The 118,142-nt window shown below is 42.1% G+C and overlaps 4 protein-coding genes across 4 annotated transcripts; 3 read left to right on the forward strand and 1 right to left on the reverse strand.

The window, feature by feature from the left end:
• Nucleotides 1-8,532: 8,532 nt before the first annotated feature.
• Nucleotides 8,533-16,247, reverse strand: LOC139465554 (putative malate dehydrogenase 1B). Its single transcript, XM_071247271.1, has 6 exons — nt 16,217-16,247; nt 15,349-15,461; nt 12,681-13,776; nt 11,677-11,807; nt 10,345-10,546; nt 8,533-8,573 (listed from the first exon to the last, which is right to left on the reverse strand). Exons 1-6 carry the CDS (start codon nt 16,236-16,238, stop codon nt 8,533-8,535), a joined length of 1,605 nt encoding a protein of 534 aa, XP_071103372.1. The 5' UTR covers nt 16,239-16,247.
• A 299-nt stretch (nt 16,248-16,546) lies between these two features.
• Nucleotides 16,547-22,934, forward strand: LOC139465416 (MKI67 FHA domain-interacting nucleolar phosphoprotein-like). Its single transcript, XM_071247126.1, has 5 exons — nt 16,547-16,693; nt 18,947-19,081; nt 19,968-20,076; nt 21,568-21,791; nt 22,377-22,934. Exons 1-5 carry the CDS (start codon nt 16,583-16,585, stop codon nt 22,722-22,724), a joined length of 927 nt encoding a protein of 308 aa, XP_071103227.1. The 5' UTR covers nt 16,547-16,582; the 3' UTR covers nt 22,725-22,934.
• A 2,602-nt stretch (nt 22,935-25,536) lies between these two features.
• LOC139465555 (DNA-directed RNA polymerase II subunit RPB1-like) lies at nt 25,537-34,552 on the forward strand. Its single transcript, XM_071247273.1, has 3 exons — nt 25,537-25,683; nt 29,258-30,643; nt 34,346-34,552. Exons 1-3 carry the CDS (start codon nt 25,537-25,539, stop codon nt 34,550-34,552), a joined length of 1,740 nt encoding a protein of 579 aa, XP_071103374.1.
• A 9,674-nt stretch (nt 34,553-44,226) lies between these two features.
• Nucleotides 44,227-109,596, forward strand: LOC139465417 (uncharacterized). The gene is made up of 31 exons (XM_071247127.1): nt 44,227-44,296; nt 71,689-71,889; nt 74,793-74,990; nt 75,925-76,197; nt 77,792-78,052; nt 79,414-79,524; nt 79,700-79,870; nt 80,540-80,779; nt 81,273-81,551; nt 82,261-82,365; nt 82,575-82,964; nt 84,952-85,206; nt 87,778-87,885; nt 88,364-88,552; nt 89,278-89,502; nt 91,312-91,578; nt 92,405-92,527; nt 93,389-93,784; nt 93,862-94,122; nt 95,230-95,352; nt 95,744-95,831; nt 96,376-96,485; nt 97,402-97,496; nt 100,415-100,565; nt 101,343-101,465; nt 103,870-104,028; nt 105,021-105,224; nt 106,169-106,351; nt 106,966-107,154; nt 107,795-107,974; nt 109,277-109,596. Exons 1-31 carry the CDS (start codon nt 44,227-44,229, stop codon nt 109,534-109,536), a joined length of 5,988 nt encoding a protein of 1,995 aa, XP_071103228.1. The 3' UTR covers nt 109,537-109,596.
• The last annotated feature ends 8,546 nt before the right edge of the window (nt 109,597-118,142 follow it).

The raw sequence follows: 118,142 nt of genomic DNA on the forward strand, positions 1-118,142 counted from the left end.
CCAGTGTATCTTGTAGCAGGTGTCTCTCTCCCAGCATTACATCGACAGGCATAGGTGGCCTGTTGGACATTCATGTGCCAAGTTTTGTCTTGTTTTAGTTAACCCTTTTTTGTTTGCTATTTGCAGTGTAATCCAACATGTATGCAGATGATAGTCCCTAATAAGCCAAAGATTAAGTTGGTTGTTCTGTTTGTATATATATATATTGTTTGTGTATGGGCTGGTGCACTCCGTGAAGCCTTGTCTTAGTTGAAGGAAGCACACAGACAACACTAAGTGACAAGTAGTAGCAACAAGTAGTGGTTGACTATTGCACAACTGGCAGCATCTTCCCAAGGCAAGGGAGTTAACTGACCATAAAAGTCCAGTTTCCACCCTTGCTGAACCAGGCTGGGATTTCTGGGTTTGATCATAGCGCCACCAGTGGCAATTACGAGTTATGTCCCTTTGATGTCCCTCCTAATGACCAATCAGACTCCACCTCTCATATCACTTGCATTTGCTTCAAACAAAATGACGGTGCCAAGTGAAGGTGATCTGATAATTAAAATCTATATTGTGATAATGGGTCTTACTTTGCGAAGTGCATCAAATCACATGAGCACCTTTATTAAAAGTATGAATTGATTTGGAAAATATCTGTTTAAGCTGCATTGGTGGTTCACATGCTTTGCAAATCCTGCATTCGACCGAAATCTGCACAGCCGTTAATGAACTGGATGTCAACTTCATTACACGATTTTGATTGGACTAAGTATTGACTTGTAAGTTCCGCCAAAATAAAAGTCTGGCAAGCGTGGAAACGGGACTTTTATAGTAAGATAACTCCCTTGCCTCGGGAACATGAACTGGCAGTGCCACACTAAACATGATCATGGTGATACTGTGATAAGCTGAATATATTTTTGATGTCAAAGTAATTGTATATTTATGATTTTATGACGGCTGTTATTTGAATATTTACAGTGGGCATTCATAATTGATTCCTCACATTCTAAGAGCCAACATGAATGCAGTGCTTTCAATAACAAAGACAATGTGTATTTTGAGTTTCATAACAAGAGTGAAAAGGTCAGTAAAATGATGTAAGACTATTTCTTATGGCACAATTTCTACTTCTTCCTGATTGAATCCTAATCTAACCGAACTTATTTGATTGATCCTTGTTTCACTGATAAATTATGCTTCTGGGGCCCGTTCCACAAAGTGATCTTAATGTTATGATTGTCGAAAACCTATGTTAAAGTATGGGAGTTACGATCATCTTAGTTATAAAATCATTTGTGGAACTGGACCCATCAATATCATGTATTCTTTTATATAATTGAATAATCAAATCTCATTATGGTATATCTAAAAACATTAAATTGAATAAATTACCTTCTGAGAATTTTCAGTAAATTTTAAGAAATAACTTTGCCATTGCACAAGTCTGAATCATGAATGTACGTGGGAGTTGTTTCCTCCGGAGTGTGCTGTGAAAGTATTGGTAAAGCTAGTCCACAATGGGGCTCCTCTGTATTGTCTTGGAGGGGGAAAGTATTGGGTAAAGCTACTCCACAATGGGACTCCTCTGTGTTGTCTCGGAGGGGGAAGCAAGGAAATGTTTCTAGTCGTAACCCTGAGTCAAATCAAATCAGCATTGGTATAGCATGAATGGCATTTTTCTTGAAACACAATGAGGAAGAGGATAGAAAATCTGGTAGGAAATGAGAGACAGTTGGCCCCAAGTTTATTTTGCAGGTCTACAGTTTCTGTCAGCAAATTGCTTCATGTAAATCAGTTAGTGATGACTTCATCAGAGTTTTTCCTTGCAATTTAGTTAACGTTAACATATATTTGAGCAAATTGGAGAGATTCATCGTAAAGCATCAAACATATCTTGTGTCTGGTGAACAAATGTTTATTACTTCGGACATTCATTGTTAAAGAACATTTTGTTATGGTTATCTTTGATATATTTATTATTAAAATTGCTCAAGTTTTGATTTAGTAAAAATATTTCTAAGTTCTTTGCTGTATGTAAACGTTGTTCGGATTGGTTTGTACTCAAGATATGTTCTACTGGTTTACATATATTTAGATTCAGATCGTGCTATATTTCATAAGTTCCGTTTTTGTTGCATATGCTTTTCATGTTCAGAGATGATGATGATGATGGTGATGATGGTGATCCAGTAATGGTTTATTATTCAGTGCTTGATGTCCATGTTGTTTTAATCAACAGTCATTGTATACCTTATGTGTGTTTGTATAATCATATATATTCTTGATCAAATATTTTCCTTTTGATTTTTTTAATGTTTATCTTAATTTGCTGACCTGTCATTTATACAGTCACATATGGTGTTATGTGAAACAGACCTCTCCCAGCTGATGTGTTACAGATATCTCCGTTTGAGTGGGTCCCAGCATCATCTGTCCAGGCAACAGGGTTGTCCTCCAATGTGCTGGACCATGCTTGTCCTCTTATGTCACACAGAAAGTTGCAAGTCCATCATGGACATATCTTATGATCGTTTTGATATGTATGTACAAATCCATCAGCATGATGGGGCGGTCGGGTAGCCTAGTGGTTAAAGTGTTCGCTTGTCACGCCGAAGACCCAGGCTCGATTCCAGACATGTGTACAATGTGTGAAGCCCATTTCTGGTGTCCCCTGCCGTGATATTGCTGGGATATTACTAAAAGCGGTATAAAGCCATAGTCACTCACTCACCCATCAGCATGATTTCCCAGCAAGATAATTTGAACAGTGCCATAGTAACCGCTAAGGGTGTGCTGTATTTCCGGCATATCGGTACATTGAGGTTCTTTCTTTCCACGATACATATCACAATATAAAATCATACAATATACCGTGATATGTATTGCAGTACAGCCTTGTGCATCATCAAATGTTGTGATACACTTTAAATCTCCAATACCCATACCATGAGGTAGTATCTCCATACAGTCTCATGCCTTGGTGAGAAACCTGCAACTATGCTCACCACCGAAAGAAACGCAAACCACAGAAACATACAGAGAAGCATGGGCGGATACAGCTTTTTTGAAAAGGTGGGGTGCACAATTAAGATCTTTTTATTGTCTTTGGTGGTAATTTATACAGAAATAAAGATTTTTTTCGAAATAAAAAGGGGGTGGGGGGGTGCGCTTTTCCCCCCCCCCCCTCTGTATCTGCCCATGAGAAGTATGTATGTTAAGTAGAGATCAGTCAAGTGTTACCACAGTTTCTTATTACTTATCACGATATGCTGCATGTGATTTCCTTTACTTTACATGCTAATCCTGCGCGAGACAAATGGTGTTTTTACGAGTCATGGGTCTATGACGTCACATGTGGTGCGTTCATAAACGTTGGTTCCCACAACAAACCAGTATATTCGTTTTTGTGTCTAACCTATCTCATATATCTTGAATATGAGTAATTCTTCATATATGAACATACATGTATGGTATTCGCGTTTCTTTTGATTGTGAGAATATATTTCCCTAGAGAGGCACAAACTGTGAGTCTAAGTGTGTGAACATATTCTTGGTTGATACCCAACAGTACCTCTAAACAGTTTGACCCTGAATGCACGGATGTCTGGCCTGATTGCCCCTCACTGGTCCATGTATCAGCATGTGTGCTGCTGGCCAATGCTGTGTGGCCACTGCGTAGTGCTACCACTGTCGTATGTCTAAGTGAAAGTAAGGGAGTTATGATTGTCTTAGCGTGAAATTGTCTTGGGGACTGTTTGGCCCACCTTCACACATCAATGACATTTCTGCTGGAGAGTCGACGGGTTTCACGTATTTACATATGCAATAATCTAATCATTTTGTTATATTATAATTGTTTGTTTCTATAGCATTTACACAGGTTTGCATTATCTATCCCAAGAAATCAAATATAACAGTTTTACCATAGCATATTGAAATAGTCTAGTACAATTAATGAATACTTTGATGACTTATTAATTTCACAGAGCTCCTTCTGTATTAATTGGAATGTTGGTGGCTAGATGATATTTCTAAAGTTATGAATGATGCATTTTGCCAAAATAGTGAACATAATCTGATCTGTTGATGGAACTGACATGTTACATTTATAACAATATGTTTAACATTATTTTGGTTCTAGGTTCACCGCTGCTCTGATAATGTGAAATTGATGTTGATGTATTTATTTCTGTGTGTGAATTATCATGATGAAGGTTTTGTCGAGATGGTCCAGGATGTCTGCTGAGTTGTGTTCTACCGTGATGCAAACCATATGAGGTGTCCATGTATAAATATTAACAACAATGTTAACAATATATGATCTAAAATCGTGAGGGACCGTTCTATGGACTAAATAGATATTGACTACTCTTAATAGATACTGACAAACCAGCAGATTCCCTTAAATATGTTGACATACTGAAAAACCTTTTATATTATTTTAGCCATTATTAAAAAAAACAAAATGAAGGCAAGTCATGTTTTCATGTTTAGATATCAGTGATTGCCACAAGAGGTATGTGAGATTTTCAGAAAACCAGCTGTCAAATTGCAGTTTGTTTTTGAAGTCAAGTGTGTCTTCCATTTCTAAGAAAGAACAGGGATAGTACAGTGAACATCTTCAGTCGGGAGTTTTTCAATCCATTACTGTCCCCAAATCAGTGAAACTTCAGAAGTTGTGCAAGTGTTCAAGCTATGTTGATTTGCTATGAGCTTCTCACTAATCTGACTATGAAACAGCTTGTAACAGAAGACTGACACAGGCTGTTTGGTGACTTTTGTTATTTGAAAACGGCCATTCCCACATTCCATTACTACTAAAAATGGTGCTGTGATTGGAGAGTTCACCGTCCAATATGGGAATGTTGATACAGCACTGAATGCTCAGTTGGGTTGTTTGGAACTTTTACAATAATCATTTGTATTGATGCATGTTTCTACTTCTGGACATCAAGAAAGATATAAAGTCATCTTTGATAAATATTCAGACGTGTTACTTCAGTTGTGGGTTTTCAAAAATGAACTGACATTTCAGAAGAGAATCGGAGGACATGAAGACTATCAGCTCCTGTGTAAGATGTCATTTCAATCCTATGGTGGTGTCTCTGGTCAATGCATGCATACTGCTCATGAAATGTTGACATCACTGTGGCGAACTTGTACTGGTACAAGCCTAGGTCACGATATTGACGCAGATGTACTCTCTGACTTGACCCACTGCTATTGCTTCTTTCCTCTGCTACTGTATAATCCTACAACTGATGTCCTACGGGTCACATGAAATAATTTCTGTTTGTCTTTTTATAAAACAAGTGCCTGAATAAATTTTTACTGGCATGTATGGTGTTTGTTGTTAATCCACAGATTAGGATGTGTGGTATTATTGATACAAGGTGTGAAATGTTCCATATTTGCCATTGATTAAGATGGCAGTCTGTAAAGAACCAAGACTGGACCAGACAATCCAGTGATTGACATAATGAACATCAATCTATGTAAATGGGAAGTGCAATCAACCAAGTCACACGATCCGATCCATTTAGTTACCTCTTACAAGCACACGTTGCTGGGAGCTATATTTTTCCTGGAATCCCCAGTCAACTTCAGTGTATGTATGATCTGATTGTTTGATACATGTATCTAAAAAGTTTTTGCCAGGGCTAGGGTAAAACAATTTCCAATCGGACATTTTGTTCCCAACTCTTGAGACCTACAGTGGGTACCCGGGTAGGGTCGGGTACCTGGGTAGTACATTTGGACTCATCTCAGCTGGGGACAAGTCATCAACTGCCTAATGGATACGTTTTTGTGGCATACTTACTTTGTGTCTGTCGAATATGTTCTCTATTGCCTGAAGTTAACGGAGAGTATTCCTTTTGAAAAGTTCATGGGAGCCAAAGTTGGCTGCAAAGTCATCTTCTCTCAAATAGGGAGGCTGTTTCATTGAAGTTTTTGGATGCGTCTTATAATTTACAAGTTGATAGGAACATGTTCACTTCACATACTTCCTATGTAACGAGTACTTCAGGAAATTATTCTGTTACTGGCCTACAATGGTGTCACAACTTCTTGACCACTTGATGACAGACTATTCACCTATGTCTCATGCATGATGTCAGGGTGGGTGTCAAATTGTTAATCAAAGGTCAAGGCCATCAGAGGCATGACTGTTCCTGCCGTTCTGAATGTAATGATTCTGTACATTACATGTTTTGAATAACAACATTATGTATTAAGCAACTTGTCTGTTGTAACTTTTGAGACAAAAAGGAAAGCTTAGTATATCCTTGGAACTTCAATTTTAAATTATTATAGAGACACCTTCTAAAAGGCGTGCCTCTGCACCACTTGTACTGTATTATCTTGTAGACAGCTAGTGTGCAGAAAGCAACACTCACCACACAACCTCGGACAACTATCCAGTTCTTTTACCACAGCGGGCAACTGGATTTGTTGATTAGTATTTGTTTTCACAACCAAGTGTTTCTGAAAATCACTTGCAAATGTCTTTACCTAGTCAAGAAGACATGTTTACATTGCTTTTTATGGTGTGAATCTGCATTAATTATGAACGGACATTTGTCAGACTAAGACTGGAATAAAACTCATTGTAACAGTAGAAACTGACACAAAAAATACTGGGACATTTCTGATTTCATAGTTGAACATTATTTCAATAATGGGGAAATATTTGTTACTAGAACTTGCAGTCAATTTTCTTTTGAACTTAATAATAGTTGTAATTTAAACAAGTATCAAAAGACAAATATCCAAAGACAGAAAATCATTAATATTCATTGTCCTGAAAGAGATAATGTATCAATAAAAAGAACACCATCTATGTATTAAAAGGTATATGTATTCAAAGTCTGACATTATTTATTGTCATCTAGTGGGATGTAGTTCAACATTTCCTGCACCCTTCCATACAAGATCTATATTTTCGGTGTTAATATGTCTGAAATAAAACCTGGGAATTGTGTCAGCCTATCTAGTGGACACTCTCTGTCTGTATTAATGTCTGCTGAACTATTCAGAGTACAGTATTTAACCTTTTAAAAGATGGATATTTCTAAAATCTTGGGGATTAAATGTAAGTTTCACTTTAAAAACAGAAGGGTATAAGTGTGCATCATGTTGCGTTACAAGTACTGATGAACAACTGCACCAAATTCACACATAACAATATAGGAAAATAACACATTGTGTTAGCAGTTGTGCATAAAAGTAAGATTAATAGGATATAACTTAAAATATTTTATCCATATAAGGAGTATATGCATATCTATAAGAAACAATAACACAATGCTAAATACTGAGGAAATGGATTAAATCATTCCCACAATATCAAACATGAAGTCACATTCCACTGATGACATCATGTAGTGAAATGATGTCATGAAACTAGGTTATAATGCAGTGACATCACAGCTTCAAGAATGCTGCAGCACAACCCTCACTCTTGCAGTAAGCTACCTGTCATAGTGAGAATTTATTTACTTTGAAGTTTAACACCCTTTAGTTTATCTTAGGCTATTTGACTTTTACCTTATAATTCAATGCATTATCACTTCATTTTTGCGATAGGTGCAGTGAGGTGAAATGGGGTTTAACGTCGTGTCCAAGATTAATGCACTTATATAGCGACGTGCATGCGTTTTTGTGTGTGTGTGTGTGTGTGTGTGTGTGTGTGGCTGCTTGTACTAGTCTGGACTGATGCCGATTTATAGTGCTAGCTCAATGAGATACCATGCCGCAGTTCAACATGAATACCCCACTCAGACACAGTATACTGACACCGAGCCGACCAGTCCTTGTTTTAGACCCTTAATGCCGATCGCCAGACAGGGTAACAACAAGTACCATCATTTGGTATGACGTGGTCGGGGATCGAACCCCGGACCTTCCGCTCTCTGGGCGGACACTCTACCACTAGACCACGGAGGCGGTCTCATTTTGGCGATAGGACTCCTGATCCCAACAGTCTGAGCTCTGCAGTGAACACAAAATCTTACCAGCAGTCAATTTTACTCTGAAGTCCAAGCAACTCCAGTCTGGCAAGGTAAAATAATAGGCACTCTGATGGGCTGAATTTCACATACTTAAAGCTTTGACTGCCATTTGCAGATTGAACAGAATCATAACAATAAACATAATTATGAGACTTTAATACTTTATACATAGAATCCTTGTGTTAACTGTACATACAGAAAGTGATGCTGAAACTTCAAGTGTACTGTACAACAAGGGTACTTCACTGGTTCAAATCTTAGGAAACACTGAAACATACATATAATTCACAAACAAATGAAATATTTTCCCAGGAGTAGATTAATGTATATTTATCTCGAAACAAATGGAGTTCCTTCACTGTGATGCAAGGACACTCACAAGATAAGTATCACAGTTCTTGAAAGACAACATGAAACTGTAACAGTCAACAATATGTGCAACATAATACAACTGAGAATCATCACAGATCTTATGGAAATATAATGTAATTTAGTCTTCATGGCTATTTTCTTGAGGATGGCTGGCTGTTCCTTAGGATGTTGCCTCCCCCTCTGTTGGCTTCTCCGCTCCACCTACAACAGAAAGGAGCACTTCACGAAATAACAAACACAGTGATGTTCAATTTAAAACGAGGGATCCCAAAAACATTTGCTTTAATTCAATTGATGTAAACTGAATTATGATTGAGACAACCTGTCACAAACAGTCAAAGATTATGCAGTTTTTAAGATACTTCTCTGATCCCAACTGATTTGAAATCATCCCTGCAGGTTTGGGATGATGTGTAAGATTAACATTTGATCTCTGGGATAAAATATTTGAACATTTGTTTTGGGTAATTTTTCTTTTAATGTATAATAGAAAAGAGCCAAGAGAAAAACTGTTCATTTCTAAAACTGAACATGCTGAAGACTTGCCAAAGTTTTGTAGACTTGATAGGGTGTTCAGATATTTTTGTGTCAGGATTTGTATGAGAGACAAATGATGGGCTCAAAGTTAGTCATGGAGTTGTCAGGTGCAACTGGAGGCTGGCAACGTCACAATAGTCTGTGATGTAATGAAGCCTCAAGTGAGGCTGGTCCAGAGCGTAAGCAAAGATGATAGCTGTCTGGGTTCTGATTACACACAAGCGCCAGTTGACACAGTTGGTTGTTCCAGGGGCTCATCCATCCAAATACTTAGCAACCTGTGAATAGTACCACTCCCCATCTGTGTGTTGAGGACCTATTGTGTGAGTTGAGGACCTAATCCATGTGCTCCTCACTTATTCTGTGTGTTGAGGACCTTGTCTGTGTGTTGAGGACCTAGTCTGTGTGTTGAGGACCTATTCCGTGTGTTCAGCACTTATTCTGTGTGTTGAGGATCTTGTCTCTGTGTTGAGGACCTAGTCTGTGTGTTGAGGACCTATACTGTGTGTTGAGAACCTAGTCTGTGTGTTGAGGACCTTGTCCGTGTGTTGAGGACCTAGTCTGTGTGTTCAGGACCTATTCGGTGTTGAGGACCTATTCTGTGTGTTGAGGACCTACTCTGCGTGTTGAGGACATAGTCTGAGTGTTGAGGACCTATTCTGTGTGTTGAGGACCTATTCCGTGAGTTGAGGACCTATTCTGTGTGTTGAGGACCTATTCTGTGCGTTGAGGACCTATTCCGTGTGTTCAGCACTTATTCTGTGTGTTGAGGACCTAGTCTGTATGTTGAGGACCTAGTCTGTGTGTTGAGGACCTTGTCCGTGTGTTGAGGACCTAGTCTGTGTGTTGAGGAACTATTCCGTGTGTTCAGCACTTATTCTGTGTGTTGAGGACCTAGTCCGTGTTTTGAGGACCTTGTCTGTGTGTTGAGGACCTAGTCCGTGTGTTGAGGACCTAGTCTGTGTGTTGAGGACCTTGTCTGTGTGTTGAGGACCTAGTCTGTGTGTTGAGGACCTAGTCTGTGTGTTGAGGACTTATTCTGTGTGGTCAGGACCTAGTCTGTGTGGTCAGGACCTAGTCTGTGTGGTCAGGACCTATTCTGTGTGGTCAGGACCTATTCTGTGTGATCAGGACCTATTCTGCCTTGGACATTCCAATGGCAGTATGTGCATGTTGTCTTAAGGTATCAGTCTGTAACATTACAGCTATTGTCTCATGGCCTGTAAACAATCCATTCTCTGCCAGACAAATTCAGCAGGTCAAGAAATCAGTCCACGCAGTCTGGGCACCATGACACACAATCACCCAGGTCTCACATCGCGACCATACAATCCTCTTTTCAGTCTCCACATACAATGGGTACTGGGGAGCCTACAAGAGAAGATTACTCCAAAGCCAGACTGATGTTGCAGGGTATTGACCTGTAATCCCTTACCTTCCACAGTCTCCTCCTGAACAGGATCTTCCGTCTTCTCCTCTGTCTGCCCATCCTGCTTAGAGTCATCTTCCCCCTCCGGCTTGACCTGTCCAGGGTCCTCGGGCTTGACCTGTCCAGGGTCCTCTGTCTGCCCAGCTTCCTCAACTGGGGGTGTTGGACAGGGGGGTGGGAACATCACCTCCAACTCCTGTGTCAGCTCCTGTGCAAAACAAAACCATCATCACTTAATCACCAAAACTAAAAAAATTATCAAAAAGATCTGACCATTATGATTGTCAAAAGAGAGACTGTAAAAAGAATATTTACTGATACTTGTGCAACGTTTTACACATAGCATCCTCAAACTGTGATCAGGAGACTGAAAAGTGGGTGAATATTTGGAGTTATCCCCATTGCTCAACCACAATACCCAGTGTTCTAATTTGAATTAAAAATACCATTTTCATAGTATTACCCTCTGCATGACATCAATGCCAATTCTTAGATTCAAAACGTTTCCTGGAAGTATTTTAAAGGAATTTAACTCTGATTATCATGAATAGAGTTTGAATATTATCTGAACAGAAGTTGTACATGTATTAGATGTATTATTATTTAGTAATAGTATTAATAATTTAAATAAATTCCAAGTTGATAGACAACAGCTGCTCAATTGATTTAAAGTTGGGTATCAAGTTCTGTCTCAAAAATGCACGTGCAGGCTGTAGTGCTTGTGGCGGGGTATAAGAGATTTATCCCACTGCTGAAAAATTTATTACCCTCCAAAGTGGGTTACACAGTATTGTATCAAGATCACGTGGACCAATCAGATCTCGTCATTCTCATTTCTGACATGGAGGTATGATAAATGTCCTGAGTGCAAGTATCCTCTATCTCCAGGGCTCGCATTTTGGTAAACCTGGACCCACTTCCATGGTTCTTGCGATTGCAAATTACCCGCCCCTGATGTTTATTAACATTTTACCAACCAATCAAGCGTCAAGATTAGAAAATGGGAAATGGGTAAGGGAGGTAACCCAACATTGAGGCTGAATGTATCTCACACTCTGATTAGTACGAAAGACTAAGTAGCGTGGCAAATCAAATTTGCTTATGTAAATCAAGGGGGGTAATTTGAGATCCCGAGATCCACGGAATAGATCCAGGGGTAAGTGAAGGTTTACTGAAATGCGAGGCCTGGAGATATAGAGGTATATAGAGGTATATACATTAACAAGCAGCAGCACCGATGGTCACCTGATACATACTTTCATGAATAATTGAATACTTAGTTGCTAACCTATCGTGGAAGTAGCGTGTGGACGGAGATAGAGGTGATGGAAACACTACCTGCACAACATCTTCAAGCTTGTTCTTGGAGTCCTCAGACAGGTCAATGTCCTGTACAACAGTGAAGTAGCCTTTAGGCTGCATCGTCACTGGGTAGGAGAACACCAGACCTTCTGGGACACCGTACCAACCTGGGAGGCAACAGACAGTGTCATGATGACAATTATATATACAACAGCATATCCTTCGGCATCTATAGATCTTCCTAGCACTGAAGTGTTCTCCAGTGGATATGTAAATGTGATCTTAACATATACACACCATTTAACAAAAATAAATGTCACCCAAAACACAAATACTTACTGTAACATGTTAAATCCTTACAATTCCATTAAAAAGAAGCGAAGGTGAGTGAGTGTTTGGCCTAACACTGCTTTAAACAGTATTGCAGTTGTATAATGGCGAGTCATGTGGGAGGAAAGACCCAGGTGATGCAGGTATCAGATGTTTACCACTTTGGTGAAACCCATGAGCATGGGTATGGAGCTGAGAGATCAGGAACATAACCCAGGTGAACCAGGATTCGAACCTACGATCATAGGTTTCTGGAATGCCAAAGGGATGCAAATTTGCACAGCAAATTTCAGCAGCCTGGTTGACTGGGCCACCTGTGTCTCCCATGATACTAGAGAGTGAGTGAGTGAGTTGGGTTTTACGCCGCTTTTAACATTATTCCAGTTATATCACGGCGTATCAGCTTAATGTGGGAGGAAAGCCCGAAGTGATGCAGGTTTCAGACGTATACCACTTCGGTGAAACCCACGAGCATGGGTATGGTGCTAACAAACCTAGAAACATAATCAGGGCGAACCGGGATTCGAACCCACAATCATAGGTTTCTGGCGTGCCCAAGGGACGCAACTCTGCACAGCAAATCGCGGCGCCTTAGACGACTAGATACTAGAGAAGTGGTAAATAAGTTGCATATAGTCATCTTAGATGATCAACAAAGACAAACACAAATCTTATGGTTTGAAAATCCTATTAATGGAAACAAATGTTACCTTCTGAACAGACACCAAGGGAGAACATCTGCCCACTGGGTGTGCCATTTGTCCAGTGTTTGAGTGTGGTGGCCACTGCGCTGGCGTGTGCCATGGAGGCGGGGTGACCTAGAGCTTCCTCCACCGTACTTCTGCGTGTTTCCACCAGCTCCACGTACTCCTTCTCTAACCACTTGTCATTGTGGATCATCTCCTGTGCAGACACGGAGTAGGATGGCGGCCCCCATATTGCCCCGTCGTAACCATGTACACGGGCCTTGGTCACATCAATGTAGTGTTTACTGTTGATGTTTCCCCACACGATCAAGTCTACCACCCCCGACGGGTTCACACTCAACCGATCTCCCACAACAGACTTGGCATAGTTTTCTATCAAACGTGAATGAGCAACGATGTTCTGACGAGGAATGTTTGGTGCATTTTTCAACATCATACAAGCATTGAAATTAAGTGGTCCATTCCCAGCCAGTAACACTTTGGCATTTTTAGCTGCAACCTCATTTATTACAGAAGCATAGTTAGTAAAGTAATCAGCATTTCGTTTCAGCCATTCCTCTCTAGTCTCTTCCTCCTGCATCTCCAGTTCATCCAACAGCAGGATGATACTGCTGTCTGTGAAAGCTTCACGCACATCACACACGATTTTCACATCTCGCAGGAGACCATGTGCCAGATCATAGGCCTCCATTTGAACCCCTGATAAATATTCTCTCTTCTCTTCAGAATCACAGAGTCTGATAGCAAGCTCTGTTGACTCTCCAAAAACCTCGCCACTGGCGATCAGGTTGATGAGGTTGTAGCAGACTGGACTACTGGCGTTGGTGATGCACACAGCAAGGGGCTGACTCAGAGCAAGGTGGGTTTCTATCTCTTCATCAACTTCTGTCTTTGTCACCTTGTTCTCTTCTGCAACTTTGGTCATGTCATCGCTTGTCATTGCAGACTGGACACCGTAGTAGCCCGTCACATACTCCTGGAACTCATTGGCTCCACCAATAAGGACCCCTTTCCCACCCCTGTCGATCAACTCACGCCAGATGAGTGGCGACTTCCTGTGACTCCAGCCTCGTACATTGCAAGTCTCATCAAGCCATTTCTGTAATATAACATCAATATATAAACAAAACAACATATGTGCTGTTACAGTTTGTGATGACATTAGAGTTAAACTTAAATTGGGAAAAATATATTAGACTTTTGTAAACTTCAAGAATGAAATCCTACACCACAGGAATTTGCACCAAAAGTTAGATGCAAAGATAAATTAGTCTTAGAATATCAGTGCAGTCCCTGTTTCAAAAATAAATCTAAAACATAATGTAAAATATCCAAGACATATTTTCTCCTTACCACTGGTATGATCCAAATGCATTAAATCCTCTTGATACATTTTATAAACCTTTTTGAAAAAACATTTCAAAATGCCTTTGTTACATTTTTTTGTTAAGATTTTTTAGGTTAGGTTGTAAATTGCACTTTATCATTATGTATACGGTAATACCAGGGTCCACTTGCAGAAAGCGATCATAGCGCTACGACTATTGTAAGTCTATTTTAAAGTATGGGAGTTAGTATCGTCGGGGCTCTTATTAGAATATAATTTTGGTGAGATTATAAACGAGGTTGAAAGACTGTAAATTTTGTGGTTTATGCTGACAGCATAGATATGTTTTAGAGAATTTAATTGCCCATAATTAAGGGCGCACATAACAAACGAGTGTGTATTATACACGAATAAATAAATCTTGTGTAAATTGAACAATCTGAAAGGGTGCTAATTGGGATTGTTCACTAGCCAATATATTAGCAAATATCGCTGTGGGCGCTTATTACGTCGAATACAGTACATATATTGGTGACAACTGCCATGAAACTAGGTCTGGTAGAGCAAGTGTAAGACAGGAGTATCCTTCCTGTTTGTATATCAATAAACATGATACAGTTACAGGTGATAAAATCTTCACTCACCAACGAGTACCATTCTTTGACTCATCTAGTTATATGGGAGAAGTTAAATAAGAACTTCTTGGTATACCCGGTATTAGAAAGTTTTACAATTGAAAATTATATACTGCCATTCTCAAATGTTTTGTTTCACACTACATTGCAAAGATAGTGAAAATGGTGAATGTGATAACTATTTACTCATTGACCTAGGGCTGGAATGGGTAATTTGGTTCAGGTGGGTACTGAGTAGGACCTGGGTACCAACAGGACTACCTGTGTTTAGTCATGCGATGTATTTTTTAATGGACAAAAATTCACAATTACTCCATGGTGCTACTGCAATTCACTAATGTTCACATTTCTTTCAGACTATGCATTCCTTCTGTTTGAATAAATATAAAGCTTCATTCAACATGACCATGTCCAGATTGTTCTATGTGTGTATCTAAAATACTTTTTGCCAGGGCTCCTGAAAAACAATTCCCAATCTGACATTTTGTACCAAACTCTTAAGACCTACAGTGGTTACCAGGGCAGGGTCAGGTAGTATCGGGTCATGTTCCTGGGCACTCATCCCAGACCTACATTGAGCCACATACTATCACATACATAATATCAAAATGAAGGAACATAACTTACAGAGAAATGGCAGACATTACAACTCTGTATCAGAACAAAAACATATTATTTATTAGAAACAAAAGAAGCATTATTATCTCACCTCCCACTCATCATCAGTTTTTATTATCTTGTGCAGCTTGAAATCTGGTAGATTTTTGGACAACCTGTCGCCAATGAGCTCCACTCGTGCAAAGTAGGGGCAGTCAGCCCTTCCTTGAAAAAATATACGTCAGCATTTTCAACTAGAGTATGTGATGCACCTCAAGTTTAATTTGTATCATTTTCTTTCGTGAATAAAATGCTTCTACCAATCATATTTTTCTGACATGTTCTTTTGACAGCATAACAGTTTGCATCTTCAATCCCTGATTTATCTGGTACGCTAAATTCAGTGTTGCTGAACCATTTAGACACCTATAAATGTATCACAAGGCCTGTGGAGAGTAGACTAGGTAACAGGATCAGGTGGTCAGACTCGCTGACTTAGTTGATGCATGTCATCATTTCACAATTGTGTGGATCGATGCTCATAATGTCAGTCACTGAACTGTCTGGTCAAGACTTGATTATTTACTGACTGCCGTCACATAGGCCTAGCTGGAATGTTCCTGAGTGCGGTGATAAACAACAAACAACATTTATCACAAGGCAATTGATTAAATATTTGCATAACATTATATGATTAACAACAATACATATATTAATGATCTGGATGAACTGGCAAAGTATTTTCTACTCGATTTATTCAACAACTACAAAAATAACTTCAGCCACTTTGAAAGTTTATCCTCTACACATCAAAACATTCGGTCATTGAATACATGTTTTTACCCTGATGTCAAGGGTATTTCTGCATACCACATGCAGAAGATTGCGAAAACGCACACGATACGTTCATAAAAAAATCCATTTGCTTTAAAATTTGGTTTCACATCATAAAATTCACCATCATGTAGACAAACACCCACCTGCTATCACAACTTTCGCCATTTTGTTATCTGGTTGCCTGGTAATGTAGTTATAAAAGTAGGATCGAGATGAAAGAATTTATTCTCGCACCTTTTTCAATATATCACTACATTAATATTTATGTTTGGATATCAAATCTCCCATATAACATCACGTTCATTTTTTTTCTATTTGAAAATGCAAGAAATATGGCATATATATGAAAAGTAATGATTATAGATAGTCCGCATTTTGTAAGAACCCCTTTTCACCAATCGGAATGTTTCTTAAGTCCTTATGGCACTCGGTAGTGAAGCAAAGACGTATCTGATATTGCCGGAATATGTCGATGTTCTCTGAATGGTTAACCACGTGACATATCCAACATGGCGAGCCCCAGAAAGAAGCGTGGTTCTGTGAAACTCCCTAATAATGTGGCCCTGGAACCAGAACAGCAGGAGGAATTCGAAAAGACTGTATTGGAAATCAAAAACAGGGTAAAAATAAACTATTGTGTTGTGGTTATTAAGGTGTACAAGTTTGTCATGACGCAATATACACATATTCAATGTGTGGCGATTTTCATTTAATTCTTTGAATATTGTTGAACTTAAAACAAGCATAAGACTATTAGTTCTTTCTTTACGAAAGTTTGAAGTCGTTCTGTTAATTCCAGAAACCATGTTAATCAACCTTTAGTGGCCAAGCGTTGCTCCACACGCCGTGTCAGCAAGCCGTCACCTTTTGTTGCTGAGTGTCAACACGACGCTTCCAGCACAATACCCAAGACATTTTCTGAAACCTACAATCTGCATGTCATCACTGTCGGAAAGACTTCCGCCTGTATCATGTGTATCCCCCTTCCAAAAGTTATATATATATGTATGTATTGCCGTTCAATCCTTTTAATTATGTATTTTTTTAGGAGGGATACGGGCGTAAGTCTTACCTCTGACGGCTCTCTTTAAGAAGAAACTTTCTGAATTTGTATTTCCTCATCATTGACTATAATGCTTCTATTTCCTTCCTGTGTTGTATGGTCTGTAGGTGATACTAAGTTACTAATGCACATGGGTGCAGGCTAAAATAGCAGAAAGACTTCCCCCACATATTCCCCGCCCCTAAAACTATATATGTATGCAATGCCGCTCAATCCATTTACTTATATATATTTTTGAGGGGTAATACTGGTTACCAAAATGGCACTTCTGCTAAACTTCACCAATTTCCTCTGGCGAAAAAGGTAACTCAAAAGGGCTACTAATTGTCAAGTGAATATGGCACCTCATATTTTTAACAACATTAATAAAGATTTATGTAGTAGACACAGAAGATCATTAAAAACATGCATATAATAGGAGTTTATACATAAAAATGGAAATATAGCTAATATAAAGTTATGAGGGACTATACAACATGATACAAACCAAGATAATATATACAGAGAGTAGCTGAAGGGGTTGTTATTCAGCATAGGTACTACAGATATGTACCCCAGATATGTTTCTGTATACAGACTACGCTTGATCAATATGTTGACACAGTTCACAATTAAAATTTTGAAAACTGAACAACCTAACATTCCGGAATGTCTTATATATTTTTTGACTGTATGGCAATGATTCCCACGTACTGTGCAACGCCTCCTCCACTCAAATGTTTATCCCAGAGAAGCAAGAGATACAATAATTTCGGTGAAATCGTATGCGAAGTGATCGGTAGATCGCACAACACATTGTTATTAACAGCAACCACGGTCAGATTACCGCTGTTTACACCTTGAAACAAACTTTAGTTGCAAGAGAATGGATACACATATCATAAGTGCCGTACCATGACTCACTAAAAGTTACATTTGAGGCAGTTTGACTATCAAATGTCAACTTAACGTTTTCGCAATCGAAATACATGTAGCGCTGGAAGTCCCTACGGTGACTGGTCAAAATCGTTCCATACGTCAAAAGATATCCTGCATACAATTTGTACTAAAGTGCTATGCTTATGGTTCTTATAATTTTAAGTATATAAGGTGGAAGCTGCAACTAAAATAACACGATTTTGGAATACATTATTCCTGTTAAAATATTAATTTCAGATACAATTTCTTCCGAATATTGCATCAAATTTCTTTAAAGTGGTATCACTGGGTACGTTTTAACTGCATCACCGGTTGATTGGGAGGAAACGTGTGCACAGCTGATTGCTAATTTCAGGCTTAGTTTACGAGAAAATACACACGGTAATCTTAATCTCTGCAATTAAAACAATGCCTATGAGAGCAGGAAATACATTTTAAATGGTAAATCATCATGTTTAGTGATGTTTTATATCAAAATTTCATATTTTTGTTGACCAACTTTGTTATACCTGTTTATTCATCTGAAGGGATACAATGTTTGTTTTTTTGAAAGCGCATATTTATACTCGATCATTTTTTTTTTACACTATGAATCATAATGAAACTTCTATTCTAATCTTTTTTGAAACTCTGAAACGTGCAACGTAGAAAAGAAAATATGGTTAATTAACAAGGTGTGAAACTTTGACTAGCCATGCTGGCCATCTACTCTACGTTTCAGGAAGCCCTTGGTAAATTTAACTGTCCACAGGCTGATGGGCAAGTAATGAAAATAACAGGTATCTAACTACAGTGGCACTACATCAGATGTCAAAAGACAGTAACTTTGTCTGCTTATTGACTGACGTGTATCAGCTGATTTGTTCTAACCTAGTTTCTAATGTGTGTTCAGGGAACAGGGGATGTCAGCCAGCCTGGAGTTGTCTACATCGGACATATTCCACGTGGATTCTTCGAGCCACAGATGGAGTCCTTCTTTTCACAGTTTGGGAAGGTGACACGGCTCCGTATGGCTAGGAGTAAAAGGGTAAGTCCTAAATCAAACACTTGAATTTTCTTTCTGGTAACCAAGTATTACTCTTAAAGGGGCATTTGTGGTAGGAACTACTGCACTGAGTAGCCTGAGATCATACGAGTGATCTGACAGGTCAATATGACGTCATAACACACAAATTTCATTGGTTAATGCATAAATGGGTGAAAACACCCACCCACGTGTGCCGTTTGGCAACAAGATGTTTTAATGGTAATAAACTATCCTTCAAACGATTCCAAGACTTTTCAACAAATGCGTAGGTCTTTGGTTTCAAAACCTACCTGCAATGTTGTCTTCACATCTTCACAAAATGAAGCTGTGGAATGTTCACGATTTGTGTTTTTATTCTAGTCTAACACAAAAATTAGTTCTGCGCTTTTCTCTGGACGAGAACGAAACACGTTTGTCGTGATGAATAAGAGCAGTGTTTATGAACAAAACACCATGATGTGTATCAAGCCACCAATCATAATCCTGCAGTTTACGGTATGTCTGCAGTTTATGAATAGCATTTCTCACGATATGTACGTCAAACAGTGATTTCAACAGTGTTTTATTTACAGAGATGAAAGTATTTTTTTTTGTCGATTCCATCAATGTTTTTATTGCCCAGTAGCAATGTGTTTTGGCAAAGTCACACTTGTCTGAAATATAATGTTATTTAAAAAAAAATGCCTTTGAATAATTGTGTAAGTTATTTTATGACATTTTAAAATAAGTTCTATTAATTTGTTACTAGAATATAGTCTATAGATTATTATTATGATATAGATTGAGTCGCTTTGCTTCGGAAATGAATTTTTAACGCAACAGTCAGTGATATTGTAATATTATTGCTAAAATGGTGTAAAACATGACTCATTCACTTATGTTTCAGACTGGTAACTCAAGGGGTTATGCCTTTGTAGAGTTTGCTTCTGAAGAGGTGGCCAAGATTGTCGCTGACACAATGAACAACTACCTCATGTTTGAGAAGCTTCTGAAATGTACGTATCCCATGATATCCCATGTTTACCATGTTTCACATATGTTGGCTATGTCAGCATCAGAGGACAGCACAGTTGCCATGTATTGGGATCCCAGGTGAGAATGAGTTCCCGCCATCACATACTAGTCATTAGATTAGGGCAGACTTGTTGTGATTCGATAGGTGTGGTTTGACAGATTGTGTGTCGTCGTGCCCTGGCTAGGGTCTGTGCTCATGCTGTAGACCACCTGGTTGCGTGCTCATGCTGTAGACCACCTGGTTGTGTGTTCATGCTGTAGACCACCTGGTTGCGTGCTCATGCTGTAGACCACCTGGTTGTGTGCTGATGCTGTAGACCACCTGGTTGTGTGCTGATGCTGTAGACCACCTGGTTGTGTGCTGATGCTGTAGACCACCTGGTTGTGTGCTGATGCTGTAGACCACCTGGTTGTGTGCTCATGCTGTAGACCACCTGGTTGTGTGCTCATGCTGTAGACCACCTGGTTGTGTGCTCATGCTGTAGACCACCTGGTTGTGTGCTCATGCTGTAGACCACCTGGTTGTGTGCTCATGCTGTAGACCACCTGGTTGTGAGCTCACAGCATTCACCCACCTGCTCGCCCAATGTCTTAAAGGCAGTTACATGTGGGACAACTCATGTGTAACTAGCTCTCTTGCATATAAGGACCCATGAAGATCAGGATTAGAATAGGTTTTCAGCAACCTATGCTTGGTGTAAGTGGCAACTGAGGGGATTGGCTGGTTGGGCTAGGTGACTTGGTTGATGTATGTCATTGTATCCCATTTGCAAGGGACCGCCTCCGTGGTCTAGTGACAGTGCATCTGCCCGGAGAGTGGAAGGCCCGGGGTTCGATCCCTGGCCGAGTCGCTCCAAAAGACATTAAAGGATGGTACTTGTTGTTAACCTGCCTTGGCCCGGCATTAGGGGGCTAGAACAAGGACTGATCAGCTTGGAGTCAGTATACTGTGTCTGAGAGGGGTATTCATGTTAAACTGCGGCATGGTACATCAGTGGGCTAGCACTGTAAAATCGGTATTTGTCTGGACTTGTACAAGCAGCCACACACACACACACACACACACACACACACACACACACATACACTCATGCATGCACATTGTTTTTTAAGTGCAATAATCTTTGATGCGACATTAAACCCCATTTGATCTCACCTCATTCGCATGGATAGATGCTCATGATACCAATCACTGTATTTTCTGGTCCCGACTCAATTATTTACAGGCTGCTATCATATACAAAGTAGACACAATTTATGGATAACAACTTCTTTAATTTCTGTAAAGGTGACATTTTAGAATAGATCCTTATACTGTTGTCATGGTTGTCAAGCAAGCAACTTGTGTGTACTTTGTCATCTGTCAACCTTTAAGTAATGCCTATCAAACAATTCGCTATGATGTAGCTAGAATATTGCTGAGTGTGTTGTTAGACAATCAAACAAACCAACTGTTTTTCTTGTCGTACCAGGTGCATTCTTGCCAAAGGAGAAGGTACATGAGGCACTCTTCAAGGGATGTAATCGGAAGTTCAAGCGCCCCAAGAGTCACGTGAATGCTATACAGCGCCACAACGCTGTCAAATCCAAGGCCAAACAGTTGACTCTCGCAAGAAAGACACTCAGCAAACAGAAGAAATGTTTCTCCAAGTTAGCAGAACTGGGTATCGACTTCACGTCTGACGACATCACGACGGTCAGTGCTATGCAGGGAACGCCACTCCACTTCCTAGAATAGTTCAATCTGGTTTGTTACATGGTCCTCTTTAGATATGGGGGCACAGGTGGCCCAGTCATCTAAGGCGCGTAATTCGCTGTGCATAGTTGTGTGCACGCCAGAAACCCTATGATTGTGGGTTCGAATCCCGGTTCACCCCAATGATGTTTGTCAGCACCATACCCGTGCTTGTGGGTTTCACCGAAGTGGTAAACGTCTGAGACCTGCATCACTTCGGGCTTTCCTCCCACATTAAGCTGACACGCCATGATATAACTGGAATACTGTTAAAAGCGGCATTAACCCCAACTCACTCACTAGATATGCTACAGCAGTCAATTTCCAAAATAGTTTTAAGAAATCATAAGTAAAAGTACGAGATGTATTATTGTGCTTGTCACAGGTGTTTTTTTAAACATGGTATTTTGGAAACAATGTTTTAAATTACTATTTCACATTTTGTTTGGTTCATTGTCTAAATACATTTTGTGATAACATTGTGTCTGTTCCAAGGTAATCCCTTGCATGATTAACCCTTCTCAGTAAAGGCACTTTACCTTCCAGAACCTATCTGTAAAGAGGAACGTAAAGTCTCCTGTACCCAACACTGTGAAGGGTAAAGATGGCAGCAACAAGGCCATATTGTGGGAGGACAGCACAGAGGAGGAAATATCCTTCAAGACGCCTCCAAATGTTATCAAGTCATCCAAACTGACGAGGACCACAAGTGGTTCGTTGAAGATTAATATGGATGATTCAGGGACGATAGAACTGGAACTGAAAAAGGGGAAGGCAAAGAAAGTTGTCAAAAAAGACAGCAAGAAAAATGAGGGAAAAGTCCCCGTGATTCCTAAAGTAGGGGAGAAGGGCAAGTTGAAGAGTACAAGGATGAAGAGGAAAGTCGTCAAGTGAACAGTTGGATCAGTTGGTCATGATTGGGAGGGTGGTCGATGATGTGACAGGGAGAGGGTGGTCGATGATGTGACCGGGAGAGGGTGGTCGATGATGTGACCGGGAGAGGGTGGTCGATGATGTGACCGGGAGAGGGTGGTCGATGATGTGACCGGGAGAGGGTGGTCGATGATGTGACCGGGAGAGGGTGGTCGATGATGTGACCGGGGAGAGGGTTTGTGAATGATGTGAAGGGGACAGGGCTTGGGAGGACTCTATGCCAGTGTATAGCTTCAGGATTGTATGCTATATATATATCACCATTAAAGTTGTGATCATGTCACATGAGATTTTCCTGACTCAAAGGCCTCACTCCATGTATCCCTAGCAACCTAAAGTGTGGGGATAATGTTGTGTTTGAGTGCAGTATGATTTGACAAACTTGATCCTTTCATACTGATTATTTCTTGGTAAGTAAGGTGTTGGAGGTCAAGCAAACATGCTAGGTTTCACTTGTATTTCATGTATATCTGTTTATACTGTGCTGACAAGTCTTATGTGAGACGTGGATATCGGGATTATGAGATTGTGTTCTGGGTGGGAGGATGTGAGAATGGCATCCTCTGTTGGGATGGTGTGAATCGTGTGTTAATGGTTGGATAATGTAAACATGTCTTGTAAACAACTTCCTTGTTTCCCCTGTATGATGACAGTGCTATGTAAAGATGATGTACATACCATGATTCCTATCTGCTCGTGATGGCAATAAAACCATGATTGTCCATGTGTGTTGTTGGTGATGTTCAGTAGTTGTGGCGAAGCAGTGCTGTCATTGAATGTGATCATCAGCCAGGGCTGTATTGAGGCACATAGTTGCCACACTGAATGGGAAGAAGTTAACCCAGTGTTGCATGCCATCCTCCCGTGGCAAGTGAGTTAACTGACTATAAAAGTCCAGTTTCCACCCTTGCCATACTAGGCTCGAATTGCGGAGTTTTATGTTGGCTGGACTAACGAGTCTGTGCATGGTCCAATCAAAAATCGTGCAATGAACTGGACATCTGGTTTGTAGACATCGATTTCAATGTGCAGATTTTGGTTGACTGCAGGATCATTTTCCAAGCACGTGTACCGCCATCTGGGAGTCGACAGATATTTTGCAAATCATTTCATGTTTTTAATCAGGTCCTCAAGTGGCCTGATGCACTTTGTGAGGTAAGGCCCGTCATATTACAATAAAGATCTTGATTATCGATCAGATGGTTTTGACTAGGGGCTGTCATTTTCTCCAAATACAACAAGATGAGTCCTAAGTTCACTTAACTGCAGGCGTTGGAACAATGCTACTCATACCCTGATAGGGATTATTTACTGCGCTAGTTGCATAGGGAGACGGACATTGAAGAACCGCGGTAGGATAGGTCTTCAGCAACTTACCGTAAAAGGCGTCTATGCTTGTCGTAAGTGGCAACTAAAATTATCAGGTAGTCAGGTTTGCTGACTTGGTTGATGCATATCATCATATCCCAATTGCGTGGATCATGTTAATCCCTGGATTGTCTGGTCTAGACTTGATTATTTACCGACTGCCTCCATATAGCTGGAATATTGCTGAGTGCCGCGTTAAACGGCAAACAAACAAATCCATAGGGAGATGGCAACATATTTTAGTGTTTACTTTGTTTATTATTACTGAAGCTTCATGCCCAAATCATCGTATTTATACATCTCCAAACATCCAAACCCGTGAAGATTCCCGGGTAGAATAGGTCTTCAGCAACCCATGCTTAACGTAAAGGGTCACGATGTTTGTCGTAAAGGCGACCAACGCCATCGGGTGGTCAGGCTCGCTGACTTAGTTGATGCATGTCATCGATCCCAATTGCGTGGATCGATGCTCATGATGTCAATCACTGGATTGTCTGGTCCAGGCTCGATTATATACAGACTGCCGTCATATAGCTGGAATATTGCTGAGTGTGGAGTTAAACAACAAACCAACCAACAACCAACCAAACATCAAGTCAGATTTATCCCCAAGCTGTTCACTTAGAACATCCCTATCAAAGGTTGAGTTTAATATACATGTCTGTAAGACATTAATTCTGTGACTGACCGCCTCCATGGTCTGGATGGAGCATCGTGGGTTCGACTTCTGGCCGAGTCACATCAAAAGACGTTAATAGATGGTACTTGTTGTTACCCTGTCTGGTGCTCGGCATTGGGCTAAAACAAGGACTGGTTGGTTTGAAGTCAGTATACCTTGTCTGAGTGGGGTATTCATTTTATGCTGTGGCATAGTATCTCAGTGGCTATGAAATCGGCATTAGTCCTGACTTGTGCAGCAGCAGGCGTTGCTATATACAAGTGTTATAATCTTGGACGCCACATTAAACCCTATTTCACCTTGCCTCACTATTCTGTGATTATTACAAGGTTTTGAAAGCTGTACACGACACCAACTGCCCATGGAACCGAGAATCCTGCTGATGACGCCCTGTGGAATGGCAGCCCATTCTTCTTGCAGAACTTGGCAATATTGCTGGAGATTCTGTAGCCCTGGATGAAGTTGACCTAATTGTCTGAGATCATTCCACAGATACTCAACATTTGGATGAAATATGGTCAACTTAACTAAGTTTTATGCTTTGAGCTCCTCCCAGAAAACCAGCTCAGATGAGTGCTGTGTATGGATGAGCATTGTCATGGCGCCAAGTGCTTGCCGAGGCAGGACAAGAGAGGGTAAGTCAGATCACAAAGACTGGATCCTGTGGAGTTGCCCTGGATATATACAAAATCTGTTCTTCGGCCGTAAGAGATTGTTCCCCACATTATGACTTCCTCCACCGAATCTGTCGACTTCTTGTGCACTGGGCCACGCCACGCCACGCCACGCCACGCCACGCAACCACATGGCAAGCCACGCCACGCCAACACTTGGGAAACCACTGATGACGTATTCGACACCACTGCTGCAGAGGTAAAGCAATGCCAACGTAGGACTTAAGCTGGGATTCTGGCACCCCATAAACAGTTACAGACTTACAGCAGGGATCCTGTTGCTATGTGCGTTGCAGAGATTGTCCCGCTTCGAAGGGGAAGGACCCGGATACTGGGCTGCTGTGACGATGCTGTGTCTCCCTCATCCTCGATGATCTCTAGTGGTATCATGTTGCCGATGGGCTTTGCAACTGACGCTGGTGATTCACTAGCTTCAAGTCGATGAACATCATTATTTGTCGCATTAATACTGATTCTCTGCATGGCAGTTTTCAAGATCCACTTCGGTAACTGAATGTTTTGTGAAAACGACCCGTCATTAATATGACCAAGAGCCAGTGGCATTCTATTTCAGCTGAGTTCAAAGCCACAATCATGCATTGGCAACCACAGACTTTAGTGAATTTTCCATGACGTTTAACTTGGTATTCTCATGCAGAATATCATAATCCTGGCTATTAAAGGTATTGTCTTTCGGAAACAGTCAACCAGTTGGATTCCTTTGAAACCAAGAAAACCGAAGCCATCACTTTGCCAGCTAGACAGACCAAATCAGTTTGGTCTTCTTTAAAACTATGTTCATTCTCTCGAGAGAACCTGGACCGTTTCTGATCAGGAGTCCGAAGCCTTGGAACCCAGCTTTCCGAAACATTAGTCGGGACTCATTTTTCAGAATGTTCGTAACTCTCTTAAGAGAGATATCTACTGTATTGGCTCTGTGACGTGTGTTGAGTCATCGACCATAGTGTCATGTATTTTATCAACCCTTTCCTTAGTTGGAGCAGTTGAAGGTTTCCTCATCTTGGATCATCTTAGAGCTCTCTTCTCTTGAACTCCGCTGCATACCTCTCGACAGTAACGAAGGAACAAGCACCATCCCCTACAGTTGACACTCACCGCATGGATGACTTTTCATCGTTTCAGTCGATGGCAGCGCGGCAGCCAATTTTGTTCAACAGAGAAAACCTTGTCACTTTGATGCCGGCAGGAATATTGTACCTGGTTGTGTATTTAGTTTATATGCAGCCTACCACTTGATCTACTGGGGATTTCATTGGAAGAAATGAATTGTCCCTGCATTTTTTTTGACAAAAATGATTATATTTCAGTCCTTTGAAAAATAAGAAATTGCCAGCCACTAAAATTACATTGTTGCAGGTTTTTTTTGTTAAAAATAGGCTCATAGTTTTATTTAAAGGACAATCTGGTTTTGCAGCTGGAGCTATTTTTTTTATCTCATACAAAATCCTAGGCCCCATGCCCAGAATATCAAATGGTCGATCCCTAACAATGGAAAGTATTGTTCTTAATAACAGCAAACTGTTAAGGGTGTACTATACTTCTTTCGCAGTTAGGATCGTAAACTTTCTGCCACCCCTCGTGTCTGGACTGGAGTGAGTGAGTGAGTTTGGTTTAAGCAATATTCCAGCAATATCACGGCTGGGGACACCAGAAATGGGCTTCACACATTGTACCCAAGTCGGGATTTGAACCCGGGTCTTCGACGTGACGAGCGAACGCTTTAACCACTAGGCTACCCGACCGCCCCTGGCTGGACTGGAACATTAGACTGCAACATGGAAGTGGAACATTCACACCATCACTCACACTGACTCGGAGTAGCAACAGTAAGTGAGTGACTATGGGCTTGCAATATTCAACCAATATCACGGAGGGCGAATCCAGAAATGGGCTTCACACAATGTGGGAATCGAAACCGGGTCTTTGGCATGACGAGCGAACCTTAACCATTAGGCTACCCGACCGCCCAGAGCAGCAAGTGAAATCATTTATAAGCTCCATCATTAGAAGCATGGCAAGGAAATTAACTTTCACCCTCAGTTCTACATACTGACAAAGAAGATGACAATTCGTTCTAATTGAAATCAAATCTTTAACTCCGGTTTAATACCTCTTTCTCCGTCAGAAATGTCATATGCAGATAGTTAAATGGCATCTTTGGGCTGAACTTAGTATGCTCTTCGCTGTGCAGAGTTGCTGTAACACTGTTAAAAGCGGCGTTAAACCCAACTCACTCACTCAGTCATCGGTCTGAGCCCTTCCATGTTTGTTCCTGCTTTGTTTTCGGACCCGCGGACCTTTAAAATCGGGGAAAATTAATAACACCTGAATTGCAAAGTTTATGCTCCGCTGAAAGTAAATATCGTATTGATAATTAACAATCTAAACAAATTGGCATCGACTCAAATATGGAATGAAACCCTATCGTGAGTGCATTTGCCAATAATTGAATACAATCAATACGGAAATGAACAGCTCCATTTCAAGTTATCCCGCATTCTTTAGAGAACCAGAACCAGTGAGACCAGCTACCGACAAATCCAATAAAGTCCCGTTGAAAGCAGTTGTATTTTCCTTTCGGCCTACCTGCGATCTTTTTCAGTATTTGGATTCGTAAACCAAAAATAGAAAAAAAGTCTAATTATTCAACCATACTTGTCTCAGAACCCACCAGCCGGGTTCATTTTGTCACACCACGAACAACCTGTAGATTGCCTGTACATCGAGTTGTGTGTGGATGTGAACACTAGTTTACTGGTTTGTACAATCCACTCGGGACAGTAACCACATTGACGTTTTCCATTTAACATGATAAAGTATCGCCACTGACAGCAGTTGAAGCGGACATAGAATACACTAGTGAACGGTTAATACAATACTCTGTATTTTGATTTACACTATTTAGGGAAAATGATGTCATTCACACGTTAGCATTGAACTTCCTCATATGTGCTGAACATGTCATTATATTTCGATCACATACGTGTCTACATATTGTTTTTAAATGTTTGTAGGATGTTCATTAGATCCTTCTTCATTATGTAGTATTGTTCTTATTTTGAATTCAATAAAGAAACTGCCCTGGCATCTGTCAGAACTGGGGTGCCTGGAATAATTATTATATGTTCACTGTACGTATCGGCTCACGACCCGATACTTGCCACCTGGAGTCGCCTAACTAGGAATACGCGACCTCCTTGACGAGGTCTCTGGCCTCCTGGATGAGGTCGCTAGTTGAACAGGCTTCGTTGAGGTCACCAGAACAGGTAATCAATCCTCATAAATACGGTTTACAAAATGTGAAAACTTAACTATGTGGACATAATGGAAGCTTTCATATTAAGAAAACTTTCTGATGATTTTCAATGATCGATGGCTGCAGTAGCAAACATGACTGCTTAAAAGATCCTCTATATCGTTCGTCAATGCGCTGGGAACAGTTTGCTTTATGCGAATATTTCATATATCTGATGCCATAAAATCAATAAGTTTGAACCCATGGCCAAGGGATAAATCACTAAATTCTTATATACAGGAGTGGCAGATGTGTACTACCCCCTCGAAGATCTGCTTTAGAATTGGTCTTCAGTTGATGCATATCATTGTACTCCAATTGCGCAGATCGATGCTCATGGTGTCAATGACAGGATTGTCTGGTGCAGACTCAGTTATTAACAGACCGCCGTCATACTGCAGGAATACTGCTGCGTGCAGGGTTAAACTACATCCACCCACATACAACCCCCTTGCAGCATCACATCCTCCCCACAACCCCCTTGCAGCATCACATCCTCCCCCACAACCCCTTGCAGCATCACATCCTCCCTTCAACCCCCTTGCAGCATCACATCCTCCCTTCAACCCCTTGCAGCATCACATCCTCCCCCACAACCCCTTGCAGCATCACATTCTTCCCCACAACCCCTTGCAGCATCACATCCTCCCCCACAACCCCTTGCAGCAGCACATCCTCCCTCACAACCCCTTGCAGCATCACATTCTTCCCCACAACCCCTTGCTTCATCACATTCTTCCCCATAACCCCTTGCAGCATCACATCCTCCCCCACAACCCCTTGCAGCAGCACATCCTCCCCCACAACCCCTTGCAGCATCACATTCTTCCCCACAACCCCTTGCTTCATCACATTCTTCCCCATAACCCCTTGCAGCATCACATCCTCCCCCACAACCCCTTGCAGCATCACATCCTCCCCCACAATCCCTTGCTACATCACATTCTTCCCCATAACCCCTTGCAGCATCACATCCTCCCCCACAACCCCTTGCAGCATCACATCCTCCCCCACAACCCCTTGCTTCATCACATTCTTCCCCATAACCCCTTGCAGCATCACATCCTCCCCCACAACCCCTTGCAGCAGCACATTCTTCCCCATAACCCCTTGCAGCATCACATCCTCCCCCACAACCCCTTGCTACATCACATTCTTCCCCATAACCCCTTGCAGCATCACATCCTCCCCTACAACCCCCTTGCAGCATCACATCCTCCCCTACAACCCCCTTGCAGCAGCACATCCTCCCTTCAACCCCCTTGCAGCATCACATCCTCCCCTACAACCCCCTTGCAGCATCACATCCTCCCCTACAACCCCCTTGCAGCAGCACATCCTCCCTTCAACCCCCTTGCAGCATCACATCCTCCCCTACAACCCCCTTGCTGCATCACATCCTCCCCTACAACCCCCTTGCAGCATTACATCCTCCCCTACAACCCCCTTGCAGCATCACATCCTCCCCTACAACCCCCTTGCAGCATGGCATCCTCCCCTACAACCCCCTTGCAGCATCACATCCTCCCCTACAACCCCCTTGCAGCATCACATCCTCCCCCACAACCCCTTGCAGCATCACATCCTCCCCCATAACCCCTTGCAGCATCACATCTTCCCCCATAACCCCTTGCAGCATCACATCCTCCCCCATAACCCCTTGCAGCATCACATCCTCCCCCACAACCCCCTGCTACATTACATCCTCCCCCACAACCCCTTGCAGCATCACATCCTCCCCCACAACCCCCTGCTACATCACATTCTTCCCCACAATCCCTTGCAGCATCACATCCTCCCCCACAACCCCATGCAGCATCACATCCTCCTTTATGTTGGAAAGGTATATTTTACAGCATACAGTGCATACCACATTCAGCTAGGTGAATCTCATGACGTGAAAGGGGGCGGTCGGGTAGCCTAGTGGTTAAAGCGTTCGCTCGTCACGCCGAAGACCCGGATTCGATTACTGACATGGGTACAGTGTGTGAAGCCGATTCCTGATATTGCTGGAATATTGCTAAAAACAGAGTAAAACTATTCTCACTCACTCACTCACTCACTCACTCATTCATAACGTGAAAGGGTGATAAGGCAGCCACTTTGATCAACAGAAACATTGAGTTTGTTGAATTATTGTCATCATCTAGCATCACTCGATAAACAATACATTTGTCTGTTGTAGATCATGTTTAGATAAATGCAGTTATCAAAATACGTATGTGTCATCATTCTGTAAAAAAAACATTTAATTAAACAGATTTGATGCGGGACATATCTCAGTGAAGATAATCGTTGAAATATTTCTGTCAGTATATCTCTAAGATTCATGCATGTATCTGGAACCAGTTAACTGTCATATTGTATGAAGGGGCACGGGTGGCCCAGTCGTCTAAGGCGCCGCGATTCGCTGTGCAGAGTTGCGCCCCTTGGGCACGCCAGAAACCTATGATTGTGGGTTCGAATCCCGGTTCGCCCCGATTATGTTTCTAGGTTTGTCAGCACCATACCCGTGGTCGTAGGTTTCACCGAAGTCCAATCCAAAATCCAATCGGAGCCTTCCTTTCGTAGAATAACCTTTCAGTAAGGGCCTTCTACAGCATACCCCTCTGCCCCAGGGATATTCTATAGAATGTCCCTCATTAGAGATTTGTTTTGCTGTAGAACACGGTCTACATCACACACACTACAATGCTGACTTAAGGACATGTGAGGAATGATGTACAATCAGACAACAAATGTTACTTATATCTTTCAGTGGGACCGACCATGCGACCTTTGTATTTGAAGCCGAACGCTAATAAACCGCGATGCCTTCAAGAATCTGTTGTTTCAAGAACATGTACTCCATCAAGAGAAATACAACATCCCATTCGTGACCAACTCGTGTTATTCCGGGACAAGCCCAATAGCGACTCGTGCCCCTCTCATGGCCATTTTTGCGACTGGGTTCCGTCTTAGCGCAAACGGGCATACCTAAAACATTTGTCAACTCGTTGCGTAATGGTTCGCATATATTTCCCCATATATTATATATATTTCAAGCACAAGGACGTGCGGAATTATACAGTATGATTGAACACATTTAACTGTGTCTTGGGTATATTTTTAGATGTAAGACATATGTAAAATCAAAATTATTTATGAGGGATTATTTGACAAAGAACTCGAAATCATATGCTCATTCTGATTGGTTTGTCGTATTTCCGAACAAACAGTCATCGATAGGGGAACGAGTCTTCTTGCAGATTACGGAAAGGGGCGAGTGGTGACGAATGATAACATCCGTTTCCGAAGGTTCATGAAAGTGTGTTGGAAACATACAATTGTTCATAAATGTTGTTTCTGATTTTTCGTTCGGTTTATAAGATCGATAAAACACTTTTTCTCTTGTTTGTTTCTAACTGTAAACACCCGGGGTCGTGTTCGTCCCATCAACCAAACCCCCTGGAGCGTGTTTTATCCTGTACATAACAACAATGGCGGAACAATAGGACAAGGTGTGATGTTTATCACACCATTCATTCATCATTCATAATCTTGCCACATTTGTCTGTAAAGAAACAATACAAAACAAATGTAAAACAGGACTGAAATGTTTACTAAAAACATGAGGGCACCAAACCAAGACGGATCGTGAGTGTTCCCGTCAACTGACTCGTCTACTTCTAAGGAGTTAACAGTGTTGCCATCTTCAAGCATCGGTAACCTTGGATAATACCTATGTAGAGAATTAATACCCAACGCCACAACCATACACTTGTATAAAGTAGACACAAATTATGGATAACAACTTCTCTATTTACGGTAAAGGTGACGTTTCTGTATAGACCCTTATACCGTTGTAAAGCAAGAAACGAAGCGTCACATTTACATCCGTCAGCTTCTAAGTGATGCCTTTCAATCAATTCATACAGTTTTACTTTGAGAGTCTTTTCTCCTAGACTTGAGCATTCTCTAATTCCACACGTTTCGCGCTACTGTTAGCAAAGCTGTACTCGTTTACCGCGAACTGCTGAACAAGATAAGATATCTTAAAATAATAAGGCAGAAAACGTAAGTGTCTTTGTTAGCACAATGACAAATCAACGCCCTGGGTTATTCTGCTGCAGTATCGGTGAGCGGATGAAGCACTGAAACATCAATGTCCTAGGCTATCTTCTTCTGCAGTAGTCGGTGAGCAGACGATGCACACTGAAACAGCAATGTCCTTGGCTAGTCTCTGCTGTAAAGGCACGGTTGACTGGCCATTCTCTGAGGGACAATAATAGTAAGGCAGAAACTCTAAAACTAAAACTGTCCAATCTCTAGTATACAACAAATACTGATATTCAGTCTTTAGAAGTTGGATGTAAACACTACATTTAGTATTACTTTGTATAACAACGTCTTTCGTCCCCTAATGAAGCCGTCCATGCCCGAAGCGTATTAACCTACACACGTGGATGTGTGGTCTCTAAGGTAACGTTAACGTTAAGTGATCAATTCACACTATCACCGTGGAGTACAATGTGCAATAGTTCAAAAGGAACTTACTATAAATTATTTTAATCTGCCCCATCCGTGAAACGTACCTCCTCCTCCCAAGAAGAAGATCTTTCTCGCTTCTAACTTGTGGAATCTGTACCTATAATGTACCTGTAGAAACTGGCGGCTGGTTTGGTATACCCGGAGCAGAACGAACCTGTACCCTTTGTAACTCGCCAGCTATTGCTGACGAGCTCTACTATTTATGTAAAGCTTGATAGAATCAGAAGTAGACACGAGAGTATAAACCAGAATGTTTTTATTTATGGCCTTATCTTTATAACCTCAAACAACCACTTTGTACAACGAAAATAGCAGAAATTAAGATTTTGTCAAAGTTTATTTTCAATGTCTACAAATATACAGCAACAAAAGTTCCTGTGGCACCAATAATTTAGTGTATTTTTCAAACAAGTAAAGTTTGGATTTCAATGTTGTAGTACATGTATGGAATCAAGTCACAAAAAGGCAACTGCTACAGAAAAGCATGCATTCCATGCAAAAGTTGACTTTTATGCAAGCCCCATGCATTTCACTACCCAAGAATGGGTATAAAAACATGTCCGGTAACGGGATTCTATATGCATTGTTTAGCATCGTGCTGACAACAACCACTCAGAAAAACAACCAAATTACGCAATTATACAACATTTCGAAATGCCGCGCATGTCCGAAAATGAGCGTCTGCGAGCCATTGGTATGCTTGAAGCAGGATCGAGTCAATGTGATGTTACAAGACAATTTAACGTCCACAGAAACACCATTTGGTGTTTATGGCAACGTTGGCAACAGACGAGTGCAGTCAGAGACCATCCTCGGAGTGGCAGACCACGCTTAACCAATAATCGACAAGACAACTGGATTCGAACAATACACCTACGAAATCGATTCCAGCCAGCAACAGTGACTGCAAAAAGCATCCCTGGCCTTCGACGAATATCTTCACAAACCGTACGTCGTCGCCTCAGATGTGCAGGAATTGTCACCAGAAGACCCACCAGACGTCCCATTTGGACAGGAAACCACCGTCAAGCACGTCTTCAGTGGTGCAGACAGCGTCTACGTTGGACGGCTATGCAGTGGGGACAAGTTCTATTCACTGACGAGTCTCGTTTTCCCCTCAGCCACAGCGATGGACGGATTCGAGTGTACCGACGTCGAAGTGAACGTTACGTCAATCATTGTGTCAGGGAAGAAGATCGGTTCGGGGGCGGAAGCGTTATAGTATGGGGTGGGATTACAGCAAGACAGAGGACCCGTTTGATAGTGGTAGAGGGAAATCTGAATGTACAGGTAGAGGGAAATCTGAAACTACCGCGACGACATCATCGGCCCTGTTCTTCTACCGTTTTTTCGTCGTCATGGCCCAGGCATTACCTTTCAACAACGCCCGGCCTCATATTGCTGGACTTGTTCAGGATTCTCTTCAACAAAACAACGTGAATGGCATCCCCTGGCCTGCTCGCTCCCCTGATCTCTCACCAATCGAGCACATGTGGGATGCGATGGATCGGCGCCTTCGACGTCAACCACGTGTTCTACAGACATTCCAGGAACTTCGAAACATGCTTCAGCAGATATGTACAGATATCCCACAGGACTTTGTGCGACACCTGGGCCATTCCATGAGACGAAGATGGGTTGCTTGCATCGCAACCAGAGGTGGACACACACGCTATTGATTTGTAAATTGACATTTTGGCATGTTCATGTTTTCTTTTTATGAAAACACGCATTTTCCGAAATCAGTATGGCAAATTAAACCATTTGAACACTTACAGAAGTCTTTATCTGTTGCAAACCGAAATTGTTTCAGATTTGTTAAAAAACATAACTTTGCATTAAATCTTATTCAATGTCACAGGAACTTTTGTTGTTCAGTATACTTCAGAAATAATATTTACATATACCCTTCCTGTCTGAATTATTACTTTTGTTGAACATATAGTTGTTTGTGAAATACGCTTTTGTACCACCTTGGGTAAGAATAAAGAAAGAAAAAGAAAAGGTCACTCGCACAGAACACATGACACCTCCCCTGACATAGGCAGTGTTTGTTCCTCTGGTATCTGTGTACCCGGATGGTGGCGTCCGGGATAATTATGTGGTAAATATATTACATGTTGAATGTATACATATGAATCTTACAGGGCAGCAAAAGAGGAATGGTCAGTTGAATTGTAGTAGATTGACCTTTATAATAAATATCCAGGACACGTTTAATTGACCATTTTCATACCTTGAAATCATTACACACATGTCCATGTCCACTTACACGTCATGGCGAACTTGATGATATCAGGCACCTACAGCCAAAAGGATATGATCGATAATTATGTTTCCACATGCAGACACTTATGTGTATGTATTCATCATATAATATATCACATTTTTTAGCATGACGACGTTGTCACAAATATTGAAGACACGAAGGACGTTTAGTCCTGAAAAGTAATGCAAATAAGATTCTTATTTTCTTCCTTTTGCCACTTCACATACCTGTTAGGAATTGTAATATTGTCATATTGTCAACAATTTACTATTTTTGCATAAAGAGTGTCATATAATGCAAAACTCATGGATAACTGTATGCTGTTTTAGATACCACATTTTCAAAGACACGCGTCCATCAGTATAGCTAGTTATCAAGTTTCAACAATGAATTATTCACCATCAAAACATTTCCTTCCCGGAAAAGCTAATTCACCTCCAACATGAAGCGTTCAAAGTTGTAGCACTGATCTTGTGTAAATACCGTACAACAAATGTAAAATACAAATAACCTCATTGTTATTATCTATTATTCACAGTTCATCATATGCCGAGGATGTGGCATGGCACAAATTACATTACAAAAAACATAATTCCCTTCCAACCGATTTTAAAAATGAAAACACCATATCGATATCGATTTTGTGAGAGACAAATCAATATTGAAATCATGTGTGTCACCGTCGAATACTAATGCGGAGCATGACACCTCTAGTGCAGGGACAGACATCAATACGGCGCATCACGGGAACGAGCTATACACATGTCTCACCTCGTTACATTTATAATCTTTTGGAAATAAACTCTTTAAAATATCTTAGTGAAAAGCATATAAAGGAACGAGCCGCTCCCTGCGGATTTTCGATATTCTTTATTCATTTCGCACTGTAGGCGATCGGCCAGATGTACATTTAGATAGTCAGGTCCACAATGGACATAAAGATCTTCTAATATTCATGGCATGGAAGATATATAATGAGAGGTTTGACATCGTTTCAGCATGGCATTATGACAACAGTATGTTAAATTTATGTAATGTAGGATGGGCATGATATTTTCCTGGAATACATATGTTTCTGAGATTGTTACATGTTATACAAATTAACAAAATGGTATTTGTTTTCGATAGGACCAATGTTACAGACGTTACAAACTCTTTTCCCTACGGAGTTGTGAGAGACTATATGACATTGGTAAAACGTGTACACGTTACACACGACAGATATGAGTGTAGCAGGCTATTCACAGAAGAGAATAATCTATAGTACTACCTGGTGTACTGCACATGGTACACATTGTCTGCCACCTTCTGTAATCAGGATCAGGGGCGGTCGGGTAGCCTGGTGGTTAAAGCGTTAGCTCGTCACGTCGAAGACCCGGGTTCGATTCCCGACATGGGTACAATGTGTGAAGCCCATTTCTGGTGTCCCCCGCCGTGATATTGCTGGAATATTGCTAAAAGCGGCGTAAAACCATACTCACTCACTCACTGTAATCAGGATCAAATTAATATTTCAATAACATCACACTTGACGATACAATCAAATGTGGCTTGTGTTCATGGTGCAATTAATAAATAAACTGCCGGGCAACGGAACATAAAGACCCATGTGTCATGGTGCCTAAACATGAATCAAACAAGAAATGGTTCGTTTACGGTGATGAATTTGAGACGGGTACATAGATGTCTTTTGGACCTTAAATGTGCAGTGTTTCGGTGACTGTTTTCAGCCTCGTAACTTTTGTTGTTGTCAAATCCAATTTTCAAGTAGATGCTTTGTTTTGGCCTTCTGTTTAGGTTTTTACGCGTATCGGATTTTCTGATTCCGGCACATGTGGTCATTGCAAGTTCCACCGCACAGATGGGGAAAAGCATACAGAACTTCGCCATACTAAAATACACGCATTATGTGCTGAACATATGGCTAACCACAGCTCAGCCTGTGCAAGTCTGACAGATTATTAACTTTTTAATTTGATGGAGCTTTTGTTTAGATGGATATTATGAAATCCCATTCATGGCCCGTTTGGTCTCATAATAAACGCCATTGGTCGTATATTTCCCAGCGTGATTGGTGGGCGGTTATTACCGTTGACGAGTGTATGAAACAGCATTGGGTAATTGTATTAGTGATTTATGGCACTCATTGTGTTACAAACATATGATCATAAGTGGGGCTCATACAAACAAACTCGTTCTTGTTGAAGGTCCTTTCACCAAACAACAGTTTAATATTTGTAAAGTGAGTTTATTGTGTACTAGTCTACGTGTACGAGGCTGTAGCTTGATGACCTGGAAGACGCAAGAAAGACCAGTGGGCAGTATAACAGAGGGGCCCTGACTGGCCAGTGTGTCCAAGTAGCGACCGTGTTGATGCTGGTGACGCCTGGGAACGATGCTCTATATTGCACACACGAACAGTTCTGGGGAAAACAGCATGTGATTTACATTATAAATGATGCGACGGTGTGCCAGACAAGGCCTGCATCATAAGCCCCAGAAACCGCCCGCTCACCTAAATTCCCGTACACTACAAGAGGAGATGTACTAGAAGGTTTGGGGGATACAGTCGGCCTTACATTACAACAGCCTTTGGGACCAGTATATTTTCTGAAAGGGAACATAATCTTTTTTCGGTCACTTCTAAACATACAAGCCTAACAAATGTGAATAATTATTTCAGGACATCTAGTATGTACAACCAGAAACTTGTTTTTGTTGTAAAACCTGACGTAAAGGTTTTTTTCAACCCATCCAAAACCCACACACGCCCACTGCTGACACTGAGGTATTGGAATACCGGAAGTAATCTTCCCGATACAAGGGAGTTAACTCTAAAAAGTGAACTTTTGCAGACAGTAAATCTCTTGCCTCGGGAAAATACCGGAAGTCACCTGTTTCATTGGGGGACAAACCGCCCAGTTGATTTGGTTACCAAAGGGCCCACAATAGCGTAAAACCTTTGAATAGTTAAAAGCCGCAAAATCTCATTGGTTTGTTTCCGCGAAGGTTTAAGTATACCCTAACGATTAATTTGTAAAGTTTGTTTTTTCAATTTTGCTTCGAAAACTGAACTTCCGAAATATTGACCCAAACTTTATGAATGATTCTGAACAAATCTTGTACCACTGAAGCTGATGGAGATTACATACCTCCCCCCAAATTTGTCGCCCATTGTCCGATTCTTGTACAGTTGATGATGATGTGGACTCACTGACTCCTGTCCTTGAAATATGATGTGGACTCACTGACTCCCGTCCTTGAAATACTATCGAAGAACCATTTCTTGTTTGTTTCATACACAGGGGTGTATACTTCTTTTTACCCGTCAGATTACATGAAAAAATCCAAAATGACAATAAATACTGTGACAGATTGGGGGCACGGGTGGCCCAGTCGTCTAAGGCGCCGCGATTCGCTGTGCAGAGTTGCGTCCCTTGGGCACGCCAGAAACCTATGATTGTGGGTTCGAATCCCGATTCGCCCCAAGTATGTTCCTAGGTTTGTCAGCACCATACCCGTGCTCGTGGGTTTCACCGAAGTGGTAAATGTCTGAGACCTGCATCACTTCGGGCTTTCCTCCCACATTAAGCTGACACGCCGCGATATGACTGGGATACTGTTAAAAGCGGCGTTAAACCCAACTCACTCACTCACTCACTGTGACAGACTGTTGGAATTAATCCAATGCTATCTATGTGTTGTCCTTGTCTACTCTGGTTGTGTGAAAGCTAAATGGTTATCAGACATTGTAACATCAGATGAACATGGCATCATTCTTTCAAACCTTTCGTTTATTGTAGCAGATAGCAAAGCAAGATACAATGTACTTAATATGTAATATAACATACTGATATGAAGGTCATATGAATTAATATACCTTTAATTTGAATCCGAAAGGTACACTGTTCAAGTGGTAAATTCTGTTCATGAACGTAACAGTATTGATACAGGGAACATGTATCTTTCACTCATATCATCATCTCAAAATATGGCCGGTCCCTTTAGTACTTTAGCATAGACTAACATCTAGTCTCTGAAATAAACATATTTTACACAAAAACAGTCGTTAAATTATAGTCATAAAATATAATAAAAAGAAGCCCAGAGACTTTCTTCATTGCAGTAATCAAGACTTATATTATAAATATTATAGACTTGCATGGGCTGTATTGGATATATTTGTTTCAGGGTCTGTATGACCGACTAACAAACTGTAGAGTAATTTTGATAGCTGTACTTTAATTGGTAAACATACGGGGCGGGGGTGGCCGAGTCGTCGATGTTGCCGCACTTCGCTGTGCAGCGATGAGTACCTCCAAAACTGCAACAGAAGTATCAGATTTACTGCAAACACCTAACACTGAGTTACCTCTATGATTCTGGAGTGTGTTACCTTCTTCTTTCTTAGGTAAGGGGCACGCGGGTGGTCCTGTCGTCTAAGGCGCAGCTGTTCGCTGTAAAAAGTTGAAACGGCAGGGGATACAGTCAAAGCGGCGTTATACCCAAATCACTCACTGCCTTGTGAAGGGGACGATAGGTCCTATTAACCAGAAGTTCAGCAGATAGATTTCTAAAGCATATTGGAAAGATGAGGTGAGGTAAAATGGTGTTTAACGTCGCGTCCACGATTATTGCACTTATATAGCGACGTGCATGTACGTGTGTGTGGCTGCTTGTACTAGTCCGGACTAATGCCGATTTATAGTGCTAGCTCACTGAGATACCATGCCGCAGTTTAACATGAATATCCGCTCAGACACAGTATACTGACTCCGAGCCGACCAGTTTCAGCCCCTTGATGCCGAGCGCCAGACAGGGTAACAACAAGTACCATCTTTTAACGTCTTTTGGTATGACGCGGCCGGGGATGGAACCCCGGACCTTCCGCTCTCCGGGCGGACGCTCTACCACTAGACCACGGAGGCGGGTATTGGAAAGAACCCAGCAATATGCGTTTAAAGGAAACTCCAGAGTTATGGCTGTAGATTATGTCTTAGGATTTCATGAATGGCTGAAGTTACCGGTCAAACGTTTACAAACTCAGCATAATATTTGTGGGCGTAGTTTGTCGCTTCTACTTGAGTTTGAAGTTCTGACCATAGAATACCGTGACCGGAAACACAGAGCAGAAAACACGGGGGTGTCAGTTTGGGAGAAAGAGGTCTGTTGCGTTATATGCAGGGTGAAAACTGATTCTCCTCAATCACCACGTGCAAATATGTCATCACAACCACCAGTATCAGTATCTGACAGATGAACTGGTCCAAACCGCCAGGGTACAGTGACGCACAATCAGTCATGTCACAGAACTGGTGACCAAAGAAAATATATCGAGTTATCGGGAAACACAGAGTTCCTACTTGAGACCACACACCGATGTATAGCCGCGAAGTTCTACATGCACTTAGCAGTTGAACCTGGAACCACTCCTAGCACGGATCACTGATTTCAACAAGCTAATTTGTAAGTATGGTCTGATTGGTCTTGCGATCGATCTGGTCAGTTATTGACCTGTGGGCGGCGTGTACACTCGGGGTTGATGGGGCGTAAACAAATGTCCGTAAGTAACGCGTGTTGACATTGTCAACGACGTATTGTCAACAACAGTGACTCGCTGCAATGTACTCACCGATTCAGAAACAAAGCATCCCTCAGGATCAAGTTCATAACCCAGCCAGAACATGGCAACACACATTGCTGACAATACAAGCGGAGGGCCCATTAGTTTAACTAGTTGTATGGAGGTAGTTTATTTATACAACTTCTATGTCGGCATTTTAGTCCCTTGGAGCAATTATACAACGACTTATATGAGTGAGTGTGAGAGACGGAGAGCTTGAAGATGAGGGTCCAGTATGAGCGAGAGTGTTAGTGTGAATGTGTGTTAGTCTGTGTTTATGTGTTTGTATTTATGTATGTGTTAGTGTGTATTTGTGTGTTAGTGTGTGTTTATGTGTGTTGGTGTATGCGTTAGTGTGTGTTTATGTGTGTGTTAGTGATAGTGTTAATGTTAGTGTGTGTGTGTTTATGTGTGTTGCTTTTATGTCTGTTGGTGTGTGTGTTAGTGCTAGTGTGTGTTTATGTGTGTGTGTGTGTCTGTGTGTGTTGGTGTGTGTGTGTGCTTCTGTGTGTTAGTGGGTTGGTGTGTGTGCTTCTGTGTGTGTTGTTGTGTGTGTGTGCTTCTGTGTGTTAGTGTGTTGGTGTGTGTGCTTCTGTGTGTGTTGGTGTGTGTGTGTGTGCTTCTGTGTGTTAGTGTGTTGGTGTGTGTGCTACTGTGTGTGTTGGTGTGTATGTGTGCTTCTGTGTGTTAGTGTGTTGGTGTGTGTGTGTTTATGAGTGTATTGGTTTGTGTGTGCTTCCGTGTGTGTGAGTGTTAGTGTGTGTTTGAGAGAGTTGGAGAGTCTGTGTGAGCGCCAGTGTGAGTTTGGGTATGACATGTCAAAGCTAAGTAATTATTAACAACAAGGATAACCTTCATAAGGTAAAGACACGGTCTGCGATCTCGACTACTCAACTTTAGGACTGAGTCAGAGTTTAAGAATATACATGAACTTCGGGGACATGTCATGAATTGTTGATTTAGTTTCCACCGCAATGCAACGCTAAGAGAAGTTTCAAACCACACTCACTGCAGTAAATCTTAAAATACTTTTAAAGGGTATGACATATGATGACGTGGCATACAACTCAGGAAGCAGTATGACTACCATCCTTCAAAATACCCATCACAAAGCCTATTACGCTACAATACAGATGTAACGGCCTTTGGTCGGTCAACCCTCTGGATCAAGCATTTTTAAAAAAAGAGGGGTCCAAAATATCAAAATCCTCTTTCAGATAATTTTACTGCCTACAACACGCTACATTAGGTTTTTAAAAAGGGAGGTGGGTAGGGGTGGGTCCGGACCCCCTGGACCCCCATCCTCTCTGGATCCTTTGGACCCTCTGGATCTTCTGGATCCTCTGGATGTACATCAGCGCTCCTCGGTAAAACCACCAGCAGCGATCTTAGCGCTAAGACTATTGTAAGCCTACGTTAAAGTATGGGAGTTATGATCATCATAGCGCTAAGATCACTTTGTGCAAGTGGGCCCAGAGCTTATCGCCAATAGAACTGTCACCCGACACTCGATGGTACCGTTACAGCAGGACATTCGGCAAGGTGCGTTGCGGGAACGCGTTGCGGAGCTCTTTACGTGTTAGCTTCGCCAACATCTACCTTGGCGCGATAACAGTTAAACGCCTAATCTCGAGAACCTGTTCTTTCATCATCATACTAGTCGTTATATACAGAACGCGAGCGATGCGAGATGCACGTGCATGTCGTGAAGACAGGTGAAAAGTGGACGTGTAAGTATGTTGCCTTTCTGCTTTGGAAGTTTCATATATGTATTAAGAAAAACTCCAGTACAATCGAATTATATAGCTGATAAAGGTCACAACAGTAAAACTATTTACTGAAGCCAAACACTGACGTCATCACCCAATATAACCGACAGTAGTGAACACCAGGACGAGACAATGGAGGGCTGGGAGAGCGTATCGCTTTGGTTGCATAATCTATGACGTTTAGAAGGCAAGCAACAATGTTATCATTAACAACAAATTGCCTCTTAAAGGGATATATTATTTTAAAACATTTTGCAATACGGTTATAACGAACTACGGTTATAACGAACTCAAAGGGACTACTAATTTTAGTTCGTTATAACCGTAGTTCGTTATAAGCATATATACAACATAACTACAGCAAATAGTCGGAACCAAAAAAGTAAGTTCGTTATATCCGTCAGTTCGTTATAAGCGTGTTCGTTATAACCGTAGTTTACTGTATGTTATTTATGTATTTGCTAAGTTGCGTAAAGGGGCGGTTGTGTAGCCTCGTTGTTAAAGCGTTAACTCGTCACGCCGAAGGCCCAGGTTCGATTCCATAGATGGGGAAATTATGTAAAGCCCATTTTTAGTGTCCCCGCAGTAATATAGCTGGAAGGTCGGACGGGTAGCCTAGTGGTTAAAGCTTTCGCTCGTCACACCGAAGACCCGGGTTCGATTCCCGACAATGTGTGAATCCCATTTCTGGTGCCCCCCGCCGTAATATTGTTGGGATATTGCTAAAAGCGGCGTGAAATGAAAACTCACATTGCTGGAATTCGATAAAAGTAAAACTGTACTCACTCACACACTCACATGCGTTACAACACTCGGAATTGTTGGAGCATTTTCCGCCGACTCCTCTTTGAATTACAGTAAAGTGCAGGGAAAAAGTAAATTGTTGCTACATTTTTCTACCACAATTTGTGATAAATCATTTATATTCCCTTTTGAACGAACCATTTAGTGCCGACTTCATAATCCATCCCCTCGACTGTGCCTAACACACACTTGGCTGCTCGCATTGTGTTGACGGCGCGATCTGATTGGTTGGGGGTACTTTACGTAAAACAATCATTGGGAAGCGGAAGCGAGGTGATCAAGTTAAGTGGTGTAGATGCTACCTCTCGTCTGGTCGATGTCGGATCTCGCGTGAAGTCAGGCGGGGTACTCATTTCCTTACAACTGCTTCATAAACGGACTTCGCGGAGTCTGTAGAGGATGTCATAAGTCTCTCACCGCATCCCCCCAACATGAGTAACATCGTTTATATATGTGTTTATCTCTCGCTCTTCTGTCAAGGGGGACTTTCACAGAATGACAGTAAGTAAACACGCTTACAGCAATGTCTCTCGACATTATTTTATGATTAATAATTGTTTTTAGCTTATTTATCACAAATATGTAAGAACATATACTACAAGATACACATGGTATGATATAGATGCTATACATATCTACCTGAAGCAGCCTTCAACAGCAAATCTAAACATGCTGTCAAATAAAACTTAGTCTCAAAAAGCTATAAAGTTATGCAGTGTTTGACAGAATAATCAATGAAAGGAGTCAATTATTTTATCGCATTACCACAGAGAATTAATGTCATAATCTGGATTAGCACAATGTGATAGCAACGCGATATGACGGAAACACCCGTTAAGTAAATGCCATTGTTGATGGCGGTAATAACAGCGTCCTTGTGTAAAGAATGGAGTCGGCATTCACATCGAGCAGATCCATTTTTTTAGTGGAGAAAAGAAGTAGTTTCTTAAACACCGATTACATCAATATTCTGCAAGCTTCTATGACAAGCATGAAATCAGGGTATCCTTAATACACTACGGTATTAATGTATTCATGTTGTCCAGCTGTAACCATGGCACATTTCCTTGTTTAAAGTAATTTAGACTCGTGTGAGAAAAATCTGAGACTGCGGAAGAAATATTTTATATCCGATGTTTATAACCGATTGTTGCACAATCAGGGACAATTGCCTCGTGACGCTGTTGTTATTGGTGTCTTGGGATCATCCAGACCTTCATGTTCTGAAATAATCATCATTTCTTTGTAAATGAAAACTAAATATCGTATGAATTAATACCCAAGCAGAGCAAACAAACATTTCTCTGAAAGTGAGTGAGTGAATGTGTAACGCGGCAGTAAATAAAAGCGACAGAACCATTTCCATCCTCATAGTGAGTGAGTGAGTAAGTATTGTTTTGCGCCGCTTTTAGCAATATTCCAGCAATATCACGGCGGGGGACACCAGAAAAGGGCTTCACACATTGTAACCATGTCGGGAATCGAACCCGGGTCTTCGGCGTGACGAGCGAACGCTTTAACCACTAGTCGACAATACGGTTCCAGTCATAGCACGGCGGCGTGAAAACAGTCGACCAGTCAAACCAGTGGCTGGCATCATGAGCACAATCCTGACATACAATAGACCCGTATCTGACAACCCGACCATCTCAGCCGAATCTTACGATCGGCAATATGTGAGGCGAAGAGGTTTAACGTCGCTTTCCGTACAAAACAACGCTCATACACGTGTGTTGCTGCTTGTGGAAGCCCAGACATATAGCGGATATATAGTGCTAGCCCACTGAGATATCGTGCCACAGCCTTGCAACCTGGATACCCGACTCAGACGCCGTATAAAACTCTCTCTTTAATGCCGAGCGCAAGACAGGGTGCCTTCAGACACAGTATACTGACTCCGAGCCAGCCTGTCCTTCTTATAGACCCTTTATGCCGAACGTCAGACAGGGTAACAACAAGTACCATTCTTTAACGTCTTTTGGGTCAGGGGTTCGAACCACCGATCAGCCGTTTTGCGGGGAACGCTCTATCTACTACACCTCGAAAGCGGGTTCGATCAGACACAGAGGGAGCTATTTAAACGCGGGTCCCCATGGGAATTTCTCTGAACCTAAAGTGTAATGTCGCCTTTTAACATAATCACCTTCCTAACGGGTATTGGAAACAGAACGTTTTAAACAGAATAGGAAAGAGTGCATATGCGGCATGGCATGACACTTTCTTGTCTCTTACTTTTCTTTGGTGTGATCCCCCAGCTCCCCCTCCCTGTGCCCTATGTGTCCGTTGCATAAACACAGACAACCAGCATGAGACTAGTATCTCGGATAGATGCGTAGGTTTGGACACAGGATGCAACCAACAGCAGTACAATAAAGCCATGTTTGGTTGCATAATATTGCTGTGATTGTGTGTATCTATGTAATGATCTGCTTTGACGACGTACCAGAGTAAACCGTGTCTTACACACAATGGCGTTTACGCTGCAGGGAATTTAATTAAAATCAAAAGTTTTACTCAGACGAGATAATACCTATGTCAATATGCATTTTAGTCAGTTGAAGCCTGAGCGAATTTTTGAGGTAATCAGATGTCCATTCGGAACTGCTCGTTCGTGTTAGAGATGCAAAAATCAGATATGCTGCTCCGAATGCTTCTCCTTTTGTGGACCGCCTCCGTGGCCTACTGTTAGAGTGTCGTAGGTGAGGTGAAATGGGGTTTAACGTCGCGTCCAAGATTATTGCATTCATATAGCGACGTGCATGCACGTGTATGTTTTGCGTGTGGCTGCTTGTACTAGTCCGGACTGATGCCGATTTATAGTGCTAGTACACTGAGATACCATGCCGCAGTTTAACATGAATACCCCACTCAGACACAGTATACTGACTCCGAGCCGACTAGTCCTTGTTTTAGCCCCTTAATGACGAGCGCCAGGCGGGGTAACAACAAGTACCATCTTTTAACGTCTTTTATCATGACGCGGCTGGGGATCGAACCCCGAACCTTCCGCTCTCCGGGCGGACGCTCTACCATTAGACCACGGAGGCGGCCCGTTAGAGTGTCGGAAGGTCCTCGTCATACCAAAAGACGTTAAAAGATAGTAATTGTTGTGACCCTGTCTGACGCTCGGAATTAAGGGGTTAAAACAAGGACCAGTCAGCATGGAGTCAGAATACTGTGTCTGAATGGGGTATTCTTGTTAAACTGCAACATGGTATCTCAGTGGGCTAGCACTATATATCGGCATCAGTCCGGACTAGTGCATGCACGACACTATAAAAGTGCAATAATCTTGGACGCGACGTTAAACCCCATTTCACCCAACCTCTTTATGAGTTTGTGCGAAAATTTTAAAAGCCTCCACGCTGACTGACCGATTTAAAAGTAATCTGACGTCAGATGACCTTTAAATCAGTTTACCTTTAAAGATGACCTTTAAATCAATCAATCAGCGGTCAAACATCAGCAGCGGTGGGTTTGTGTGACCAGGTCCAGATTGAGGACCCCCCCTGTATTTTTTTTGCTTTTGCTTACGTACCTTAAAAGTTTAATTCCCTCGGGTTTTTAGTAACCTTTTAGGCAGTAACTAGCAAAACACTTGGGCCTATATTGCACATGACACATGTTCTTGAAGAGCTAACGCCGCATCTTATCACGATGGCCTAATGACACACTAGTATTAATGTTAATCTGTAAGATCGGATTAAAGTTTGTAACAGGCACTCTAGATAGCCTAACTTTAGTGGCAGCAGCAATAATATACATGTCCTAAAATAACGTAAGTGCACACACGAATGTCTAGCATTTTGTCGCTATCGAATGTCTGCATGTACTTGTGATACGCTCACCATTTCGCGAACTCCAGGGTGGATAACATTCAATTCCACTCGCTGACGCTGCCCACTGTGCAAATGTGGTCACGACACCATTTCATATGATAATTACTTTAAGTATATTTACAGCAGTGCCTACATCCGCTAATATTAGCTACAAACAACACAGATCAATGTTTAACCATCACCCCTCTTTCACCTTTGACCGTAACAGGCCAAAAAATAATCGTATTAAAATTAATTAACATTCCTCTCAGAAATATTATATCAGATTCCAATATTTCGATATATCCCCTTGAAATCTTTATAAAATGCCATCTTGAGGTACTTTGTAGAGAACAGAATGAGTGAGTTAGAGAGTGAGTTAAATTTTACATGGCATCGGCAATATTTCAGCCATATAGCGATGGGAACTAGGTATTAAATCTAAAATATCTCTCGACAAAGGACAGTAAAATAGTAAGGTATATCACAGTTTTTAATAAAACGAACTAGATCAAAATTTCATTTAAGAAAAATTTAGCTATAATAGATTTAAGTCCTATTAATTAAGATAAAGCTACAGACCACTAATAACCAAAGTTAGACCACCTTACTGGAGATCATGGGGACTTACAGTACCTATGCTTCCTGCATGACTCCCCAGCAGGATTTATGCCATCCCTTTAGCTACCAGTGGCTGTACCGTATGCTAGCCAATATAAAAAAAGACAATACAAGTGGCACCACCATCAATAATCTCAGTTGATGTTAATATTTAACTTTTTTAAAATGCATATCATCTATTAAAAAATTATCTATTAGTTATATTTCTCTTAAAAATTCAAGAATTAAATGAGTACTGACATTATTAAAAAGATCCTTTAAAGAAGATGAATGATAATATTTATCCCTTGTGAGAGAGAAATCGAAACAATCAAGCAAAACATGCTTGACGGTGATTCTCTCATCACAAGGGATACAGAATGGAGGATCTTCAGCTTTTAACAAATATTCGTGTGTATACCGAGATTGGCCAATACGACATGGACGCATAATGACCTCTTCAAATCTGGACTGACAACCCAAGTAAGTGTAACCGATGGTTTGTTTTATTGCATGTAGCTTATTTACACCTACTTGGGTGTCCCAATTCTTTTGCATCAGATCTCGGATGTAACATCTAATAACAGGTTTAATACCGCTGTATGGGATAAGAAGTGGTGTCACAGATTTGTTGAGCGCTGCTTTTGCAGCAGCATCAGTCATTGTGTTACCCACTATGTCGACATGGCTGGGCAACCAACAGAAGACAATGTCGTATTGGCCAGTGGCAAGAACATTATACAGTTCCAATATATTCAATATGAATTGATGACCCGAAGACATGTTTTTAATCGCCTGAAGACTAGACAGTGAATCAGAAAATATAATAAATTGTTCGTGTATGGACTGCTCTTGAATGTATTCCAAGGCTGTGAGTATTGCCTTAGACTCGGCTGTGAATATGGAGCTGTTGTCTGGTAATCGGGAAGAGATAGTTTTAGATCCAATGACAGTGGCACTAGACACAGTGCCCCCATCCTTGGATCCATCAGTGAAAATAGAACGCTGAGAATCATATTTGCTCCTTAACTGTATATAATCCTGTTGATATTGTAAGTTATTAGTTTCTGATTTTTTGTTATTAGCAAGAGTTAGGTATACTGTCGGTCGAACCAATTGTCATGGGGGAGTTGATAAAAGTCTGTATGGAGATACAGTATCCAGTTCTACACTGGCATCGGAAATATGGGATTTCATCCGAATCCCAAGAGGTGGAATATGTTTTAGTTTCTTCTGAAACAGTTCTTCATATTGTGGATGAAAAACTGTATCATAAGCAGGATTTGATAGATTTGAACGTAGTTTTGTAATATACTGAAGAGACAATTTAATACGGCGTTGGTGAAGAAAAGGCTCAACATAAAGACTATCAATAGGAGATGTCCTAAAGGCGCCAAGACAGAGTCTCAGGCCTTGATGGTTGACTGTATCTAATATTTCGAGATTACTCTTACAGGCTCCACCATATACAATCGAGACATAATCTAATTTGGAGCGAATAAGTGATCTGTATAAGTGGAGGAGGGTTGTCTTATCCCCTCCCCACTTAGAATTGGATACGACTTTCAATAAATATAAAGGCATTTATTCTTCAGATACTTAATATGCGGCAAATAGGTCAAATGATGGTAAAAAACAAGTCCCCCAAATTTTGCCTCCTCAGTCCTCAACATCCTTAATTGGAGTACCGTCAAGAAACAATTCAGGATCTTTATGGGGTTTATGACTTCGACAAAAATGAATACAATTTGTCTTGGATTTTGAAAATTTGAAACCATTTTTTCGCACCAATTCTGAATTATATTTAAGCAAAGATGCAATTGTCTTTCAATAGTGCGCATATTTTTGCCACGACTCGAAATGTTAAAATCATCAACAAATAATGACCCATCAATCAAGTCATTTAATACAGTTGCTAAACTGTTAATCTTAATGCTAAACAAAGTGACAGACAATATATTGCCCTGTGGGACACCCTGATCCTGATTAGTGATCAGACAGGGTAGAGTCCACGCGGACTTGAAATTGCCTGTCAGTTAAATTCTGAGATACAAATTGAGGCAAACGGCCTCACAAACCAAAATCATGTAAATCTTTTAAAATACCATGTTTTCCATTTGGTATCATATGCCTTTTCCAAATAAAAAAAGACTGATACCGCCTGCTGATTATTTACAATGACATTTTTTATAAACGAATCCAAACGTACTAAATGGTCGATGGTACTTCCGTTTTTTCGGAAATCACATTGAATGTTAGTGATTTAATTGTTGGTTTCAAAGTACCAAACTTATCTATTGTTTACCACATGTTCCATGGTTTTACAGACACAGCTAGTTCATGATATAGGTCGATAATTTGAAGGATCTGAATGATCCTGGCCAGGGTTTGGTATAGGGATGACAATGGCATTATGCCAGGAAGATGGAAAATTCCCTGAAGTCTATATTTCATCAAAGATACAAAGCAGAACTTGTAAACATGATTCAGGCAAGTGTTTCAGAAGTTGATAATGGATGTTATCAGCATCCGTTGCAGTATCATGGGCCTGTCCAAGTGCAGTATTTAGCTCATGAATTGAAAATATTTCGTTATAATCTTCACCATTGTCGGAACTAAAATTAATACTTTTCTTCTCTTGTTGTTGTTTGCATTTTTGGAATTTAGGTACGTCTTTAGATGATGAAGAGTGTTGGGCCAAAGTTTCGCCCAGTTTATTTGCAATGTCAGTTTTGTCAGTAAGCAATTCGTAATCTTCAAGATGATGAACAGCAGATTTTGCACCTTTACCTTTGATTTTTTGTATCATGTTCCACACCTTTGAAATCGGAGTTCGGGAATTGATTTTGGACACATACCTTCTCCATGATTGGCGTTTTGTTTGTTTAATTGTACGTCGTGCCTTGGCGTTTGATATTTTGACATTTTTGAGATTATGTACTGTTGGATGTCGAGGGAAATATTTTTCTGCCTTCTTCCTAATCTTCCTAGCCTTTTTACAATCTGTATCAAACCTTGGTTTACGAATATGTGGAAGTGCAGAGGACTTAGGAATAGTTTCATCAGTTTGTCTGAGAACACCTGAATCGGATCAGGGACATTTATCAAAATATCAGGTGTCAGTATTTCCTCACATAATGATTTAAATAAAGGCCAATTTGCCTTTGAAAAATTCTATCTCGTTGAAAGCGGCTCATCAGCTGGGTTGTTTGCAGTAAGAATAGAAGGGAAATGATCACTTCCACAAAGATCATCGTGGACTGTCCATGTAAATTCATTTAACATATTTGAATCTGAAAGTGAAAGATTCAAAACAGAATAACTCCCGCTAGCAGGATGTAAAGTATGTTTTTGAGCCATCATTAAAAATACATAGATTATTGTCAGTGATAAAATCTTCAATGATATTTCCCTTTGAATTTGTGTTGGCACTTCCCTATAGAATATTATGGCCATTCAAGTCGCCCATGATTATACAAGGTTTCGGGAGTTGGTCATATAATGACTGTAGTTCAGACCACCTAAGAGCTGAAGAGGGTGGAATATATAATGAGCACAAAGTGAAAACAACGTGCAATGTGAGTCGAACTGCAACAGCCTGTAGATTGACATTCAGAGGAACAGGGTTGTGGATCACATCCTGCCTCACTAAAATAGAACATCCCCTAGTAGCTTTAACAGCAGGAGGAGAAAATGAATGATGCGAAATGTATTTTACGCAAGTCAAACTTATCTGTTGGTTTGAGATATGTCTCTTGCAGACAGAATGCTGACGGCTGAAAGTACTGTAGTAATAATTGTAATTCATTAAAATTGGTCCTTAGACCTCTGCAATTCCACTGAATAAGTGGATTCATGGTGTTCAAGTGACAGGTGGATAAACGGGAGATCTACGTCTCCCATTTCTAGGCGACTTACTTCTGTTGCGCCCATTTGGATGAGGAGAGACATCCATGTCCTCCAAGGTTTGAAACCTATTATAAATTTGAATAGGGTCACAGTGACCCTTCGACACAGGATCAGAATTTCTGGAGTAGTCTACTTTGTTGCTGGCATTTGTTACACTAGGTGATGGATTTGGTGCCGATGCCAGTGATGGTGCCGGTGCTGCTGCCATAGGTGATGTGTCTTCTGTTTGAGAAGAAGAACTTGACAGAACCAAAGAAAAGTTGTCGGAGCTAACCCAAGTAACACCGGTTTGGCATTCAACAGAGGTAAATGATTTAGAACTTTTTGGAGGCGTACAGGTGACAACTGCAGAATATGACACAGCTGCAGTAGGGGTAGTAGGCGACATTACTAAACGTTTGGCATCCGAAAAAGAAATGTTCTTGTCATGCTTCATTTTTATCATCTGGTGTTGAAGCTGCCAGACAGGACAAGACTGGAAGATGCAACATGATTCCCAGAGCAGTTTGCACATTTTGGATCATTTGAGCATTCTATTGTGTCATGAGCAGGTTCTTCATATCGATGGCATTTCTTTTTGTTTCTATACGATTGGGCACCATGCCCAAACTGTTGACATGAGTAACATCGGAGTGGATTCGGTATGTACTTATCCACACCCATGTTACAGTTACCTGCTTTGATAGAAAGTGGTGGAACAGGAAGAGAAAGGGTAAAAGGATATGTGTTAAACTTTTCAATTTGACCATTCTGCCGCTTTGTAAAACGTTTTACACCTGTAACACCCTGGTCTTTCAGTTCAGAAGTAATGTCATCTTCAGACATGTCTGAAAGACAACGTTCACGATCTCTGACAATGCCTTTAGAACTGTTGAGTGATTTGTGCGCAGAGACAATGGCTGGCACGGAAACGAGATGTTTGACAGCCAACAGCGTAGCTGATTGCGATGCAAATTTGCAGAACGTATCCTTTTAATTGACACAACATCACCAGCGATACCATATATAGCTTTAGAAAGCGGGAATGGATTAAATTTCAAAGTTCCATCATCAGACGAAGAGATGAACAAAAATCGAAACCAAAAGTCAGACTTGTTTCTTGTCACAGAGTCATCATCAGATGAACTGTCATCTAAAGTTCTTTTGAGTTGTTTTGGTGGAATCATTGTAAGTTTATAGTGGTTCGCCATCCAACGTCCCCACCCACCACGGAGTATCATAAAGATAATGCTATGTGCTAGTGGGTCTCCAACTAACAGCACCAAGGATACTGGGATGGTATACACAAGCAGAAATATTAAGGCAAGATCAATAGATCCACCAGATTGGCTCATGAGCCACCGCCTTCTGGGCATGTTTTGAGTCAAGGCAATAATTTCTATTCGTTTACAGCCAACAGGTACTGAAATACAAATAACAGTTTGACCAAGACCCAAAATATAAACAATTGAATATAACAACTTTGGGCAAAATAAAAAAGAATGCACAGGGCTTGGCATGACCAGCCGATTGATAGAATCGGGCCCATTCTACCACCCGTCTAGGTAAAGTCAGGGTCAAAGTGGTGTATTGGGCAAAGGAACGCTATTTCTGGAACCAGTGCCCTCAACCACAAGACTACCGTCCTCCACCGACACAGGGGCGCAACCCACGGCAAACAGGTTGCCCAATTCGGTCGGCTTTTACGACCAGCAATGGGGTGCTGTGGATAAATTCTACCCCGGGTCCACACGGGGGAATAGCTATTGGCGTTACCCAGCACTCACCACGTGGAGGTTGCTCTTCATGATCGTTGATGACAAACAAGAAATAGTGTGTGTATGGCTTAAGATATAATTTCATGGCAGCGACAGACTTGATTATTTCGTTAATCCGTAATCTGAGGACTCGGATTAATCTGATGAACATTCTACATGCGTGTCAGTTGTTGTTGGGAAGATTACATCACGACTCCAAGTGGCGGTTCTGTTTCAGTCCATGATCAAATGGGATGCTAACATCGTAAGACGAGCACACAACACAGATCATGTTTGTCAGCAATATCAGTGAGCAGGCTATAGACATCCAGTGTCTTCATGTACTATAGATTAAGCGACAGAACCCTTTCCATATCAAATAGAAATCTCTGCATAAAGCAGAGTCGATTGTACAATTCCGATTATATCATGAGCATGTGTTTATGAATCACCATCAAATAGTAATGATACCAGGTGTTCGCGAAAAGGTGAGCGTATCCAGCTCCACCGGTGGTACCCGTCACAAACACATGCAAAGGCAAGTCAATTGTTCACCTGAAAAAACACGGGAACATATGGTACAAGTCAATATATATAGGTCGTATGAGGCAAAATTGTTGTGAAAATTATGTGAAGAGATCACTGAAAATAACTGAAGATACCAGGTGTTCTGGAAAAAGGTAATCATGTCCTATCCTACCGGTATCATCCGCCGTTCACACAATTTACTTAAAAAGAAAGTAAACTGGGCGGCAAAAGAAGGTATAGGTCGAGTTCCATGATCGATAAAAAAAGAAGAAGAAGAGGTCTTGTTGTGAATTATAATATAATCTAGGGAGGGGTAAAAAATGACTGATCAACCACAGCTTGAATGAAATTGTGCAATCACAGGTAATGTAAGCTCAAGGTAAACAATGGTGGGGTAAGAAATTTCATTTTCAAAAGTTGTCTGAAATGTCACCAAAAATTGTCAGACACACTACAAGTTCATTGTCGACACAGTTGCTTTCAATAGCGTGTATGACCTCCAGCTGCCTCAATGCATGCTGTGATACGCCGCCTCATCGATGATGTCAGTCTTCTGATGACGTGGCCTGGAGTCCGTTGCCAATCGTCTCTCAGGGTCTACTGCCATTCTTGTCTGTTGATGGGAGGCTGATGGCGTGCTCTGATCTGTCTTGTCCCACAGATGTTCAATAGGATTCATATCGTATGAGTGGGCAGGCCAGGGCAAAACGTCAACGTTCTGCTGGTTTAGAAAGTTACGAGTCAGTCTTGCAGTATGGGGCCTGGATTTGTCGTGTTGAAACAATGTCCCCTGCTGTTGGTTTTGAAAGAACGGAAGCAGAACTGGCTGCAACATTTGGTCTCTGTACTGCACAGCGTTCAGGTTTCCCTGTATAATCACCAAATCAGTCTTCTGATCTACACAATTACCGCCCCACACCATGACACCTCCCCCGCCGAATGGATGGACCTCTCGAATACACGCCGGAGCCAAATGTCCCCCTCTGCGTCGATAAACTCGTTCTCTGCTGTCAACGGGTATCAAGAGATAACAGTAAATACAACATAAAACAGTAACAGGGGATGTCAATATTGCATGGATTAAGACGAAGGCAGCATGACAGCGACACCCTGGCGTTCCGTGCAATAACGGTAAATGCGTGTCGGCTATGTCATGCTGGACGGGTCCAATTAAGTAATGGGAAGTCATCTACTGTTACTCTATTCAACCAAGCTAAAACCGTCAGTTTAAATGTATTTGCTGATGGACAAAGCCGATTGATATCTCATATGTGTAATGATCCTTGCTGTCCACTGATTTCCTATGCTTTTACACATATTTTATGGACTCAACACCCTTCATTAAAAGTCTCACTTAATCAAACCTTTAACCTTTACCCTGTTCGCGAACACCTAGTGTCATTCCAGATTGTAAGTGATTTTAAGATTATTTTGCCGGATACTCCAAGTGAAATCTGTTCGGCGGACTATCGCGACTGGTTATTCTCAGGCCCTGTCGTTTATGTATGCTGTTATGTATATTAGATTGTGATCAAAATCCGTCTTTTCACCCTTGTTTACAGTTGACATACAAAAAGAGTTAACTGTCAATGGGTTGAATGTAGTGACGCCTTATTAACACATCCTTGGGACTGCCGAGTAATCCGTGGTTCGAGACAAGCGGAGTGACGATATACAGTCAAGTCCCGTTAATCCGACATGGTTGGATGCATACGATTATGTCGGATAAACGAGTATATCGGATAAACGAGTATATCGGATAAACGAGTATGTCGGATAAACGAGTATATCGGATAAACGAAATTAAGTGGTAGCAACTTTTGTGATCGAAAACCGGACAACTACACTTGATAGTATCTTTCATAATAAGTATTAAACTGTCTTCAATATTTTTTAGCGTTTATGGAAATAAGTCGGTGTGCACACTGTGTCAATCCGCGTAGTTCTTATAAGAAATACGTCTAGGACAATGACTTCTTCAAAGGACTTCTTTAATTACTGTAGACATGAAATCAGTGTCATCGTTCAACGCAATAACACACACCCTCCTCACGCCATTCTATTGTCAGCCAATCAGGAAACGGTAGTCCGTATGTGGGCGTTCCCCAATATATTTTTTTTATAATAAAATAGCCAATCAAATGACATGGAACCACTTGCAATTTATCTATATGATCCTGAATGATGAAGGGGTGGTCGGGTAGCCTAGTGGTTAAAGCGTTCGCTCGTCACGCCGAAGACCCGGGATCGATTCCCGACATGGGTACAATGTCTAAAGCCCATTTCTGGTGTCCCCCGCCGTGATATTCCTGGAATATTGCTAAAAGCGGCGTAAAACCGTACTCACTCACTCACTGAATGATGAATAAACATTGTTTGATTTGAAGACGTCACATTGCATGTAAGTTAATGTTCAAACATGCGTTTCATGGTTGAAAAGTGGCGCATCAGTGACGACGCCCGATGCAATTCCCTATTTTGACCATAATTTCCCCTGTGTTTTTTCCAAGTAAACTGACTTGCCTTTGCATGTGTTTGTGACGGGTGCCACTTGTGGGGCTGGATGTGTTTACCTGATCGCAATCTCATTAAAATCATAACTTTGTTCTCGCTATCGCTAAACAAAGATCTGAGGACATCCCATTAAGGGTCACGTCAGAACGACTTTTTTTTAGCGGTAGCCAAAACTAAGATCTGGTTTTAATGAGATTGACCTTATCGCGAACACTTTGTTTCATCAGAGTTTGACAGATAATCATAAGCACATGCTCATGATGTGGTCGTAAACGTAAAATGAACTCTGCTTTTCGCAAAGATTTCTTAAGAATGTGGAAAGCGTGTTGTCCCTTTAATTTGAAAGAGACACGTGCTCTCTTGAATTTAGATTGCGAAACATGAGTTAGTTATAACATCCTACCCAGACTTCGCCATCAAGATCGGCATAGGAAGTACCAACACGGTGTTGAACCAACAACGCATAAAATCCTGTAAATTGCACCATGTTTTTTAAGCATGCAAACAATGTAGTGCCAGAAGAAATGTGATCGATCAAGAAAATATTATCCTGCTCCACGAAAAGATTAGGTATATTTACTTGGCCTTCTCTCGTAGGGTAGTTCTACAATTAATGAGAGAACAACAGGCGATTTATTCAAGTGATTTATAGAATTAAACATAAAATGCAGTGTTGATGGTTGTGAACCGAAGAAACAGTATGGTTATTATTTGTATCCATACAGACACAAAGTGTATATCTTGATGAGTAGACCATGGTCTAGTGGTAGAGCGTCCGCCCGGAGAGCGGAAGGTCCGGGGTTCGCGTCCGCGTCATACCACTGAACCGACATCACAGGCAGGCACGTTTGGATCGGGCTGAAGCGCGCGTCCTTTGGACATACCAGGACTAGGCTCCATTACTTTTCAATGATGAATCGAGAGAGTGTCCAGACTTTATAGATGTCATCATTCAAGCGCAGCCAAACATGACCGCTATTGTGGGGGACACAATCGTGGGAGCTGGGAAAACCGACCTCCATGTCCTACGGCTGGGCACGATGAAAGGTGTGCGCTACGGAGATGACATTGTGGATGTGTACGTGAGACTGTGTGCTGGTGCAGTCGGACCGGACTTGATCCTCATGGAGGATGACGCACGGCCACATCGTGCCAGGGTTGTTGGTGCCTACGTAGAGCACGAGACCATTGTCCGCATGGCGTTACCAGCCTGGTAACCAGACCTCAATCTTCTCGAACACATTTGGAACGAGCTGCAGATCAGCCTCACATGACGTCCTGTCTTTCCGGCAACTCTACAGGATCTCGGCAATATTCGTCTTTTTGGACAATGAATTTGTTTTCTTCATTTTTTGACGTTTCAGATTTGATACTCTCTTTTTGACGGGTGATCTGACTGTTTATTGATCAAATGTTGTTTGCCGGCATTGTGTGCTCATGACAACGGATCTGGAATCCCTTTTTGGTAAGGAGAGCTTGTCCTTTGACTAAACCTCTTATTTAAGGTTGGTGTTCGGTCTTGTGATGGGTAGCATACGGAAAGCTTTCGCTCTTGGGATAGGTAGCATGCCGTAGGTTTTCTTTCTAGGGCTAGGTAGGATGAGGCAGCATTTCGGTCTAGGGACAGGGGTAGAATGCGGATGGCTTTCGGTCTAGGGATAGGAAGCATGCAGTACGTTTTCGGTCTGGGGCTAGGTAGCATGCGATAGGTTTATGGTCTGGGGCGAAGTTGCGTGCGGTAAGTATTCGGTCTGGGGCTTGGCAACATTAGGTAGGTTTTCGATCTGGTTATAGGTAACATGCGTTCGGTTTTCGACCTTGGACAACGTAGCATGCGGTAGTTTCTGGCCTAGGTGCTAAGTTGTCTGCGGGAGGTTTTCTGTCTGGTGCTACGTAACATGATGTAGGTTTTCGGTATGGGAGAAGATAGCATGCACTACGTTTTCGGTCTGGAGCTAAGTAACATTTCTGTCCTGGGCAAGGTTGCATGTGGTATGTTTTCGGTCTGGGGCTAGGTAGCATGAGGTAAGTATTCGGTCTGGGGCGAGGTAGCATGAAGTAGGTTTTCGGACTGGGGCTAGTTGTCGATTGCCCCCTCTGCTTCAATAAGTTTGTCTTACGTATGCATTTGGTGGAGCATTTACCCTTTCCGTTGAGCGTAATTCTGAGTTTGAGAGCACTTCGAGTTCAGAAAACCTGAAATAAAAAAGAGGTGTTTTGTTTTCAAGTTTGTGATGTTACAGAATAGAATCAACGTAGCTTGTTAACGACGGCGATTAGTTTTACATTATGTATCCGAAATGGCATTTAGCGTGTCAAAAGCGCTGTTGAAAATAACACATTTAATATATTGAAAATCAACACTATAATTTTCAAAATGAAGCCTCTTTTATAATTTCTTCCTACATTGTATTTATCGGCGCCGGAACATGAGTGTAACATTTGAAAGGTTTAGCCTGTCTCCGGGTAGCGCGCAGTAAACTGGAAGCTCGAAGTTACCCATAGACACCAGCATGACAGATTTGTTACCAGAGCAACGTCTAATTATAACTGCATCAAGGTAAACGTTAAAAGGTACTATAAAGACCTGAAAGTGTTGAAAGATAGAAACAGGTCAAACAGAAGCGAGAGTGGGACAAGACACGCCCCCTGCATTACAGTCGTACACTAACCCCGTCTGTATTGATCAGTGAGAAAACCATTAATATTTGACGACAGGTGTATGTGCATGTGTGGCTGATTTGACGCTTCAGCTCTGTCAAGATTGGGATTCTATCAATAAGGCTCATGCATTGTATATTCGACGGGAGTCGAGCCAGGCCTTCACAGTGCATTAACCACTAGACGATCATTAATCTCCAGGTAAATCAGAGCAATATAATAAATAGCCTTAAATGACGTCAAACAACGTAATAAATACGTTAACTGGAAAGGGCATTAAACTATACAGTTATATCCATCCTCATAACGGAGTAGAAATAGCTTAGCTCAAATACACCCACTTATTATTTCCTACGTGTTTTTTACATGATGTTCACGCTGCCAAGTAGATCAGACAGTTGTTCAAATTCCACCAAAAGTTTCAAGGCATCAACTAGGTGTTTTCGACGTGACCTAAGTTGTCCCGAAGTCAAAACAGGGTATTCTATACATCCACTAAGTAGTACCGACGTCAACAAGGTATTCACGACATCCACAAAGAGTTCTCAACTTCAACAAGGTATTTACGACATCTTCAAAGAGTTCTCAACTTTAACAAAGTATTTACGACACCCACTAAGAGTTCTCAACTTCAACAAGGTATTCATGACATCTAGTAAGAGTTCTCAACTTTAACAAAGTATTCACGACATCCACTAAGAGTTCTCAACTTTAAAAAAGTATTCACGACATCCACTAAGAGTTCTCAACTTCAACAAGGTATTCACGACATCCACTAAGAGTTCTCAACTTTAACAAGGTATTCACGACATCCACTAAGAGTTCTCAACTTCAAAAAAGTATTCACGACATCCACTAAGAGTTCTCAACTTTAACAAGGTATTCACGACATCCACCAAGAGTTCTCAACTTCAACAAGGTATTCTATACATCCACTAAGAGTTCTCAACTTCAACAAAGTATTTACGACACCCACTAAGAGTTCTCAACTTCAACAAGGTATTCACGACATCCACTAAGAGTTCTCAACTTCAACAAAGTATTCACGACATCTACTAAGAGTTCTCAACTTTAACAAAGTATTCACGACATCCACTAAGAGTTCTCAACTTCAATAAGGTATTTACGACATCCACTAAGAGTTCTCAACTTTAACAAGGTATTCACGACATCCACTAAGAGTTCTCAACTTTAACAAGGTATTCATGACATCCATCAAGAGTTCTCAACTTTAACAAGGTATTCACGACATCCATTAAGAGTTCTCAACTTTAACAATGTATTCACGACATCCACCAAGAGTTATCAACTTTAACAATGTATTCACGACATCCACCAAGAGTTCTCAACTTCAACAAGGTATTCACGACATCCACCAACAGTTCTCAACTTTAACAAGGTATTCACGACATCCATCAAGACTTGCGCCCCCTACCAATTATTCTCGAAATTAATAGACTCACATCGAACGAATGTGCTTCAAGTCACCATTCAATTGGCAATTGACATATTTGACTTCCTGACGGATTTTTCCTCTTCCATTGTGCATCAGAAGTAGTTGTGCCCAACGCAAACAGTGCCGAGAAATGCGTTGACACACAAACAATAACAAACAAAAAACAACATCAATATCAAACAGAAAATACTTGCTCCGTGTGAGAGGCGAGTGATATTGTGTGTTCCGGAAATAGGTTGTCTGATTCTCTTGACTGTCAATGTTTTCCACGACAAATAGAACTTGACATGAAGATAATTCAACCCTGACATATATTACAACCATGTTGCTATAAACATATGTTTATAAACATATGTTGCTGCAAGAACTAAAATCAATCCTAGGGAAAATTTGTTTTTGAAAAAAAAATGGACGAATGCTGCATTTAGCATGTGAATAAGTTGTCCAAATAGTAGTATGTGCCGTCATAGAAACAAACCAAGGAGGATGATAGTGTATCAGCAGCAGGAGTTTGTTGGCGGTATTTTTTAACTATATGGTTTGTATAAAGTCGCTTTCTCTATTTATGCTTCAGATATTATGAACTCAGCTTACACATACGTTTGTTGAAATCAGGACCCACTTGTGAGTACCATGTAGCTTAATCTATTTCAGTGTATACCAGATAAAGTTGACAAACGAATATTATTCACTGTGCTTCCAGTCATTAATTTTACTCTGTGCTGCATTAGTAGAAACATGGATAAGTTTCATTGGAACAAAAATGTGATGACTTGTCGTCAATGTCCCCATAAATGAAATAGAATCAACCTTGGGGAAAACTATTTTTATCTATTTCTTATGGTGTTTAATGAGATGAGTCAAACAAAAATATCTTGCTTTCGTAGCCACTGATTGTAACAATGTTAACAGAAGGAGAATTTAGGCTTGTGGATTCACATTATGTAATTATCTTCTTACACTTGAGATCTGTGGGTGTAAACTTATATGAAAAGTAATTAACACATAGTTGAGGTGGGCAGCATATTTAAAACTTAATCTAATCATTACTCGTGAGAATCTGGAATACTCGAGATAGACAAAATCAAGTGGGTGAGCGAGTGAGTATGGTTTTACGCCACTTTCAGCACTATTCCAGCAATATCGCGGCGGGGGACACCAGAAACAGGCTTCACGAAGGTAGATAATGATGATGATGCATCAAACTTCAAGGATGTGCTGACTCGGTTTAAACTACTTTACAAAAGAGCAGTGGGGCCGCTAAGGGAATTAAACGCAATAAAGCCACAGGAATAGATTATTTTACTAAATTACTACCTTATTGACTCTATCGATCTGATGGCTCTATGTTCCTCTATTCAACCTTGCCTTGCCACCGGTAGTTCGCTCACAGGGATAATACACTAGTGTATAAGATGAAAGTGAGCAGTTTGATCCCATTTCATACCGCCCTATTAGAATCGTTAATTCTTTGGGAAGCGTTTTCACGCTATAATGACACAATTTATAAATATTAATCAAATAATATCTCCCACACAATCAAGACTCCTCGAAGGATATATAACTATCAATTACATCTTTGTGATGCACTTGATTACGCATATCTTAAAAACACTAACAGAAAATCAATTGTGCATTTATTGATTTTACAAAAGCTTTACAAATGGCAAGAATATATTTTTGGTTTCAAATTATGCAAAATAGTCATAATTGGAAAACGTTTTCACACTCCACCAAAACAAAAAAAACAACACAAAATACATCTAGTCATATGTGAAAGCTAATGATGAAATCGCGGAGTATTTACTTATTCAGGAGTAAGTCAAGGTGAATCTTTTTGCCTGTAGCTTTTTCCAATAAAATAAAATAGCCAAGTGCCATTATCTAATTAAGAAAGACAGCGAAGAAATTGACATATGTTGCAGTGGTATAACGAGACATTTTTAATTATATAGAATAAGTAAATGATTTAGGTTAATGAGACATTCAGACGAATGTCATTGTAACTGAGTAGCGTTCCCTCCGCGTACACGGGGGACTATCGTGATGAAGGGTCGGTGTTGGCGATGGGTGCATCTGGGATGTCCAGTCGGACTACAGTCGTCTCATCACGGACAGTGACGCAACCAGTTCCCGCGTCGGGTTACTCTCTGTTCTTCCCTGCCTGGATCCTTATGGTCACTTTTACATGCACGCGTGGCACGTAAAACACATGTCATGCAATGCGTAGTTAGTTGTATAAAATCTACCCGTATTAGTTTAATGATAATGTAGCGCCATGGCGCATTATTAATCATAATCTGACGCTTTAAACTTGGACACGCCAGAAACCTATGATTGTGGTTTCGAATCCCGTTTTGCCCCGATTTTGTTTTTAAGTTTGTCAACACTATGCCCGGGCTCGTTGGTTTCACCGAAGTGGTAAACGTCTGCATCACGTGCTTTTCTCCCACATTAAGCTGACATGCCGCATAATTTTTCATATGCTCGCTTTCATAGTACCTTGTCGACGAGGGCAGTGTTCTCTTGCTGGTACTTGTAGCTATGCTGTTTCCAGGTAGATGCTATCACCACAATCCTCATCAATATTTGTACTGCCATAGGTGTATACACACTTCAGTCGCCATCATCGGCCATAACCGTCCATAGAGGAGATAACGACCCTCTCTGATATCTGGTTCGTCTATGGTATTCTGTTGTGTATCGAGACAATGTCTCCCTTTCTAAGCAGAAGGTTTCTTAAATTCATATTCAATACGTTTACAGATGAGATGTTTCATAAATCAATTTGTGTACACTCATCATCGTACACATTGTTCCTTAAAACGAACACAGAAATCAATTTGGTGTTTTACTATGCTAGTACAATGATGTGAGGGTTCAATGACATAGAGGCATTGTGTCCAACAACCTGAGGCATCTGGCTTCTCAACATCACATCCTTACAAAGCAGAACACAGATTTCTGTTGACATACCGTCTTTTGTAATACTTACTTGAGAAGAACAATCTTCACTTAGAAACTCCCTGAAACAAAGAGTTTCCGATGTGGCAACAAAGCTAACATTTTGTCTCACCCTGTTCTAGTACATGTTCGATACCCGCCTCACTAGCCTATCTTGGTGGTGTGTCCTGAATCAATGTTTGTACTGTGATACGTTGATGCACATACAATCGCCCAGCTCAAATATCGGGTTAAGTTAAACTGCACTTCCTAAACTTCCTTTAATCCTTTAATCATTTTGAAAGCCATTTATAATATCCGGTCGTCGTAAGGTTCACGACATTGATGAGGGATACGACCGCAGAGACCATTAAGTAAAATCAATATTTAAACAAATGTCATTTGACGTGCGGCGTGACTGATGGAATGTATGGGCTGGGGCTTCGTTAAGGGCGGTTACACGCTATACAGGATACGATGATGGCAAGTTCCTGCGAAAAGAGATTTTCTGATCTCATTATAATCAGATCTTAGTTGTCGCTACCGTTAAACAAAGATCTGAGGACATTCCATTATGGGAGAACGACCTTTCATCCGACCAATCAGAATGTCCCTTACCAGATCTGGAAAGTCGGTGTGTGTTGTCTGATCATGCGACCTCGAAAAGGTTAAAACGGGGTATTTCGAACGACAGATACGGACTGCTTCCGTCAAAATTATCGTCAAAATATCGCTTCAATCAGACAAACATTTGAACGAGACTTTCCATATCCGATGGGAAGTACTGCCACATAATCTCTACCATCCATTGGACATTTCCAGAACTGATAACTTTTCAGTTTTTAATCTTTGTTCGAGAACAATTTTTTTTTGCAAAGCGTTGTCTTGGATGGAGGTCACCAGTAGTACCGTAAAGCTCGAGAATGCTGCATTTTGACTGGCTAATGACGACTTCTTGTTAGTCATTTCATAGGTTTGTCAAAGTTCGTTCTGACGTGATCTGTAATAAACCAGTAACACGGAAAGTATTTTTGATTTCTTTGGTAAATACTTTAGAGACTTGTCAGTCCCAACCATGGAAAGTGATTTTGACCGTTCCTTTGCTGATGAAGTTATATGCACAAATATTGAAAACAACGAAACCTCTAATGCTGAAATCGAAGTAACTGTTAAGTACCCAGTGAGGAGACCATTCACTTCAACAGACGTATTAAGTGCAGTTAAAGGGCTTCAAAACAATAAATCTCCAGGACCTGACTGGCTCACAAATGAACATATAAAGTATGCTGGGATATCTTTATTGAATCATATTATGCTATTATTCAATGCTATTATTAAAGATGAATACATTGAATTTCCCTTAGTGAAAATATTGGCGAAATCTTACCAATACATAAGGGGCAAGGAAAACGTAGAAGTGATCCATTGGTATGACACTAACTTCAGTTCTTAGTAAGCTTTTCGGAAAAAATCTTCTTCACAGAATAGAAGTTTGGACATACTATAATGAAGGCTGGTGCTGAAATGGCGGCTCTCACACTTCTAGAAAATATTGCATACTTTAACGAAAGTAATTCACCAGTTTATTGTGCCTTTCTCGATAATGAGGAAGCCTTTGATCGTGTTTGGCTTGACGGTCATTTTCTTAATAAATTACATAAATTTGCATCAATGGGAACTTATGGCGAATTCTACGTCTGTCTTATGACTTTATGTAGTCAATGTGTTTGCTTTGTTGGCTTAAATCTGATGTTTCCCTGTTAAACAGGATGTAGGTCAGGGTCGTGTCATATCAGCATGGCTCTTTACTCTTTCTCTCAACGATTTACTTCATGAACTCAGCAATTCCGGTTGTGGACTGTATCTGCCAAGGGGACGATGGCCAGGAATACTGCTAGCAGGTGACACGACCTTGATCAGCTGTAACCCAACTGGTCTTCACAAACCCCCAAACGTTGCAGAAGACTATGCTATCAAGTGACAGCTAAAATACAATGTAATCAATAGTACTGTCCTAACATTCGAATGTAACGACAACTCAGTGGCGCCTGAACACCTGAACATTGGTAGCATAAATTTACTTGTTCAAAAGTCAATTGTCTATGCCGGAGTGTGTATTTAAGTATAGTTTTCTGCATAAAGAACGAGGTTAGTATGTGAAAAGATTATAAAATTGATAAATGTAAACCATGATTCCGACATGTACTTTGGTGGACGTCATCCTATAGCCGCTGTGCTCACCTGCCACATGGTGATATTACCCTGTGGCGTATATGTATATAATGTATGGGGAAAACTATCCTTAAAGGAATATGACATGCTCGAAACCACTCATCTCTATTTTTGTAAGAAAATCCAGGGTTTTAGTAAGCGTATGCCTGATGAAATAGTAAGAGATACATACAGTTTGTGTTAATATCCATACAAGGACACATTGATCAACAAACTTGGTAAACTATGTCAAACGAATTCAATGTATCTTTTCAAGACAATGTTTCTAGTCCGACTTGGACAGTTTAGATATAAAGCAACACCAGATACTAAGAACAAGCGGTGACATGACATCACCAATTTGTCCTGCTATGTCCTGTCTCCAAAATTATGATTTGTCTGATGAATAATGATTACATAATATACTGAACCAAATTAAAAACTTCATAATCCTAAAATTTTAACATTTTGACCCGTTATCATTGTGGGCCCTTATTGTGTATTTAAACAATACTGGCCACGTATTGTCTTCAGATAACACCCGTTTTTGTGCAGGCACAGCACTATAGTGGCAAAGGTGTTTTTTCACGTGCAACTGGTCACGCCTGCCACGCCTTTCAAATGTGCAACGTGAACGTGCCATCGGCATGTTGCAGACGGGAACGTCCGTAGCTGCAGTCGCAAGGACGATGGGTTGTAGTCGACGGACTGTTTATGATTTACAGACGCGTCTACAGCAAACGGGTATCACCACTGATCGCCCTCGGCCAGGTCGACCACGTGTGACGTCACATGCAGAAGATCGTCAGATTGTCTTACGTCACCTCCTTAACCGATTTTTGACGGCTACATCAACCAGAAATGAACTGTTTAGGGGTAGACTGAGTGCGCAATCTGTTCGAAACCGTCTGAGAACTACTCACCTTCAAGCACGACGGCCATACTGCGGGCGGATTTTGACTCAATTACACAGACGTCAACGTAAATTGTGGGCACAGCGACACTTACGATGGACTCAGAGGAATTGGAATCATGTCGTCTTTAGTGATGAATCCCGATTAAATCTTCGATTTGCTGATGTTAGGGCGAGGGTGTGGAGGCGCCGTCATGAACGTTACGCCCAGTGTTGTGTACAGGAAGTTGACAGATTTCGAGGCGGAAGTGTCATGGTGTGGGGTGCTTTCTGTTGCAATGCACGTTCCAGGCTTCTTGTCATCCGTGGCAACCTCAACGCTGCTGCTTACCGCGACCAGGTACTGGCACCAGAACTTCTGCCTTTTATGGCAGCACATGGACCCGGTTTAATCTTCCAACACGACAGACCCCACACAGCAATTTTGCCAAGGAATTTCCTTCAGAATGCGGGAGTCAACGTCATGGACTGGCCGTCAAGGTCTCCCGACCTCAATCCCATCGAACACGTCTGGGATGCTCTTGGCAGAAGTCTGCGCTCTCTCCTGAACCAACCACAGAATTTGCAAGATCTTGGCACCATTTTGCAGCAACAAGGGCGTCGTCTTCCCAATCATGTGTTCACAAGCATCACAAGGTCCATGCGGAGGCGTTGTGTGGCAGTTGTCAACGCACATGGTGGCCATACTGAACATGTGTGCCATCAGATTCTCGTGCTTGGGACTTAAACTGTTGATGTAATTACCGAAGTAATTACCGAGATTGAATGTTTTCATGTTTTTTCAACAAGAAACGAAATGTGCATTCTTAGCTCACCTGACTAGCTAAAAGTCAAGTGAGTATGTGTCGTGGCGCATTTGTCTGTTGTCTGGTTGTCTATTGTTGACATTTGCATTTTCCACATCTCCTCTGTATATGACGCTGAAACAAAAAACGGCCTGCTTTGGTGACTCTAACCTTCTCAAATAATCCGATACAAAACATATATGTTTCGTTTTTCTTCTCGATATTATGAATTTTGGTCATCCTTTACTGCATAATAGTTCGTGTCACCGAAGTGCAAAAGTTGCTCTGTGGAATATAAAGTGCAGGTGCACAATATGGAAAATGATATCCATTGCTTCGAGTGTGCTCTCCAGATGAAACAAAGTCCATACTAGGATGGGAAGTTAGCGGTTCCAGGCCAGAACTTTGTAGAGGTGATTTCGTCATCTAAAGACATATTGCTTCCATCTTTATTTCGCATGTGGTTTAATACCGTTTTCGATGAAGGTGATTGTCCCATACCATTGTCGCAATCAGACATAGCCCAATGGCATTGAAAGGCTGACGTCAGTTCATCTAACAACTACAAACATACCTGACAAATACTAGAAACACAAAATAAAAAAAACCCCAAATATGTGATTCGAAGAAAGCATTTAATTTAAATCAATGAAACCTTTGTCGACCGACTTGGCAATGCCTTCGTCTGTTTACCGTGACAAACTGTGCCAGTGTTTATGCTCCGTGTATGTGCTGACAAAAGCTGACACCGTCACAGGAACTGTATGCTTATGTGAAATCACGTGTACGTTGTTAAGCCTAGTTTGTTTTTCATCAAGGAGTTATCCAAGAAAGATCAGCAATGTCTGGCATGGAGTTTAGTTATATCAAAATTTTGTTCCATTTATTCTTTGATTATTGATGTTTTTCATTTCCTTTGAGTACTTACTTGTACATACATGTTTCAACTTAGAGAGCTTGGTGTTGTAATATTGTAATATTATATTTGCGCCACCACAGAACGACTACACAACGTTGTGGCCAGATTGCCAAGGCGCTGTCATCCTAAGGTTCTGTTTGGGTTCTTAACGTCGAGCGATGTATGTCAAAAGACTAATGACCTGCCCAACGATATATGTCTAAACATTGGTAATATATAGAAGACAATTAATTTGTAAATTTGTGTCGAGCTGAGTTGAGTTAAGTTGAGTTGGACTGAGTTGACTTAAACGTATGACTCTGACAGTAATGATATATATGTAATAACAATTTTTATTGGGATATTTGGTACGGGAAATTGTCATGCTGAAACATTTCAGACACTGATGCTGCATGTTTGGTAATGGTCAGGGGTCAATGTTGCAATATTAAACACATTACCAAATGCCAAGTTATTGCCACATACAAAGAGTTATAATAACTGTGAAAAACAAGAGCTAAATGTGACTTATTATTTTGGCGCAGACTAAAACAACTACTCGATCACTATTCGATGACTTGTAACCTTCTGCCCCCACTGTGTTGTGATAAAGAGTAAATCCATACTATGAAAGCTGTTTATGACATGCTGTTTCTATTAATGTTGGCTGTTTCGATGTGGATGCCGTGATTTCTGGAAGCGGTGGTATCTATTGTATGTCCCCCATCACCTGTAATTACCCCGAAGTAATAATCGATACCATGATTAGTACCGCTAATACCTACATGCCTCGAGAGAATACCTTTTAATTACTGAAAGTAGAATCGCGCGTCCATACAGCTCCGATGCACAGGGCATACACGGGTCACCAAGGTCCCGGGGGTGGGGTAGATTGAGATTTTCGCTGTCCCGGGGGACGGTACATCGGATGGGAGAAATGTTAAACAGATTGATAACCAAAAAACCTCCTTGACATGACGACAAAATGGCCACCGAGGGTACACAATGCCGGAGTCAGTGGAACGCGGAAACACGCAAAGCTGTCATCACGATGAAGAGTGATTGTTTACCTCATTAGTGATATATTCAGTGCCTACTTTAGGTATAGATCTACCTTAGTCATGCAGTAGTAGGCTTAGCACACTTATGGGCATAGTGATGGTACCGCTGTGGGTGGTCATTGAAACACTCCAGTAAACACTCCTGTATAGTCTGTCGGTATTGCTGTGTAGCTATGAGGTTGGGGTTGTGATGTAGGCAACACTGACTGCGGTCAAACTCGGACTATCTGACTGCGGACCAACTGACACTAACTACGGACCAACTAATGTTAATGTTGTGTTCGACCCGACTGCTGAGTTATTTATTTAATGTAGTCGAGACAAGACTGCTGAGCTATATATTCAATGTTGTATTCGACCCGACTGCTGAGTTATATAATAATTGATGTAGTCGAGACAAGACTGCCGAGTTATATATTTAATTTTGTACTCGATCCGACTGCTGAATTATATAATCTTTTATTTAATGTTGTACTCGATCCGACTGCTGAGTTGTATATTTAATGTTGTTCTCGATCCGAGTTAAATATTTAATGTTGTACTCGATCCGACTGCAGAGTTATATATTTAATGTTGTACTCAACCCGTCAGCTGAGTTATATATTTAATGTTGTCGAGACAAGACTGCTGAGTTATAATTAATGCTGTACTCGACATGACTGCTGAGTTATATACTTAATGTTGTACTTAACAAGACTTCTGAGTAATATACTTAATGTTGTACACGACATGACTGCTGAGTTATATACTTAATGTTGTACTCGACATGACTGGAGGGCTATATACCTAATGTTATATATGACATGACTGCTGAGTTATACTTAATGTTTTACTTGACATGACTTGTTGGTTATATACTTAACGTTGTACGTGACATGACTGGTAGGTTATATACTTAATGTTGTACTCGACATGACTGGTGAGTTATACTTAATGTTGTACTCGACATGACTGCTGAGTTATACTCAATGTTGTACTCGACATGACTGGTGGGTTATATACTTAATGTTGTACTCGACATGACTGCTGAGTTATATACTTAATAATGTACTCGACATGACTGGTGGGTTATATACTTAATAATGTACTCGACATGACGGGTGGGTTATATACTTAATAATGTACTCGACATGACTGCTGAGTTATACTCAATGTTGTACTCGACATGACTGGTGGGTTATATACTTAATGTAGTACTCGACATGACTGCTGAGTTATATACTTAATAATGTACTCGACATGACTGGTGGGTTATATACTTAATAATGTACTCGACATGACGGGTGGGTTATATACTTAATAATGTACTCGACATGACGGGTGGGTTATATACTTAATAATGTACTCGACATGACGGGTGGGTTATATACTTAATAATGTACTCGACATGACGGGTGGGTTATATACTTAATAATGTACTCGACATGACTGGTGGGTTATATACTTAATAATGTACTCGACATGACGGGTGGGTTATATACTTAATAATGTACTCGACATGACTGGTGGGTTATATACTTAATAATGTACTCGACATGACGGGTGGGTTATATACTTAATAATGTACTCGACATGACGGGTGGGTTATATACTTAATAATGTACTCGACATGACGGGTGGGTTATATACTTAATAATGTACTCGACATGACTGGTGAGTTATACTTCATGTTGTATTCAACATGACTGCCGAGTTATACTAAATGTTGTACTCGACATGACTGGTGAATAATTACTGCCCAGTTACATACTTACCTATCTATACCCAACATGTCCCCCAAGTTGTGACCACGGAATGTCAGATACGCTGTCCATGTCGACGAATGTTGACGTAATCTGTCGTCTGCTTCTTTCCTTTCAGCTGCAACATGTCCGCCGCTCCAGCTCGACTCGACTCTAGTGGCCACTGACAACGTCACTTCCGTCGAGGCTGGGAGTGACGTCAATGTCACGTGTGAGACTGGCTTCACTTTGCCAGACGGACAGAAGACACAGAATCTACGCTGCCAGATAAACATAACAGGCAATGCAACATGGGATGGGTCGTTACAAAGCTGTTCACGTAAGTCGTTGAATGGTTCACGTAAGTCGTTAAGGGTTTCACGTAAGTCCTAAGGGCTAAAGAAGACACAGTAATATAAAAGGATCGGATGTTCTTGAACTTCTCTCGAGTAGTACATATGATTGCAGAATATATTGACATGTAAGTGGAGAGTGAGTGAGTATGGTTTTACGCCGCTTTTAGCAATATTCCAACAATATCACTGCAGGGGACAACAGAAATGGGCTTCATACATTGTGCTCATGTAGGGAATCGAACCCGGATCTTCGGCGTGACGAGCAAACGCTTTAACCACGAGGTTATTCCACCGCCCCGTGTTAGTGTAGAGACGAGACGGGGTGGAAGCCCGTTACACTTTTACTACTATACAACGATGGGCTTCGGTTCCGACCAAGAGTTAAACGTCTGTAACATGCATTACACGGAATTTACCCCCGCAATTTGATGACACGCCTGCGACCTTTGTGCCTCCTTTGAGCGATCAAAAACTGGCCAGGACGCTCAATCATGTATCTATGTAACTACCAGGAGTTGTTCAGCAGTAACTGCTCGAGTTGTTCAGCGTCTGCAACCACAGTGAAACACTGCAGGTACAAACCCTCTATTTATAGGCAGGCTGAGGAGGCATTACAAAGAGCTCAAAGGAGGCAGAAAAGAGGCAGAAGCATTGCCATGGTGCCTCAAGGGTTCCGGTGGTCGCCGAATGGAGGTACAGCAATCGCTACAGTCATCGTTCAGTGCACGCTGTTGCTCGCCCAAAGGAGGCACAGGGGAGGCAGAAGCATCGCCCAGATTGACGGGAAAGATTTGCAACAGAACGCACCTTTTACCTCGCGACCATGCGACTACCACTGTGCCTTCATTCTGCAACAACGGCAATGCTTGTGCCTCCCTTCTGCCTCCTCTGAACCACCTTTGAGCCACCTTTGAGCAACCAGCCTCCTCGGCGACCTTGTTCGAAAACATGTTAAAAAAATCATGGCGACTATGGCGTCCATGGCGATGTCTGAACCTCCCGTGTACCACCTTGGAACGACCTAGGCAACCATTCTGCCTCCTTTGAGCCTCCAACGACGACCTGGCAAATTTTATGGCCGCACACTGGAGGCACCAAGGTCGCCATCCCGTGTAAAGGCCCCACAAGTGAGTGAGTTGGATTTAACGCGGCTTTTAACAGTATTCCAGTTATATCACGGCGTGTCAGCTTAATGAGGAAGGAAATCCCGAAGTGATGCACGTCTCAGACGTTTACCACTTTGGTGAAACTGGTATGTGCTGAAGAACCCAGAAACATAATCGGGGCGAACCGGGATTCGAACCCACAATCATAGGTTTGTGGCGGGCCCAGGGGTGTCTAGATCCAGACGGTCACACTGAGATTGTTACATCATACTGTTTGAGTTTACAGAGAGATTGGGTTTGGGGGTTTTGTGTGAAATTGAGTGAACTGAGACTGCCAGTTTCCCAGAGCCGAGTCTCCCTTTAACTAGATCCATCTATGCTAACCTGGATTAACACTTCAGCAGTCATGTCATTGGATATTATTCGGACAAGATAAGCAGCTCATGCAGCAAATGTGCGTGTATCGTTATACACTGTAATCAATTATGACTAGCAGTCGTTAGGTGCATAGCAATTACTGACACCTAGAAAAGCCTGGCATAAATACTAGTATTTAACCGATATATTGAGAGAGAAAATGTCACAACATATGCTGTTCAAGGTTAGAATCTCAGCAGTAGGGTTAAGGGAGTTTTAAAATGATTAAACCAAATGTCAGTAGATATACCTTTAGATTTACTTTTATGAGAATAACATTTTTTTAACAGTTTTTCTGAACAAGTGAAATCTTTGTTCTTTGCAGCACCAACTCTTTCTTGAACAACGTTATGTTCGTACTCCATTTTCTTCGAACGACAAAACTTTGGGCTCCGGGTAGACAAGGCAGTGAGCCATATTTTTAAATACAGTTACTTGATTACAGAGATGAACCACTGATCTGATAAAATCAACCACAGATTTCCAGCCTTGGACTAGAGAAATGCGATAGATGGATAAATGTATGATACAGGAAACGTTAGATCAGCAGATGTAAACTGAACTATCTAAGTAACGCAACGACAAGCACACCCTATGTGACGGAATAATGGTATGTTGATTCTGCTGTGGATCTCTACCAACCATTGTTATCATGTTTGTACTGACTCGGAGGATTTGCCTGCTATTGGTCACGCATCTTCGATTATCCAGGGTATAATTTTCAATCGTCCAAGGCGAGTTGCGTCCCTTGGGCACGCCAGAAACCTATGATTCTGGATTCGAATCCCGGTTCACCCCGATTATATTTCTAGGTTTGTCAGCACCATGCCCGTGCTTGTGGGTTTTACCGATATAGTAAACGTCTGAGGCCTGAGATAACATTCCTCGTTCAGCTGCCATGCCGTCATATAACTGGAATACTGTTAAAAGCGGAGTTAAACATAACTCACTCACTACTCTCTCTCTCTTACGTAGCACATAATATTTTCCGGTTATGAAGTGAGATGATGTGAAATGTGATTTACAAATGCTTTTTGCACATATATGATAACAGTAATCTCACTGGACGGGCTATTTCTAGAGGCATGCCTTTCGATTCCAACTCAAAACAAAGCGAATGGGTTCTCCAAGGTATTTTTATCATAAAAGAAAGTAGATAATAGCCCGGATAAGCAAGGCTACTGGTCATATGACTCCGTGACAACATATATATAACAACAAACTCGCCCCCATGTTGGGAAATTGCATATTAACTTATTTACAAACATTTAACAATTGTTTTTCAAACTATCCATTTATATGATAAACTTAGTCTACACTGAGTGTGTGTTGAATCTGTGTATATTCGTAGCGTTGCTTTTCAGCTGTGACGTGCACAACCATCCCGGAAGTGACGAGTGCCCACGTGACGTACAGCTCTGTGACGTATGGAAGTGTGCTCTCTATAACGTGTTCATCGGGGAGGTTCCGAGACATCTACCCCTCGAGACTCAACCTGTCCTGTAACGCCACGGGGGAGTGGGAAGTGCAGGACATCAACACCACCACCCTCGACTGCAAATGTAACATCACTTACTGCTTCCACGGCAACAACTTTCAAATACACCCCATCTACAAATGCACCATGTCCAACGCCATCTGTTGGAGGGTCATGCGTGGACCAGTGGTCTAGCATATCTCTACCAGGGCACCGTTGCACAAAGCGATATTAGCGCTAAGACAATCGTAACTACTTCACTTTAACTCCGCTTTAAGATAGCCTTGTGCAACAGTGACCCTGATGATTAAAGTTGACCCTCTTAGCTGCCTTGTTCTACAGGTCTCGGTTCGAATCCCCCCCCACCCCCCCAAAAAAAATGAGATACTTTGCAGCACTATTACCGTACTCGTAATCTTAACTAGAGTGACAATCAGAGGGATGTTAGAATTTAAAGACAAGTAAAAAAAACGTAAAGATAAACAAAATCTTCCAAAGGCATTTAGAAGTTATACCCATAAGGAAGAGAATCTATGGATGTCAACGTCTTTATTATGAGGAACACAACGTTTCGAAGTGATGAAGGAGTAAGTATATACTCCGAAACGGGGGCGCGGGTGGCCCAGTCGTCTAAGGCGCAGCGATTCGCTGTACATAGTTGTGTCCCTTGGGCACGCCAGAAACCTATGATTGTGGGTTCGAATCCCGGTTCGCCCTGATTGTGTTTCTGGATGTGTCAGCACCATACCCGTGCTCGTGGGTTTCTCTGAAGTGGTAACGTCTGAGACCCGCATCCCTTTGTGCTTTCCTCTCACGCCCTGGCAAAACTATAATACTGTTTAAAACGGCGTAAAACACAACTCACTCCCCTAGCGACCACCCTATGTGTGTCATTGTACTCTGACATCATGGACGGATGCTCACACTATCAACCACTGGTTTGTTTGACCTAGGTTCGATTATTGTATTTTGCTCACAAAATATATTCTCCCTGACTTCCAACTTGTGTCTGTTGCCAGATAAGACAATCGGGTACGTCGGGTGCCGACAGTCCTCCCCCGGGGCTCTGAACGTGTCCCTCTCAGGAACAAGTAGCCACAGTCAGTGCCTCATTCACTGCAGGGATAACAACATGCTCTACAGCGGCTTTCAAGGTGGCGACTGCTACTGTGGAAACCTCAGCGCGTTCGGCATCAACGTCAACAACACCGGCTGCAACACGTCTTGTGGTTACAACCCCGACGTCATGTGTGGAGGGGCAGACGGCAGGATGAGCGTCTACATGACCTTTGGTGAGTTTGGTTTTCATTGTGAACACGGTGCTCGCTTTGGGGGAGGGGGGGGGGGGGGATATGTGTGTGTGTGTGGGGGGGCTTGGTTGTCTAGTGATACCTCTTTCCGTGCAAACTAGTCGGACCAGAAAGCTGAACATCCACTGCATCGTGGCCGGTGTCATTAGAAAGTACTATTGTGGCGAGGCTACCAAGTTACTAGTAAGGGGCCAGTCATTTAACATTTGCAAAAGGGGGAGGTGGACGGGGTGGGTAGGTTCAAAGTGGGGTGGTTATTTCACAAATTAATAAAATAATCTGTTACCGCACGCAGGACAGGTATGTGACAGTTACGTTGTAGCACGTTTCTACAACATATTAGTTTCTAACGTGGGACAGGTATGTGACAGTTACGTTGTAGCATGCTACTACTATACATTAGCTTCTAACGTGGGACAGGTATGTGACAGTTACGTTGTAGCATGTTTCTACAACATATTAGCTTCTAACGTGGGACAGGTATGTGACAGTTACGTTGTAGCATGCTACTACTATACATTAGCTTCTAACGCGGTATGTGACAGTTATGTTGTAGAATGTTACTACCATACATTAGCTTCTAACGCGGTATGTGACAGTTACGTTGGAGCATGTTACATGTTACGTTTTCTTTTAGCCAACACCTGGTGTCATATATATATATATATATATATATATATATATATATATATATATATATATATATATATATATATATATATATATATATATGTGTGTATATATATACTCTTCAAAAAAAGAAAAGCATAGCCAGATTTGTTTGAGGTAGGAAAATACATTTATACGAGGAACCGTACAAGCTAAAATGTTGTGGAAAGAACACTGGTGATTTAGACATCTCAATTATCGGTACATAGGAAAAGCCCAAGGTTAAGGTCAGCTACCTTAATCGCAGTTGAGGCCACACCCTGTGTTGACGACACCAATGCAGTTGTTGATGACGATGTTGTCGACTCAACATGACGCGTCGAACAGGACGTCTTGCTCGTAGACCTGCTGCTCTTAAACGGGTTTCGTACAGTCTGGTCGGAGATTCTGCGCAGTCCGGGTATTTTAGATGCGCTTGAGGTGGCTGTGGTCGTCTTTTCACGTAGGTGGCGCAGTCGGATGTAGCGATCTTGGGCGGGATGGTTACTCTTGGTCGTCCCGACCTTGGCCGATCACGTGTTGACCCATGACGTTGTTCTTTGCACTTCTGTTAATCTTGGCATGTTGTTGAACTGTCACTGTTCGATTTACGCAGATGACAGGCAATCAAAACCCCTAAACTTTAATACCGTTCATAGTGGTGCGTATACGTGCAGCTCCATGGCCCTTTGGTAATGCACTGGGTGCGTTTTTCCGAATCGTACGTGTTTCCCGACTAATGGTTTGCATGTCCTTGTTGTGATCATTTTGACCCGTGAAATTTGTCACTGACACTATATCACATTAAACCTCTTCATTTTGCATCTCTTGGTCCGCTAATGTTGCTTTTATGGCAAAAATATCCGTATTGCGTTTCGTTTTTTGAAGAGTATATATTTGGATAACAAGGCCCAACATTTCTTTGCAGATGGCTGTTATTCCATGACCAACTCAAGCATATTCATGTCTGCGTTACCCATTGTTGGCAAAAGTTATGTAACATGTAAGGAACATTGCCGTGGACTGGATTTTCCAATAGCCATGGTGACTAGATCCTACCTTTGCCAATGCACCAACACGACGTCTGGTATCAGTGCTGTGCGGATCTCCCCCGACGTGTGTAGTCTGCCGATACAAGACCTTGGGGAACCGTTCAGCGCCGCGACAACCGTCCGCGTGTGGACACTAGGTACGTGATGGGGAGAAGTTCCGTAGCGTTTTGTGTCTGTTCCGCTCTCTAGTGTTGTTACAGTGTCTAGTCCCTACTGCACTGTCTAGTGCTGTTACAGCCTATACTGTCTGCTCAACTCTCTAGTGTTGTTACAGTGTCTAGTCCCTACTGCACTGTCTAGTGCTGTTACAGCCTATACTGTCTGTTCAACTCTAGTGTTGTTACAGTGTCTAGTCCCTACTGCACTGTCTAGTGCTGTTACAGCCTATACTGTCTGCGCAACTCTCCAGTGCTGTTACAGTGTCTAGTCCCTACTGCACTGTCTAGTGCTGTTACAGCCTATACTGTCTGTTAAACTCTCTAGTGCTGTTACAGTGTCTAGTCCCTACTGCACTGTCTAGTGCTGTTACAGCCTATAGTGTCTGTTTCACTTGCTAGTGTTGTTACTGTGTCTAGTGCCCACTCCACTGTCTAGTGCTTTTATAGCGTTTAGCGTCTGTTCCACTCTCCAGTGATATTAAAGTGTCTAGTGTATGGTCCGCTGTCTAGTTCTGTTATAGTGTCTAGTGTCTGTTTCACTCTCTAGTGCTGTTACAGTGTCTAGTGCCCACTCCACTGTCTAGTGCTTTTATGGCGTTTAGCGTCTGTTCCACTCTCCAGTGATGTTACAGTGTCTAGTGTATGGTCCGCTGTCTAGTTCTGTTATAGTGTCTAGTGTCTGTTTCACTCTCTAGTGGTGTTACAGTGTCTAGTGCCCACTCCACTGTCTAGTGCTTTTATGGCGTTTAGCTTCTGTTCCACTCTCTAGTGGTGTTACAGTGTCTAGTGTCTGGTTCACTTTCTAGTTCTGTTACAGTGTCTAGTACCTAATTCACTGTCTAGTGCTTTTATGGCGTTTAGCGTCTGTTCCACTCTCTAGTGATGTTACAGTGTCTAGTGTATGGTCCGCTCTCTAGTTCTGTTATAGTGTCTAGTGTCTGTTTCACTCTCTAGTGTTGTTACAGTGTCTAGTACCTACTTCACTGTCTAGTGCTGTTAAGGTGTCTAGCGTCTACTCCACTGAATAGTGCTGTTACAGCCTATAGTGTCTGTTCCACTCTATAGTGTTGTCACAGTGTCTTGTGTCTAGTTCACCCTCTAGTTCTGTTACAGTGGCTAGTGCCTACTCCAGTTTCTAGTGTTGATACAGTGTCTTCTGTCTGTTCCACTGTCCAGTGTCTAGTGTCTCGTATAGACAAATAATACATATGGACGAAAAAACAATTTCAACGATACATTCAACTTTGAATCCCTAAAAGACCTTATGAATCTGGTAAAACCATAGATATTGATCACCGTGGGTGTTGCCATGGAGATATAAAGTGAGTATTATCCAACAGAGCAGGAGCCGCTGCTAGCTGACAGCTGCGAGAACCTCTACAATGGCGGCATCTGCATGCACGGCTACTACTACACCTCCAACAACACCAGGACCTACTGTCGCTTTAAAGGTAAGCGCCACTAACATTCCTGTCACTCCTTAAAAATCGATTAAAAAATTCAGATGATTTACAATTCAGATTTACATGAACAAATAAACACAACCATTGAAGCGATGAACTACATATGTGTGTAATGTGTGTGCTGTCAATGTGTGACCTAGTGTTCCTTGTGATGTGAATGTAGATGACACGGTGTGCGACGACTACTGGGTCGGATACAACGGCAGCTGCTACTACTTCAGCAACTTCACCGCGACGTTCAGCGACTCCTACAGCCACTGCCTGTCACAGAACGCGCACCTGGTGGCCATACAGTCGAACCAAGAGCAGCTGATTCTACAGGAAGCATTCTACAGTACGTCTAGCGTCTAGTGCCACTTTCAAATTCTTTAAATTGAGAGAGAGAGAGAGAGAGAGAGAGAGAGAGAGAGAGAGAGAGAGAGAGAGAGAGAGAGAGAGAGAGAGAGAGAGAGAGAGAGAGAGAGAGATTTTACGTGCGCTAATTGAGTTGGCTAGTGCCTTCCCGCGTTTGGTGACCCCGGACCCATGTCTAGTCGCTGTCTCCACAGTCTAGCAATTGATCCGTTACTTAGTTATTGATCTGCTGCTAAGTTATTTATCCACTGCCTAGTGATTGACCCACTGCCTAGTGATTGATTCACTGCCTTGTGATTGGTCCATTGCCTAGTGATTGGCCCTCTGCCTAGTGATTGACCCAGGGCCTAGTGATTGATCCGTTGCCTAGTAATGGACCCACTGTCTTGTTATTGGTCCACTGCCTTGTGATTGGTCCAGTGCCTGGTGATGGTCCACTGCCTAGTGATTAATCCGATGCCTAGTGATTGATCTTTTGGTCATTGGGCTCCAATATACCTTTGTGTTATCAAAGTACGAGCGAATTTCATGGCACGAAAGTCTGAAGTTAACACACAAACCTACTGAAGTTGCATATTTTAGTATATTTTATTGGAAATAAACTCCAAAACGACACTTAATTCACTGCCTGGACCTTACTCTCTTTCAGATTTCCGTAACTTTCGAGCTCGGAATAATGCGTGGTTTGTAGGGTTGTACGACGCCCGCGAGAGCGCATCCTTCCAGTGGACTGATGGCGGCCTCGTGTCCTACACCAGCTTCCTCTCCAGCGAACCCAGCCGACCCTTCCAGGAGCGCTGCGTGGTAGTTGCCCGTGAAGACGACGACGTCAGCTGGTACGACCGGGAATGTAGCGATGAAGAAAACTTCATCTGTGAAAGACGACCAGGTACAGTGACTACACAAATAGCAACGGAACAAATTCATTGAGTGAATGACTGTATGAGTGAGTGATTGAGTTGGGTTACGCCGCTTTACCTTTATCACGGCATGTCAGCGTGTGACGAAAGCCCGAAGTGATGCGGTTCTCAGACGTTACCACTTCGGTGAAACCCACGAGCACTGGTATGGCGCTGACAAACCTAGAACCATAATCGGGGCATATCGTGATTCGAACCCACAATCACAGGTTTCTGGCGTGCCTAGTAGATGCACTTCTGCACAGCGATTTGCGGCGCCTTAGACAACTGGGCCACCCTTTCCCCTCAAACCGTATGAACGGAGATTGCGAAGCCACTTCTTATTTGATGGAATCTCTCGTTAAACTTCCTTTGTAAACTTGACTTCCTGGTTACATCATGAAAAAGAAGATGCGACACATTTTACGTTACACGTATCCGATGATTCTAATGACGGCGTGAATATTATGTTCAATGTTTCAGATTGGTATTACGGTTGTATCGAAGTCGCAACAGCGGACCTGAGTGTAGCCTTGACCCATGAGAACATGACTCTGACTCTGTGTTCCCAGAAGTGTCTGTCTGTGTCACGTGCGTATTCTGCCGTTAGTAACAGGACATGCTTCTGCGTTGATACAGTCCCGAGTCACGTGCCACTCGGGTGGTCGTCATGTGACGTGAAATGTCCTGGTCACGTGTTTCAGCCGTGCGGCGGTGTATCCGCAAATCCAGACAAGACGGTCATCTTCGTCACCGGAGGAGGTAAAGCATTGAAAAGAATGCTCGTTAATGATCTGTAATTGATAAACATATGTTGTAATTGATTTGAATTCAATCATTGCATCCCCCAACACAACGTGAAGAGGTGGACACACCTGGCCGTTCCTGTATGACCAACATAGTTTCACATATGGTCGAGTACTTCAGGAACACTCCTGGGCCGTGGGCTAGCCTTGTGGTTAAAGCGTCCGCACCTGGCGCTGATTATCCGGGTTCGATTCTTCGTGTGGATACAATTAGTGAAGCTCATTTCTGGTGTCCCCCGCCATGATATTGCTGGAATATTGCTAAAAGCGGCGAAAAAACATACTCACTCCCAAAGAACACCCACTTTAATTACATATGGAGACAATAGATTGCTCCATTAACACCACCCTGTATATTCTGATAGAAGGGGTCCTGGTTTCATTTCTCAATGGGATAATTTCAATCCCATTCTGTACTTAGGCTTTCTATAATGGGTAAGATTATTTTTCAATGTCCGACGATTACGTCTCTATCACTGGCTCTTGCACAATATGTTTCGAACATTGGAGCAAGTAGAATTACTGAGTGAGTATTTCAGTTATATCCCGGCGTTGGTGTAAAAATACCACGCGTTTATAATATAGATAAGTGATAGCTGTATAATTGTTAACGTGTCCTGTGCGACAGTCCTTCTATTCCAGTAACATGGCAAGTCTCCTTACAGGGTCGCCCCCCGCCCCAGCAGAGGGATGTGAGGAGCTTGAGTTGCAGGGCCTCACGGACGATACGTTTGTGACAGCTCATGGTGAAGTCACGTGCACAACAAGTAGTAAGTGACATTAATTCATTTTGATTTAGAATATTGGTATTTCTAGCACGTCTTAAAATGTTCTTTGTTGTTTTTAAGACCATGTCGTAAACTGTTAATATTTCTTAAAGTTAATTTCTTCATCTGAGGCTTTTTCTTTCTCTCTTTCCCTGTGGCTTTGTGTCTCTCCTGCCTATCGCTGTCTCACACTCTATATATTCTTTCTCCAGACAGTGTGCTGTGTCCGTTCTCCTGGGTGAACATCGAGGGTCACTGCTACAAGTTCATGGTCGGCAGGACCGACAACCCTGCCACATCTTGTAGCCAACTGGGAGCCTATCTAGTCTCACTCACAGATGCGCACGAACTTGCGCAGGTCCGAGAGATCCTCAACAGGGTTGTGACTCTGCGCTACTTTGACTGGTGGTTGACGGGACTCGTGGATAACGACAACAACAACGTATACCGCTGGAGTAACGGACAATTATTCAACTCATCTGCGTTTCATCTCTCCGTGACCAATGACAATTCCTTCTTCGCTTTCCACAGGGACAGCAACAGCTCTGAACTGATCACAGCCGACCCCAGCAAGAAACCCTTTATCTGTGAGAAGGGTGACGGTAAGAATCCCCAATCACTGCTTGTTGCTGTTCTCGTTTCACTCAAAGCATACCATACACCCAATACACGCCACGGGGCGGTCGGGTAGCCTAGTGGTTAAAGCGTTCGCTTGTCACGCCGAAGACCCGGGTTCGATTCCCGACATGGGTACAATGTGTGATGTCCATTTCTGGTGTCCCCCGCCGTGATATTGCTGGAATATTGCTAAAAGCGGCGTAAAACCATACCAGGTGATGTTTCCACATCGTACATGATAACTGTGCATATGACATCACACAGCGTCATACTAGTTCTGTCAAATTCTCCAACGCTACGCAGAAGATGTTCCGAATCGCCCTTCCTACTCTGGTTTCAATCCAAGAGGGTGAAAGTGAGTGAGTGTGGTTTTACGCCGCATTTAGCAATATTCCAGGAATGTAACGGCAGGGAACACCAAATTTGTTTGTTTCTTTGTTGTTTAACACTGCACTCAGCATTATTCCAGCTATATGACGACGGTCTGTAAATGATCGAGTCAGGACCTGACAATCCAGTGATTGACATCATCAGCATCGATCCAAGCAATTGGGATACGTAACATGCATCATCCAAATCAGTGAGCCTGATTACCCGATCCCCTTAGTCGCCACTTACGACAAGCATAGTCGCATTTTATGACAAGCATGGGTTGCTGAAGACCTATTCTAACCCGCATCTTAACGGGTCCTGAACACCAGAAATGTGTTTCAAACATTGTACCCATGTGGGGAACAGAACCCTGGCTCTCGGCGTGACGAGCGAACCACGAGGCTACCCCACCGCTCCTACTTTTGCAACAGGAAGTGGAAGTTGTTTGATGATTACTCCTCGTATACTTTATTTGAATATCCATAATTACTTTGAGGGACAGTCACGTTTTTTTCTCGATGTCTATTGTATCTAAGCCCGGAACCGTGTTAGAATGGACTCTTCCCATTATGACTCCTTCCTATTATGACGACTGCTTCAAAACAAATACGCCGTGGTTCAGTGACTGCTGACTGCTATTACTTCACGGGGATTAGGTGCCTCACCCTGGCAAGTGTGGGTTCGAATCCTGGACGGGACTCAACCCCCAAGAAGTACGAGAATCTGTACTTTACTAAGAAAGTGTTATCCCAAATATAACATTTGTAACTACAAATTGTCACCGCTACATCTAGTTTAAGTTGTTGGAGTACACAAAATTGGAAAAGACAAAACAGATTCCTTGTAGTATTCATTTAATTTACACAAGAACAACATCTTACATTAGACATTGTTCAAGCAAGTATGGGAAGAGTAGAGATGACGACTGGTGTAGTCCATTATTCTGGAGGTAGGATAATTTTCTTATTTGAGTCGAGCCATAATGGGAATAGTCATAATGGGAGTGACCGTTAGAATAGTACATTGCTTGTCGTTAGAGGTGACTGGGTATATCAGGTGGTCCTGCTCCGTGACGGGGTTGATGTGTGACATCGATCCTACCCGATTGTGTTGGGCGTTGCTCGTGATATCAACCACTGGTTTGTCTGGTCCAGACTCGATAGTGTACAAGCTGCCGTGATATAGCTTGAATATGTTATTGCTTTTAAGTGTTTGGCCTTTTTTTTTATCGACATTTGCGAGAATTGCCCTCTGAGCAACACTCACAGGCGCTCTGTTTAATTTTCATTCCCCAAACCAATCTCCCCAGATCTTCCATTTCTGCTTTACTGTGCATGTTTTTTATAAATGTATAATTTTATAGCGTCACTATATGATTGAAATAATGTCGATGTGATGGAAATATTTATTTACTCACTCATTAATGTCATATGTAGGCGCAATAAGACATATTTTGAAGTGAATCATGTGAAAACATATTTTTTAATGGCGGCTTTATCACTACGTATATGTAGCTAAACATTTATGTCAATGACACTGCGACCATGAACATGATACACAGTTCCACGACATTATGGACTCTAAATCATTCTATTTCAGATTACGTAGGTTGTTTCGACGTTCCGACTGATGCGGCCATCCTGGCTGACTATGAAGACATGACGATACCAGTCTGTGTTGAACTGTGTTGGGGTCAAGGTCATACCTACGCCCTCCTTGACGTCACATCCTGTTGGTGTAGTAGCACCATCTCCATGGCCACTGCCAAATCGCCAACATCGTGTACATCTATGTGTCTGACTAACAAGGGACAGATGTGCGGGGGACCGGCGCATGTGTCCGCCTACAGCGTCGGTGAGACTGTACACTGTTGTCAACGTACTTCGCCCTATGGTTACACCAGGACTTATTATTTAGTACATTTTATAACATTTTGAGGGCGTAATTCTGTTAGGTTTGTTATTTTACTGTAATAAATCAACCACTTGATAGCCTGGGTGTTTATTGTGAAAAGAATCATACAGTTCATCTCTGACGTTCTTGATGTGTGAATCCAAACGATCGGCATATAACAAATTAACACACCTTTCAATGACATACTGTTCCAACAAGTCCCGACTGTACCATCTAAGCTTAATTATCAAATACAAAACTGTTCAAATTGTGTATAAATGCACACATTTCACCACCTCCCCAAGTGAAAGCGATTTATGCCAGTATCAAATCAAAAGAGACATAATACGTTCAACAAACAGGGTAGTACAAAAAAGGAATAATGTTTCAGTTCAACATACCCGACTTTGCTCAAGTTATTTCAAACATACACACAACTGGTTTGTATTTTCAACATGTTTCGTTATACACAAATGGTTCAGATAGTAACAAAAAAATAACACCGGGTTTTACTGAAATCAAGAATTTGAAAGAAACCAATTATATATTAATTTGCCGTAACTAACAGAACCTATTCTGTCACTTGTATAGCAGTCTATATAGCATAGTGCCATACATTTGGTTATGATATCACAACCTCAAAATAAAAACAATGAATAGAGAATTTCGGATTTTGTAGCTGGATACATGCGACGGGTGATTGATATCTTCTGAGTCTCACAGAAAAAGTCCTGACCTAAAGACACTAAGATGATTTTATTTTCAACATAATCCCCTTCAGTATTGTCAACGATGTTGTCGTAGACATTCTCTTGGCTACTCCCAAAAGTTATTCACAGCGGCTATGACGTCATCTTATGAGTCAAAATGGGCCCCGAAAGGAGCTTTTTCTCTTGAGTTGAAACAGAAAAGTCTGACGAAGACAGATCAGGAGAATAGGGTCGGTGCTGAAGGAGTTCCATTCGTGCATTGAAGCCACGGCAACGGCTTATGAGCGCACCTTTTCTCAGTTTCCCACGTCTCTTGGTCATAATTTCTGCCTCAAAGGTCCGTTTACTGTGTGGCCTTTGGAAGAAAGTCCACCATAGTGATCACCTCTGCATTCCAGTACACGAAGGCCATAACCTTTCCAGCTGATGCATTGTCTTTGCCTTTGTGGTGATGTTTTGATTGTTGTTGGAAGTGGTGGACCCAATTTTCCTTCATGGTCACATATTGTTGCAAGTACCTTTGTAGATAAGCTTCAAACAGAGCTGGATTATCACGATACCTTTTGCTTCTGGTGCATTTTTGAGCAGCTGTCAGAAGCTTTGGAACCAAGCGGGGAGATGCTTTCTTTATTTCCAAAGTTCCTGTGATACTGGAATGTTCTCTCTCTTGGGAAATGCCTAGTGATCTAGTACTATGACGCTCAGTTATCCGCCGGTCGGCCATCACCATTGTGGACTCTCTTGATCATTTCTGACCTGACAGACATCCAAGACGGTGGTCGTCTTCAAGGGTCTCCCTGCTACAGTTCAACACGGCATAGGATTTTTTGCTTGTTTGTTGTTTAACGCCGCACTCAGCAATATTCCAGCTATATGCCGGCGGTCTGTAAATAAACGAGTCTGGACCAGACAATCCAGTAATTGACATCATGAACATCCACGCAATTTGGATACGATGATATGTATCAACCCACTCAGCGGGCCTGACCACCCGATCCCGTTAGTCGCCACTTACGACAAGCATAGTCGCCTTTTATGGTAAGCATGGGTTGCTGAAGACCTATTCTACCCCTGATCTTCACGGATGCGGTGGCATAGGAAGGAGCATCCTTTCGTGGTGTTGGATTCATATCTTCATGGCTAGCTTTGGTGCTTAGCCTTTTTTCTTGTATTACGCGATCACTGCAGTTTTCTCGTGTTTGTCCTTTGGAAAGGGCACATGCCTTCGTATATTTTACTGACTTGACGCAGCGAAAAAATTTTGCTCAACTGACTCAAGTTTCTGTAGATATAAATCTATGACATCATGTGATGTCTGCAACAAAAGATTTGCCTTTACGCAATTAGTACAATGTAAGGCTCAAACCATATCAGTCAACCTTCGTAGCTTTTCATCGTGTTCTGTCTGTTTAGGAGTCTTGGTAGATCATGACTGCTGCACTCGTTAGATGGCGTGACTCGTGTTTCGCATTGTGGCATCCTCGACTAAACTCCAACCAGTGTGCAATAACTATACTTAAAACTCGGATAACTTTAGCCTGTTTCGGTGTAATATCAGTGTCTATTTTGTGTTTGTACCCACAGATGTATCATCATCATCATCATCATCATCATCATCATCATCATCATCATTATTATCATTATTATTTCAAAGAGTAACTCCAAATCGAGTATTCATGCAAACAATACACTTCAACACACGCTCACTGCCTATTGGTGTATTATTCACGAAGACTCGTGTTGTCAATTTCTTCGTGGTCAATGGAACTATACACTACATCTACATGAACGTCTTATTTGATGTCAGCAAATCTGCTTCCAGCTGCCTTCCCCGAATATTCCAAATCCTGCAGTGACTTCTTCAACCAGGGCATCATGGTGCCAGGGACCTACGTCTTGGACGGCACACCGGCCTATTGCATTATGTCAGGTAGTGTAGGACATACATTCAGTGGCATTATGTGAAAAATAGTTTCACTAATATACCTGGATATATAGTATATCTGATGTATGTATCATTTATATGAAACGGGATATGTTTCCGTACCTGCACGTTAAGTTCCTACCCGTAAAGATCCGGGTTAGAATAGGTTTCAGCAAGGCATTCTTGCCGTAGAAGGCGACTATGCTTTGTTGATGCATGTCATCGTGTCCCAATTGCGCGGATCGGTGCTCATGATGTCAATCACTGGATTGTCTGGTTCAGACTCGATTATTTACAGACCGCCGTCATACAGCTGGAATATTGCTGAGTGCGGCGTTGAAAACAAACAAACGCTCAGTTCATCGCTAATCCGAACAACCAGCTTCAGGAAAAAATATGTTGTTTAATCATGCAGAATTTCTGCAGGTGCGAGTTCACATCCTACTCCTACACTTGAGGTGATGCTATTTCTCTCTTTCTCCAGATAACTCCACCTGCCCCACGAGCCCCACCACTTCCTTCACAGGGGTGGGTCACGCCGGATACTGCGTGCTGTTTGGGTTCGAGTCTAAGCGAGAGGATGCCGCGATGGCGGATTGTCGTAGCTGGGGTGGCGTCTTGGCGTCCACGAGAGACGCGGGGGAGATGACCTTCCTCCAACAAGTGATAAAGTGTAAGCTACGAACATTCACAGAAACAGCGTTATCTCGAACGGTGTCATTCTCAGTGCCACCTTCTGGGCTTACAGATTTACAGATTTACAGATTGACGACATTGGCTTTTATTTATATGTATGGACGTTTACTTCAGTTATCGGGGCACATGTGTCCATCATCTAGGTCACTGCAACCCGAGTCCCTCAGTCATATCTGAAACCAATGATCGTGGTTTCGAATGCCAGATTCGCTGTAATTATTTTTTAGGTCTGTCAGCACCACAACCAAGTAAAAGTCAAGGACCTACATCACTCTGGGCTTACAAACTCTCAAACTGACATGCCGTGATTTTACTAAAAATGTTTTTTACCAACAAAATCGTCGCCCTCAGTAACCTGAAGATAGGATACGCTATCACAAATAAGATACGTCCCCCAAATCCTTTCCATAATCATAAGAAACTCTGCTTAAAACCATTGTCCATTCTACCATTCCGACTATATCATGAGCATGTGGTTATGAATCACTATCAAATAGTGAATAAACCGCACCGGTGGTACAAGTCTCAAACACACGCAAGGGCAAGTCAATTGTTCACCTGAAAAAGACAACACGGGGACAGATAAAACCAGAGCCATACATGTCTGGTTAAGTCTTGCTAACTCAAATCCTGGAAACACAACGTATCCACACACCGCACGACTGCATGGGACAATATATTGTATTCGTTTTGTTATTCCAGATTCCAAAACGTTAATGTCAAGTAAATCTGTGACACTTGGTGCTCGGGATGAATTTCGAAATGGACTATTTTCTTGGGCGGATGGATCACTGATGAAGCACGGGGTAGCAGCCCCGGGCACAGACTTCACAGCCGGCACTGGAGGAGTCAGAATGAAAACTGCGTCTGGGGTTATGAACACAAAGAAGTCAGATGACAAACGCTTCATGTGCACTACAGAGAAAGGCACGTATTGACAAGCGTCCACTAGATAATGTATTGACAAGCTTCCACTAGATAATGTATTGACAGACGTCCACTAGATAATGTATTGACAAGCGTCCACTAGATACTGTATTGACAAGCGTCAACTAGATACTGTATTGACAAGCGTCAACTAGATAATGTATTGACAAGCGTCAACTAGATACTGTATTGACAGACGTCCACTAGATAATGTATTGACAGACGTTCACTAGATACTGTATTGACAAGCGTCAACTAGATACTGTATTGACAAGCGTCATCTAGATACTGTATTGACAAGCGTCCACTATATAATGTATTGACAAGCCTCCACTAGATATTGTATTGACAAGCGTCCACTAGATAATGTATTGGCAAGCTTCCACTAGATACTGTATTGACAAGCGTTAACTAGATACTGTATTGACAAGCGTCAACTAGATACTGTATTGACAAGCGTCCACTAGATAATGTATTGACAAGCGTCAACTAGATACTGTATTGACAAGCGTCAACTAGATACTGTATTGACAAGCGTCCACTAGGTACTGTATTGACAAGCGTCAACTAGATAATGTATTAACAAGCGTCCACTTGATAATGTATTGACAAGCGTCCACTAGATAATGTATTGACAAGCGTCCACTAAATAATGCATTGACAGACGTCCACAAGATAATGCATTGACAGACGTCCACTAGATAATGTATTGACAAGCGTCCATTTGATAATGTATTGACAGACGTCCACTAGATAATGTATTGACAAGCGCCGACTTGATAATGTATTGACAAGCGTCCACTAGATAATGCATTGACAAGCGTCCACTAGATAATGTATTGACAAGCGTCCACTAAATAATGCATTGACAGACGTCCACTAGATAATGCATTGACAGACGTCCACTAGATAATGTATTGACAAGCGTCCACTTGATAATGTATTGACAAGCGTCCACTAGATAATGTAATGACAAGCGTTCACTGGATAATGTATTGACAGACGTCCACTAGATAATGTATTGACCAACGTCCACTGGATAATGTATTGAACAAACGTCCACTAGATAATGTATTGACAAGCGTCCACTAGATAATGTATTGGCAAGCGTCCACTAGATAATGTAATGACAAGCGTCCACTAGATACTGTATTAACAAGCGTCCACTAGATAATGTACTGACAAGCGTCCGCTGGATAATGTATTGACAAGCGTCCACTAGATAATGTATTCACAAGCGTCCACTAGATAATGTATTGACAAACGTCCACTAGATAATGTATTAACAAGCGTCCACTAGATAATGTACTGACAAGCGTCCGCTGGATAATGTATTGACAAGCGTCCACTAGATAATGTATTGACAAGCGTCCACTAGATGATGTAATGACAAGCGTCTGCTGGATAATGTATTGAACAAACGTCCACTAGATAATGTATTGACAAACGTCCACTACATAATGTATTGACAAGCGTCCACTAGATAATGTATTGACAAGCGTCCACTAGATAATGATGAGATCCCCTCATGACCCATTGGTATCAAATGCCACAGTTCGCTGTGTGGAGTTGTGTCCCTTATCCATACAATGATCCGCTGATAACCTGATTGTCATACTTTGTCTATCAGCTCTTTATTCATGTCCGTGTGGTAAACGTAAAGTTGGCTGGCGGTGATATAGCTGGATTAAACGGCCTTGACCCCAACTCACCTATGGTGAAGAACACTATGATTGACAACAATAACGATAACGGAATGGCATAACCAATTGTAATTGCACTCCTGATCGATGACGTATTGTGTTTCAGAATACGATGCTTGCTATGACAACAACAACCAGATTCAGCCAATTGTAGCCAATTATTCTACGATGACCTTCACCTTGTGCCGACAACTCTGTATGGGTCAAGCCAAAGAAATAGCCTTGCTCCATGTCGCCAATTGTTACTGCGCAAGTGTTGACGAGCTTTCGAACTTGAATAAAGTAACCTCTGACCCCGGATGTGAGGTCAGCTGTCCAGGTCACTCGGGTCAGAATTGTGCTTCCGGTTCAAAGCTAAGGGCCTACAGAATATGTAAGACCATGTCCTAAGTTATTGAACTTTAATGAATATTGCATTTCGTTGTGCCAGTCAGAGTGGGATATTGATGGAATTAGTTGGTGCAAGGCATTTCAACCTTTAACCTTTGTTACACTGACACTGTGTACACACGTGTGTGGATCTTCCCTAGGCTTTCAAAAATGCCCGTGTTAAAGGCGACTAGATATGTAATGTGTATGTGGGGAGGGGTTCCCATGTGGTAAGGGAATGATATATGTGTCACCGAACACTATTGAACACTGTTGTCACTGCTACAGGCAGTTTCCATCGCCTTATCATTATTATTATTATTATTATTAAAATGCCATCGTTTTGCATGGTGTGTGTGTGTGTGTGTGTGTGTGTGTGTGTGTGTGTGTATAGTGCTAACCCACTGAGGTACCATGCCGTAGTTTAACATGGATACCCTGCTCAGACACAGTATACTGACTCCGAGCCGGTCAGTCCTTGTTTTATCCACGTTATGCCGAGTGCCAGGCAGGGTAACAACAAGTGCCATCTTTTAGCGTCTTTTGTTACGACCAACCTACGGTCAGACGCTCTATCCACTAGACCACGAAGGCGTTGTCATATTGTTAAAGTCCATTCTCATCTCTATATAATGGATGAGGGAGTCAATTGATGGTGTTATAGGGTTATTATGAATCGATAACTTTGATGTCTTTGTAGCCCGTTAAATACACCTGGGAATGCAATTTGTGTATTGTGGCTCCCAGCATAATTATGCTTACCAACATAAGAGTACAAGTTGCATCCAGCTCTAACACCTGTGTGACCTTTAATCCGACACCCGTTACAGGGCATGATGATCTCCCCGAGAGCTGCAGCGTCTTGTACGGCAGTGGGGTGCTGTACCGGGGACAATACCTCATCAACAACACCATCACGGGCACGGCCGAGACTCGGGAGTGCGGATTTGACAGTAAGTTCTACACCACTCACATTGGTCGAAGTTTCAGATTAGATTATGATGTAGATTCAAGTTAGTATATGCATTTGTTCGTAACACTCGTGAAGATCCGGAATGGAATAGGTCTTCAGCAACCCATCCTTCCCGTAAACGGTGACTATGCTTGTCGTAATAGGCGACTAACGGGATCGGGTGGTCAGGCTCCCTGACTTGGTTGATGCATGTCATCGTATTCCAATTTCTTGGATTGATGCACATGATGTCAATCACTAGATTCTCTGGTCCACATTATATTGCTGAGTGTGCGTTATACAACAAAGAAACCAACAAACTAAAGAGAAAGACAATGTTATATTAGGGAGATAAACCTATGTTGTCTTTTTAAAATGTAAGGTTGCGTAACTGTGGATTAGATTCTTCTTATTTTAATATGGGATCGAGCGCTTTGGGGTCTGAGAAAAAACAATGAGAGTTCTTATTGTGATATAGTGGTTAGTTTAATTAATTTAATGGGATGTGTTTTGAAATACATTTAATCATATTTTAAATGCTGCTGTGATTACATGCTTGTGCCGTGAATCAATAAATGACAAAACATCTGATAATGTTCCAATATCGAACGTATACAGTTCTATCAACAAATAATTATGCATCGATTGATAAGCTTTCGATAGATCCATGTATTCACATGCATGTTTTATGTGAAAAGGCTTGTTAATTTTGAGGTATCTATTGGAATTAGGTACCCGATTTTAAGTCTATTTTGACTAATCAGAACCAAGCAGCGTCATGGTAACGACATTCACGTATGTTCTCCATGTCTCCATGAGTTTGAAGAAAGCCTACTGTAATTGACGCTTCTCAATATTGCAGTTCACGACATTAATTGTCCACCTGGGTGGATCGGTCACAACCGGACCTGTATTCAAATAAACCCCAGTGCCAAATCTCAGACTGGTGCCGCCGAGTTATGTTTCCAGTCTGGCGGACATCTGTTCACACCAGGACATTCAGACACCGTCCAGTACATATCGGATCTCATCAACGCCGTCCCGGTGTGGGCACACTATTCAAAATGGCGGACAGGAGCACGCGAGGTGATGCTGGAGGGTCACGTGATGCTAGCTGACGGCACATATATGACGTCGGCTGAGTTGGCGGCCGATACATTCAAGGATGACGGCTGCATCGTGGTCGACGTGGGAACTTTGAAACTACAGAGGTACAACTGTAGTGCCGAGCTACCCTACATCTGTGAGACAGCACCAGGTGAGAGTACCGACTTATACAACACGCTTCGAGGACAGTCATGTGCCAGGGACATATTACTGAAGCTGTTCTTTCAGTTTCAGTTTCATCCGGATGTCATGTGACAGGATCATCGCCTAGCAACACTTTCACTTTAGCTGAACAGATGTCGGTTTCTCAATGTATGGAGTTCTGTAGGGGCCAGAATGAATCCCACTTTGCCCTTAACGGAAGTACGTGCGAGTGTTACGCCTCCTACGACGTCATCAATTCGGGCATATGTGACACGGGGTGTTGGGTCCAGCCCTACCAACAGTGCGGGTCCAATGAATCTAACGAATCCTCATTCTACGACATAGGTAAGGGACTTGCTAGTGATATGTACCCACTTGGTCCAACATGCCTCTTTCTATATGAACGAATGACTTAACGAACACTTTGGTTCAACTTGGAGCTTTCAGGGGCAGTGGGCTTACATTCTTAATGCCCGTCAAAGGGCGGTGGGGTAGCCTAGTGGTTAAAGCGTTGGCTCGTCACACCGAAGACCCGGGTTCGAGTCCCTACATGGGTACAATGTGTGAAACCCATTGCTGGTGTTCCCCGCCATCCTATTACTGGAATACTGCTAAAAGAGGAATAAAATCATACTCACCCACTCACCTAATACCCCATCAGTGTATCTGTCTACGTTATGGGTTAGGTCTGCGGGGATGCAGATGTACTGGATCCATCATGCCTCGAGCTTGTTTACTAATAACTAACGTATTTATTCAGGCAATACTTTGCATTGCCAAGTGAGTTTGATATATAAACCCTGAGAAGATTCGAGTTAGAATTGGTCTTCAGCAATCCATGCTTATCGTATGCTTGCTAACTTGGTTGATGCCTATGATCGTATCCCAACTGCGTTTATCGATGCTCATAGTGTCAAAGACTGGATATTCTGCTCCGACTCGATTATGTACAGATTTGCTCAATTTTGATTCAACAACCCAACAATTTATTTCACATTCTTCATACTGTAATGTTTTGTGACGGAACATATAACATTCTTGGAATTGGGGCCTGGAATTGTATCGAAAAAAATAAACTGAACCAGCTAACTGGTGAAAAAGTAAGCATGCTTCACAAAAATACATTCTTGGGAGGTATTTTTAGACCAGATTCTAAAAATGATCAGATTACCATATGGTCGTCACTTAACAAGGGGATAGACTGAAAGACCAAATTCAAACAATTACATGTAGGTCATTTAACAACACTTCATGCAACTGCAGACTCGGGTGTTTTTAAGATCAAACTGGCAATAACTCGTCATCTCAGTTTCATGGAGTCACGAAGGACCAGACGGAGGAGTATGGTCTTCTTAAGGCATGTTGCACGTCCAGCGCTCGTGTAAGTCGCACACTAGGTATATAATGTCAGGACAGCGAGGTGGTACTGACATGCGTGTCTTCTGTTGCCAGCTTCCTACACCACCGCCATCTTGTCGTCTTGTACACAGCTGCAGCAGTACGGCGTGACGATGCCAGGCTGGTACCAACTGCAACGCAACGCGGTAACGACACTGGTACAGTGTTTCGTCTATGGTGAGGAAAACTTTATTATCGGTCGAAGTTCTTTGACCATACAGTCTGCGTTCGTACACACATTGGGTCGATGAAATCCTCCGTTGTAGAAAAAGCGACCGTCCACCACTATGTTGATTTAAAAGTAAAGACAATTTCGATTTAAGCTACTTTGAATAACTACCGAACAGTGGGAGAGGTACATGTATATTCACCGTGAACGAGACGTCCCTGATGTGTATATAAGTAACAAGTTAATCGATACATTGCGTCAAGATGCAATTCTTCCAAAAATAACACATACTTTCCAAAGTTTCGAGTTAAAATTAACGAGAAGGTTATACCAAACAATTAAATTTGATTCCGGAGATTAACCTACATAACGCAAGATATACCATTTCCTCTGTATCAGGGGCGGGCTATGAACCGATACTAGGGTCCAGCTCGGGGGGCGTGTCTGCATCCAGTGAGGCCCCAGGCCACCCTGCTGCACATGCAAGGTAAGTGAGGTGACTTATTGTGCTATTAAAGCATGCGTGCGTGTGTGCGTGCGTGCGTGCGTGCGTTCGTTCGTTCGTTCGTGAGTGTGTGTGTGTGTGTGTGTGTGTGTGAGAGAGAGAGAGAGAGAGAGAGAGAGAGAGAGAGAGAGAGAGAGAGAGAGAGAGAGAGAGAGAGAGAGAGAGAGAGAGAGAGAGACGGGGACAACATACTGTAGCTGAAGGTAGAGTAAGTGAGTGTGTGGGTTGGTGAGAGTCTATTGTTGGTTTGAACAGTGTCACAGGTGATGTCAGAGGATCGATGTTATTGCTGCGAGTCGTAGACCAATTCATACCAAGTGGGAAAAATTGGGATCGAACTCACATCCAGCTGATCCGAGTAATCTGTGCCTGTATATGTCCTCGTACCGAAGAGTAGACTTATGTCATGACCTCGAACCGGACTTGCTTTGTATCTACCTTTATTTGGCGTCCAGTTGCATGTGTATGCAAAGATAAGACTGCTTTTATAAACTTTATTTTATGTGTGAGTCCTCCCTCTCCCCAGACTGGGCTCTGGCCTTGTGTCCCCGAGTAGTTGGAAACCCGCCGACAATCCCTCCTGGCTGCAGGCGAACTTCCCCGCCCAATACCTCGTCAAGGCGGTGCTCACACAAGGTCAGTAATAGTATAGTATATATAACTCTGTATTATTGAATAGCTATAGTATATTGTAGTGAGTTAGTGAGTATGGTTTTACGCCGCATTTAGCAATATTCCAGCAATGTCACGGTGGGGGACACCAGAAATGGGCTTCACATATTGTACCCATGTCGGGAATCGAACCCGGGTCTTCGACGTGACGAGCGAACGCTTTAACCATTAGGCTACCCGACCGCCCCATAGTATATTGTAGCTAATTGGCAAATATAGCTTACATTGGTAATGTTTCAGTGTACCATACTCTCTACACTGACTCTACTGACACTGTTTCCTTTCGGTGTGTTTGATACCGGCTGTTCATGTTCAGATGTATGAAAAGTTTCAATCCCATAGAAATTTGCTTGTCATTAGAGCCGACCAATCTAACGATCCGGTTGGTTGGTTGGTTTGTTTCAACACCGCACTCAGCAATATTCCAGCTATATGACAGCGGTCTGTAAATAATCGAGTCTGGACCAGACAATCCAGTGATTAATTTCATGAGCATCGATCCATGCAACCACCCGATCCCGTTAGTCGCCTCTTACAACAAGCATAGTCGCCTTTTACGGCAAGCATGGGTTGTTGAAGACCTATTCTACCCCGGATCTTCACGGGTCCTAACGATCAGGTGTTTGAATATGTTGACTGTGTGAAATTGTATACCATCGCGTGGATTGTTGATCGTGCTATCGACCACATGTTTGCCTTGCCCGACTCGGTTAGTTGCAGCCTCCATGATAAGACTGGCTCATTGCTGAGTGCCACGTGAAATACGAACTCACATATTCTCTCTAAGGGTCAAGTAGCTGAATGTTTGAATACTTTCAGTCCAATGTGTTATAGTAAATCCGTCTGTCTTCTATATCAATGTTACTCCTGTCGCCTGCAGGGGGTCAGTCCCTGGCGGACCAGGCGTGGGTGACCTCCTTCAGCCTCCATTACAGTGTCGACAGTGGCGGGACGTGGACGCAATACTCCAATGCGGTATGTACATTTTCATCATTACTCGATAAGAGAATCTATCCAGCTGATTTGATTGTCTTCGTCTTGTGAAAACTTTTGTCGTTACCCGTCATAAAATCCATACAAGTCGGCAGGCCGTTCTGTGAGTTGTGTTTTACGCCGCTTTTGGTTTTGTTTGTTTGTTTGTTTGTTTGTTGTTTAACGCTGCACTCAGCAATATTCCAGCTATATGACGACGGTCTGTAAATAAACGAGTCTGGACCAGACAATCTAGTGATTGACATCATGATCATCGATCCACGCAATTGGGAAACGATGACATGCATCAACCAAGTCAGCGAGCCTGACGACTTGATCCCGTTAGTCGCCTCTTACGACACCAGAAATGGGCTTCACGCAATGTTCCCATGTAGGGAATCGTTCCCTGGTCGTCGGCGAGACGAGCGAGCGATTGAACAACCAGGCCAGTCTGTACAGACTAGACGTCACAGAATTCCATATGAGGTGCTCTGCTTGTCATGATTGTCACAATTGACAAATGTTTGTGAAATACCGAAGGCAGACGAACATTTTTCACCGAAAATAAGTTCTGTTTATCATATAATGGGTTGGATAAAAAAAACTGTTGTCACTGTCCGACTGGCAAATCACTTACCTTCTGACGCAATCTATTGAGGCGCACATTTCAGGGAAACTTGCAATGTTTTGGTACCGTTTGTGAGAGATGAGAACAGGATTTTCGACGACATTATATAATATAGTGGTTATCACGCTTATGGAATACACACTATGTATCTACGCCAAATACAATGTTTATTTCTTAACACAAGATATTTGCCACGTAAGGCTCGCTAAATACAATGTTTATTCCTAAGACAGGATATTTGCCACCCTAAGGCTCGCTAAATACAATGTTTATTCCTAACACAGAATATTTGCCACCCTAAGGTTCGCTAAATACAATGTTTATTCCAAACACAGGATATTTGCCACCCTAAGGCTCGCTAAATACAATGTTTATTCCTAACACAGGATATTTGCCATCCTAAGGCTCGCTAAATACAATGTTTATTCCTAACACAGTATATTTGCCACCCTAAGGCTCGCTAAATACAATGTTTATTCCTAACACAGAATATTTGCCATCCTAAGGCTCGCTAAATACAATGTTTATTCCTAACACAGGATATTTGCCACCCTAAGGCTCGCTAAATACAATGTTTATTCCTAACACAGGATATTTGCCATCCTAAGGCTCGCTAAATACAATGTTTTTTCCTAACACAGGATATTTGCCACCCTAAGGCTCGCTAAATACAATGTTTATTCCTAACACAGGATATTTGCCATCCTAAGGCTCGCTAAATACAATGTTTATTCCTAATACAGGATATTTACCAACCCAAAACACACATCGCGCGATAATCTGTATATACTAGTACTTGTGAAAACGTAATGATAGATTCTATACGTGTCGTAAAATAGCGTACAACTGGCCTGCTTGTACGGACAATATGACGTCATAATGTTATAATGGCGTCACAAATGACAATGTTCTGACTTCGAACATACATGATGAAATTCCTATCGCAGTCTCATAGCTGTCAACCCCAGATGTATTCAGTGAGTGACTTGTTTATTAGCTAGCGTCCAGGATCCGCAGATCCAGTTCATGGCAAGGGCGAAGGTTTGGTGGTGTGTAAAGGTCCGAAGTCCCCCATCCGAAAATGCTTTCAACATTTCCCCAAGTATTTTGGAGCCCTCTGGTTGAACGTGTTTTTGTAAATTGTCTTAACAGAGCGATGTGGAAAAAATGACAAGAGCGCTACGATAGTTACATGTACGATGAGAAGCAAGTCGATTCGGCACAAAAGTAAAGCACGATATTTTTAAAAGTTGTTTTGAGCGAATATTGGCGTGAGAGAGGGAGTTTTGTTGAAATAGCGTGAGTCTAACGTCAAATGCGCGAGAGTTAACAGGTACGCAGTCCCAAGTTAACACAAAAATTTCACCGGTGAACCGGTAGACCGACTTGTAATTTATTCATATATTCCTACTACTGGGGTCATAGGTCGAAGTTCGACCCGCCTGAACCAACAGATCCATGACGTCACTTTTCTGCGGCATGCAAATTTGAGATGAGAATTGGTGATATCGCTGCTTGTTTAAATGGAAGAACACTGTATAATGATTAGACGTCCAGCGACGGGTTATTCAAACCAAACGAAGATAAGATGACGAATGGGTTCAGGGTATATATCATGTCGAGGAAGAGGCAAATGTAAATGTAATCAAACCGTTGCGGATCGTAGTGTAAGCCCACCGTCTGGTGTCATATTCCAAAAGGAGATCGAATGCAGTTTGAACGGACATCCCTAGATCACAGTGATAACCCATGCGTTCATCTTCCCGAGGCCCTGACTATGAAAGTCCCGTTTCCACCTTGCCGAACTAGGCTGGAATTATGAAGTTATATTTTTGCTAGATTCACGAGTCTACGCATAGTCCCATCAAAATGAAATTGACATCCGGTTCGTAAACTAGGGTGCAGTTTTTTCCAGTTCTTTTCACGTTTTCAGTCAGGATGCTCTTTCGCTTGAGGCACTTCGCGAAGTAAGACCCGTTTTAGCAGAATATATATTTTGATTATCGATCAGATCGTCTTCACTGGCGCCGCCATTATGTTGAAGCAAATGCAAGTGTTATAAGATGTGGAATCTAATTGGTCAGTATGAGGGACATAGAAGGGACATAACTCGTAATAGTCATTTGTGGCGTTACGATCGAGCTAAAAGATTCCAGCCTAGTTCGCCAAGAGCTTTTACAGTCAGAATTATAGTATACAGTATACAGTATATTTACTTTTTCCACAGTTATGATTGCTGTCATAAGTGGCAGTAACCGTTTATCGTACGCGCACACCACATTAATGTTATCAGATGAGTGGAAACACGGACAGATCTACTGTGACAAACCATTTCTTCCCCGACCCCTTCGTGTGTGACAGCATCCGACTGGTTCCAGAGACAAGCGCCGCTGCCGCCGCCATGAGAGTCGAGTTCCTTGGGGAGCTCTATCTCAACTTTAATCGTAAGTGTTCCAATGTTGCACTGTGTTTTTATTTAAATGTACAATGTGACCATTTCCAGAAACATACAACATACATTTTTTATGTTGCTTAACGCCGCACCCATGCTTGTCGTAATAGGCGACTAACAGGATCGCGATCGGTTGGTCAGGCTCACTGACTTGGTTGATGCATATCATCGTATCCCAGTTGGTTAGATAGATGCTCGTTATGCCAATCACTGGATTGTCTGACTCCAGACCTGGAATACTGGAACAATACCACACATCACATGTCTGTTCTCACTCAATACCACCTCTATTGTCTGGAGGGGCGGTCGGGTAGCCTAGTGGTCAATGTGTGAAGCCAATGCATGAGACAAATTGTGCATCTCGAGTCATGGATCTGTGACGTCACATGTGATGCGTTCATGAGCGTCGGTTCATACAACATACCTGTTTGTTCGTTTGTGCATCAAATAAATCTAACATCCCTTGAAAATGAGTACTTCTTCATACATTTACCAACATATATGGTATTCGCGTTTCCTTTGACGATGAGTGTATATTAACAGAATATGTATCTGTATAAATACGAGTGAGTACATATCATCTGTTAGAGCACTCTTGTTCGAATTGACTAAACTTTGGTGGTTGGTCTGGCTTTATAGCTTGTTTACCCATTCAACTCTGACCTGCTGACCAAAACGCTATTTACAGCCCGCCGGGATATATTGACTGCGTCATAAAACATCAACATCAACGCGACTACATGTATCTGAATGCTGGGTTCATTTCCAGATTCGGATCGCTATGTCGGATGCTTTGCGGAATCCGATTTTGTATCCCAGGGTACAGTGACATCAGCAGATGACTGCCTGGCTGCTTGTACTTCTACAACCAAGTACCCATTCATGGCCCTAGGTAACTATCAAGATAACAATGTAGCCATTCATGGCCCGGGGTAAATATCAGGATAACAATATACCCGTTCATGGCCCTAGGTAACTATCAGGCTAACAATATACCCATTCATGGCCCTAGGTAACTATAAGGATAACAATATACCCATTCATGGCCCTAGGTAACTATAAGGATAACAATATACCCATTCATGGCCCTAGGTAACTATCAGGATAACAATATACCCATTCATGGCCCTAGGTAACTATCAGGCTAACAATATACCCATTCATGGCCCTAGGTAACTATAAGGATAACAATATACCCATTCATGGCCCTAGGTAACTATCAGGATAACAATATACCCGTTCATGGCCCTAGGTAAATATCAGGATAACAATATACCCATTCATGGCCCTAGGTAAATATCAGGATAACAATATACCCATTCATGGCCCTAGGTAAATATCAGGATAACAATATACCCGTTCATGGCCCTAGGTAAATATCAGGATAACAATATACCCATTCATGGCCCTAGGTAACTATAAGGATAACAATATACCCATTCATGGCCCTAGGTAACTATCAGGATAACAATATACCCGTTCATGGCCCTAGGTAAATATCAGGATAACAATATACCCATTCATGGCTCTAGGTAACTATCAGGATAACAATATACCCATTCATGGCTCTAGGTAACTATCAGGCTAACAATGTAGCCATTCATGGCCCTAGGTAACTATCAGGCTAACAATATACCCATTCATGGCCCTAGGTAACTATAAGGATAACAATATACCCATTCATGGCCCTAGGTAACTATCAGGATAACAATATACCCGTTCATGGCCCTAGGTAAATATCAGGATAACAATATACCCATTCATGGCCCTAGGTAAATATCAGGATAACAATATACCCATTCATGGCCCTAGGTAAATATCAGGATAACAATATACCCGTTCATGGCCCTAGGTAAATATCAGGATAACAATATACCCATTCATGGCCCTAGGTAACTATAAGGATAACAATATACCCATTCATGGCCCTAGGTAACTATCAGGATAACAATATACCCGTTCATGGCCCTAGGTAAATATCAGGATAACAATATACCCATTCATGGCTCTAGGTAACTATCAGGATAACAATATACCCATTCATGGCTCTAGGAAACTATCAGGCTAACAATGTAGCCATTCATGGCCCTAGGTAACTATCAAGATAACAATGTAGCCATTCATGGCCCGGGGTAAATATCAGGATAACAATGTAGCCATTCATGGCCCTAGGTAACTATCAAGATAACAATGTAGCCATTCATGGCCCGGGATAAATATCAGGATAACAATGTAGCCATTCATGGCCCTAGGTAACTATCAGGCTAACAATGTAGCCATTCATGGCCCTAGGTAACTATCAGGCTAACAATATACCCGTTCATGGCCCTAGGTAACTATCAGGCTAACAATGTAGCCATTCATGGCCCTAGGTAACTATCAGGATAACAATGTAGCCATTCATGGCCCTAGGTAACTATCAGGCTAACAATGTAGCCATCCATGGCCCTAGGTAAATATCAGGATAACAATGTAGCCATTCATGGCCCTGGGTAAATATCAGGATAACAATGTAGCCATTCATGGTCCTAGGTAAATATCAGGATAACAATGTAGCCATTCATGGCCCTAGGTAACTATCAGGCTAACAATGTAGCCATTCATGGACCTTGGTAACTCTCAGGCTAACAATGTAGCCATTCATGGCCCTGGGTAACTATCAGGATAACAATGTAGCCATTCATGGCCCTAGGTAACTATCAGGATAACAATGTAGCCATTCATGGCCCTAGGTAACTATCAGGCTAACAATGTAGCCATCCATGGCCCTAGGTAACTATCAGGCTAACAATGTACCCATTCATGGCCCTAGGTAACTATCAGGCTAACAATGTAGCCATTCATGGCCCTAGGTAACTATCAGGATAACAATGTAGCCATTCATGACCCTAGGTAAATATCAGGATAACAATGTACCTCTTCATGGCCCCTGGTAACTATTAGGATAACAATGTAGCCATTCATGGCCCTAGGTAAATATCAGGATAACAATGTACCTCTTCATGGCCCCTGGTAACTATTAGGATAACAATGTAGCCATTCATGGCCCTTGGTAAATATCAGGATAACAATATACTTCTTCATGGCCCTTGGTAACTATGGGGGTAGGAGTGTATTCTTTTGTCTCAGGGTAGTTATGAGGGTATTAACTTTTGCATCTTGGTAACGATCAATTTGACCAGGCAACTTACCCTTTTCTTGTTCCCATGGCAATGTCAGAGTAACGGTTAATGAATATCCATCAGCACGTACATACGAACAGTTATTAAATATCCATGTTGCACGTTCCTCCACAGCCGACGCCGGGGGGACGACAGATTGCACGTGTGGGGCATCTGTTGGTCATCTCGGTCAAGCCGACAGCAGCCGCTGCAGCCACACGTGCGTCCTCTCTACTATCGGATACAAGTGTGGTCAGACACTGAACAATGGTCTGGCTGTCTACAGGACCTTCGGTGAGTTGGTGTGTAATGTCACTGACGCGATCTCCTCTGGTTATCTACAGGACGTTCGGTGAGTTAATTGATCATGACATCGATGTGACACGATACTGCCGTGTTAGTACTATCGACGAGTTAGTCTGTAATGTCATTGACGTGACCTCCTCTGGCTGTCTACAGGACGTTCGGTGAGTTGCTATGTAATGTAACTGACACGATCTCCTCTGGCTGTCTACAGGACGTTCGGTGAGTTGCTATGTAATGTAACTGACACGATCTCCTCTGGCTGTCTACAGGACGTTCGGTGAGTTGCTATGTAATGTAACTGACACGATCTCCTCTGGCTGTCTACAGGACGTTCGGTGAGTTGCTATGTAATGTAACTGACACGATCTCCTCTGGCTGTCTACAGGACGTTCGGTGAGTTGCTATGTAATGTAACTGACACGATCTCCTCTGGCTGTCTACAGGACGTTCGGTGAGTTGCTATGTAATGTAACTGACACGATCTCCCCTGGCTGTCTACAGGACGTTCGGTGAGTTGGTGTGTAATGTAACTGACACGATCTCCTCTGGCTGTCTACAGGACGTTCGGTGAGATTGTATGTAATGTAACTGGCGCGATCTCCTGTCGCGGTCTACAGGACGTTCGGTGAGTTGGTGTGTAATGTAACTGGCGCGATCTCCTGTCGCGGTCTACAGGACGTTCGGTGAGTTACTTGATAATGACATCGATGTGACACGATACTGCCGTTAGTACTGTTAGTACAAACGAAGAGTTAGTCTGTAATGTCACTGTCTGGCTGTCTCCATGTCATACGGAGAGTAGGTCTGGTAATGGATGTGACATGACATTGTCGTGTGAATATACACGACGAGTAAGTCGGCTAACGTCTCATGTCTGATCACAGGGCATACGTTGACTGGAGATGTTAGACGACGAGATAGTCAATTGTTGTCATTGACGGAGGACATTCACCCAACACTTGATATTTCTATCAATACAGAGAAAAGATGCCCAGAACTATCAACTCCCGCAAACGCCACGTCGACTGTGTCAAAGGTCTACAACGTTCCGGGCATCATGACGTTCCAGACTCAGATGACGTACACGTGCGTCACTGGCTTCGAGTTCCCAGACTCCTCAACAGCCAAGTCTGTTTCATGTCTGCAGTCTAATGTATGGAATGAATCGATTCCCGACTGCCAAGGTAGGATTACTAAAATACCTTTCATAGGCCTATACCTTGATATCTCAAATGACAGTACTCCATCTATTTGTCTTCAATAGGGAACGGGAGGTAATTTCATTATTGTTTCAATCATAAGGAAGAGAATTTATGGATGTCAGCTTCTTTATCATGATGACTTTTGTTGTCCTTACATGTACATATATATGTTCTCTGTGTCATAGCATTCATTCACCTGATGAAGGAGTAACATATACTCCGAAACGTTGTGTTACCTCATAATCAAGAAGTTGACATCCATAAATTCTCTTCCTTATGTGTATCACTTCTAAATGCCATTCAAAGACTTGTTTCCATCATATTATTCTAACAAACGATGATATTCCAGGACAACATCTTGCAGATGATAGAAGATGGTGACGTTGTCTTTTTAATGAGTGAGTGAGTGAGTGAGTGAGTTGGGTTTAACACCGTTTTTAACAGTATGCCAGTCATATCGCGGCGGTCCAGCGTAATGTGGATGAAAAGCCCGAATTGATGCAGGTTTCAGACATTTACCACTTCGGTGAAACCCACGACATCATGATAAACCCGTGTTAATATCGCAGTTAGCTCGTAACAAAACTAGTCTTTATCGAGCCAACATCGTAACATTTCGTAATGACATCGCATTGACATCGTACAAAACTCGTGTTATATACGTTGTAAGCTCGTGATGTGCCCGTGCGAAATCGTGCTAGTGTCGTGTGTACTCACATACACTAGTTTATACCCAGTACGAAATTTCACACATCGTCATATACATGTATCTCGGTCAACATCGCGAAAGTGGGCGGGTAGCATAACTCACTCACTCACAAACATCTTGAATGATAATAACAGGAATGCACAAATTGCACTGACGTGATCACCACTTCCTGTCATGTGTTGACCCAACAATATTAACCGTGCTCTGAATGTATCAGTGAAACACTGTCCGGCACCTACGGACGCCCTGAATGCTACGCGAGACGCCAACGACACCGTGTATGGCACCGTCATCACCTACACCTGCGACCCTGGTTACGTCAACAACATGGGGTTGACGACGCAGACTACGACATGCAGCGACTCCAAGACGTGGAGCGTAACGCCGGATGACTGCACACGTGAGATGCCGTTTCTTCTTAGTTTCAACACAATCAGTAATGGTACTCTCGAGTCCTTTGATTGTCTAGTTCATCTATCACTTGTGCTGCATCAGGAAATAAATATTTTTTTATTCGAATTAAATTAATGACGGGTGCTTGCGGTAGGACAGGACTTGGTTACCCTTTTCACGAACACCTGGTCTCATCATTGATTTTCAGTGGTCCATTCATATAGTTTCCACGGCTATTTGCCCTTTACGCCAAGTGGAATCTGTTTCGGCAGAAAATCTAGGCTGGTTATTCTCTTGCATTGACAATTTATATTCTTCCTACGCCCAATTTATATTACAAATATACCTTCACCTATATGTAGGGCATGTAAAACTGATCTCCGCGGATAGCTACAAAATAACTGAATCGTAAAGCGACGATCTCTTTCTCATTTGGAACATTGCCCTACAAAATGGATACATACCGAACAACTCATTTTCACGTTTTCCCCCCAAATTGTTATGTTAATATCTTACGGTGTATGGTGTTTGTAAAATAAAAGATTTTGACAGCACCTAAACACAAACTCAGTGTCGTGAGTATTTGATTGCACTACTAACGTAGCTGACCGCTCCCCGCAGCCCGTCCATGCGACACTGTGCCTGTCTTGGAGAACGCCGACGTACTTGAGAGCGTCGCCAGCGTTGTTTACGGCGTCGTGATCACCTACAATTGCCGGCCCAGCTCCATGTTCTCCGACAACACCACCGTAAAGACGTCTGGGTGTGACCAGGATGGACGGTGGTCAGAACCCTCTTCAGGCTGTCAATGTGAGTAGGGTTTGTGAGAAAAGGTACCCGGGGGATATCTGTCTTGGATGTACAAGGTTTTATCTGCCGGTGTAAGAAAAAGTTATCTTTTCTGGACCATTTAAGTCATAATACATCTGACTGAGTGATATGTTTGCGTTGTTGGTCTGGGATTTTTTTCTACTGACATGGTGATGACGCTTAGTGGGCATTGTCTATTGAGGTACTTTCGTATACAAAATGTGCTTGGTGATGGTGGCCGAGTACTTGGTGATGGTGACTGGATGCTTGGTGATGGTGACTGGATGTTTGGTGATGGTGACTGGATGCTGGGTGATGGTGACCGAGTACTTGGTGATGGTCACTGGATGCTGGGTGATGGTGACCGAGTGCTTGGTGATGGTGACTGGATGCTGGGTGATGGTGACCGAGAGCTTGGTGATGGTGACTGGATGCTGGGTGATGGTGACCGAGTGCTTGTTGATGATGACCAAGTAACTTATTGATGGTTATTGAGTACTTATTGATTGTGAACAAGTACTTATTGATGGTGACCAAGTACTTGTTGATGATGACAGAGTGCTTGTTGATGATGACTGAGTACTTGGTGATGATGACACAGCGCTTGTTGATGATGACCAAGGGTCTCTTGTATCCCCAGTTTACCAGTGTCCTGGGGCTCCATATCTCCCGGGGGCAACGTACGAGTACCTAGACGCCTTCTCGGTGCGCTACACCTGTAAGTCCGACTTCTCCTTTGACGATGGATCATCAGAGGTCAACTCCACGTGTGGCCCCGATAACACATGGTCCGACGTCACCGTGAAGTGTGTGTTCTCAGGTTAGCCTTGCATGCATTATTGTAAAATAGGAGGCATGCCTAAGACCCGATGGAATACGAATGGGTGGCTGCGTCAAAGCAATTTCTTCCAGAAGTATAAAAGGGTTGTTTTCTTCTTTTTTTGAATTGTGGTGACACGGAAGCACTGGTATAAGGCTCGGTTTATCTGCGTGCCAGACGCCAGGCTCTGCAAGTCTTTGGTTCGAATCCAGTATTCGGCCTGATTATGATCCTTGGTCTGTCACAACCATAAACGTGCTCTCCGGGTTCACTAACAAACTTCTCCTCCATCTTTATTACGTTCACGTGTCATCAGCGAAGGGACGTTTCACCAAGATTGTGTCCGACACTTCGTTGTCTGAGATGGACGCTTTAGACGCATGCTGTCTCATATCACCATTGTAGAATGGATATTTTCTCATGTTACCATTGTATAATGTATGCTATATCATATTACCATAGTAGAATGTATGTTATGTCGTATTGCTATTGCAGAATGTATCTTATCTCACATTACCATTGTAGAATGCATGTTATTTCATATTACCATAGTGGAATGTATGTTATCTCATATTACCAGGGGCGGTCGGGTAGCCTAGTGGTTAAAGCGTTCGCTCATCACACCGAAGACCCGGGTTCGATTCCCGACATGGGTACAATGTGTGAAGCCCATTTCTGGTGTCCCCCGCCTTGATCGCTGGAATATTGCTAAAAGCGGCGTAAAACATACTCACTCACTCACTCATATTACCATCGTAGAATGCATGTTATTTCATATTACCATTGTAGAATGTATATTATTTCATATTACCATTGTAGAATGCATATTATCTCATATTACCATAGTTACATACATACTTTCTCATATTACCATTGTAGAATGTATGTTATCTCATATTACCATTGTATAATGCATGTTATTTCATATTACCATTGTAGAATGCATGTTATCTCATATTACCATAGTAGAATACATGCTATCTCATATTACCATTGTAGAATTCATGTTATCTCATATTACCATTGTATAATGCATGTGATTTCATATTACTATTGTAACATACATACTTTCTCATATTACCATTGTATAATGCATGTTATTTCATATTACCATAGTAACATACATACTTTCTCATATTACCATTGAAGAAGGTATGTTATCTCATATTACCATAGTAACATGCATACTTTCTCATATTACCATTGTAGAATGCATGTTATCTCATATTACCATTGTAGAATGCATGTTATCTCATATTACCATTGTAGAATGCATGTTATCTCATATTACCATTGTTGCAGCGTCGTCCCGCAAGCGTGAGACAAGCGTGTGTCTCAGCAGGAGAGATCACAGGATTGTTGGAGACGTGGTGCAAACCTCATCACGGAGCCGTCTTGGATGCGGCGTCATCTGCCTCCAGAACCCGGCATGTCGCTACTACAACTACCACAACGACCCTACCCTCACCGATAACTGTCAATTGTACGTCGACACGATGGCGTCTTCGATCTTTGAAGCTAACACCGGGTGGGACAGTTACAACCTGAGAGACACCTGCTAGATCCCGCGGGGAGGTGTCCAGCGTAGAAAGGGCTGTGGTCGGCCATGCCCAGTGAACAGCGAGTATCCCCTCCTGAAGGATGACCTCGACCTTACTCCAGGGGGCACTAGGGGTCACACGTTGGGCGATTTACGTCTCCTCTGTGATGCAGACATGATTAGCACATTCCACAAAAGAGAATGGATTAGATATCACTCATTGTTATTAGAAACTCTAATGGACAGTCGCTTTTCAGAGATCAAAACCGTTTTCATTAATGAAAAGCTGCTAGTTCGGTAGTGTCTGGTCACCCAATGTTACAGTAATATATGAGGACAGAAGTCGGGTTAGATCGAATGCTCATTATGCAGACGTGTTAATAACATTGCCCTAATCGCATGTAGCAACCTGATCGCACTAACTTAGTACAGGTGTGGCGAGACTCGTCAACAGGTGACATGTGGGCTCTGAATCAGTCGCTTCAGAATACACTTCCAAGTGTCTCTCAGCGTATGTTCTATGAAACCCGAATAGTTAATAGACTGGCGGCATCAACTGCTGGCGTCAATGTGTCATTTCAGTTACAACATATGCTGTCGGCCTCGAGACGCTTTTCCCAGTTAAGACATTCAGTTGAAGGGGGCACGGGTGGCCCAGTCGTCTAAGGGGCCGCGATTCGCTGTGCAGAGTTGCGTCTCTTGGGCACGCCAGAAACCTATGATTGTGGGTTCGAATCCCGGTTCGCCCCGATTATGTTTCTAGGTTTGTCAGCACCATACCCGCGCTCGTGGGTTTCACCGAAGCGGTAAACGTCTGAGACCTGCATCACTTTGGCCTTTCCTCCCACATCAAGCTGACACGCCGTGATATAACTGGAATACTGTTAAAAGCGGCGTTAAACCCAACTTACTCACTCACTCACTCACTTTCAGTTAAAACGTACATAGCGTCGACACGGCTGATCATACGTAATCGAGGCTTGGGTGGTTTTCCTCATACCCCAGTCACTAATTTGTCTGGTCCATGTTTGATTTTTTTACAAGTCGCCGTCATATAGCTGGAGTAGTTTTCTGACTGCGGCGTTTGACAATGTGCAATCGTTATCTCACGTTCATCCAATACGATACGATACATATTACTGGTGTCTCATTCTCAGTCACGAAAAAAAATGTAGGCATCTCTTTGTTAAAATATAAACTGGCGGAACAAACACTGAACAACACCGTGTGGTTCCTCCGATGTGTTCGTTTATGAAGACATGGTGAAAATACAACTGTTTTTGAGGCTGATGTGATATCTTTATGTGACAATGGCGCAACATACACACTACTTGCATCGACCTGGAGATGGCATCACCCCATTGCATGCTTTGTTTGTTGTTTAACGCCGCACTCAACAATATTCAAGCTATATGACCTCGGTCTGTAAACAAATCGAGTCTGAAGCAGACAATCCAGTGACTTACTTTATGACATATCTGTACGCAATTGGGATACGATGACATGCATTAACCAAGTCAGCGAGCCTGAGCACCTGATCTCGTTAGTCGCCTCTTACGACAAGTATAGTCGCCTTACATGGCAAGAATGGGTTGCTGAAGACCTATTCTACCCTGGATCTCCCCAGGCCCCCGTCTCATGTATTACAAACAGGTGTCCTCTGAACTCGGTTGTACGTACAGTGTAGCCTTGTGTGCGTTGCCTTAGTGATGATCAACGCTTTTAATTTAATAAATTGTTACTTGTTATTTATTATACACGTTGATAAAATATGAATTCTCAGTGTGATTTTGTTGTTGTTTAATACCAAATTGAGTCCGTCCCCAGCATGGAATAATATGACAGAGGTTGATTTGTGAGATGAGATCTTGTCATTACGCGTGCACAGCTTGTGATAATATCACCAACATCCGATGTCCATATAGTTATGTCGTGGTGATCTGCCGACGTCTCTACAATAATGACTAACTCTTGGTGAACTGGGAAAAGCGGATCAGTCTTGGTTGTACCTTGCCCGTCCTCCATGTGTGTTGTGTTGTGTTGTGTTGTGTTGTGTAGTGTGTTGTGTGTTGTGTTGTGTTGTGTTGTGTTGTGTTGTGTTGTGGTGTAACGTCGCACTCGGCGGTATTCCAGCTATGTGACTGCGGTCTGTAAATAATCGAGTCTGAACCAGACAATCCAGTGATTCACATTATGAGCATCGATCCACGCAATTGGGATACGACGACATGCTTCAACCAAGTCAGCGAGCCTGACCACCCGATCCCATTAGTCGCCTCTTACGACAAGGATTGTCGCCTTGTAGTGTCGTGTCGTGTCGTGCAGTGCGTCTGTCCGAAAACCGGAAGGTCGGCGGTTCGATCCCCTATCACCCCCTGGCCGCATCATAAACGATGGTACTTGTTGTTACCCTGACTCGCACTCGGCATTAAGGGGCTAAAACAAGAACTGGTCGGCTCGGAGTCAGTATACTGTGTCTGAGTGTGTTAAACTGCGGCATGGTATTTCAGCGGACCGGCACTGAAACCGGCATTAATCCGGACTAGTTCAATCGGGCATACACATGCATACACATCGCTATATACATGTAATAATAATGACGCGCCGTTGAAGCCCATTTATCTCACCTCCTGGTGGGACTGATATATAGTGTCTTCCAGCGTCGGCTGGTATCTAGGCGGCTGTCCCTTCCCAGCTGTCTCTGCATGTATACATAAGTAAACAGCCCCACTCCCACAGATGCATGCACGACGACGACCTGGGATGCGAGACAAACTACAGCATGCACGACGACGACCTGGGATGCGGGACAAACTTCAGCATGCACTGAGACGACCTGGGATACTGGACAAACTACAGCATGCACGACGACGACCTGGGATGCGGGACAAACTTCAGCATGCACGGCGACGACCTGGCATGCGGGACAAACTTCAGCATGCACGACGACGACCTGGGACGCGAGACAAACTACAGCATGCACTGAGATGACCTGGGATGCGGGACAAACTACAGCATGCACTGAGAGAAGCTGGGATGCGGGACAAACTACCGCATGCACTGAGAGAAGCTGGGATGCGGGACAAACTACCGCATGCACTGAGAGAAGCTGGGATGCGGGACAAACTACCGCATGCACTGAGACGACCTGGGACGCGGGACAAACTACAGCATGCACTACGACGACCTGGGACGCGAGACAAACTACAGCATGCACTGAGACGACCTGGGACGCGAGACAAACTACAGCATGCACGATGACGACCTGGGATGTGGGACAAACTACAGCATGCACGACGACGATCTGGGATACTGGACAAACTACAGCATGCACGACGACGACCTGGGATGCGGGACAAACTTCAGCATGCACGGCGACGACCTGGGATGCGGGACAAACTTCAGCATGCACGGCGACGACCTGGGATGCGAGACAAACTACAGCATGCACGACGACGACCTGGGATGTGGGACAAACTACAGTATGCACGGCGACGATCTGGGATGCGGGACAAACTACAGCATGGACGACGACGATCTGGGATGCGGGACAAACTACAGCATGCACGGCGACGATCTGGGATGCGGGACAAACTACAGCATGGACGACGACGGCATGGGATGCGGGACAAACTACAGCATGAACGACGACAACCTGGGTAATGGGGCAACACTACAGCTACTCGGCATATACACTACTTACAACACAACACTGTTGTTCTCAAATTGTAAAATGTATCATAAGAAGACATTGGCGCCCCACGGTCAAAGAACTAAAGCCGATGGACAAGCTGTGTCAAAAAGTCCTTAATTCACATTAAGGACTTTCCAAATTCAAGGACTTTCTGTGAGGTCATGGTAGGGGTCCATACGTAGAGAGAATCTGGGAACAATGACAGATTCACGAACCAAATATACACGACTTGAAAGTTGACCTGAAGTGGTTATGAATTTTAATTTTATGTTACCTTTGTTCGTTACTGCACCAGAAGTGATAGCCTGTAAGACGTAAAACCCGATAGAAACGTTACTGCCTCTGATCGAATATATTCCCGACAAAATACAGCGAGGATATTTTTTATGAAAAAGAACATTCGTTCATTCTTCCTAGAGCGTAATAATATATAATGAGGCGGGAGAATGGGTGGCCTCCTTTTTTTGGTTACATTGTTTGAGTGGGGAGGTAGAGTAGGACGACCTGGAGATAAGCAACAACATTCTACTTAAGACTATTGCATGGTTGTGTGGATCATGTTCATTTAACGAAACAAGTGTCCAAATTGTGTTCCCAAGCAGCTCAGAATGGCGCCCACTGTTGCAGCAATGCTCTGAATGATGTAACTGATTTTGCATTGTTCTTCACAGTTTTTGTGTGATAATGAATAACTAACTAATCTGTGAAGTTATTATTGTTGATGTATTTATTCATAAAAATTGACTTCAATATGTTTTTGCGTTTTTCGTGTTATAAAAGTAAAAATCGGTGTGCATACTTTGCTTACATTACACATGTAAAGTATGCGTGCATGCGTTGTGCTTCATAAAGAATGCACAACCTCGCTTATTCTAAACCATATGGCTAATACATCGAGATAGTAAATACGTGTGTATGAGAGAACGAGGTAAGTAACACATTGCATTACTTTCTTTATCATCCGCTATCAATAATAGTAGAGAAGAGAAATGTTCTTTATCAAGAGAGCCGTGTCAAAAGGCTAATAGCGCCCTCGTGTGACGTCCTCATCTACCTTGACGCCACAAACATTTCACGTCAACTGTGTCTTTATGACGTCAACAACGATTTATGTATTACATCAACAACGATTTATGTATTACGTCACCAACGATAGTCTTCATTACGCCAACAACGTTGCCTTCGTTACGTCAGTAATGATGTCTATATTAAATCAACATCGATGCCTATATTACGTTAACAACGATGTTTGTATTACGTTAACAGCAATGTCTGTGTTACGTCAACAATGATGCCTATTTTACGTTAACACTGATGTCTACATTATGTTAATAATGATGTATGCATTACGACGGTGTGAATCATGTCTTCGTTTCCTCTTGTATGGTACCATAGTCTAATTCTTGGTTACCTTGTATTTCTTGTGTCATGTGACCCTCGTTACTTGCGAACAGTGCGTCTTCAACTGACAAAACCATGGACACGTAATCGATATATATATATGCATATATGGACAGTATTACACATGGCAGCCGAATTTTTAAAGCAGCTGTTACCAATGCAATCAAAACTGGCATATCGTCACACAACCCCTTACACCTGAATATTGTCATGTGTCCCCTTACACCTGGATATTATCACATTTTCTCACACATGGATATTGTCAAATGCCCCCTTACACCTGAATATTGTCACGTGTCCTCCTACACCTGAATATTTTCACGTGTCCTCTACACCTGGATATTGTCACGCGTCCTCTTACACCTGGATATTGTCACGTGTCCCCTTACACCTGAATATTGTCACGTGTACTCTTACACCTGAATATTGTCACGTGTCCTCTTACACCTGAATATTGTCACGCGTCCTCTAACATCTGAATATTGTCACTTGTCCCCTTTGAATACGGGATAAAAATAAGACTATAAGACGTAGGAAGCTGAGAGAATGTGTGCTCTTCGACCAGGACAATGCGCCAGTGCACAAATCATTATTTTCCAAGGCTAGAATCACCGAGTGTGGCTTTGAACTCCTTCAGCACCCCGCTTTTTCTCCTGATCTGGCTCTGTCAGACTTCCATCTGTTTCCAAGCATGAAGAAAGCTCTAGTCGAAACCCATTCCGTCATTCGCAATGACGTAATAGCAGCTGTGGAGCTCCATTGTGGACAGCCAAGAGAAGAACTTCTAAATAAACTGGCAAAAAATCCCTCCAACATCGTCTTGTTGAATAATAAACCATTTTAATGCCTTTTGGTTAAGTCTTTCTATGTGAACCTCAGGACCTATAAATCAAAATTCGCATGTTCGTATGGCACGTAAATTCAATTTAAGTGTAAATTGAATTTATTAATTTTCATGACCAGAAAGGCTTGTTCCACATGTTACAACGCTGGAGACAAGCTGTCTTATATGTCTCCTCAGTATAGTCAGAATGCTGTATTACCATAGCTTTCCTTTCTTCTGCCATTATAGGACCCGTGAAGATCCGGCGTAGAATAGGTCTTCAGCAACCCATGCGTGCCGTAAAAGGCGACTATGCTTGTTGTAATAGATGACTAACGGGATCGGGTGGTCAGGCTCGCTAACCTGGTTGATGCATGTCATCGAATCACAATTGCGTACATTGATGCTCATGATGTCAATCACTGGATATTCTGGCCCAGACTCAAATATGTACAGATCACCGTCATATAACCAGAATATTGCTGAGTGCGGCGTTAAACATCAAAGAAACAAACAAATCTGCCGGCTATTCATCACTGAACATTCATAAGTTCATATTCATACATTCATACATTCATATTCCAGCCTAATTACGACAGGGGACACCAAGAATGGGCCCATTGTACCCATGTGGGAATCGAACCCAACAACCGCGTCAACCAGTGGCCTAACCTATTGCCCCCAGTTGCGTACAAGTAGAGCAACCTGCCTGACACGATTCCAAGGTAGTCGACGGTTTTCAATAATATCATTTGGTTGTACATGTATATATGATCAAGTGTTTAATGTAGGTAACATGTGTGCTACGTGCTATCTCCCCTTCGCATCATTCACATAGATTTGATAACACGATATTACGGAAACTGCCGGGCAAAAGAAAGTATACCTTTGAAACTTCGATTTGACCAAAATACAAACGTTATCAAAACGTTCCTAGGTTGAAAACAGTCGCCGAAAAAACAGAAACACTTGGACTTACAGTCCAAAACACAAACATGGTACTGTATCAAAACATGTCATCGAATAACCATTTCTTGTTGGATAAATATTGATCCATCATCAAACATGGGTGTATTCTTTCTTTTGCCCTGCACAATATTCTTGTTGTAAATGTACACACTCCGTCCCGCCTACCTTGATGACATCCTCTTTGCATTAGTCCTTTGGGACAATATATTTTCGGACTTACTCTTTGTGTGGGTCTCTCAAGGCGACCAGGTGGTATGGGTCGGCCATTCGTCTAGAAAGCCGAAATTCGTATGCCAAAAAACGTGTGGGTTCGAATCCCGATTATCGCTGATTATGTTTCTAGGTTTGTCAGCACCATACCCGTGCTCGTGGGTTTCACCAAAGTGGTAAACGTCTAGAAAATGTATAACTTCGGGTTTTCCTCCCACATAAGGGCACACCAGAAACCTATGATTGTGGGTTCGAATCCCGGTTCGCCCCGATTATGTTTCAAGGTTTGTCAGCACCATACCCGTGCTCGTGGGTTTCATAGAAGTGGTAAACGTCTGAGACCTGCATCACTTCGGGCTTTCCTCCCACATTAAGCTGACACGCCGTGATATAACTGGAATATTGTTAAAAGTGGCGTTAAACTCAAGTCACTGACTCACTCACTCACTCCTCCAACATAACGCTGACACGTCGTGATATAACTGGAATAAAGTTCCCAGTAGCATTAAGCCCAACTCACTCACTCACTCACTCACTCAAGACGAATTATTTATAAACCGACCACATCACAGTCGATTAAACATTATTATACTTCATGTCACTGGCCATTTTAAGCAACTATCAACATATTTCGAAAGAAACATTTGCCCCGCTAGAATACCAAAGAATATGCTTTTAGAACAAACAGGCTTTAAGAGCTCTCATCCCTGGGAACTCTACCACGTTCTATATGTGTTAAGTGCGTGATCTGCTGTATAAGTAAGATACCAATTAGCATTTAGAGTATTAATATTGTTCTCATCAGCATACTGCATTTCTTGCAATACATGGATTTTGTATGTAATATAGAGTGAATACTAAATGAAATATAGATAGGAACTGTCATATGTACATACCTTATCGGGATAGACTGTCCTTTGCACTGTATGAAATAAGGAACGACATATGAACATGTATTTTATCAATTAGCTTGTGTCGCTACTTCGTTGAAATTATGTCGATGCGGCGTTAAATTTTAACTCACTCATAAATTTGCTTTTACGTTGCATGTGACCTTGCACTACTTATATGCCTGCATGTTACGTATTAAAGCGAATATTACGTATAAGCTTGTCTGTTACGTTTAAGCTTTCTGTTACGATTTAGCTTGTGTGTGACGTGTTGTATGTTACGTTTTAGCTCGATAATTACGTTTTAGCTTGTATCAAATGTTTGAACTTGTGTATAGTTCATATAAGCTTGTATCGTACCTATTAGTGCGAATGTTACCTATCAGCCTGTCTGGTACACTTAAACTTGTATGTTTGTAGTAGCTATCTGTCACGTTTTAGCTTGTATGTCACGTTTTAGTTTGTGTGGTATAAATGGACCTGTATGTTACATCTGATCATGTATGTTACATAGGATCATGTGTGTTAGATGTGATCATGTATGTTACATATGATCATGTGTGTTACATGTGATCATGTATGTAACATATGATCCTGTTTTTTACATATGACCCTGTATGTTACATATGACCCTGTATGCT

Source organism: Haliotis cracherodii, unplaced genomic scaffold, assembly GCF_022045235.1.
Source record: "Haliotis cracherodii isolate W230 unplaced genomic scaffold, xgHalCrac1.p SCAF_18, whole genome shotgun sequence".
Classification (NCBI taxonomy): Eukaryota; Metazoa; Mollusca; class Gastropoda; order Lepetellida; family Haliotidae; genus Haliotis; species Haliotis cracherodii.

Coding starts and splice junctions, on each gene's coding strand:
- LOC139465554 (XM_071247271.1), bottom strand. CDS start 16,238: ATGGCGAAAGTTGTGATAGCAG. Junction 15,462..16,216: donor GGCGAAAGTTGTGATAGCAG/GTGGGTGTTTGT, acceptor TATTTTTTCAAG/GAAGGGCTGACTGCCCCTAC. Junction 8,574..10,344: donor TCAGGAGGAGACTGTGGAAG/GTAAGGGATTAC, acceptor TTTCTGTTGTAG/GTGGAGCGGAGAAGCCAACA.
- LOC139465416 (XM_071247126.1), top strand. CDS start 16,583: ATGGCGAGCCCCAGAAAGAAGCGTGGTTCTGTGAAACTCCCTAATAAT. Junction 16,694..18,946: donor TATTGGAAATCAAAAACAGG/GTAAAAATAAAC, acceptor ATGTGTGTTCAG/GGAACAGGGGATGTCAGCCA. Junction 20,077..21,567: donor GTTTGAGAAGCTTCTGAAAT/GTACGTATCCCA, acceptor TTGTCGTACCAG/GTGCATTCTTGCCAAAGGAG.
- LOC139465555 (XM_071247273.1), top strand. CDS start 25,537: ATGACTTCCTCCACCGAATCTGTCGACTTCTTGTGCACTGGGCCACGC. Junction 25,684..29,257: donor TCGACACCACTGCTGCAGAG/GTAAAGCAATGC, acceptor ACCCCCTTGCAG/CATCACATCCTCCCCACAAC. Junction 30,644..34,345: donor TCCTCCTTTATGTTGGAAAG/GTATATTTTACA, acceptor CCATTTGGACAG/GAAACCACCGTCAAGCACGT.
- LOC139465417 (XM_071247127.1), top strand. CDS start 44,227: ATGAGTAACATCGTTTATATATGTGTTTATCTCTCGCTCTTCTGTCAA. Junction 97,497..100,414: donor GGACGCAATACTCCAATGCG/GTATGTACATTT, acceptor TAATGTTATCAG/ATGAGTGGAAACACGGACAG. Junction 105,225..106,168: donor ATCGATTCCCGACTGCCAAG/GTAGGATTACTA, acceptor TGAATGTATCAG/TGAAACACTGTCCGGCACCT.